At 40.0% G+C, this 125425-nt stretch overlaps 6 protein-coding genes and 1 pseudogene across 10 annotated transcripts; 2 read left to right on the top strand and 5 right to left on the bottom strand.

The window, feature by feature from the left end:
- Positions 1-2247: 2247 nt before the first annotated feature.
- On the bottom strand, positions 2248-4086 carry LOC118563040 (annotated as a pseudogene).
- A 10008-nt stretch (positions 4087-14094) lies between these two features.
- LOC118563039 (perforin-1-like) lies at positions 14095-19756 on the bottom strand. The gene is made up of 2 exons (XM_036136624.1): positions 19221-19756; positions 14095-15421 (listed from the first exon to the last, which is right to left on the bottom strand). Exons 1-2 carry the CDS (start codon positions 19754-19756, stop codon positions 14236-14238), a joined length of 1722 nt encoding a protein of 573 aa, XP_035992517.1. The 3' UTR covers positions 14095-14235.
- Positions 19757-24318: 4562 nt separating this feature from the next.
- On the bottom strand, positions 24319-29893 carry LOC118563038 (perforin-1-like). The gene is made up of 3 exons (XM_036136623.1): positions 29870-29893; positions 29144-29679; positions 24319-25807 (listed from the first exon to the last, which is right to left on the bottom strand). The coding sequence occupies exons 2-3, from the start codon at positions 29677-29679 to the stop codon at positions 24622-24624; spliced, it is 1722 nt and encodes a 573-aa protein (XP_035992516.1). The 5' UTR covers positions 29870-29893; the 3' UTR covers positions 24319-24621.
- A 16679-nt stretch (positions 29894-46572) lies between these two features.
- Positions 46573-49332, bottom strand: LOC105940168 (perforin-1). The gene is made up of 3 exons (XM_012882638.3): positions 49172-49332; positions 48452-48987; positions 46573-47890 (listed from the first exon to the last, which is right to left on the bottom strand). The coding sequence occupies exons 2-3, from the start codon at positions 48985-48987 to the stop codon at positions 46708-46710; spliced, it is 1719 nt and encodes a 572-aa protein (XP_012738092.3). The 5' UTR covers positions 49172-49332; the 3' UTR covers positions 46573-46707.
- A 9328-nt stretch (positions 49333-58660) lies between these two features.
- LOC118563037 (perforin-1-like) lies at positions 58661-64368 on the bottom strand. Of its 2 annotated transcripts, none has more exons than XM_036136620.1 (3): positions 64332-64368; positions 60292-60827; positions 58661-60159 (listed from the first exon to the last, which is right to left on the bottom strand). In XM_036136620.1, the coding sequence occupies exons 2-3, from the start codon at positions 60825-60827 to the stop codon at positions 58974-58976; spliced, it is 1722 nt and encodes a 573-aa protein (XP_035992513.1). In that variant the 5' UTR covers positions 64332-64368; the 3' UTR covers positions 58661-58973. The 2 variants fall into 2 exon arrangements, with proteins under 2 accessions (XP_035992513.1, XP_035992514.1); XM_036136621.1 differs by lacking the exon at positions 64332-64368 and adding an exon at positions 61004-61041.
- An 18408-nt stretch (positions 64369-82776) lies between these two features.
- On the top strand, positions 82777-84405 carry LOC105940153 (myeloid-associated differentiation marker). The gene has a single exon (XM_012882617.3). The coding sequence runs from the start codon at positions 83093-83095 to the stop codon at positions 83975-83977; it is 885 nt and encodes a 294-aa protein (XP_012738071.2). The 5' UTR covers positions 82777-83092; the 3' UTR covers positions 83978-84405.
- Positions 84406-87964: 3559 nt separating this feature from the next.
- On the top strand, positions 87965-124155 carry LOC105940154 (testis-expressed protein 2). 4 transcript variants are annotated; one of them, XM_036137131.1, is made up of 13 exons: positions 87965-88160; positions 89093-89184; positions 107241-108763; positions 110041-110241; positions 110579-110906; positions 111024-111259; positions 111457-111621; positions 111982-112081; positions 117694-117820; positions 119104-119211; positions 119817-120026; positions 120492-120612; positions 122443-124155. In XM_036137131.1, the coding sequence occupies exons 3-13, from the start codon at positions 107264-107266 to the stop codon at positions 122560-122562; spliced, it is 3216 nt and encodes a 1071-aa protein (XP_035993024.1). In that variant the 5' UTR covers positions 87965-88160; positions 89093-89184; positions 107241-107263; the 3' UTR covers positions 122563-124155. The 4 variants fall into 4 exon arrangements, with proteins under 4 accessions (XP_035993024.1, XP_035993022.1, XP_035993021.1 ...); XM_036137129.1 differs by having other exon boundaries at positions 87967-88160; positions 89096-89184; positions 119098-119211; XM_036137128.1 differs by having other exon boundaries at positions 87967-88160; positions 119098-119211.
- The last annotated feature ends 1270 nt before the right edge of the window (positions 124156-125425 follow it).

Here is a 125425-nt window from a genome sequence, read left to right as displayed (position 1 = left end):
TCCTGCATATCCTCGGCCATCCAGCAGATGGCGGAGATATATTTCAAAAGGCTGGCTGAGGTCTGCAAGTTTGAAATCAAACTTTACACAGAAGTTTCCTTGTTTGCATCAAGGGTAGCGTTGTGGTTCCAACTGCAAATTATATTAGGCACTGTAGCTCCATACTTTCTTTGACCCATTTTTCTTCTTCTTAGATATATACATTTTTACTCACAATATGGCCATTATAGCTCTTACTTTTTGATCCCATGAGAGGGATAGGTTTTCATATTCATTCATATTCTTATTATTAGATCTGATAAAGCTAAACAGCTCATATGATTAAAGGTCAAAAGATTGGCTTCAGGACAAGTAATACTGTGAGTTTTTTTTTTTGTTTTGTTTTGTTTTACCTTGGTTGAACTGTGCCCTGAACTGTGTTCTGTCTTCACAAAAGCTTCTCTTTCCTACAGCCTGGATCACAAGTATGAACAAGTAGAAAATATAGCAAATAGGTGATGATGACATCATCTAGCGACTAGCAACCACCCCCATTTACATCCTAGAAGAAACCCTGATATACAGATACATATAGATAGATCTTCTATCAGACACTTCCCTAAAGTTTAACATGAATAACCCTCGAGAAATGTAATACTTTTTTTTATCAAAACCATCATTTTCCATGTCTCTGTGTTGAATTCTGTTATGTAAATAATAACTGTTTTTACTACTCAATCTTGTAAATGTGTTAAATCAGATGCTCGATTATACTTTTAGATGCTTGTTTTCTGAAAAACAACTTACTACTGCTAACATTTCTGCTATTGTTGTATTAATATTTCCATAGGTCATAATTTAATTTGCTTACTGAATAAAAAAAATTCTTCACAATGTCTCCATTTTTCAGGAAAGTCTAATTTTCACACACATTAATTGTCCTTTAACCTGTCAATCAAGATTTAGATAATTCATTTCAATGGGTAGGGATCACTGAGCTATATTATACACTGGAGTGATAATAGCCCGCTGTTAGAACAAGTCGCTTTGAAGCCACAGCCGCCATATTGGTACTCCCTATTTTCCCCTAGTAACTAGGGAATATGTGCGCTACAGCATCAAATGAGAATTTTCTCATGTTCAGGGGGGGCTTAAGACTTTTAAAATGTCAAATGCCATATACTTTTATGTTTAGTTTAGTTCTAAAACTATCAAGTACTGAGAAAGTCATGTGCTGAAATATTTTGCATTTTATTAATTTAAATATATGTATATAATATTTATAAATATATAAATAACAATATACAAAAACATATACTTACATATATGTATACATATATATATATATATATATACATATACACATATGTATATATACATGAATAATGTATATATAAATATAAATATGTGTATTTAATATGAATAACATGTAAAATATTTCAGCACCTAATTTCCTAGTAGTTGATAGTGTTAGTACATCCACTGACTGTAGAATTACCTGTGAAACGTTTTCACTCAGCCAGAAAACTGCTTGTTGTTGCAACCAAATCCTGTGGGATTCTGTGAGAGTAGGGAGTAGCAAGATGGTGGCCAGTGACTTCAGTTTTTCGGCAAAATCAGCACTCTAGTGTATTATATAGCTCAGTGCTGGGGATGCCCCAGGAGCTTTATACACAGCTGCGGTGGACATCTTCTTTGTCTTCAGTCTTGTAAATTCCATAAAAAAGTACCACCCCCCCAAAAAAAATAAAATAAAAAAATAATAAAAAATAAATAAATAAATAAGGCCATCACTGTTATTTTGGCTGAATGATTTGGGAATAGCTCACTGTTCCCCAAAGGGATGGGTTAAATGCAGAGAACAAATTTCATTGGAATGTATGTTGCAATCAAAATAAAGATTATTATTATCATTAAAATTAGTATTTTAATACACTTGTTGTTTTGTAACATTTAAATACAAACCTGAACAAAATCAAAAATATTCTGGCTCAGATAAACATAATTGATATTAACTTTAAAATAACTTTCTGCTGACAGTGTGCAGTGGAGATATTTTAGCTTATTTCTTTATTATACATGAACAACGACATGCAAAAAAACTGTCTTTGTGAATGCTTTATTGCGGATTTTTGCAAGTACAAAGAAAGAAACACATAGGAAGGTTATCAGTAGAGATTCCGAATGTCAAATTTATTTTTAAATTTGCAGCATTTGCAGTTTTTATTAAGATAAAAGTAGAGAAAAATGCTTCAAGCAAAAATTATTAAAATCAAATCCCTTTGTCTTTCTCACAGCTGGACTACATTTTTTCGTTGAGGAACAGATTTAACAACCCCCTTTTTTAAAACTCCACTTAAAATTCCATTTCTGGAGTAGAAAACTTTAGCCAAAGATGAATCCATATGAGAGGGAATGTACTCTTCACACTGGCTTCCACCAAGGCTTGGTGCACACACACTCAACTGAGTAACTAAAGTAGAAGGTACCATCATCAAACATGCAGCTGTCATGCACATTCCCATTCCGGAGATCAAATGAACACTCACCAATCAGATCACTGTTCCAATATGTATCTTCATCATAAACTGTGAACTTCAGTTTGTTATACATGTTGATGACAATGGGTCCAAAATTAAATGTTTCTGGCCAGTTAGGATTGTCATCATCATCATCTATAATTTCAGTGCACATTTCCAGGTTACCATATTTAACAACGACTGAACCATCCGACTGAGTGAACGTATCACTGTCCAGATTTCTTGCATAAAGATTGTACACCCTTAATGTTGCGAGCCCTTTCCCAGCAGGACAGCAGTTGGACTTGACATTCTGGTTGCTGTTACACACACAGGCGCAAGGGTCTCTTTTGCTGGACCTTGCTCCAATTTGACAGGATTCTGAACATTTTTTCAACACTACATTGCTATTGATGTATTGCTTCACCTCATGTTTCAGCCCGGTTTTGGCAGAATGACCATCTGGCAGAATAGTGTGCAGGGGCTTCAGGTTGTAACGGACAATGTCAGGCGTAGTTTTAAGAGAGTTTTTCCACCTGTTATGGACACTAGGATCAAAATTCTCTTGAAAGAAATCAACATCATCTCTGTCCCCACCAATGACATCTGTTATGCATTCACTAAACTCAGCGTTGAAACTTTGAATGTGGGTTAATTTCCGTTTCTCTGATTGACAATGTTGGTACATAGCCCTAATGCTATTAGAGGTATCAAAGTTAGTCGAGGCTTCAACTGACAAACGATGACTAACTTCTGTTGCTGTCAATCCACTCATGGTTGCCTTGCATGTGCTAATTGATGTGGTTGTTTTGATCTCCCCTCCTAGAACCACCTGTGTGATATAATGTGTACCATAAGTATTGATGATATTCCGATATGCTGACCCAGAGGAATGTGGCGGAAGAGACTGCAACGCAGATTTGAACTCATCACTTAAAGGTGGACTTGTTGTCAGTCGGTAGCTATGGAAAACAGAACAGTAAAAATAAATAAATGTCAGTTGCACATCTAATGAAAAACTTTGAATTTTCTTATTCTAAGAAATTTTTTCTTCATACTCACTTATAGTAGTTACAATTAACAGAATGACGGAAAAAGGTGTAGCGGTCTTGTTTTGACTTTGACATGCCAAATTCAGCTTCCTTGGAGTGTGAACCCCCAATTGCAAAACCAACTGAGGCTGCAGGGAGATCAAGACCAAATTTCCAGTCGTTGGACACAGATGATGTGGAATCACTGATGAGAGTTTCAACAGAATGATAAATCATACTGGAGATCTTCCAGCTGCATTTCAGGAGGTTTCTCCAGTCCACCACGGAAACCGGGACCTTCTGCTTCTCTCCATTCATATAGGTGTTTCTGTACATTCTGCAAGTGCCGTTTCCAAGTTCCCATGTTTCAGTGTCGATGACATAGGCACCCTTTCTTTGCATTTTGACAATGTCGAAGCCTTCTCCACCAAGGTTTAACCTGGAACAAATTCAACTGTTTTGCATTCCTGTGGTGAACCAATGAAGCTCACAGTGGTTGAGAGACACAAAGGACTCAATGTCCAGCTCAGGAGCAGGAACTGCAGAAGTCTTTCCATCTGTGAAGAAACCCCAACCCCCCAAAAAAAAAAAAAAATCTTGAATAACATCACACACGGTTCACAAAACTACATATACACAAATAAATAATACTGTGTTGATAAATAAATATTGTATTATATATATATATATATATATATATATATATATATATATATATATATATATATATATATATATATATATATATATATATATGTATGTATGTATGTATATATATATATATATATGTAGATATATATACACACACATGCCGACAATCTTTTAAGGTCTTACTTCGACAGATGACAGCAAGCTCTGCAAGCGTTTTCCAAGGGCGGAGCGACCTTATACGATTGATCTGAAGGTGGAGTTTATCAGTCCGCTTTAACACCCACTTCACCCACATACAACATATGTTAAATTTTGTGCTTCCTTCCCACCTTTAATAAAAACATGAGGAAGCTGTTCTGAAGTATTTATGTCTCACCCTTGCTGTGCTGCTTAATAAAAACAGCAAACAAAAACCATAGACTGCACATTATGATGAATTCAAAATATTATTTCTTTCAATTGATTTAATTGGCAATTTTGCTGATTATGTTGGTAAATATCATATGATCTTCATTGTAAAAGAGTATACAACGGAACACGGTGATAAATGCAATATATGCACAGCTCAAGAGCACGTTGGCACCTTTACAAGGAGTGATCTTCTGATCCCTGAACAACTGACCATTAATATAAAGTTTGTCAACAGCGACCGTAGCTCTGATGCCTTCAGAAATGTATTTTTTCTGATAGGGAATAATACTTGCCTACAATCTAGGATTTCCATTGGAAGCTGGTCATTAACGCTCAAATCCTCTCAGCTCAGCTCTCTGCCCCGACTTCTGACCTGCTCTTTTTGTTTATAGTGCTCAAATTTAGCTACTATCGGTCTGGGACGGGTTTTATCAGGCTTCTTACATCCGTGCCGGTGAACGCGATGGAAGGTGATGTTTTTTACCTGATCCACCAGGATTTTCAGCTTCTGCTGGATGAACTCACGGATTGTCACCTCAGGATCCTCCTCCTGCTGCTTCGGGGTGCCTGCAAAGTAACTCTCATACTTTGCGACTGAATATCCAGAATGGATTCCTTCATCTTCCTATTTTCACCGGACAGCTGGATCATCCCCTCCATGAGCTTTGCGACTTCCCCCCTCAGCGCTTTGTTCTCGGCGGTGATGGAGGCTAGCTAGGCTTGACTGTATTCCAATGACTCTCTTAGGGCTTGAAACTCTTTATGTAGGACTTCTAACAAGACGAGACGGGCATCCAGGCTGGTTAGCTTTTTATCAATGGATTCCAGGACGTTGCTGTAGCTCCTGTCTGGAGACAAAGTGGAAGCAGCACTGATGGTGCTAGATCGGGAGCATTTGGATGAAGGTGTGTTTGTGGCTGCGGGATTTCCAGCTTTCCCCATTACGATGTTGTCAAAACACTTGTTCAGGTAGCTCTCCAGGCTCGTCAAGGTCTCCTCGTCCAGTTTGTTTTCTCGTAGAATACGAGATAATTATTAGCGTTTAAACCTTACTTTGTTTAATTTTCAATTATTGGCTTGTACTTACCTGAGTGGATTGTATTTGAATTCCAAAAAAAGTAAAAACAAAGCAACTGGACTTGTTTTCCGTAGTTGAAGACGTTTCGCTTCCTCTCCCGGAAGCTTTCTCGATTCAAAAAGTCTGGAGTAATGATGAGTAACAAGCTTTATACCATTGCCCAACAAAGGCCTTGTAATGGCTTAGATAACATGCAAATTCAATCGAAACAGGTCCACCCCTTAGTAATGGGCGGTCGTTAAAGCCATTAAGCCAGCAGATTGAAACGAAACTGGTCCACTCCTCTGTAACGAGGAGTCGTTAGGGTTGTTATTGTATTTGAACTACGTGTATGCCACGTGATCTCAGCCACTCATTCCGCCTCCTCCAAACACAAACATTTATAAGAAATGCACATGTTTATCATGTCACCTGCCGATAACGCCACAACCCATATGCACCAGTGTGAAAAATTGCTTTTTAATTTACCTTTACCAAACAATTATAAATAGAACAGTTGCAGACTTTTTTATTCAACTAGATCAACTAGATCTATTCGTTTTTTTAGTTGTAAAAACTTATTTGATTGGATTGATATCTGCAATTCTTTGTTGATTTAATTTCCTGTAAAATAAAGGCCTCTAGTAGCAAAAAACAACAACAAAAAAAACAACAACAAAAAAACTCGGGACTATCATAATGAAATGTAATAAGGTGCATACTTAAATGTATCTCATGATTAAATATTTTAATTTTGAAAAGCTTGTTACAAGTTTGATAGCTTTGGTAAGAAATGTTCCTTAGAGGAAGTGTTTCTTTGAAATGTTGCTAAATACAAGCAAATTGGCTTTAACAAACCACAAACTCACACATCTTGTCTTTGGCCAGCTTTGAGTGTTGCACAATTTTCACAGTTTTACATCGTTTTCGCAATAAGGACAATTCCCATTTCTGATGTATTGAAACTATCTAGTGATTAAAAACATTCCATAAAATCATTATTCTTATATTTCAAACAAAGCAGCACAGGCTCTTTTTCTGCTGCCGCAGAATCCCTGGCGGCTGCAGCAAGCGGAACGATATCCATCTGTCTAGGGTCAGGTTAGCCATGACTGGGATGCTGCTGGACATTATATTTAGTGCAGCCTCCTGAAACTCAGTATTTTTGGAATGGTTTACACTGGGTGCCACAATCTGTCTTGTTTTTATTTAGAGATGAGGGGGGAGCGTGCCTTGTCCACCAGTCTAGCAGAACAGTAACTTTCCACAAAATATTCCTCCAGAAATACCTGGCAAGTCCTCCTGTCATTGTGTGGAGGAACATGGCCGGCTGCATTTTAAGACACATAGACAGGTTGGGGCTGGATGCTATTCTGTGCTTAGCCAATTTAAGCTTTTTTAAGTTAAAAGGGTTGCCTCGGTTTTATCAGAACGTTTTTAAGTCATGTGCTCTTTTTACATTGTACAGAACTGTTTTTTAGAAGAACTTCTGGTGTGTGGAGCGAGAATGGACGTCTGTGACAGTACGTTGCCGTGTCTGTCGGAGGCATTGTGCAGGTCTGGCACCGGGACCATGAAACCTGGTGGTGGTGGCCGGACCGGACTTTTACAACATCCAGACAGTGGGTTTGCTGCTGGGGGTCTGGTCTGCCAGGCTGGTTCCTGGACTGTGGCTGGTTCCTGGACTTTAGCAAGGTGTTTAATGACATCCATATAAATACAGACTGTGGAAGAACCACCTACTGGTACTATTGGATCTCAGTGCAGCATTTGATACTGTCGATCACTCCATCCTGTTAGAACGCCTGGAGAACTGGGTCGGCCTCTCTGGTACAGCTCTCAACTGGTTTAAATCCTACTTAAAGAACAGAGACTTTTTTGTATCAGTAGGTAACTTTACATCAAAGATGACAAAAATCACATGTGGGGTTCCCCAAGGGTCCATCCTGGGTCCCCTCCTCTTCAATATCTACATGCTCCCTCTTGCTCAGATAATAAAAAACAACAACATCAGCTACCATAACTATGCAGATGACACACAGCTCTACATTACCATGTCACTAGGTGACTATGAACCAGTTCAGGCACTGAGTAAATGCCTAGAAGAAATCAATGCCTGGATGTGTCAAAACTTTCTTCAAATGAATAAAAACAAAACTGAAGTAATAATATTTGGACAAATAGAGGAGAGATTAAAAGTTAGCTCACAGCTTCAGTCGCCACTGGTGAGGCCCGAAATCTGGGTGTAGTGATGGACTCAGACCTGAACCTCCAAAAGCATCTAAAGACAAGATTGACTTTCTATCACCTGAGGAACATTTCCAGGATTAAAGAATTAATGTCTCAGAAGGATCTGGAAAAACTAATCCATGCGTTTATTTTTAGTTGAATTGAATGCTACAATGGTGTTTTCACAGGCCTGCCTAAAAAGTGGATTAGACAGCTGCAGTTGATCCAGAACGCTGCTGTCCGTGTCCTCACTAAGACTAAGAAAGTAGAGCACATCCCAGTTCTAAAGTCATTACACTGGCTCCCTGTATCTCACAGAATAGACTTTAAAATACTTCTGTTAGTCTATCCCTAAATGGCTTAGCACCTAAATACATCACAGACTTGTTATCAGTGTATCAACCATCCAGACCACTAAGGTCCTCTGTCTCCAGCCTTCTCTGCATACCTAGAACCAGAACCAAACATGGAGAAGCAGCATTTAGTTCCTATGCTCCACTTATCTGGAACAAACTTCCAGAAAACTGTAAAAGTGTGGAAAGCCTTAGTTTTTTTTAAATCAAGATTAAAAACACATTTGTTTAAAATTGCCTTTGACTGTTCTAGTTAAACTGTTCTACTGTTTTTAATGTTCTTTTTTGTTTCTACATTCTATCCCTACTTGCTTTTATTCTGTTTTATTTTCCTCCATCTAGAGGACTAAATAAATCCCTGCACATTAAGCACCATTTTCAAACATAAGCTGTTCTCTGCAGTAGGAAGGACTGGCAAAAAATATTTAAATAAATATTTATTTTATAGCCAGAAAAATTAAAGTGAAACAGACAGTGATTACCACTTTTTCAGTGTACCAAAAATCAATGTTGGAAGTTCACAACAGAAGCTTTGGATGGTACTCTTGCACACATCTTAGCTACTTTGAAATGTTGCTGAACTATCATGCATATTGCATGTAATCTCATATTTGTCAGGGTTCAGTTTGGCCTGTCTCACCCCGAAAGCTCTGTTCCTGTTCCACCGGCCGCCGAGGACTCAGTTCCTGCTTCACCGGCCTCAAGTTCCGCGAGTCGTGGGTCCAGGAGGACCCGTCCGTCTCCAACGCTCCCGAGCCCAGTGAGGCGGTCCAGGGGGACCCGCTTCCAGCCATCGCTCCTCAGCCCAGTGAGGTGGTCCTGGGGGACCTGATCCAGCAATCGCTCCCCAGTCCAATGAAGTGGTCCAGGGGGACCTGCCTCCAGACTCTAGTCTCGGCTGCTCCGCTGCCGGCAGCCTGATTCTCTGGTGCTTGGTTGCCGGGGTCGCCCTCTGCGACACCCGCCACAGACTCTGCAGCCCCGCCGCTGGGGTCACCCTTGGTGACACACGCCACAGACTCGCCCACTGGATGCTCCTCTTGGTCATCAGTTGCCACCAGTGGTTCCTCCCAGCACACTCAAGCCGTCGGCCGGGCGGCCCCTCAACAAACTCAAGCCGTCGGCCGAGCAGCCTCCCCCCGGTCTCCAGCCACCGCCCAGCGCACCAAAGAAGTCGCTGTCCAGTGTACTCAAGCTTCCAGGTCAGCAGTAGCCTCTCGAGCCGCTTCCTGATCTCCAGTCGTCGGTCAAGCCTCCACCGCGTCTCCAACCGTGGGCCGAGCCTCTACCAGGTCTCCAGCCTCCTAAGTTCCCCAGTGCTCCCCAGTGGGTACCTGAGCTCTTCCCTGGCCATCAACCCCCTGAACTCTCTTTTGTTCTGCTCATGACCTGTCATCCCAAGTCTCCCTTAATTCACCCTATTGGGGTTGTTTTTTGTTGGACTCTAGCCCCCTGTCTTGAACCTCCTTCCGCCCACCCTGGGTGAGTTGTTTTGATTTTTTGGACTAAAATCTCTCTGTCAACATTGTTCTGTAAATAAGCTGATGTTCTTTCTTTCCACTATATATATGGCCAGAGGCGGGGTACACCCTGGAGAGGCCCGCCAGTCTATCACCGGGCATTAAAGCTGTAGAGGACAAACAATCATTCTCACACGCAATTAATCTAACAGTCATGTTTTTGGACTGTGGGAGGAAGCCGGAGTACCCAGAGAGAACCCACGCATGCACAGTAAATTATCAGCCACTATCTGTCTCTCTCCTCTGCAGAGGTGCCAGTACCAAGCAGACCAACAGTCTGCTCATGAGTCATCAAGAACATTAACCAATACACAATCATAACACAAAGTTCCAGGGGGTACATAAAGGACTTTTTATAGGGGCTTTTTAAGGAGATGCTTCTTCTTTCTTGGCCTGTTCAACACCGTGCTGCATGTAAACCAGAGGTTCTGATAAACAAAATATAATGTGCGGCATCAACTGGCAAGTGATTATTTAAGTGGCATAATTTTTAAAGGAATAAAGGTCACCTAATGTGATACATATATAGCTATGGGGTGGCCAAGGATTTTATTTTATATATAATACTATACTGCCCTGAGAAATACACATCAGTCTATTGCTCATGCAGTTCTTGATTGGATCATCCACAACACTTTCCCTGACACAAAGCAGTCTAAAGGTAATTTAAATATAGTGTCTACAAGAAGGGACAGAACAGACTGGACACCTTGAAAAAGCTTTGGTCATTGTCTGTAGCAACATGCTGCTGATCTTTTCTGTTGTGTAGTGTGTTATCTCTTCTGCCATTATGTGCTGGGGCAGCATCAGATGCAATTGACTTGAAGCATCAGAGTAACTGTCTTGAAGAAATCTTGTTGAGCTTCTATAAAAAAAGAAAGCCGGCTCTGCTCTGGGGACTTATCTAGAACCTCTGGAGATGATTTTACATGGAAGTATTTTTCATCATACGGAGAACATTATAGACAACTCTGAGCATCCTCTTCATCAGATTGTCATATACCGAGTGTCTTCAGTGAGACGCTTCTCTGGATCCACTGTAAGACAGACCGCTACAGTAGATCCTTTCTGCATGCAGCCATGCACAGTTCATTGAAGAAACTCCAGTAACATGTTTAAGAATGTGTTTTTTTATTAAATGTAATAAAAAATTACTCCTAGAAGTAAACTGTATTAAATAAGTTACTGTAATGGCTGTAACTGAGTAAATGTAACTAATTACTACTCACATCTGTATTTTTTTCATAGTAGGAAAAAGTTCATTCTCTGCTGCTGTTTCTACAACTCTGCAGTATTTCCGCTCATTAACCTGGCACCTCTGAAAAGTTGCAATTCATACTGTTACCACAGAACAGAATTCAGTTTTGATTTTATCCAGTTTATTTATACAGTGCCAAGTCATTATAGGTTATCTCAAGGGACTTCAGAGTGTCAATTCTATCAATCATACAGAAAGATTGGTTAAAAAATGTAGTATGCAAGGAAACCCAGCAGATTGCAAGTCTTTAACTTATAACATTCACTCCTCCTGAAAGAGCACAGAAGAAAAACTGAATCCTAATATATGTCATATGCAGAGCATACACGGTTCACTTATACAACTGCAATACCACTGCAAGGCGGATATTTATGGCACTGGACCGTATTACGTGGGAATGCAGGACAACATTGGTTTTCCAGCTGTTTATGGTTATATTAACGGCTGATCAATAGAGGATCCTCTAAAAGGGAAACCAGACCCATTCTATGTGCCCGAAGCAAACAGGACAGTTTTAAAGGAGAAGTCCGGTCAAAATCAGAATTCAAACTGCTGAAAGTACTTTAAATATAAAACTACTACATACTGTGCAAAAAATTATAAGTTTTTTTAATTATGAATAATTTTCATTTAATCATGTTTATGTGGAGGAATCCATCTTGTTCAAGAATAGTACTGTCACCTCCCACTTTTTGACGTCACTCGGCGGACCCGCAGTTGAGCAAGTTTCAACGCTCTCTTTATCACGGCGCACTATTTTCCAACATGGTGACGACTGGTGCTCTGTACGAAGCAGAGAGTGATGAAGTACTTAGTGACAGTGATGGGAGCTCCGTGGAACTATCATCATCTGATAGCGATATGGATTTTTTTAGAAGAGTTTCTTGACAGAAACCGGACTTTTGACGGAATCCAGCCTACCTATTTCCAGTGCAAACTCAGTCGGGTCCTACAGTATATATGTATACACGTGTGTGTGTGTGTGTGTGTTTGTGTGTGTGTGTGTGTGTGTGTGTGTGTGTGTGTGTGTGTGTGTGTGTGTGTGCGCGCGCTGCGCCGCAGCATGGCTTTTCCGGCGCTGCAGCGGAGCGCACACACACACACACACACAGCGGAGGAGAGATCGCTGAAGTGACTTAAGTTATATATTTGCCCTCTAGTAAATAGGGCAGGTGGTCATTATTGTATAAATATTAAAATATAAGAGCGTTCCAGCACATGCTGGGGCGGAGGGATACCACATCACATGTGGTATCCTTCCGCCCCTCTGCTCGGTGACCATCCCCGCAAATTCTAAATAAAAAATTCTAAAATAAAAAATAACTTACCAAAAATCCTCGCTCTCATGTCATGTTCAAAACATTCTTCTTCAAAATGGTCACTGCATATGATGTGTTTTCTCTCTGGCCAGAAGTTAGATGGCAAATCCGCTCTGTTCAAGTTGGCAATCCAGCAACGAGCCCGGTGGCTCATGAATCGGGAAGTTGAAATAAGCAATGGTTTTTCCACTTTTACCAGTTGTGTTGGAACATCCGATGGCCATGCACGTGGGCATTGTTGCTGTAACAATAGCTCTTGGGACTGTCAGTGGTGAAGTCCTCTGGAAATCCGAAAAAATTATTGATGATCGCAGCTATGTAGAACGGCTCCTATTGACTTTGCATGGAAAGCGGAGAGAAATGTTGTCGCCGCTTCCGCTTTTCCACGCCCCAGGATGTGATGTCAAACGCCCCTTACTGCCCAAATATGGACAGTAATGTCAGCCCCCATACACAGTGATTCAGACGACAATTTATGGTTTTATTTTCTTATTGATTAAAGATAAGTTCATTAAATAACCACAAACGTATTAGTTTTAGTTATAGCTAATGATACCCTGATTTTTCCTTGTTGACCGGACTTCCCCTTTAAAAGCAAACCTATTCAGTCCTTTAGCCTTTCGACGGAAGATGTAGCAAAGTTTATTCCACTTGCTTGATTCAGAAATTACTCTTTGAAAATAGCATTTGGGAGGTCAGATTTTGCAGAAAGTGACATGCATACTGTTGTTTCATTCAAAAAGACATTTTTACATTAACAATATTTTAGTTTTAGTTTACAAAAATAAAAAAAGAGACACATTGTCTTTGTGGATGCTTTATTGCGGGTATTTGCAGATCGGAAAGAAGCATAAAGGAGGATTCATTAGTTTGTATTTCACAAACTAAGATTAAACCTTAGAAATTATTTAAATGTTTGCACAAACATTACAGGAAAAAGTCCTAAAAATGACAAACAAAGCATTTATTTTTTATTTTTTTGGAAAAAGAATTATCAGTATATTCACAAACATTAAGACTAGTATTCTTCAGAAATATGAAAGTTAAAGAAAAGAACAATGCAAACTACAAGCGATTACAATTACTGCGCTCGTTACATCCTCTCACAGTTGGCCAAAACCTGAAAGAGCGCCTGACTTTGAAAACTTCTTCATCGAATCTCCGAGCAGAACCCCGTTTCCCATATGACTTAGTTGGTGGTCTACTTCCCCTAGTGGTCTGGAGCACTTCCATTATGAAGAGCAAGTTTGCAGCTTTTGTTAACTTGTAGTTGTTTTTTCTACTTGCAGAATTTTGATTGTGCATTGTTTAGTGTTTTTATACACCAGCGTTATTTATGTTTGCTGCATGTTTGCACTTTGTGTGTCTAATTTCTGTCATTGTGCCATTTCTGTTTTGCTGCATTTTTCACTGCATGTGTTCAGTTTGTGTCTGTGTTAGCCTCAGTTTTGAGTTTGGAGTATATTTTGTGTTTACAGCACATGTATGTACTTGCAATGCCTTTGCACCTCTTGGCCACTGAGGAATTTTCTTTTTATTATAAAACAACAGTAAAGTTCCAACTTGAAATTTTTCTACATTTCTCTATTTATTTATTGTTGGGGGGGGGGGGGGGCAGGCTGTCTAAAACAAGTTTAACTATTTATATTTGATCTTGGACTTCTATTATGAAGACGTAAACTGAGCGTGAGCTATCTTCTAAATTATATTTTTGATGATAAAAATATTTAATTTAAACACTTGAAATAAAAGAAAGATTGCATTGTCTTTGTGGATGCTTTATTGCAAGGTTTTACAGATAGGAAAGAAGCATAACAAGGATTATCAGTTAGCATTTTAAAAAAAATAGTTAAAGAAAAGAACAATGCAAACTAAAGCGATTGCAATTACTGTGCTCGTTACATCCTCTCACAGTTGGCCAAAACCTGAAAGAGCGTCTGACTTCGAAAACTTCCTCTTTGAATCTCCGAGCAGAACCCCATTTCTGGTGTAAAACACTTTGGCCAGAGAGGGATTCATTGGGGAGGGAAGGTACTCATCACACCGGCTACCACCCAGACTCGGTGCACACTCCACCAAGTAAGTAAAGAAGAATGTACCATGATTAAACATGCAGGTGTCTTTCACAAGCCCTTTACGGAGTTCGAAGGAGCACACACCAAGGCGATCACTGTTCCAGTGTGTATCCTCGTCATAAACAGAAAATGTAAGCTTATTTTGCATATTAATGACAACGGGTCCAAAATCAAATGTTTCAGGCCACCTAGGATTGTCATTATTACTGATTATTTTGGTGCGCTTTATCTGGTCACCGTACTTAACTTCCACTGAACCATCGGTCTCAGTCCACCTGTCTCCATATAGATTATTTGCATGAAGTTTAGAGACCTTCAATGTTGCGAAGCCTTTCCCTGCAGGACAGCAGTTTGACTTAATATTCTGGTTACTGATACACACACAAGCACAGGGATCTCTCTTGCTGGACCTGTGTCCAATTGGACAGGATTCAGAACATTTTTTCAGCACTGCATTTTTCAAGATGTACTGTTCCACCTCACGTTTCAGACCCTTTTTTGCATGGTGATTATCTGGTAGGATGTTGTGCAGAGGTTTCAAGTTATACTGGACCACATCAGGTGTGATTTTAAGAGAGTTTAACCACCTGTTATACACAGTAGGGTCTGAACCTCCTTCAAGAAGTACAACTTCCATTTCATCCCCACCAATGACCTCTGTGATACGCTCATTGAATTCTGAGCTGAAACTTTGATGTGAGCCCATTTTACTCTTCTTTGCTTCACAGTGTTTAGTCATGGCATTAACGTTGGCAGTGTTAGCAACGTTAACTGAGGCTTCAACCGTCAAACAATCACTAACATCTGTTGCTGTCAGCCCATTCATGGTTGCCTTGCAGGTCTGGAAAGAGGTTGTTGCCTTTATTTCCCCTCCAAGAAAAACATGTGTGATGTAATGAGTACCATAAGTGTCAATCAGGTCGCGATATGGAGATGCCTTTGCAGGAGAATATGGAGGAAGCGTGTTCACAGCTGATAGAAAGTCAGCACTCAAGGGAGGATTTGTTGTCAGTCTGTACCTGTGGAGCACAGAAAGAGTGAAACCAAGTAAGATGTGCTGCTGTCTCAGTTACTATAATACTGGTACCTGTACCATCACTTGGTCAATGCATTGTATAAATCATTTTCTAAATCCTTAAAAAACAATGTGATTTATAACAGAAGAGGGTTGGAGGGGGTCGACTTCTGAACTAATGACGTATAATCTTCTAATATCTATCTTCTAATGTTTAATGTATTGTATTCAGTATAACGGTTTAATAAGGCACTAATCACACATTTTTACATCATTGATAAACAATTCATCTGCAAAAATAACAGAAAATCAGACCCTCAGTATGTAGCAAGAACAGATCTATATACTGTACCATATCAATAAACTCCCATCAATATGAAAATGAGGGAGATGTTATTACCAATCATGTAAAATAGCTCTGTTCCGTGCTGACAAAAAAGACATGGTTCTGTAATTTAAAAAACGTTTACACAATATTAGTTTAAACTTATGCTTGACTAATTGTGGTAAGAAGCTGGTAAAGCCATTCAAAAATATTTTATCAAATAGAATAGTACTAAGTAGATCAGATAGGCCAAATTCTAAACTAATTGGACAGAGCTAATTTGAAGAAATTAAAATATTTAATAAAGAACCTAAAATTTAACAACTTGCGCTGGGTTGCACTGTTGCCTTGCAGCAAGAAAGTCCTGGGTTCGAGTCCACCCTGGGTCTTTCTGCATGCATTTTGCATGTTTTCCCTGTTCATGAGTGGGTTCTCTCCTGATACTCCGGCTTCCTCCCACAGTCCAAAAACATGACTGTTAGGTTAATTGGCCTCTCTAAATTCTCCTTAGGTGTGAGTGTGTGTGTGAATGGTTGTTTATCCTGTCTGTCTCTGTGTTGCCCTGTGTTAGACTGGCGACCTGTCCAGGGTGTACCCTGCCTCTCGCCCATTGACAGCTGGAGATAGGCACCAGCACCCCTCGTGATCCCATTAGGGATAAGCGTGTTGTAAAACGGATGGGTGGATAGTTTGCTGGAGGATTTCAGGGACTTGTTTTAAAATAGGAGTACGTGAGGAAAATAAACATTAGAGCAATAAGCAATTCTCACCACTAGGTGGGGTTTGAGCACTGTCTGTAGATGCCAACATTTTGAAATTGAAAACTACTTCATTGGTGTTGTGTGAAGCTACCAGTTCTGACCTTTGAACCAGAAGAGTCACAGTTCGTCTTAATTTCATGTTAAATAAATAAATTTTTTCATGTTTTGTTATGGATATTGTAATTTTTTAAATCTATATAAATGCAAGTGGGGCGAGTGGGGGCCTAGTGGTAAGAGTAGTGTGCTTGCACTCTAAGAAGGTTGCAAGTACCTGGTTCCATCCCCGTAGACTGCCACTGTGGGTCCTTTAGCCCAAGACTTAGCCCTAGGTTCTGTGATAGCTGCCCACTATTCCCTAAGGGATGGTTAAATGTAGAAGAAAAATGTCATTGGAACGTAGAATTGCAATGACAAATAAAGATTTCTAAAAAATAAAGTGTGAAGAGTAAAAGAATAAAATAAAGAAGAGTAAAATAATAAAATAAAGTTTTGGATGCAGCTCACTGGTGGATTGTGCTTTTGTTTTAGAACAGGCATGTGGGCACCACATGTGGTGCTCTGGGGCTACTTGGGGCCTAAAGGTACCATGTTGGTGACCCTCTGCTGTAGAAACTGGCAGAGAGGGATGTACTCTGATAACAAGAGACTGGAGAGCAACACAGAGAGATGAGTGTGTGACGTCATACCATAGTCCATCTAAAAAAATACCTTTAGCTCCTCACAAAATAAGTTTTTAGTTCTTTCTATCTAAAATAATGAAATTTGGCTTATTGCTCCTTTAAATGTCAGCATAAAGAAGAGACTCACACTTATTCTTTACAAAGTCACATGACTTCATAGTAACAAACAACATAATTTCTTGGCTGGTATGGCACTTCGAGGCCTGAGAATGTAAATAGTTAAAGGTCTAATCCAAAGTCAAAAGATACCAATTGCTACATGAGCCTTTTAATTTATTTCATGTCTGGCAAAAAAAATCAAATAGTGACAATACTGTTCCAAAACAGTAATTTCCAAAACTAGTAATTTCCTTAAAACTTAGTTCACTCTTTCCCACATGGAAAATACAACACTTTAGTTTGCATTTAATTTAATGTTTTTAATTTGGTAGCTCAGGATTTGTAATACAGATGCTGAATCAGAGGCTACAAATCAGATGCAAAGGTCAGCTTCGTAAAGACAACAGTAGCCACTTGCTTACAGTATATGAAGTAAAACTTTTGTCTGGGAAAAAGGTTAGAGATTAGGATTTAGACAGATTAGGCTCCCTACAAACAGCAGAATGTAATCAATATACTCTATATGTAAAACTATAGAGTGCTGAGAGGAGATGAGTCAGTGAGTTAATGCTTCAGCTCAGCAGCAGCACGCTTGCAGTCTCTGAAGGTGGGAGAACCTGCCCATTTCCTGAAAGTCTGATGCCTTGCTCTTAGCAGTCTGCTCCTGTAGTCTGAGTGACACCGTAGAAAGAAACTATTCAGGCAACCATTTTAATGATACATTTTTAGCTTGTTCTGTTGTTTATTGTGGAGTTAAAATTGCACAACTGAATCACTACTGTTTGCGCACTTCAGTGCAAAAAGTAGGTTTTGGCCATATTGGAAACAAAATCTCATATGAAAAAATTCTTATAGCCAATGGATGATATTACATAGTACTGTGCTTGCACTATAGTGGGTTATCGACTCTGACTCAAAAATGCAAATAATTTTGGTGAGTGAAGACTCGAGTCAGTCCGTCCGTCTTCTTCCGCTTATCCGGGGTCGGGTCGCGGGGGTAGCAGCTTCAGTAGGGAGGCCCAGACGTCCCTCTCCCCGGCCACTTGGGCCAGCTCCTCAGGAGGAATCCCAAGGCGTTACCAGGCCAGCTGAGAGACATAGTCCCTCCCTGGGCTGCCACCTTACCGTTGTGGAGGGGTTTGAGTGTCCCAATGATCCTAGGAGCTATGCTGTCAGGGGCTTTAAGCCTCTAGTAGGGTCACCCAAGGCAGACAGGTCCTAGGTGAGGGACCAGACAAAGAGCAGCCCAAAAAGCCCCTTATGATGAGCAAGATTATTGGATTTTGTGTTCCCTTGCCCAGACGCGGGTCACCGGGGCCCCACTCTGGAGCCAGGCCTGGAGGTGGGGCACGTTGGCGAGCGTCTGGTGGCCGGGCTTTTACCCATGGAGCCCGGCCGGGCTCAGCCCGAAGAGACGACATGGGTCCCCCTTCTGATGGGCTCACCACCTGTCGGAGGGGCTAAAGGGGTCAGGTGCACTGTGCAACGGGTAGCAGTAGAGGGCGAGGACTCTACTAATGTACAGTCTACTAATGTACAGTATGTTCTGATATGCACTTTATATATACTCTTATTTGTCACACAATCTTTTTTTACTTCAGTTTCTCTGATTTGGGGTTGAAATGTCACATAGTTGTGTTTGTGCTGTTGTCAATTAAATTCTGTATTTTACTTGATTATTCATTGCATTGATGGTGCTGTTCCTGTTTCTCATACACTTATTATTGTATGTTATTATGTCAAATATTTTTCAGCAATGAGCACATAAATTTACATGCAACTAAATATTTACTATATATTAAATGGAGCTTGACTCCTTGTAAACTGCACTCAGGATGTTTGCTTTCCTGCCATTATTGAGACCATTTAAAACATTCATTAATGAATACAAAAGATAAATGTCTAACTTATTAACCTGTGATCCATCAGCATACTCACCTATAGAAATTACATTTGACGGACTGGCTGACAAAGGTATAGTGATCCTCTTTGGACTTTTTCATGGCAAATTCGGAGGCCCTGGAGTGTGACCCTCCAAGGCCAACACCAACAGTGACTGAAGGGTCCACTGGAATGTCGAGACCAATTTTCCAGTCGTTGGACACAGATGATGTGGAGTCATTGACGAGAGATTCCACAGAATCGTAGAGTGTGCTGGAGACCTTCATGGTGCACTTCGGGAGGTTTCTCCAGTCCACCACAGCAACTGGGACCTTCTGCATCTCTCCAGCCATGTAGCTGTTTCTGCATAGTTTGCAAGTGCCATTTCCAAGGTTCCACGTTTCAGTGTCGATGACATAGGCTCCCTTCCTCTCCATGGTTACAATGTCAAAGCCTTCTCCACCCAGGTTGTAACCAGGAACGAAGTGAGCCTTTTCACATTCCTGTGGTGAACCAATGAAGCTCACAGTGGATGACAGACACAGAGGAATCCACATCCAAAACAGGACCATGTGCTGCCAGAGGTTTGCCATCTATTGGGGTGGGGGGGTTGTGATGCAATGAAAAACAAAACACAAACTTAACAGTGGAAACTTCAAATACACAATTTACTCACCACGCAGAATGACAACAGCAAGGATTTTTTTTATATTACAATTGAAAACAGTTGGTGTAGAGAAGGAGGAAAAACCTTGGTGCCTTACCTTTACCACTGATGGGAAGTTCTGCTCATGGGTTTCAAGTTTCTAACTCATGTTACAGAACTGATACAGAGGGGGAGTTTCAAAATACAGATATGAATCTAACAGATGTTATTAATATCAGTTTGTTTGCAGCTGTTCTAACACCCACAATGTACTGCACAACTGCTTGAGCCTCTGAAGCTGTGGTAACAACATATTTTACTTGATCCTTTTTAATGGGCTTAAAAACTCAAACAGAGGAATGCATTAGGATGTTTGTCTTCAAAATAAATATTCGACCGCCTTGCTGCTGAAATATATCCTGACTCTAGCCATATGGATTTCGCTCCGCCTAGCTCCACTCACATCCATCTGGGACCTCTCCCATAGAGAGTGATTTATCCAACTAATTTTATTGTCTAGCCAATCAGGACGCAGGGCTGGAGTTTCATAGATGTGACATAGTGGAGAAGAGACTGTGACGTGAGACTGTTTTTATTTTGATAGCAATGGCGGCTCGCATCGAGGAAGCAAGCGTTAACATTGATGCTGCTATTTCTTCTGTGTTGTCCAATCTACCTAATATTGTTTCATTAAAAGAACATCAAAGAACGGCTCTGAAGGCTTTTGTTTGTGGAAACGATGTTTTTGCCCTTTTCCCGACCGGATTTGGCAAGTATTGTTTTCCGGGGCACGCCTGCGGCGGAGTGGTTAGCGTAAACCATATTAGTAGGCCTTTAGTCCTCGACGCGGTCGGCCCGAGATCGACTGCGACCCGCGACGCTTTGCCGCCTGTCTTCCCCCTTCTTCCTGTCAGCTCGCTGTCAATAAAACGCGTGCCACTAGAGCCGCAAACACATTAAAAAAAAAAGTTTTGTTTTTCCCTGCGTCGTTCTCATCAGCGTCATGGGTTAGCTTCGGTGTGAGTGGTTAAAATAGCACGTCGATAAAGATGACAGACAAGTGGCTTATCCAATCATATGCAAGGATTTTTGAAAAAGCCCAGCCTTCAAAAAGGCAATTCCTATGGAGAGGTCCCAGATGGATGTGAGTGGAGCTAGGCGGAACAAAATCCATATGGCTAGAGTCAGGTTAGCTGAAATATGCTTTACAAATAAACTTGACCTGACCACGAAAATTTCCATTTAGTAACTGTCAGGGCTCAGTTTTCCCTGCTTCACCCTGGACAGTTATAGATCCTTCCCTTTTCAATAAGGACTATTAAACGTGGCTCTGTGTGTGGCTGAATTCGGGTTCAAATCCACAAACCCTGACAGTACGCTCTGGCTAAATGAACCCGTCGCCCACACAGAGCCCGGAGCCCATGTTTCTCGAGCTGAAAAAACTGCTGGACTCAATCGCCACGCTCAGCCCGCCTTGGAAGCAGATGAATGCCGTTAACCATGCTCAGGACAGCTTAAGAGACCAGGCCGAGCTCCTGACGCATCTGGGGATCTCTGGGCTGTTTGAGGAGCTGGAGTGGAACTATCAAGCAGCGCTTTCTCAGCTCCTCAGGAAACCACCTCCACTCAGACCACAGCTCACCTGCTTGTCCGCCTCCCTAGCTGCTCCCACCACTTCATTGCTGGCAGCTGCCTCCTTATCAGTGCCCGGCTCCTCCCGGCGCAGACGCCAGGCTCATCGGCGCAAGAACATCTCCGCCGCTCCACCTTAGGCTCAGCCGGGCACCAGTGCTGCATCTTCGCCAGCTAGAGCTGACGTCACCTCCTTCTCCCTGGCGAGTCGGCTCGACGTCATTGGCGCTGCTCTGGTGAGCCCAGCTAGATGCACTTCAGTGCCACGTCGACTCAGCCACCACCTCCATGACACCCAGGTGGCCTCCCGAGCACTACCCTACGCCGCTGCGTGAGGGGCATGCCTCCTCCAGCCAGAGCACCACACATAGAAGAGTCCCAGCTACGGGACTTCTTCTATGAGGACAGGGACGATCTGTTCCCCAACTGGTCTATCCCTGCCTGCGGGGCTGCATCGCATGCCACGGTCCTAGCCTGCATCGGTGTGGTGCACGCCAGAGCGCCGGGCACCGAGGACTCTGCTGCCTCGTCACCGCCTCCCACAACAGGGGGTCCTGCCTCGCTGGCCACATCGGAGGGCCCTGCTTGAAGGATTTTTTTCTTTCAGATTAACGTCTTGAAAGAGGAAATAATACTTCAACCACGTCCCCAAATGCCAGAAGAGCTGAAAAGGAGGCACCCAGGATACGTAGCAGGAGCAAGAAAAAGAGAGAGGAGGAGATGTAAGCCATCTCTGCCATCGATTATTATGGGCAATGTGATATTTTGCAGAGGCTTCTCCCAATCTGCTGTATGACAGACCAGTACAGGAAATCCTTCCTGCCTGCAGCTATCACTATCTACAACAACTCTTTGAATATACCCCTTTGAGTTACACCAGCATATCCCTTGGGGATTATTAAAGTATTTTTGAATTAAATTATTCAAAATTTATTTTCATAATCTTTGGTCAGGGTAGGTAGACAATCTTTCATTCATTAGTTTAGCTAAATATTTGAATGCGTTCTGTCTCGGAGAGATGGAAGGAAGGGGCATTTCCTACCTACGTCACCATTACCGAATTACTCCAAGATTCCGGTCCACAACAAACAACTTTTAAGCAAAATATCTGCAGTTAAGTACATTTTGATGATATCTATAGCAAAATGTATGTATGGTATATTTATAATCTTCGTTCATAGAATGGAGACAACCTTTCCAATATTATTTTTGCCGAGGGTTTTTCAGTGCATTCTCAAAAAGACTTGAGACAGATATGTTGCTATGCTCATTGCCATTGCCAACGACACAGCCATATACGTCACCAATGTTCACCGGCATCTAAGTTCATAAAAAACAATATTTAACAAAAATATTGCATTTCTATACATTTTGAAGATATCTCTAGCGAAAAGTATGCGTTGTTATAATATTCGTTTATGGGATGTAGACAACCTTTAATTTATTAGTTTCGCCTAAGGATTCAGTGTCACGTGTTCTACTGCATGTAGACTGCCAAAAGCAGGCCGCATTCCACTTACCTTCAACCCATTCGCCGTATTTATAGAGAGAAAGAAAACATTTAAACAGAGGATCTGCAATTAGATACATTTTGCTGAGATTTCTAGCAAAAGAATGTATAATATTTTCACATTATTCTTTCAGAAAGTGTAGATGATATTTTTTTACTGGTTTTCCTAATCCCAACCTTAACCCATTTGGGGTTTCAATGGAGGCTGCTGCTTTTTTGTCTTCCTAAACTTTTATTGAAAATTATAAGAAATACAGACCAGCAGTCTGCTCATGAGTCATCAAGAACATTAACCAACAAACAATCATAACACAAAGTTCCAGGGCAGTACATAATTCGTTTTTTTTTTCTTGTGCTGTTAAACACCCTGCTGCATGTAAACCAGAGGTTCTCATAATAAAGGTCACATAATTTGATACATTTATAGCCATGGGGTGGCCAAGGATTTTATTTCATATATAATAATATGATGTCCTGTGAACCACACATCAGTCTGTAACTTTTTATATCTTGTGCATTTTTGGTAAATTAAATTGTAAGTTGTATTCAAAAAGTTACTCTAGTAACTGTAATTGAGTAAATGTCACAAATTACTATCCACATCTGTATTTTGTTCATAGTAGGAAAAAGTTCACTCTCTGCTGCTGTTTTTACAGCTCTGCAGTATTTCCGCTCATTTATCTGGCACCTCTGAAAAGTTGCAATTCATACTGATACCACAGAACAGAATTCAGTTTTGACTTTTTTCAGTTTATTTATATAGCGCCGAGTCATTATAGGTTATCTCAAGGGACTTCAGAGTGTCAATTCTATCAAATCATACAGATAGATTGGTTAAAAGTTTAGTATCTAAGGAAACCCAGCAGATTGCAAGTTTTTGACTTGTAACATTCACTCCTCCTGTCCTAATAAATGTCACATGCAGAGCACACACGGTTCCCTTATACAACTGTAATACCACTGTGGCTGAAAGGCAGAGATTTACAGCACTGGACCGTATTGCGTGGGTATGCAGGACAACATTGGTGTTCAAGCTGTTTATGGTTAAATTAACAGCTGATCGATAAAGAATCCTCTTAAAAAGGAAACCAAACCCTCAGTCATTCTATGTGTATCCGAAGCAAACAGGACAGATTAAAAAACAAACCTAATCAGGCCATTGGCCTCTCAAGGGCAGATGTAGCAAAGTTTAATCAGCTTGCTTGGTTCAGAAATTACTTTTTGAATGTAGCATTTGGGAGGTCATAAAAAACAGATTTTGAAGAGACTTGTATACTGTTCATTCAGTCAAAAATACATATTTACTTTTACAATGTTTTAGTTTTAATTTGCTAAAAAAACAAAAGAGACACATTGTCTTTGTGGATGCTTTATTGAGAGGTTTTGCAGATAGGAAAGAAGCATAAAGCATGATTTATTAGTTAGTATTTCACAAACTAACATTAAACCATAGAAATAATTTAACTGTTAATATTTTTTGCACAAACATTACAGGCAAAAGTCCTGAAAATTTCAAACAATGCATTTATTTATAAATTTTTTGAAAAAGGATTATTAGCTAGTATATTCACAAACATACATTAAGACTAGTATTCTTCAAAAATATGAAAGTTAAAGAAAAGAACAATGCAAACTAAAGTGATCGCAATTACTGTGCTCGTTATATCCTCTCACAGTCGGCCAAAATCTGAAAGAGCGCCTGGCTTCGAAAACTTCCTCATTGAATCTCCAAGCAGAACCCCGTTTCTGGTGTAAAACACTTTGGCCAGAGAGGGATTCATGGGAGAGGGAAGGTACTCATCACACCGGCTACCACCCAGACTCGGTGCACACTCCACCAAGTAAGTAAAGAAGAACGTACCATGATTTAACATGCAGGTGTCTTTCACAAGCCCTTTACGGAGATCAAAGGAACACCCACCAAGGCGATCACTGTTCCAGTATGTATCCTCGTCATAAACAGAAAATGTAAGCCTATTTTGCATATTGATGACAACGGGTCCAAAATCAAATTTTTCAGGCCACCTAGGATTGTCATTATTACTGATTATTTTGGTGCGCTTTATCTGGTCACCGTACTTAACTTCCACTGAACCATCGGTCTCAGTCCACATGTCTCCATATAGATTATTTGCATAAAGTTTGGAAACCTTCAATGTTGCAAGTCCTTTCCCTGCGGGACAGCAGTTTGACTTGATATTCTGGTTACTAATACACACACAAGCGCAGGGATCTCTCTTGCTGGACCTGTGTCCAATTGGACAGGATTCAGAACATTTTTTCAACACTGCATTTTTCAAGATGTACTGTTCCACCTCACGTTTCAGACCCTTTTTTGCACTGTGATTATCTGGTAGGATGTTGTGCAGAGGTTTCAAGTTATACTGGACCACATCAGGTGTGATTTTAAGAGAGTTTAACCACCTGTTATACACAGTAGGGTCTGAACCTCCTTCAAGAAGTACAACTTCCATCCCATCCCCACCAATGACCTCTGTGATACGCTCATTGAATTCTGAGCTGAAACTTTGATGTGAGCCCATTTTACTCTTCTTTGCTTCACAGTGTTTAGTCATAGCCTTAACGTTGGCAGTGTTAGCAACGTTAACTGAGGCTTCAACCGTCAAACAATCACTAACATCTGTTGCTGTCAGCCCATTCATGGTTGCCTTGCAGGTCTGGAAAGAGGTTGTTGCCTTTATTTCCCCTCCAAGAAAAACATGTGTGATGTAATGAGTACCATAAGTGTCAATCAGGTCACGATATGGAGATGCCTTTGCAGGAGAATATGGAGGAAGCGTGTTCACAGCTGATAGAAAGTCAGCACTCAAGGGAGGATTTGTTGTCAGTCTGTACCTGTGGAGCACAGAAAGAGTGAAACCAAGTTAGATGTGCTGCTGTCTCAGTTACTATAATATTGGTACCTGTACCATCACTTGGTCAATTCATGGTATAAATCATTTTCTAAATCCTTCAAAAACAATGTGATTTATAACAGAAGAGGGTTGGAGGGGGTCGACTTCTAAACTAATGACGTATAATCTTCTAATATCTATCTTCAAATGTTTAATGTATTGTATTCAGTATAACGGTTTAATAGGGCACTAATCACACATTTTTACATCATTGATAAACAATTCATCTGCAAAAATAACAGAAAATCAGACCCTCAGTATGTAGCAAGAACAGATCTATATACTGTACCATATCAAGAAACTCCCATCGATATGAAAATGAGGGAGATGTTATTACGAATCATGTAAAATTGCTCTGTTCCTTGCTGACAAAAAAGACATGGTTCTGTAATTTAAAAAACATTTACACAATATTAGTTTAAACTTATGCTTAACTAATTGTGGTAAGAAGCTGGTAAAGCCATTCAAAAATATTTGATCAAATAGAATAGTACTAAGTAGATCAGATAACAAATTAGACGGAGCTAATTTGAAGAAATTAAAATATTTAATAAAGAACCTAAAATTTAACAACTTGCGCTGGGTTGCACTGTTGCCTTGCAGCAAGAAAGTCCTGGGTTCAAGTCCACCCTGGGTCTTTCTGCATGCAGTTTGCATGTTCTCCCTGTGCATGAGTGGGTTCTCTCCTGATACTCCGGCTCCCTCCCACAGTCCAAAAACATGACTGTTAAGTTAACTGGCCTCTCTAAATTCTCCTTAGGTGTGAGTGTGTGTGTGAATGGTTGTTTATCCTGTCTGTCTCTGTGTTGCCCTGTGATAGACTGGCGACCTGTCCAGGGTGTACCCTGCCTCTTGCCCATTGACAGCTGGAGATAGGCACCAGCACCCCCCGTGATCCCATTAGGGATAAGCGTGTTGTAAAACGGATGGGTGGATAGTTTGCTGGAGGATTTCAGGGACTTGTTTTAAAATAGGAGTACGTGAGGAAAATAAACATTAGAGCAATAAGCAATTTTTTCACCACTAGGTGGGGTTTGAGCACTGTCTGTAGACACCAACATTTTGAAATTGAAAACTACTTCATTGGTGTTGTGTACCAGTTCTGACCTTTGAACCAGAAGAGTCAGAGTTCATCTTAATTTCATGTTAAATAAATAAATTTTTCATGTTTGTTATGGATATTGAAATTTTTAAATCTATATAAATGCAAGTGGGTTGAGTGGGGTTCTAGTGGTTAGAGCAGTGTGCTTGCACTCTGAGAAGGTTTCAAGTATCTGGTTCAATCCCCACAGACTGCCGCTATGGGTCCCTGAGCAAGACCCTTAGCCCCAGACTGCTCTCTGGGTGCTGTGATAGCTGCCCACTGTTCCCTAAGGGATGGTTAAATGTAGAAGACACATTTTATTGGAATGTACAACTGCAATGACAAATAAAGATTTCTAAAAAAAAGTGTGATTAAACAAGAAGAGTAAAAGAATAAAATAAAGTTTTAGATGCAGCTCACTGGTGGATTTTGCTTTTGTTTTAGAACAGGCATGTGGGCACCACATGTGGTACCATGTTGGTGATCCCTGCAGTAGACCAAAACAAGATGTGCATCAGACCACGCCTCTCTCTACCTCTGCTCCAGCTGCAACCCAGCAGCCATTTCCCCTGGCCCTTCTCACCCGTGTGCATGTTTGCTAAGGATAAATACATAGCAAAACAGCATCCCCTTTGGAGGAACCAGTCAAATGAAGAAGTAAGTAACTCATAACTTTATAATGCTGAGCGTGTTCTCCACCATTTTGTGCCTGGTGGTAGCATTTTATGGGCAGAGAGGGACGTACCCTGATAACAAGAGACTGGAGAGCAACATGGAGAGATGAGTGTGAGACATCATACCATACATAGTCCATCTAAAAAATACCTTTAGTTCCTTCCTTCCTTTTAGTTCTTTCTATTTAAAATAATGAAATTTGGCTGGTATGGCACTTCAAGGCCTGAGAATATATGTAGTTAAAGGGCTAATCCAAAGTCAAAAGTTACCAATTGTTACATGAGCTTTTTAATTTATTTAATTTATTAGCAAAAACAGTCTAATAGTGACAATACTGTTCCAAAACAATCCCCCTAGTAATTTGCTTAAAACTTAGTTCACTCTTTCCCGTGTGGAAAATACAACACTTTAGTTTGCATCTAATTTAATGTTTTTAATTTGGTAGCTCAGGATTTGTAACAACCCTATATACAGATGCTGAATCAGAGGCTACAAATCAGATGCAAAGGTCAGCTTCGTAAAGACAACAGTAGCCACTTGCTTACAGTATATGAAGTAAAACTTTTGTTTGGGAAAAAAGTTAGAGATTAGGGTTTAGACAGATTAGGCTCCCTAAAAACAGCAGAATGTAATCAATATACTCTAAATGTAAAACTCAGAAGTGCTGAGAGGAGATAAGTCAGTGAGTTAATGCTTCAGCTCAGCAGCAGCACGCTTGCAGTCTCTGAAGGTGGGAGAACCTGCTCGTTTCCTAAAAGTCTGATGCCTTGCTCTTAGCAGTCTGCTCCTGTAGTCTGAGTGACACCGTAGAAAGCAACTATTTAGGCAATCATTTTAATGATACATTTTTAGCTTGTTCTGTTGTTTATTGTGGAGTTAAAATTGCACTACTGAATTACTACTGTTTGTGCACTTCAGTGCAAAAAGCAGGTTTTTGCCATATTGGAAACAAAATCTCATATGAAAAAATTCTTATAGCCAATGGATGACATTACATAGTACTGTGCTTGCACTATAGTGGGTAATCGACTCTGACTCAAAAATGCAAATAATTTTGGTGAGTGAAGACTCGAGTCAGTAAAAAAAAAAAAAAAAAAAATTCCCATCACTAATGTACAGTATGTTCTGATATGCACTTTATGTATACTCTAATTTGTCACACAATCTTTTTTTTACATCAGTTTCTCTGATTTGGGGTTGAAATGTCACATAGTTGTGTTTGTGCTGTTGTCAATTAAATTCTGTATTTTACTTGATTATTTATTGCATTGATGGTGCTGTTCCTGTTTCTCCTACACTTAATATTGTATGTTATTATGTCAATTATATTTCAGCAATGAGCACATAAATTTACATGCAACTAAATATTTACTATATATTAAATGGAGCTTGACTCCTTGTGAACTACACTCTGGGTGTTTGCTTTCCTGCCATTATTGGGACAATTTAAAACATTAATTAATGAATACAAAAGATAAATGTCTAACTTATTAACCTGTGATCCATCAGCATACTCACCTATAGAAATTACATTTGACGGATTGGCTGACAAAGGTATAGTGATCTTCTTTGGACTTTTTCATGCCAAATTCGGAGGCCCTGGAGTGTGACCCTCCAAGGCCAACACCAACAGTGACTGAAGGGTCCACTGGAATGTCGAGACCAATTTTCCAGTCGTTGGACACAGATGATGTGGAGTCATTGACGAGAGATTCCACAGAATCGTAGAGTGTGCTGGAGACCTTCATGGTGCACTTTGGGAGGTTTCTCCAGTCCACCACAGCAACTGGGATCTTCTGGTTCTCTCCAGCCATGTAGCTGTTTCTGCATAGTTTGCAAGTGCCATTTCCAAGGTTCCACGTTTCAGTGTTGATGACATAGGCTCCCTTCCTCTCCATGGTTACAATGTCAAAGCCTTCTCCACCCAGGTTGTAACCAGGAACGAAGTGAGCCTTTTCACATTCCTGTGGTGAACCAATGAAGCTCACGGTGGATGACAGACACAGAGGAATCCACATCCAAAACAGGACCATGTGCTGCCAGAGGTTTGCCATCTATTGGGGTGAGGGGTGGGGGTGGGATGGGGGGGTTGTGATGCGATGAAAAACAAAACACAAAATTAACAGTGGAAACTTCAAATACACAATTTACGCACAACTCTGAATGACAACAGCAAGGATTTTTTTAATATTACAATTGAAAACAGTTGGTGTAGAGAAAGGAGGAAAAACCTTGGTGTCTTACCTGTATCACTGATGGGAAGTTCTGTTCAGGGGCTTCTAGTTTCTAAATCATGTTACATAACCGATGCAGAGGGGGAGTTTCAAAATACAGATATGAATCTAACAGATATTATTGATTTTTTTTTTTTTTTTTTTTTTTTTTTTGCAGCTGTTCTAACACCCACAATGTACTGCACAACTGCTTGAGCTTCTGAAGCTGTGGTAACAACATATTTTACTTGATCCTTTTTAAAAACTTAAACAGAGGAATGCATTAGGATGTTTATCTTCAAAATAAATATTCGACCGTCTTGCTGCTGAAATGTGCTTTACAAATAAACTTGATCTGATCACAAACATAGTAAATGTCAGGGCTCAGTTTTGCCTGCATCACCAAGGACAGTTCTAGATCCTTCCACCACCTCATTCAGCCCAGTTCTCCACTTCACCCTTGATCACCGCCACCTGCCACTGCCAATTGAGCCAAACTGATTCCACCTGGGATTCTCCGGGCTGTTTGAGGAGCTGGAGTGTAGCTATCAAGCAGCGCTTTCCTAGCTACTCAGCAAATCACCTCCACTCAGACCACAGCTCACCTGCTTGTCCACCTCGCCAGCTGCTCCTGCCGCTTCATTGCTGGCAGCTGCTTCTCTATCAGTGCCCAGCTCCTCCCAGTGCAGACGCCGGGCTCATCGGCGCAAGAACACCTTCGCCGCTCCAACTGAGGCTCAGCCGGGCACCAGTGCTGTGTCTCTGCCAGCTAGAGCCGACGTCACCTCCTTCTCCCTGGTGAGTCGGCCCGACATCATCGGTGCTGCTCTGGTGAGCCCGGCTAGATGCCCTTGAGAAGGTGGCTTCTCAAGCACGACCTTACACCGCTGCGCTGAGGGCCATGCCTCCTCCAGCCAGAGCGCCTCACATAGAAGAGTCCCAGCTATGGGACTTCTTCTATTGGGACAGGGACTATCTGTTCCCCAACTGGTCCGTCCCTGTCCGCGGAGCTGCATGCCTAGCCTGCGATGCAGGCTAGGCATGCAGGCTAGGCATGCCATGCATACACCAAGGACTGTGCTGCCTCATCGCAGCCGGCCGCATCAGGGGGTCCTGCCTCGCCGACGCCTCCTGCAACTGGGGGTCCTGCCTCGCCGGCCACTTCTGATGTCCCTGCTTTGCCGGCCGTCTCAGAGGTTCCTGCTTCATCGGCCTCCATCGCTCACGAGTTCCGAGAGGCCCGGGTCCAGGGGAACCCGCTGGCCTCCACCACTTCCAAGCTCTATGAGGAGAGGGTCCAGGGGCACCTGCCTCTCACCTACACTCCCCAGTTCCGGGAGTGGGTCCAGGGGGACCCACCTCCGAGGGTCCTCCTCTGTCGCCGGCCTCCGAGGGTCCTCCTCCGTCGCTGGCCGCCCGAGACCCAGGCGATTGGTGACCTTGGTGAGGTCACCAATCATGATGCCCACCTCTGCCGGTGCTCCCTACGTCCGCCTGCCAGCTCCAGTTCCAGCCATCTTCATCATCCCTCCGCTGCTGTCTGGTACAGTTTTCTGGTTCTTCCTTCCACTACTCATGCGTTTTCAATAAAGACTATTAAAACGTGGCTCTGTGTGTGGCTGAATTCGGGTTCAAATCCTAACTTCGTGTCAAATCAATTTTTAGTTCCCTCTAAAAATATTCCACCATACTGAGACCTGATCCCTCATTTGATCACCCCATAACTAGTTTCATTAAAAGGAGTTTTTGCTATTGGCTTATTATATGCTCATGTTTAAATGCGGCCTGAGATCCTCATACCTTGGGAAAACCTGTTTTTTTTAACCCATGTTCTCTTAGCAGGTTTCTCTCTCAATATTTACCTTTTTTTGGCTTTCTACCTTTTTGCAACAAATGTCAGTTTGTGTATAACATTCTGACATTATCGTTGATTTTCAAACAGCCCTGGGCAAAAAGAATGAAATCACTGCTCTAGGATCCTCTTCATAGTTTTTCCAATTTGCAGTAAAAACGATAGTTACATATGTAACTACGTTTCTATGAATCCCGGATGACCGCCAGAGGCTGTGCTTCAAGCACTGAATGATCACTCTTGCACTTGCGCAGGTCGAGAATTAGTATCAACAAAGTCACCTGTGACCTACCGGTGATCAGCTGAAGCCTATATAGGCAGTGACACCGGTAGTTCAGTCCCTCGATCTTCTCGTGAGCCAGCAATGCTCTGGCAGTCATCCGGGATTCATAGAACCGTAGTTACATACATAACTATCGTTCTATTTCATCCCTACTGACCGCCAGAGGCAGTGCTTCAAGCACTGAATGACGTATGACAACAAGGTCCCGAGGGATACAGAAAGAAAGGAACAACCCACCGGAAACCAGCAGCAGGACCTACCTTAGCGGGACGTACCAGGTGGTTGCTGCAGGATTTCCTGGAGAGGATGAGGCGTAGCCATGTTAATCCTATAGAACCTCGTGAAAGTGGTCGGCACAGACCATGAGGCTGCCTCGCAGATGGACTCCAGCGGCACCCCCATCATGGCAGCCCATGAGGTTGACAGGCTCCTTGTGGAGTGGCACAAGTGTGGCACTCCCTGAGGCAGGGGCTGACCCTGCAGAGATTATGCCACAGATATCGCCCCCACAACCCAACGTGCCAACCGTTGCTTGGTCAGTCAGTCGCATGGTCGCTGTGGCGCGGACATAGGTCTCCAGTGCTCTGACTGGGCACAGAGCTTCAGAAGGGGTCCCGGACTCGAAGCGGGATAACCGAAGCGGCAAGACTGTGCCTGCCACTGTGGGGGCCTTCGGGAAGAAAGAAAGAATCGGTCCACAGGGTCACCCCGGAGCCATCCGGGTTCCACCAACAACAAGGCTCGGCTATAGACAGGGCATGCAGTTCCCCCACTCGTCTGCCGGAAGCCATGGCCAGCAGGAAGGCAGTCTTCATTGAGAGCCGTTCCAGATCCACTGCCGCAATCGTCTCAAAAGGTGGGGAATGAAGAGCTTCCAGTACTAAATTAAGATCCCAGGTAGGAGCCACCCGGCGCCTCGGAGGATGTAAACGTCTAGCGCCCCTGAGGAACAGCGCTATGTCCCTACACCTTCCAAAGGAGTAGCCATTGAACCCAGTGTGCCAGTGGGAAATGGCAGCCACATAGACCTTCAGGGTGGAAGGGGACCGCCCCGGTTAAGCAACTCCTGAAGGAAGGCCAGCAAGGATCGAATGGGATAGTGTATGGGGTCCAGCCCCTTATTGACACACCAGGTGGCAAAAGCTGCCCATCTGGCAGTGTAAGCAGCCCGGGTGGATGGCGCCCATGCACAGGCTATTGTGTGGCCCACATCGCCCCCGAATCGGGAGAATGCCGGGTCGGACCCTGCAGAGGCCAAGGCCAAAGGCGCAGGCGGCCCGGGTCGGGGTGTAAAACCTGACCTCCCAGTTGGTATATGAGGTCCCTCCTGGATGGGAGGCGCATCGGCAAGCTGTAACAAAGGTTGCGCAGCAGAGGAAACCAAGTCCTCGCTGGCCAGAATGGGGCTACCAGCAGGAGCCTGTGCCCCTCCTGGAAAACCCGCAGGGGGGTCTGGGGAATCAGACCCAATGGGGGAAAGGCATAAAGGAGAGTTCTGGGCCAATCGTGGGCCAGCGCATCGCACCCTAGAGGACAGGGACTGTCTGACAGGGAGAAACAGAGGGGACAGTGGGCTGTGTCTCTGGAGGCAAAGAGGTCCATGCCTGCTCTGCCGAATGTCCCCCAGATGTGATCCACCACCTCCGGGTGGAGCCGCCACTCCCCCGGAAGAGGCGACGTGCGGGAAAAGGAAGTCCGCGGGCCCTTTGCGCCAGCCTGGAATATAGGCCGCCCTGAGGCTGGTGAGGCAAGACGAAGCCCACACCAGGAGCTGGTGTGTTAGGGACAGCAGTCTCGGGGACCTGGACCCGCCCTGGTGGTTGATGTGGTAGACCACTGTGGTGTTGTCCAACCAGACCAACACATGCTTCACCCGTAGTCCCGGAAGAATAGTCCGGAGTGCGAGGTCCACAGCCCGGAGCTCCAGGGCATTGATGTGTTCCCTCTGCACCCGTGTGGACCACACTCTCTGTGCCATGTGGTCCCGCCAGGTCGCGCCCCAACCCAGAGTGGAAGCATCCGTATATACAGCCTCCCTCCGGCACGGAAGGGGCCCGAGCGGAACTCCTCCCACAACGTAGGATTTGTCCCTCCACAGGGACAGAAACCGCAGACAGTGCGGTGCGACACAAATTCTTCTGTCTGTGTGCCTGATGGGTGGGGTCCAGAGCCAGGCTGTTCAGCCACATCTGCAGAGGGCGCAGGGGGAGAAGCCCCAGTGGAACCACACTGGAAGCAGCGGTAAGCGTGCCCAGGAGGCTCAGATAATCTAAGAAACGTGGTGCCGCACCACGATGGAAGGCAGGCAACATAGTTAAAATACTGGTCACCCGCTGGGGAGAAGGACGGGCGGTCATGGAGACAGAGTTCAGGAGAATGCCCAGGAACACTGTCACCTGGGAGGGGGTGAGGCTGCTCTTCTCCATATTTACCTTTAAACCCAGCCGGTGCACATGGGGGAGCACCAACTGGGTGTCCCTGATCGCCTGACTGCGGGTTGCGGTGCAAATTAGCCAAACGTCCAGATAGGGCAGGATACAAATTCCCTGTGCCTGCAGGGGGGACAGAGCTGCTGCCACCATCCTGGTGAACACTCGGGGAGACAGGGAGAGCCCAAACGGGCACATGGGGAAGCACCAACTGGGTGTCCCTGATCGCCTGACTGCGGGTTGCGGTGCAAATTAGCCAAACATCCAGATAGGGCAGGATACAAATTCCCTGTGCCTGCAGGGGGGGCAGAGCTGCTGCCACCACCCTGGTGAACACTCGGGGAGACAGGGAGAGCCCAAACGGGAGTACCCTGAACTGATAATGGCACCCCTGGAATGCAAAGCGGAGAAACCGCCAGTGAACCTGTGCCACAGGGATAATGGAAGTACGCATCCCTCAGGTTGATTGACGTAAACCAGTCGCCTGGGGAAATTGCCTGCAGAACCCCCTTGGCCGTAAGCATGCGGAAGGGCATGTCCTTCAGGTAGGTGTTTAGCCCCCTGAGGTCCAGCACCGGACGAAGATTCCCATTCTTTTTGGGGACCAGAAAATACACAGAGTAAAAGCCCCCTGGATCCAGCAGGGGGTCCACAGGCACTATCACACCCTTGACCAGCAAGGTACGTAGCTCGCTGGAAAGTGCCTGTGCTTTCAGAGGGTTGCAGATGGTGGTCATCCGAACTCCTCCATGAGACGGGGGCCGGCGGTGGAACTGGAGACGGTATCCCCTGGTCAGAGTGGAGAGTACCCAAGAATCTGGGGTGCTTTTGCCCCAGTACAGAAGCTGACCTGGGGTGAAATATCCAACCGCCGGCCCCAGTGCCTCGGCTATGGGTCCCTCGGCCCCTTGGGGGCCTAGAGGGGGGGTGAGCTGGTTCTGCAGCCCGAAAGGGGTGCGAATCCGGGGCCCCGGCCCGGACTGTCTGGGCTCGAGGCAAAAGCTCCCCTGGAAAAGCTCCCCTGGAACCACCGGCAAGGCGCGCAGTGTCCGCCTGCAGGGTTCGGTGAGTGGCGACTGAGCCAGCCACACCTGGCGTCGAGCATGGACCAGGGTGGACAATGTACGCCCCAGCTCCCTTGACATCAGGGCAAAAGCCTGGAGAGACGCATCCAGCATGCCCTGAGTGGACTGGTCGAGCGACTGTGCCTCCAGGGAAGATGCCAGACCTAGCAACAAATGGGAGAGGGAGTTCCCAATATGCCCCATCCTAGCCCCTAAATCGTAGGCTCGGCAGAGCAGATCGTCTGTGATGCGACACTGTGGCCGTGGACAGCGGAAAGAGCCCGAGTATCAGACCAGCAGGTGTGGAGTTCCCTGATGTACTCCTCTGAAGGCGGTACAGCGAAGGTGGCCATCCCAGTCTCACGGCGCCTGAAAAAGGCGCTAGAGGTGGAGGGCTGAACCTGTGGAGAATCCACCTGCAACTGTAATTTTAATAGCAGTTGCCACTGACTCTCCCGTGTTGGATTCAACATCCGAATCCTGCGGGCTATGTACTTGGGGTTCCCCCCGAAAGAGGGTGTCGGATGCCGCCAGCGAGAGGGCGTCCTCATTGAGGACTGAAGCTTCTTCAGTAGCTGGAGACAAGATCAACCCCTGAACAGGGGGAGGTCGCAAAGATTGGAGTAGAGCCTTCATCTGGGCTAACTCTGAGGATAATTGATCCACCTTAGAGGATAGCCCCTGCCCCGAATGGCGGGACTTCTTCCCAGCTGTTAGCGGAGCGTCTGAGGCAGGGCGTTTAGAGCATAACCCCTGGCCAGGGGGCAACTGTTCCTGTTGATGAGAGCCCATCCAGGGAACAGGCTGTTCGACTGAGGACAGCCGGGCCAGCCACGCCGCATGGGGCAGAACGCTGCAATTGGGGCAGGCAGCCTCGGTAAGCGCCTCCTTGAGGTGGTCAACACCCAGACAAGGGGGGCACAGGTCATGACCATCCTCAGGATGGAAAGAGGCTAAGCAAGTGGAACAACAAAGACGTTCCATCTCTGAGTGACGGAGCCCGTACTCAGGAACTGCGTCACCCACCTGACCGGGCAGAAATCGCCACCAGTGAAATGGATGTTTCAATTATGTTGAGCTAAAAACACCCAAGCACGGGCAGAAAACGCCACTTGCGGGGTAATGAAAAACCGCCACCAGCTGGTTTCAATTTACTTCACCAAAAAGACTCAGCGCGGGCAGAAAACACCACGGGCGAGATGAATAAGAACAGTAGCCGACTTGTTTTAATCAAGTTAAAGCAAAGGGCTCAACACGGGCAGAAGACGTCGCTGATGAGGTAATTGTAAACAGCAACAAATTGTTTCAATCAGATTTAACCAAGAAACTCAGCGCGGGCAGAAAACGCCACCGGCGAGGTAAAAACGAACAGTAACCGACTTGTTTAAATCAGGGTAAACAAAAGGACTCAACGAGGGCAGAGGACGCCACCGGTGAGTAAACAAAATGAGCAGCTATTACCAGCTGCTAACTCAAGCAACACCAGCAGGGCAAGACGCTACCCGCGGGGTTCAGAAAAATGAAAGGAAACAGACTCACCCAACACCAGATGAGATCTGTATGCACAATCGTCGCTCGCGCAGCCCCTGGAGGGCGAACACGCCTGCAGCTCCGACCACACAAACGATCATGGGGTTACTGGCAGCGAGCTGACGGAGAAAGCGGTAATACAGAGAAAACTCACGTGTCTGTAGAAGGAACCGCTCAAAACAAACCTGCGTCCAAGAAGATGAGAAGGGACTGAACTACCAGCGTCACGTGCCTATATAGGCTTCTGCTGATCACCGGTAGGTCACAGGTGACTTTGTTGATACTAATCAAGCGCAACAGTGATCATTCAGTGCTTGAAGCACCGCTTCTGCCGGTCAGTAGGGATGAAATAGAACTATCTAATATGTAGAGCTGATATATATATATATATATATATATATATATATATATATATATATATATATATATATATATATATATATATATATATATATATATATATATGTTACGGCCCAAGGCCTTTCCTCTGAGTCCCTGTGTAGAGCTTCTAATTGGCGCGGAAGTGGAGGCAGCTGGCCAGACTGACATCAGCAAGCTTCCTCACCTGACAGTGCAAGCCCAAGCTCCGCATCAGTCCAAGCACCAGATGATCAACCCCAGCTGGGAGCAGCTCAGATCATTCTGTCTCTCTCTCTGCCACCTACTTCTCTCTTTCCCTCTCCTCTCCAACCAGTTCTGATTTTTGTTAAATAAATCCCATTTTAGGTTTTCCCATGCTGGGCTTCCCTTTCATTTGTTATGGTCCAAGAGCCAGGCCATAACAAAAAAATGTCTCTCTGTCTGTCTGTCTGTCTGTCTGTCAGTCAGATAGATAGATAGATAGATAGATAGATAGATAGATAGATAGATAGATAGATAGATAGATAGATAGATAGATAGATAGATAGATAGATAGATAGATAGATAGATAGATAGATAGATAGATAGATAGATAGATAGATAGATAGATATGTATTGCAGCTGCTCTGTGAAGGCATCAGAGCTTTGTTAGACATTAGCGATTAATATATATATATATATATATATATATATATATATATATATATATATATATATATATTATTCACCAATGTATAAAGCTCTGATGCCCTCACGGAGTAGATGAAATTTTGGAGAGACTAAGTCACAAAAACTTGGACATGTAGACCTGTATCTCTCTATCTAATATTAGAAAAATCACATTTTAATATTAACACTATCTTTTAATCTTGCTTGTGAAAAGTTATCCCTCGAGCCCTGACGTCAATAGTCCGTCGATTTAAACAAAAATACATTGCACAGTGCTGAGGTATCATAAGTGTGTTCAGCTTGAATCAGCAGGTTAGGGTAGCAGGCCGACCGCCCCAAGATGGCGGCCGTAATTCCTGGGCCGCGACTGTCAATGCGGGGTCTACTCTTATATTGTGTCAATGGTACTGAACACCCGCCGCTGTGAATGCGATTGTGAGAAGTGGTTCCTGTCCCAGACGCTGGTGATTCATCCTCGACCTGCAGCAGTATACGTCACAAACCTTTTAAACGTAACTCTGTGTCTGGTTAAATATCGGGTTCACCTGCCGTAAACATTACATTAACCCCTTGATGTTCGCCCGTAAAAAAAAACAGACAGTAAAAACGGCTGTGAAGCACATAATTTAGAATAGATGCAGTTATTAAACCTTTTGGAGCACATGCAGAAGCTTGGTCTCTTTGTAACGATATCACTCAAAATATTTAACCTGAGCAGTAAAACTTCTGAATACTGTAATAATTTTGCAATTGTTGAAGGGAGCAGAAATTTTACTTTTTTTTTCTCCTGTCTGGATTGTTTTTTATGTACATAAGGGCCTAAAGATACAGACTCTTGCGTTGTGTACAGGGAGAAAAACAGGGTACATTTTCATGAACGATAAAGAAAAAATGAGCATCCACTCGAGAGGAAGCAACACAACTGAAAAGGCTGTCATAGGTATGCCAGCCCCATTGGTGGTGCTGTGACACTACCAACGAAACGTGCAAAAACGGGCATGTGCAGACAACCCATGTAAAGAAGAACACAGCACCAAGGAGGGGATCAGACGCAGTGGAGGGCGGAAAACACAAAGGAAGAGTCCGACAATGCTACCAACAGCCATAACAAATGCCCAACACTGGACGGCACCATCTTTGTTGTTAATTGTGAGATCGAGGTGCATGCGGGTTACAGAAAAAGTCAAAGCTATGACGTCATAGTTTAAGAAAAGATGTGGTTTGCATTTATATAGGCAAAAATTAAACTGGTGTCTTGAAATGTATCCACTATGGAATCTGGTAAAAAAAAAAAAAAAAAAAAAAATGTCTCTACCCCTCTTCCACCCCCGTCCTGTCAGCCTACTGTAATAAAATGTGAGCCACTAGAGCCGTGAAAAACCTCCAAAAAAAAAGACTATTCTTGGATAGGTTTTCTGTGGGTCTGTCCATGCATTTTCTATTTGGAGCTGCTTAAATGGCTAATGGTGTTAAGAATCATTATTTTGTTCTTAAATGGTAAAGTTCTGAAAACAAACCCTGGCTGCTCCGAGGGCCACCGGACCCTCAAGGGGTTAATGTTTCTGACTTTTGTTTGTGGCTCAGTCACCGACCTAACAGGGCTTGTAAAGATCTCAATAGGCTTTTAATAAGTGTTGCTATTTTCATGAAGCTGTGGTGGAAACTCACACCCAAGTCTATGTACTGCTGTACTGTGTGATTTTAGACTTCCCCTTTTGCTATAATCATGCCTAATTAAATTTTCTTGGAAGCCATGTGACTTCTTTGAAACAGTTAAGATATAGATCATTTGTTGTTTTTTCTTCGTTTGATAGAAAAACAACCAAAAATCCCTACTCTGAAACAAAACATAATATACAAGTCTATTAAAAAAATCCAAGACTTTTGTTCATTTTCATATTCGGGCTAAATCAGTTTAATTTAAACTAAGTAATGTAAAAGATATTATTGCTGTGTCATGTTTTTTAAGTGTTTGGCCCACATGCAGACACAGACGGCAGCAAGAACAGTTAAGATGTTTATTAAAGGCTCGACAAAGGGGAGAAGCACACGCTAGCTGCGTCTCAATTTGCAGGCTGCGTCCTTCGAAGGACCCAGCCTACACAGCCTTAGGAGGACCCAGCCTTCGGAGGATGCTGCGGAGGATCCTCAGCCGTTGGTAAATGGGACGGTCTAACCTTTGGAGCACTCCCTGGTTGCGACACGACGTCATCACGTCTACCCCAAGCCCGGGAAAAACAGCGCCAGACAAAAACCAACAGGATAAACAACACAAAAAAATGGATATGGAAATTTTTTTATTTACTTGTTATTGGAGGAGGACAGTCGGCTTAGACGGCTTCGGCGGCAGCAAAACCGGCGACAAATTTTTCTCAGGTTGGGAGAGCGCAGTGGAGGGGTAACATTTACCTGCTATTATTTTCACCCACAGGGACCTGCTAATGATCATAACAACCAGTTATTAAACAAACGCTTGTCAGCAGATTGACAAATGTTTAAATATAAAATTTTATATTTATTTAAGACTTGATATAAGCTTATGTTTGTAACTTTAGTAATTTGAATTGAATTGTTAAATGTACAAACCCTGTAAATAACTGAGTTAAATCACTACTTTCACAATCACTAAAAAAGCGCGCAAAGCACCTCGGGAAATCTTATGGCAGGCAAGGCCACTAAGGATGGTAGCGGTGCATCCTCAGAATTCGGGGAAAAGGAAGACTCATTCGAAGGCTGCATTTTAAGCATCCTCAGAATTTTTGCCAAATGGGACAGCCTCCACGCATCGTTGTGACGTAACCGGCCTTAAAATGCGTCCTTCAAAGGACGCAGCCTGCAAATTGAGACGCAGCTGCTGTGTGCAACAGGCGAGGTCTGAACGTCAGAGCTTCAACGACTGTGGGAAGAAAGAGTATATGTTACAGAGGATCGAACCAAGGGGAAACTGTTTGGAAGGGGAGATCTGTCTGGGGGGAATGAGTGACGAAAGAAGAGATCGTAACTCTCTGATGGAAGGTTGTTGCTGAGTGACAGGAGGGCTGGCAGAAGTAATGCAGGCGGGGGGCCCGAACAGCACCAATGTGGACAGCAGGCAGGAGGAGCAGCTGGAAGAACTGGAATGTGACTTTGACGAACCAGGTGAATCCATGGAAGGGGTCTCACGCCCGGCTTGGTACCTCCAAGGGAGTATGAGGGGAAGTGCCAGAGCAAAATCTGAGCGGCCGGGATTCGGATGACTGGTCCTCAGAGCACGGAGCCAACACGGGTGCGTAAATCCAAAACACGACAAAACTGGAGGAGACAGGAGACAGGTTAGTTCAAAAACTGAGTTTCCAAAACTCACGGATACAAGGCACAGGTGACAGGTTAGAGGCTTACCACGACTGGGTAACACTCTGGCGTCTTCCAACTGTCTGAGCACTCCTTTTAAGGCAGAGATGAAGGTTCCATGATGAGCCCCAGGTGCGGGCCACGCCCACCTGATCAACTGCAGCCACCTGTGAAGCAGAGTTAGAGAGCACGAAAAAAGAGAACCCTGACATGCTGTAACTTGATTCTTTCAGTAAGCCATGTAGCTTGTTATAATCTGGACAGGCATAATGTAGCCTCAGTGAACGTGTGATGTTGCTCACAGAGGTCAAGTGAATGCTCAGGGAGTTTGTGTGTCTGCTCAGACACATGAAAAATTAGGGGGAACATTGGTTAGGACACCCACGAACATTTGCAGTGCCGGCCAGGCTAACTGTTGCTGGAAAGCTGAGTCGAGACGGCGTGGAACGGTCTCCTCTCCTGCAGCCAGCCCAAGCTGAGAAGAAAGTTGATCTGAAGTTGCCCGCTGCAACCTGGACAGGCCCTCACAAGAAGCAGCTACACCAGGGAGGCCAAGTGGAGGTCACTGTTTCCGCCGCTCGAAAGTACCTACTCACTAGCATTAGTGCTACCAGTTTCCAGATAACTTACGACTACGGCCCTAGCAAACGCAAATGTTTTGAACATAACGTTTGCTCAAGTTGGAATTTTATTGTTCCAACTTAAAACCAACAGAGAGTTGGCCATTTTGGGTCAAAGGTCATTTTTGGGTGCTTTTTTAACTTTTACTCACCTCAAACTTTAATGAACTCCTCCTAGGGCTTTCGAGCTAATGACTTCAAATTCGGTCTGTTTGTCATTGAGGCATGTGAGAGTAAAAGTTATGGAATTTATGAATTTTTGAAAATGTTTACGGTGCGTGGTCAAGGCACGAACTTGACCTTCATTTAAATAAATTCAAATCCTTATAACCTTCCAACTGAAAGACCAAAAAATCTGAAACCTGTCATGATGGATGCATGTCAGGTCCCCTACGAAATTCTGTGGTCAAACGATGATGTCATCAAATCTACGACCCTGAGGTCAGAAAGTGTTGTTTCTAGCTTGGAAAGGTCCCATGCAGACACCACAGACCTAGTCCACATGAAAGTGGGTCAGAACACAGATAACATGTTGGTCTCACTTGCGTTCAAGCACAAAGACATTTGGATGCAGGGTCTGGCCATGGTGGCGTGGCGAAGTCAGGCATCTCGCCATGACCATACATTTAGCTCCAGATTCCACTTTTTTCATCTGATCTGTATCAAATTCAACAAATTTGATCTTGGTCCAGTCCCAAAATGATTTCCAGTGAAATTTCCTGTTGGCGTGGCCTACTTGCTCTACAGCGCCCTTTAGCATATTTCAAAACATCAGCCCCAAGCCATGCTTTGTCCAAGGTTTATAGATATTGGATTGGAAATTGGATATGAATATGTAACTGATGAGGACCTACAAAAAAGTCTCTTGGACCCATGGTCCAAACCCCACAGGAAGCCCGCCATTTTGTATCAGAACCACCATTTTGTCTGTTCAAACACCTATTATTCGGTAAATGAAAAAAATTCACCAAAAATCAGCAATTTGTTTTTATGAGCTCCGAATCTCAAGATTTATTCCTTGGATAGATTAAAGTGTATGGCACACTCTAATCCAAGCTTTTTATTTTATATCCATCACTCTACATTTTTAAAAGTTTGTCAAATGAACAAATCACTATATCTGCAACATGCATGTCTTAATATTTTTGTAAATGGGCACACATCTTCAGTTTACAGAGCCTAAAATACGTTGTCAGTTTGGTGCAAATCCATACCTGTTTGACTAAATTAGGTCACATTACAGTTTTTGCCTATGTCACTATAAGCTCTAAAAAAACTATCTCTACAATTTCTGCGTCAAACTATATGGAGAAAAAAAATTGCATTTAGAACACGCATTCCAGATTACCTGTAAATATTTTCAGGATGAATTTTTATAAATATTTGAATTTCACAGAAACTGCCCTATTCATTCTCTATGGAAAAATAAATACCACTTTCGGCCACTTTTGGCACTGTTTCACCTTTTTTCATTACAGGACGTTTGAATGGTAGATAAACAAAGAGATTCTGCCTTATTTAAAAACTACATATGTATCACAGTAAATAGAAAATGGAACAATTATATTAGTAAGTTTATTAATAAAATGACATATTAGTATGTAATCTTTAAACAAGACAATTGTTGTTGGTTACACAAGAGTGATCTGGATTTTCTCACAAAGCAAATCATACACAGTCACTGACAAAAGTCTTCTCACTTATCCATTTTCTAGAATCCACAGCTAAATTATATTATTCTGATACTAGGTCATCAAATCCATGTCAGTTGAGTCTGTCAACTAGGTTGCCTATAGGGATTTTTAAGTTCCAGCAGAATCCGTATTCAGTGACACAGTATTGACACAGTATCAATACAGTTTGGCAATGTGTCAAAACACTTCATGATGCCTCATCTACCCATCACTAGTTATGATTATTGCAATGGTGTTGATAGGTGGAATTGAGCGCCAATCCCGCGGTTGGCATGGAGGTCATCAAGCGACGCTTCTGCGGTGCCGACATGGGCCGAGCAACATTGAGCTGCGAGGGCCGCCAATGCTGCTAGCAGCTTTAATTTTATCTTGTTGTTTCTTTTGTGTGTACATAGTTCCTTAGCTTTTTTATATTAATTTTTCTTAGTAGTTCAGTTAAGTTTCACTAGCCTAGTAGAGAGGATTTGTTGACTGAAATATAATGTTAATTCAGAGAAACAGTATTCCATAGTGATGCTCTCTGGATGTTCATTTTATTTCTGTTAATAAATTCTTGAACTTGAAGAGAAGTTGTCACTCATTTATTCCATATGTGTGCAGAGTTTACTGTTAGAAGAATGCCAGTGCTCAAATCATCCCTTTCAACTATTGTCCTAATACCAGCTGTTTTGCCTGATATTCACCAGGCAATACCTAACAGACCAAGAGTTATTTAATAAACATTAAATAGCATAAAACAACAACAAGTTTATGTCTTGTTTTGAATAGTGCTGTAAGGTAGCTCAGTTGTTAACACGGTTTCCTTGGTTGAAGAAGGTTCTAGGTTCAAATCAGAGTGTGTTTGCATTGTCTCCACGTACAATCAAAGGTTCTCTCCGGCTTTGCCAGATTTCTTCCCACAGTCCGAAAACTTATGAGTAGCCATGTTTGGAACTATTGAGGAATATGCACCAGGTGACCGGGTGTCACCAAGTTCAAAGTGTGTTGTAACTCTCTCTATACGGTGCCGTAGAATGCAGTCTGAGGTCTGTAGACCCATATGACTTGGTAGGTGGTCTACTTCCCCTAGTTGTCTGGAGCACTTCCATTATGCCGAGCAAGTTTGCAGCTTTTGTTAACTTGTAGTTGTTTTTTCTACTTGAAGCATTTTGATTGTGCGTTGTTTAATGAGTTTATTCATCAGCATAATTTATGTTTGCAGCATGTTTGCACTTTGTGTGTCTAATTTCTGTGATTGGGCCATTTCTGCATTTTCCACTGCATGTCTTCAGTTTGTTTCTGTGTTAGCCTCAGTTTTGAGTTTGGTGTACGTTTTGTGTTTGCAGCGCAATTATGTAATTGCAGTGCATTTTCAATTCTTGGCCACTGTGGAATTGTATTATAAAGGCAAGGGAAGGCAAATTTATTTGTATAGCACAATTCAGTACAGAGTCAATGCAAAGTGCTTTACATGATGAAATATAGGAAAATAAAACAGAATAAGAGCAAGTAGGAATAAAATGTAGAAACCAAAATAGAACATTAAAAACAGTTGGACTAAAAAAGTTGAACTAGTGATGTTTCAGTAGAACTGTTTAACTAGAACAGTCGAAGACAGTCCTAAACAAATGTGTTTTTAATCTTGATTTGAAGGAACTCAGACTTTCCTCACTTTTACAGTTTTCTGGAAGTTTGTTCCAGATAAGTGGAACATAGGAACTAAATGCTGCTTCTCCGTGTTTGGTTCTGGTTCTAGGTATGCAGAGTAGGCTGGAGCCAGACGACCTCAGTGGTATGGATGGTTGATACACAGATAATAAGTCTGTGATGTATTTAGGTGCTAAGCAATTCAGGGATTTATAGACTAACAGAAGTATTTTAAAGTCTATTCTCTGAGATACAGTGAACCAGTGTAAGGACTTTAGAACTGGGGTGATGTGTTCTACTTTCTTAGTCTTAGTGAGGACCCGGGCAGCAGCGTTCTAGATCAGCTGCAGTTGTCTGATCCACTTTTTAGGTAGACCTGTGAAAACACCGTTGCAGTAATCAGTTCGACTAAAATTAACGGATGGATTAGTTTTTCCAGATCATGCTGAGACATTAGTCCTTTAATCCTGGAAATGTTCTTCGGGTGATAAAAGGCCGACCATGTAATTGTCTTTCGATGCTTTTGGAGGTTCAGGTCTGAGTCCATCACTACACCCAGATTTCGGGCCTGATCAGTGGTTCCTTGCAGAAGCGACTGAAGCTGTGGGCTAACTTTTGATCTCTCCTCTATTGGTCCAAAGATTATTACTTCAGTTTTCTTTTTATTCAATTGAAGAAAATGTTGGCACATTCAGGCATTGATTTCTTCTAAAAATTTCCTCAGTGCTTGAACTGGTTCATAGCCACCTGGTGATATGATGATGTAAACCTGTGTGTCGTCTGCATAGTTATGGTAGCTGATGTTGTTGTTTTTTGTGATCTGAGCTAGGGGGAGCATGTAGATATTGAAGAGGAGGGGACCCAGAATGGGCCCTTGGGAACCCCACATGTGATTTTTGTCATCTCTGATGTAAAGTTACCTACTGATACAAAAAATTCCTTGTCCTTTAAGTAGTATTTAAACCAGTTGAGAACTGTACCAGAGAGGCCGACCCAGTTTTCCAGGAGTTCTAACAGAATGGAGTGATCGACAGTATTGATAAAAATATCGATAAAACAACAATAAAGTTCCAACTTGAAATTTTTCTACATTTATTCTTTTTTTGGGGGGGGGGGCAGGCTGTCTGAAATAAGTTTAACTATTTGTATATGATCTTGGACTTCTATTGTGAAGACGTACACTGAACGAGCGAGCTATCTTTTAAATTCTATTTTTGATGAGAAAAATATTCAGTTTTAAACACTTGAAATAAAAGAAAGATTGCATTGTCTTTGTGGATGCTTTATTGCAAGGCTTTGCAGATATGAAAGAAACATAACAAGGATTATCAGATAGCATTTAAAAAGAATTTTTAAAGAAAACAACAGCACAAACTACAAGCGATTGCATTTGCTGTGCTCCTTACATCCTCTCACAATTGGCCTAAGGCTGAAAGAGTGCCTGGCTTCCAAAACTTCATCAAATCTCCGAGCAGAACCCCATTTCTGGTGTAAAACACTTTGTCCAGAGAGGGATTCATTGGGGAGGGAAGGTACTCATCACACCGGCTACCACCCAGGCTCGGTGCACACTCCACCAAGTAAGTAAAGAAGAATGTACCATGATTAAACATGCAGGTGTCTTTCACAAGCCCTTTACGGAGATCGAAGGAGCACACACCAAGGCGATCACTGTTCCAATATGTATCCTCGTCATAAACAGAAAATGTAAGCTTATTCTGCATATTGATGACAATGGGTCCAAAATCAAATTTTTCAGGCCACCTAGGATTGTCATTATTACTGATTATTTTGGTGCGCTTTATCTGGTCACCGTACTTAACCTCCACTGAACCATCTGTCTCAGTCCACCTGTCTCCATACAGATTATTTGCATAAAGTTTGTAGACCTTCAATGTTGCGAGTCCTTTCCCTGCGGGACAGCAGTTTGACTTGATATTCTGGTTACTGTTACACACACAATCACAGGGATCTCTCTTGCTGGACCTGTGTCCAATTGGACAGGATTCAGAACATTTTTTCAGCACTACATTTTTCAAGATGTACCTTTCCACTTCTCTTTGAAGTCCATTTCTCGCATGATGGTTCTTTGGGAGTATCAGGTGCAGTGGATTTAAGTTATACTGCACTACATCAGGTGTGATCTTAAGAGAGTTTAACCATTTGTCATTGACAGCAGAGTCTGAACCCTTTTGGAAAAGTGCAACTCCAATTTCATTTCCACCAATAACCTCTGTGATACGCTCATTAAATTGTGAGTTGAAACTTTGACTAGAGTTCATTTTCTTTTTCTTTGCTTGGCAGTGTTTCATCATGGCAGTAGAATCAGAAACATTAGCAAAGTTTTGTGAAGCTTCAGTCCACAAACAGTCGCTAACTTCTGTTGCTGTTAATCCACTCATTGTTGCCTTGCAGGTCTGAAAGGCTGTTGTTGCTGTTATTTCCCCTCCTAGATAAACCTGTGTGATGTAATGAGTGCCGAAACTGTTGATCAAGCTGCGATACGGTGACACATTTGCAGAAGAATATGGGGGAAGGGAGTTCACAGCTGATAGAAAGTCAGGACTCAAAGGAGGATCTGTTTTGATTCTGTACCTGTGGAGATTAGAAAACATATAATTAGCTACTGTTAGCTGCAGAATGAGTTTGAACATAATGTGTTTCATGAGTCTTTTAATTTGCTCCATACTCAATAAGTATAACTCTTTAAAATCCTCCAAAAAGTCTGAGTCATCTCCTCGTTGTGAACCATGAATGAGACACTGACCTGAATTCTGTAAAAGCTGTTATTTTTATTGAAAATCATCCTCAAGGTTTTTTAATTCACACAGTCCTTTGCTTACTTCCGCATCATCTTGTGTGCACTTTATGAATATTGCTATTTCTGACAGAATATTTTTTTCTTTTGCACTATATGCTGTGTCTTTTATAAGAGTTTAATTTCCACATAGGTTGCATTGAAATTATATTTATTGAAAAGGGTTATTTTTTTATCAAATTCTGATTGGTGCCTTTTAAACACCCTACTTTTTGATGCTTTAAATAAAACTCCTACCAGTATTGTTTTGCCAGTCTTGTGAACACCTCTGTCATTTCTTCATGAACTGAACAGATAAACGTCCAAGTCATTCACCAGTAATCCAGCTGTACACTCACCTATAGAAGTTACAATTAACAGATTGGCGGGCAAAGTTGTAGCGGTCCTGTTTGGATTTTGTCATGCCGAATTGAGAGACCCTGGAGTGTGATCCTCCAAAGCAGCGACTAACAGCTACTGAATCATCTAAAGAGACATTAAGACCAATTTTCCAATCGTTGGACACAGATGATGTGGAGTCTTTGATGAGAGATTCAACAGAATCGTAGAGTGTGTTGGAGACCTTCATGGTGCACTTTGGGAGGTTTCTCCAGTCCACCACAGCAACTGGGATCTTCTGGTTCTCTCCAGCCATGTAGCTGTTTCTGTATAGCTTGCAAGTGCCATTTCCAAGGTTCCACGTTTCGGTGTCAATGACATAGGCTCCCTTCCTCTCCATGGTTACAATGTCAAAGCCTTCTCCACCCAGGTTGTAACCAGGAACAAAGTGAGCCTTTTCACATTCCTGTGGTGAACCAACAAAGCTCAAAGTGGATAAAATGCCAGGAGGAATCCACATCCAAAACAGGAGCATGAACTGCCAAGGAATTGGCATCTATTGGAATAACAGAAAACAAACAAAACCAAGCTCAACATTTGGAATTTTAAATATTCATTTACTCATACTCTTCAGTTTGGAAGTAGCATGAGCAAAGAAGCAAAAACCTGTTTCAACATTTCTTAAATTAGGTAAAATAGAAAAAAGCTGATGCAGACAAGAGAGAACATTTGGATCTTACCTTCACTGTAGACGTTGGAACGTTCGACACAGTTGTTTCAAATTTCTCCCTTATCTAGTCATGTTGATGCCAAGGCTGAGTGATATCACCAGCAAATTTTACACGTTTATTAAAAGCAGTCTTATTTAGTAGCTATTTTCACACCTACAATAAAAGTTCACTCTTTGTACTTCATTATACGCCAGTGCAGAGCAACTATTGTTGGGCCTCTCAAGCTGTTCACACATTTTAGTTACTGGAGGTTCTCAGCCTTGTATTTGGTGCAGCCCACATATAAATAAAACAGAGTCAATGATTACATTTATGTTATTTACTTATGTTGACAACGTTTGTTCCTTTCCTGTTTCCAAACACCGATCGCTGACTGTAGATCATATGACACTTGACCTCTGGTACAGGTGGATGGCAGACAAACCCGCAAAACTAAAAAACACTATCTAAGAGAAAACAAAAACTGTACAAATGATTACCACTGATCACTGCAAACTATCAGGTTCAACCCAATGCCTTTTGTTGGCTAACAGTATTATTAAGGGAGTGACCAAAGAGACCAAAAAAGACAGATGAAAACAAAAGAAACAGTTAGTCTGGCCTTACCAGTGAGCACTGGGCCAGAGGACACTAAACAGTGACGGACTCACTGAAACAAACTCAGTACACAAAATAAAATAAGGACAGCAGGAGCAACAAAGACCATCACTGTAAACAAACAGAAAATACCAAATTACAAATGACGTAATAAGTATATACTTTTTAACAATAACCAATTTAAAACCTCTTTAATAAAAATACATGTGTCGTGAGTGAGCCCCACACTCAACTCCCCAATGTAACGATTGTAGGTGTGAACCTAAAATTCAGCCAAACACAGAGTCACGTTAAAAAGGAGTTTACTGAAAATGAAGAAACAGACCAGGAGATGAAGGTGGAGCCAGACTTGAGCCGATGCAAGTGGAGCACATACTAACTGAAGAACCTACGGCAGCAGAGCACAAGTGAGAAGATGTAATGTGACGATCTGGCAGTGAGTGTGTACTGGAAGCAGGTATATGAAGGCAGGTGAACAGGTGAGCAGAGGTGGAACTGGTCTGGGCTGATGACTGAGAAGTGGACTGGGCTAATTGGAGGGTTTTCTGTGGCTGAGAGGTGAGAGACTGAAATTCCAGAAGTTCAAAACAAACAAAAAACCCTAAATCATGACACCCAAACACACAGCTTGGTCTAAAACTGCTGCCCCCTAACAAAAAAACAGACAATTAAAATCAGTATCCACGCAAATGAAAAACAGTATAATTCAATTTCAATTAAATGAAAATGTATTTATATAGCGCCAATTCATGAAACATGTAATCTCAAAGCACTTTCTAAAGTCAAATTCAATCAGATTATACAGATTGGGTCAGATTATACAGATTGGTCATTAAAGATTTCCTAGTTGATGCTGTAGCAGTAATCAATTTGACTAAAGATAAATTCATGGATTCGTTTTTTGAGATCATGCTAAGACATTAGTCCTTTAATCCGAAAAATGTTCTGTAGGTGATAGAACGCCAACACTGTAATTGTGTTTAGATACTTTTGGAGGTTCAGGTCCATCACTATACCCAGATTTTGGGCCTGATCGGTGGTTACTAGCTGAAGCAACTGAAATTGTCTTCTAACTTTTAATCGCTCCTCCATTGGTCCAAAAATCCTTACTTCAGTTTTGTTTTTATTTCACATTTGGAAAGTTTTGACACATCCATGCATTGATTTTCTTCTAAGTATTTACCCAAAGGTTGAATGAGATCTGTGTCTTGGTGACATGGTGATGTACAGTTGTGTCGACTGCATAGTTGTGGTAACTGATGTTGTTTTTTATTATCTGAGCTAGAGGGAGCTTGCAGATATTGAATTGGAGGGGACCAAGATGGACCCTATGCGAAACCCACATGTGATGTTTGTGGTCTCGGATGAAAAGTTACCTACTGAGAAAAAAAGACCCTGTATTTTATTCAGGATTTAAACCAGTCAAGTGCTGTACCAGAAAGGCCGACCCAGTTTTCCAGGCATTGTAACAGAATGGAGTGATCAACAGTACTGAATGCTTCACTAAGGTCCAATAATACCAGTACTGTGATTCTTCCACAGTCTGTATTTATATGGATGTCATTAAACAATTTGACAAGGGCAGTCACTGTACTGTGGTGAGCACAGAAACTTGACTGCAAAATATCAAAATGGTTGGTCTTTAATTGTTGAAACATACCCTTTTCAATAATCTTACTGACAAAAGGGATGCTTGAAATGGACCTGTAGTTCTGCAGTAGCAATTTGTCTAAATTATTATTTTTCAGCAGTGATTTGATAGTTGCTATTTATAGGGACTGGGGGAATACACCTGACAAAAGGGACGTGTTTATTATCTTAGTCAAATTAGATGTTATGACAGGTAAAACTTTCTTAAACAAAGCTGTAGGTAGATCATTGAGACTAGAGAAGGAGGAACATAGCTGAGATATGACTTTTAAGCTTTGGTGGTTTATTTGGCTGAATTGAGACATTTTGTCAAGATCAGTTCTAGTTAGAAACAGCTTTGGTACTGAACTTGATAAGGATATTCAGACTACCCCTCAAATCTTTTGGATATTCTCAGTAAAGATGTTGCCATGTCCTCATCTTTACATGGCAGCACCATGCTCAGTGGTATATTCCCTTCGCAATAAGGTGCATTTGTTCCAATCACTTTCTCCACATGAATGGATGGGAAGAGTCAGCCTCATTATAGTTAGGAGGACCGTTTTTAGAGGGAGAAAGTGTTCAACCAATCCATGATAAACAGGAAAGAGGCTGAGACAACACACCCATCACAAAAGCCAAACATGGAAGCCCTGTGTAATACTTGACCATAACATCATCTTTTAAGAATTTCTCGTTCATTTTCTTTTCCATCGACTCTTCCTTCAGAATCCTGTTTTCCTCCAACAGGCAGTTAATTTCAGCATGTCTATGGGCAAAAAAAATCCCTGCACCACAGCTGCTCTTCTTCATGTTCATTAATTGCACTTTGATCCACCTTTGTCCTCAGTGCACCTTCATCCACTTTAACATTCAGAGCAGCTACACTCAGGTGTGATCTGTGTCGCCCGCCGACAGGGGGGGACAAACGGGTCAGTTGTCCCGGGCCCCGGACAGGGGGGGGACCCAAAAGTGACACTCTGACAAATGGTCTCCCAACGTCTCCGCATCTGCTGCAGTCAGCACTCGCGCTGTCTGTGTCACGGCACTCTGCTGCTCCCCCTCCCCTCTGGTACATGGCTCAGCGGCGCCAGCCAATCAGCACGCAGACTCAGCCTGGCCCGCCCACTCAGCTCTCTCTCAAAAACATGAAGAGGGAAAGAAGCACCATTTGGCTTTATTTTAATACCGTCAATGAAATCAAGCTGTATGTTTTGTAAAAAGCTGGTTAAATTCAGTGGAAACACAACAAATTTATCTAAGCACGTGAAAAACCATGAGCAAGAAAACGTCAAGCAGCGAGAGAAACGGAGAGAGGAGACAAAACTTCTCTCATTGCCCCGACAAACCCAGACCCACAGACTGACGCCACTGACTGAGGCGTTTCAGTCCTCCAGAGAACATCCAGGTAGATCAGAGTGGTCATCTTCAGCAGCAGTTCATGTTAACTTTCAAAAACTTTGTTCTCTTATGAAGAAAAGATCAACTAGTGCACTAAATTCAATAGACGGGTTGAAAATATAAAATACAGAGATTTCCAGGGCATGAAGTATATAGTTGATTTTTGTGTGTGTGTGTGTGTGTGTGTGTGTGTGTGTGTGTGTGTGTGTGTGTGTGTGTGTGTGTGTGTGTGTGTGTGCGTGTGTGTGTGTGCGTTTGTGTGTGTGTGTGTGTGTGTGTGTGTGTGGTGGCGGCAAGTGTAGGGGGGGGGGCCCAAAAAGACTGCGTTGTCCCGGGCCCTAGCAAAGCTGTCAGCTGGCCTGGGGTACATCCATGTCTTGCTTAGGAGTTGCTGCTTTGACATCTGTGTGCCCAAGAAGTAAAGAGGGTACCCAGTCAGGATAGCAGTCAAGAAGTTCATTGGAAAGAGAAATGGAAAGAGATGCATGCTTAGATGTGTAGCTGTGCAGCCTGTGCAGAGTTACTGGTAACCTCATTAGAATTAAATATGACTTTATTAAACCTTACTTGCATTGAAATGTGTCGGAAAATATTAGAGAAGGTCATGCTTTTTGTCTTACAGCTGCTACCTATGCTCTCCAAGCCCTCTTTGGTAGGTTGGCTGCCTGTGCTCCATTGCTTTTGTGAGAAAAAAAAAACGTACTCCATTTGCAATACGTTTTCTCCTCTGGTCATGAGAACGATTGTGACTGTTGATAACACAGCAAGTTATTATGATTTTGTTGTGCTTAATTCTGAATTACCAAAAAAAAAACCACTGCACTGCCCTACATCACCTACTAGCCTGTACTGATACTTCCAGGTTCAGAATTCCGACATTACATTGCATGTTTTTCACCAGCAGATGTCACATTCCCAAGCCCTTTTGGGAGAGCAAAGTTCACATTACTCTACCTATTAAAAGCTTTATGCAAAATCAGAGTCTTGTTAACTGATCATAGCTAAGAAAGACTCAACTTGTGCAACAAACCTGCAACACACATATATGCAAAATACATAAAACGCCTCTGAACTAGTTAAAGCATCCAATGTAATTATGAACAAAAACGAAACATTTTCACACAGTTACCTTCGTACAGACGATCATGTGGTAGTTCCACCCGATCACTGTTGCAGTCAACTACTTATGAGGCCAGCACGTGCCTTTATCCATGTTTTAGATTTTTCTAGACTCCTTTTAGGTTTTGGGAAGTGAATAAATTGTATTTCACCCTCTAAACATTTGGAATTATAGATATCTGTATTGAAGTTCCCCTCTAACAACATTTAACAATTTTTATCAATGTTTTTGTAATTAAATCCCTCTAACCATTATATGTTTGTAGTACAAAATTCTGACAATGTTGTCAGAGGTACATGACCTGCAGCTCCTACAGGTAAAGGGTGTTTCACTTTGGGACAAATTGTGCTTGCTGATTGGTCAGTTGGGGACGACTGATTGACAGGTGAGAAACTGAGAAACCTCATACTTTGATTTCTTCAGTGCTTGATTTCTTCAGTGCTTGTAACAACATTCGCCCACTGTTGCTGGGTGAAAAGCTGCGGGTGATGGGTATAAGCGGTTCAGTGATATAGTGATATAGTGAATAACGCTATAGGGTGCCGTTCCCGGGCTTCTCCCGAACTGAGTTTCAGAGAGGCTCATTTCTCACTCAGCTCGTGGCCTCTTCCAGGCCCTATGCATGGCTCCTGCAGGGCGGCCTCTCCTTTAGAGTCCCAGGAAGGAGTAAAATGAGAACTGGATCTCTCGACAGGGGTAGACTGAATGGAGCTGAGATGTGCAGTCTGAAAGGATCCTCTGTGGGGAGGGGTTTGGCTCAACACCAGGGGCACCCCTGCTGTGAGACTCTTTGGAGCAGGGCGGTGAAAATTCCATCTGGTCCCTTCCCCATGGTACATGTTCAAAATTCAAATTTAATTCATTCTCTCATCATGGCTTTAATATTCTGGCACAACACTTCTTAGCCATAAAAAACTCCTCAAGGCTTCTTACAATCAATTTTGCTCTTCGTTTTTTGACATAGGGAGGGGAACACGTTACAATAACTACTGGACTATTGGCAGAACAAAAATAAGAGATAACCAACCAAGTAGGAAGCTGGGCTACTCAACGAAACAGTATTGCTTTGTTTCACCAAACCTCTACTGGGATTCGTTATCCCACCTCGAAATAATGACCTTCTAAAAACATTATGGTAAATTTCAGTCTTAACTCAAGGTTTTGCTATTGACCCTGCTAGGATGGATAGAGTAACCTGACCCTAGCCAGACGTATGTCGCTCCGCCCTGCTCCACTCACATCCACCTGGGACCTCTCCATAGGAATTGCCTTTTTTGAAGGCTGGGCCTTATCAAAACTCCTGGCATATGATTAGATAAGCCACTTGTCTGTCATCTTTATCGACGTGCAATTTCAACCACTCACACCGAAGCTAACCCGTGACGCTGTGAGAGCGACACAGGAAAAAAACAAAACTTTTTTTTTTTTTTATGTGTTTGCAGCTCTAGTGGCACGCGTTTTATTGACAGTGAGCTGACAGGAAGAGGGGGGAAGACAGGCGGCAAAGCGCCGCGGGTCGGAATCGATCCCGGGCCGACTGCGTCGAGGACTAAAGGCCTCCTAATATGGTTCGCGCTAACCGCTAACCACTCCCGCGCAAACAAAACTTGCCAAATCCGGTCGGGAGAAGGGCGAAAACATCGTTTCCACCAACAAAAGCCTTCAGAGCCGTTCTCTGATGTTCTTTTAATGAAACAATATTAGGTAGACTGGACAACACGGAAGAAATAGCAGCATCAATGTTAACTCTTGCTTCCTCCATGCGAGCCGCCATTGTCTGAATCAAAACAGTCTCACGTCATGGTCGCTTCTCCACTACGTCACATCTATGAAACTCCAGCCATGCGTCCTGATTGGCTAGACAATAAAATTGGTTGGAGAAATCACTCTCTATGGTAGATGTCCCAGATGGATGTGAGTGAAGCTAGGCAGAGCGATATCAATCTGGCTAGAGTCAGGTTATGGATAGAGTGGATCCAAATGAATAACCTTCCCAGATTCTCTTTTCTCTTACAGTCCTTGTCCATGCAGGTGCCAGTTAAGTCTTTTAAAACTATAATAAAATTGCTAAGGCAGCATAGCAAAACAAAAGACCCAGAATTAGACTAAGTACACTACCACCCAAATAAAAAGGGGACTTCATTACCAGACGCTACGCAATACTATCAGGTACTCAGGAAAAGTAGTGGAGTCCTAATCTTACTATCAAGAACCATGCTAATTAAAGATAACCCAGATTTTAAGCCTCCTCTGCTGGACAAGTGCTTTAAATGCCAGGGTTTGTTAAGGTTGTTAATTGTTTGACGTGCAGGGTGCCCTCGTAGAATATTATAGCAACACAGCCTACAATAAACATTTAAGCAAAACAACTGCGTTTACATGCATTTAACAACGTTGCTAGCAAGAAGTATGTATATTATTTTCATAATCTTCAGTCAGGGAAGGTAGACAATTTTTCATTCATTTGTTTAGCCGAATATAATAATGGATACTGTCTCAGTAAAATGGGAGAAAGGGGCATTTCCTACCTACATCACTGTTACCGAATTACTCTGAGATTTTAGTCCACAACAAACAATTTTTAAGCAAAATATCTGCAGTTATGTGCATTTCGATGACATCTATAACAAAACATTTGCATAATTTATTTTTATTCTTCGGTCATGGAAGGGAAACAACCCTTCCTATATTAGTTTCGCCGAATATTTTTCAGTACGTTCTCAGAAAGATGTGACACAGCTTTGTCGTTATGCTCACTGCCATTGCCAAAGACACAGCCATATACATTATCAACGTGCACCGGCATCCGGGTTCATAAAAAAACAATAATTAATGAAAACATTGCAGTTCTGTTAGGGCTGGACAATATTTTATAAAAAAGCATATCGATAAAATAGAAATCATATTGATCGCTATCAATAATTATAAAAAAAATTTCAAAACATAAATTTTAAGTGCAGCTCTGACCATTTTATGCTGCTACCTAATGACCTATTTTTAAATACATGGATTCAAACAGAACACTTTATTGAACCAACTTTTTACCAAAACTGTAAGTCATAAAAAAGAAAAAATAACATGTGCTCTCTGAACTCTCTGAAGGCAGATGGAGGGTTCCTGGGTCTGTGTTTATCATTGGTTGGGAGGATGTAATGACTTTAGTACTAGCCTACATGATAGGATAGAATAAACTGTTCTTTTATTGAACCTTTTATTGAGCCCTTTTTTTTCTATCGAACCACTTGTGTATCGACCGATATTTATTGTTACTAAATTATCGTCCAGCCCTAAGTTCTCTGCAATCTGAAGACATCTCTAGCGAAAGGTATGTATAGTTATAATCTTTGTTTATGGAAGGCAGACAACCTTTCATTTATTAGTTTCGCCGAAAGGTTCAGTGTCACGTGTTCTGCTGCATGTAGACTGCCAAAAGCAGGCTGTGTTCCAAATATTCTTAAAGTGATTATCTAAGTGGCATAATTTTTAAAGGAATAAAGGTCACATTATTTGATACATTTATAACCATGGGGTGGCCAAGGATTCTTTTTCATATATAATATTATAATGTCCTGAGAACCACACATCAGGTTCTCATGCAGACTCATGCAGTTCTTGATTGGACAATCCAATACACTTCACATGACACGAAGGGACAGAGCAGACTGGACACCTTGAAAAAGCTTTGATCAGTGTATGTAGCAACATGCTGCTGATCTTTTCTGTTGTGTAGTGTGTTATCTCTTCTGCCATTATGTGCTTGGGCAGCTGTAGCATCTGAGTAACTGACTTGAAGAAAGCTTCGTTGAGCTTCTTCAAAAAAGAAAGCCGGCTCTGTTTTGGGGACTCATCTAGAACCTCTGGAGATGATTTTATGTGGAAGTATTCTTCATCATTATGGACAACCCTGAGAATCCTCTTCATCAGATTGTCATACACAGAGTGTCTTCAGTGAGACGCTTCTCTGGATCCACTGTGAGACAGACCGCTACAGGTGATCCTTCCTGCATGCGGCCATGCACAGTTGATTGAAGGAACTCCAATAACATGAGTTATAACAACATTTAAGAATTTATTTTTATTAAATGTAATAAAAAACTACTCCTAGGAGTAAACTGTATTAAAAAGTTACTCTAATAGTTACTCTAATAGCTGTAATAGCTGAGTGAATGTAACTAATTCCTACCAATATCTGAATTTTGTTCATAATAAGAAAAAGTTCACACTGTGCTCCTGTTTCTACAGCTTTGCAGTATTTCCGCTCATTAATCTGGCACCTCTGAAAAGTTGCAATTCATACTGTTACCACAGAACAGAATTCAGTTTTGATTTTATCCAGTTTATTTATATAGCACCAAGTCATAACAGTTTATCTCAAGTTGCTTCAGAGTGTCAGTTCTACCGAATCATACAGACAGATTGGTTTAAAAATTTACTGGTGTTCCAGCTGTTTATGTTTATATCAAAAGCTGATCAATAAAGGATCCTCTTAAAAAGGAACCCTGAGACATTCTATGTGTCCGAAGCAAACAGGACAGTTTTAAAAGCAAAACTATTCAGGCCCTTGGCCTTTCAAGGGAAGATGTAGCAAAGTTTAATCCGCTTACTTGGTTCAGAAATTAATCTTTGAAAATAGCATTTAGTAGGTCAGATTTTGAAGTAAGGGACGTGTATACTGTTGATTCGGTCAAAAATACATTTTTACATTAGCAATATTTTAGTTTTAATTTGCTAAAATAACAAAAGAGACACACTGTCTTTGTGGATGCTTTATTGCGGGTTTTTGCAGATTGAAAAGAAGCATAAAGTAGGATTCATTAGTTACTGTTTTACAAACTACGATTGAATCTTAGAAATCATTTAAGTGTTAAAAATTTTGCACAAACATTACAGGCAAAAGTTGGGAAAATTACAAACAATGCATTTATTTTTTATTTTTTTGGAAAAAGAATTATCAGTATATTGACAAACATTAGGATTAAGAAGTATTCTTCAGAAATATGAAAGTTAAAGAAAAGAACATTACAAACTACAAGCGATTGCAATTACTGTGCTCGTTACATCCTCTCACAGTTGGCCAAAACCTGAAAGAGCGCCTGGCTTTGAAAACTTCCTCATTGAATCTCCAAGCAGAACCCCATTTCTGGTGTAAAACACTTTGGCCAGAGAGGGATTCATGGGAGAGGGAAGGTACTCATCACACCGATTACCACCCAGGCTCGGTGCACACTCCACCAAGTAAGTAAAGAAGAACGTACCATGATCAAACATGCAGGTGTCTTTCACAAGCCCTTTACGGAGATCAAAGGAACACTCACCAAGCAGATCCCTGTTCCAGTGTGTATCCTCGTCATATACAGAAAATGTAAGCTTATTTTGCATATTGATGACAACGGGTCCAAAATCAAATGTTTCAGGCCACCTAGGATTGTCATTATTACTGATTATTATGGTGCGTTTTATCTGGTCACCGTACTTAACTTCCACTGAACCATCGGTCTCAGTCCACCTGTCTCCATATAGATTATTTGCATGAAGTTTAGAGACCTTCAATGTTGCGAAGCCTTTCCCTGCTGGACAGCAGTTTGACTTGATATTCTGGTTACTGTTACACACACAAGCACAGGGATCTCTCTTGCTGGACCTGTGTCCAATTGGACAGGATTCAGAACATTTTTTCAGCACTGCATTTTTCAAGATGTACTGTTCCACCTCACGTTTCAGACCCTTTTTTGCATGGTGATTATCTGGTAGGATGTTGTGCAGAGGTTTCAAGTTATACTGGACCACATCAGGTGTGGTTCTAAGAGAGTTTAACCACCTGTTATACACAGTAGGGTCTGAACTTCCTTCAAGAAGTACAACTTCCATTTCATCCCCACCAATGACCTCTGTGATACGCTCATTGAATTCTGAGCTGAAACTTTGGTTTAAGCCCATTTTACTCTTCTTTGCTTCACAGTGTTTAGTCATGGCATTAAATTTGGCAGTGTTAGCAATGTTAAGTGAGGCTTCAACCATCAAACAATCACTAACATCTGTTGCTGTCAGCCCATTCATGGTTGCCTTGCAGGTCTGGAAAGAGGTTGTTGCCTTTATTTCCCCTCCAAGAAAAACATGTGTGATGTAATGAGTACCATAAGTGTCAATCAGGTTGCGATATGCAGATGTCTTTGCAGGAGAATATGGAGGAAGCGTGTTCACAGCTGATAGAAAGTCAGCACTCAAGGGAGGATTTGTTGTCAGTCTGTACCTGTGGAGCACAGAAAGAATGAAACCAAGTTAGGTATGTCGCCGTGTCAGTTAATATGATATTCGTACCTGTACCATCACTTGGTCAATGCATGGTATAAATAATTTTCCTCTGATCCATCAGCATACTAACCTATAGAAATTACATTTGACGGATTGGCGGACAAAGGTATAGCGATCTTCTTTGGATTTTTTCATGGCAAATTCAGAGGCCCTGGAGTGTGACCCTCCAAGGCCAACACCAACAGTGACTGAAGGGTCCACTGGAATTTCAAGACCAATTTTCCAATCGTTGGACACAGATGATGTGGATTCATTGACGAGAGATTCCACAGAATCGTAGAGTGTGCTGGAGACCTTCATGGTGCACTTCGGGAGGTTTCTCCAGTCCACCACAGCAACTGGAACCTTCTGCATCTCTCCAGCCATGTAGCTGTTTCTGCATAGTTTGCAAGTGCCATTTCCAAGGTTCCACGTTTCAGTGTCGATGACATAGGCTCCCTTCCTCTCCATGGTTACGATGTCAAAGCCTTCTCCACCCAGGTTGTAACCAGGAACGAAGTGAGTTTTTTCACACTCCTGTGGTGAACCAATGAGGCTCATGGTGGATGACAGACACAGAGGAATCCGCATACAAAACAGGACCATGTGCTGCCAGAGGTTTGCCATCTATTGGGGGGGTGGGATGGGGGGGTTGTGATGCAATGAAAAACAAAACACAAACTCAACAGTGGAAACTTCAAATACACAATTTACTCACCACGCAGAATGACAACAGCAAGGATTTTTTTTATTTCAATTGAAAAAATTGGTATAGACAAGGAGGAAAAACCTTGGTGTCTTACCTTTACCACTGATGGGAAGTTCTGCTCATGGGTTTCTAGTTTCTAACTCATGTTACAGAACTGATGCAGAGGGGGAGTTTCCAATACAGATATGAATCTCACAGATGACACCCACAATGTATTGTATTGTGGGTGAGCAATTGAAGCTGTGGTAACAACATATTTTACTATATCCTTTTTAATGGGCCTATAAACTTAAACAGAGTAGCACATTAGGAAGTTTGTCAAAATAAATATTCAACCGCCTTGCTGCTTAAAATTGCTTTACAAAAAAACTTGACCTGCTCAAAACATTTCCATTTAGTAACTTCGTGTCAATTCAGTTTTTAGTTCCCTCTAGAAATTTTCCACAGGCCTGGACCCTCACTTGATCACCCCATGACTAGTTTTATTAAAAAGAGTTTGCGCTATTGGCTTATTATGCTCATGTCTCAATGCAACCTGAGATCCACATACCTTGGGAGAAGTTTTTTTTTTTTTTAACCCACGTTCTCTTTGAGACACAAACCCACAGGTTTGTGTCTCAATCTTTGCCTTTTTTTTTGGCTTTCTACTTATTTATGACAAATGTCAGTTTTGGTATTACCTTTCTGACGTTCTCATTGATTTTCAAACAACCCTGGGCAAAAAGATTGAAATCACTGCTCTAGGATCCTCTTTACAGAGTTTTTCCAAAAAAACTATTACGTAGAGCTGTTTTATTTAACACTCGGACATTCTGGCTTTGTAAACCAAGTAACAAGTTGGGATATATTTGTAATATAATAAAAGATATAAAATCCTGAATTAGTGACATCACTGTGATATCACTATTATTATCATAATATCTATTATAAAATACAAAATAAATCAGGCTAAGGTTAAAATTCTTCTTTCATCAATATAATTTTTACTAACATATCAAAAACCTTACCAGCTAACCAGTCATCTTTTTTTTTTCAACAAAACCACCTCAAAAGAGATTGTAAATACTTGGAGTGCTGCTAAAATCAACATTAAAATGGCAAATGTAATGAAGTCTTGAGCGTTTCTAAGTAGTTTAATGGTGACTTGGGTCGTGATGTCTAGGTTAAATTATGGTTTGTCTGTTCAGAGCTTCATAACTACTCCTTAGCTTTTCCTTTACCATTTAACTGGAAAATATGAATAGTAAAATTATTATCAGCATTCCGTACAAAAATTAAAAGACAGCCAGGCAATTTCAAGTATTTTGTTAATAATGTGTTCTAATAAAAAGAAACCAGTGATGAGACAAAAAAGAAACTGTTAACCCCTTAATGTTCAGCACAAAAACACCGACAGTAAAAGCGGCTATAAAGCACAATATAGCCGCTTATCACTGCTGCATCTAATAACTGATTAGATGCAGTTCTTCAACCCTTTGGAGCACATTCAGAAGCATGGTCTCTTTGTAATGATTTCACTCAAAATATTTAACCTGACCACTGAAACTTATAATTACTGTAATAATTTTATAGATGTTAAAGTTGGCAGAAATGGTAATTTTTTTTCTCCGGTCCCATCGTGGGACTGGGTGAAAAATTATTGTTTACTATTCTAAAAATGCTGCATCCATGTAGAAGCATAGCCTAAAAAACCTTTGTGGCTACAGCTAACCTCATCTCCGTGTGGACGGGGTCTCAGATAACAAACAAGGCATTAGATATAAGTCCTACTTGATACAAGTTCCAATTTGACAGAAATAGCGCGAAAACTGACTATTCGGCCACGCTGGTGACGCAGCGGGTAGGGCAACCCATGTACGGAGGCCTTAGTCATCGGCGCGGTCGACCCAGGTTTGACTCTGAAACGTGGTCCTTTGCCGCATGTCTCTACCCCTCTTCCACCCCCGTCCTGTCAGCCTACTGTAATAAAATGCGAGCCACTAGAGCCGTGAAAAACCTCCAAAAAAAAAAAAAAGACTATTCTTGGATAGGTTTTCTGTGAGTCTGTCCGTGTGTTTTACATTTGGAGCCCCTGAAATAGCTAATGGTGTTAACAATTGTTATTTTGTTCTTAAATGGTGATTTTCTGAAAACAAACCATGGCTGCTCCGAGGGCCACCGGACACTCAAGGGGTTAATATTTCTGTTGTTTGTGGCTCGGTCGCCAACCTGGTAGATCTTGTAAAGATCTCAAGAAGTGTTGCCATTTAATCTATACTTCCCCTTTCGCTATAATCATGCCTATTTATATTTTCTTGAAAGCCATCTGACTTATTTGAAACATTTAAGATCTAGATCATTTGTTGTTGTTTTTTTTTTTGTTTGTTATTTTTTGACTCTTTCAAAACCTTTATTTGTATTATATTTTTATTAAAGGTATACTATGCAACCGGGGTTGATTTTCCAGCGAGGCTCCTCCCAGAGGGCGAAAGTAAAAGTGCACTGTAGTAAAGATGCTCAGCTGTTCTGGTTTCTCCATCAAGTCAGGCGCGGTTGTTTTGAGTTTAGCAGACAGGCGAACGCAACGAAAAGTGGAAAAAACGGCAGTACAAACAATGACTAACACAGTGAAGGTATGAACATCAAGCTTCCCGCAGCGCTATCTTGGCGAGGCGGCCGGCCGCCGCCACCGCCTCGCCAGTTTTATTATTATTATTATTATTTTTTTTTTTTATGTTGGCGAGACATACCGCCACCGCCTCGCCAAGCCGCGGCCGCCGCCTCGCCAAGCCGCAGCCGCCGCCACCGCCCCGCGGTAGCGTCTCGCCAACATAACAAAAAAAATAAATAAAAATAAATAAATAAATAAATAATAATAATAAAACTCGATATGCTTGCATGTTTATTTGACGTTAACACGCGGTTCTTTGTTGTTGCTTTCGCGCGTGCATATAGTGAATGGCAGGTCAAAAACACATGGAGTTCTCGCCGTAAAGCGAGACTTCTGTGTGTGCGGGCCGTAAGCTCTTGCAATTGCAAGTGCGGTATTTCCCCCACAGACCCCCAGGGCGGCCGAGAAAACCTTTGTTCGACCTGAAATGACTCATTTAATCATCCAAAACGGTATGGAACACATTAATTAACTGAAAATGTTGCATAGTATGCCTTTAACAGATTGGCGGGCAAAGTTGTAGCGGTCCTGTTTGGATTTTGTCATGCCTAATTGAGAGCCCTGGAGTGTGACCCTCCAAAGCTGCAACAATTTTCCGGTCATTGGACTTCGACGAGAGATTCAACAGAATCATAGACTGTGTTGGAGACCTTCATGGTGCACTTTTGGAGGTTTCTCCAGTCCACAACAAAAACTAGGATCTTCTGGTTCTCTCCTGCCAAGCTGTTTCTGTACAGTTTGTGTCATTTCCAAGAAAACATTTGGATCTTACCTTCACTGTAGACGTTGGCACATTTGACACAGTTGTTTCAAATTTCTCCCTCATCTAGTCATGTTGATGCAGAGGCTGAGTGATATCACCAGCAAATTATACACATTTTATTAATAGCAGTCTGACTCAGCAGCTAACTTGACACCTACAATAAAAGTTCCCTCTTTGTACTATACGCCAGTGCAGAGCAACTGTTGTTGGGCCTCTCAAGCTGTTCACACATTTTAGTTACTGGAGGTTCTCAGCCTTATATTTGGTGCAGCCCACATATAAATAAAACAGAGTCAATGATTAAATTTATGTTATTTACTCATATTGACAGCATTTGTTCCTTTCCTCTTTCCAAACACTGATAGCTGACTGTAGATCGTATGACACTTGAACTCTGATACAGGTGGACAGCAGACAAAACTGCAAAACTAAAAACCACTCACTAAGATTGGGCTTCACTGCAATCGGGTAGAAAAAAAAACAGTACAAATGATTACCACTGAACACTGAAAACTATCAGGTTCAATCCAATGTATTTTGTTGGCTAACAATATTATTAAGGTAATGACCAAAGAGACCAAAAAAGACAGATGAAAACAAAAGAAAACAGTTAGCATGCCCTTACCAGTGCGCACTGGGCCAGAGGACACTAAACAGGGACAGAATCACTGAAACAAACTCAGATCACAAAATAAAATAAGGACAGCAGGAGCAACAAAGACCATCACTGTAAACAAACAAAAAATACCAAATTACAAATGATGCAATCAATATATACTTTTTAACAATAACTAATTTAAAACCTCTTAAATAAAAATACATGTGTCGTGAGTGAGCCCCACACTCAACTCCCCAATTTAACGATTGTAGGTGTGTACCTGAAATTTAGCTGAACACAGAGTCACGTTAAAAAGGAGTTTATTGAAAATGCAGAAATAGACCTGGGGTCCGTTTTTCGTACATTGCTTAAAACATCCAAGATCAAATGAGACATCCAAGATGATTTCATCCGGCTTTCATCATCGTTTTTCTTACTTTTTAATTCTTTGTATTTTTTCGAGGTGGGGGTTTCTTTTTGTATATCTTTGTATTTGTGTCAATATTGCATATTCTAAAAATTAAACAACAGAAATACATAAAAAAAACACATGGTTTATTTATTTATTTTTATAGCAAAATGTTTCCCAGTCGTGGTTAGGGAAATAAAAATATATAAACCATTTCTTAAAGTACATAAAAAACCCAACTATAAACATATATAGATGTATAGGCGTATAGAAACGTATTTGATTTAGAATATTCTTCAGGTTTTTTTTATCATTTATTTGATTTGCATATGTATGTATTTTGTGCTTAATAAATATATTTTAATAAGGTATGCCTTGGATTTATGTGTGTTCTTTGTTCTATTCCCTGTTCGGTTTTTGTAAAAAATAAACAATGCGGCTGCTATAATGACGAGGTCTTCTGTAGTTTATGATGTGTACACCAGAGGGTGCTAAAATCTCAATCAATAATTTTACAATCTAATAAAACACATTTTTAGAACAAGATTATATCTATCCATCCATTTTCTGACCCGCTTAATTCTTCATGGGGTGTATAACAAAATTCACCGTATAATTAAGGATAAAAATATTTTTCTCCAGTCTTGTTTGAACAAATAATAAAACTAATAGTATGCATTCATCAGCAAACCTCTGTGCAGGTACTTGTCTTTGTTGTCGTGCACATCTAGCTTATGAAACAAGCTCTGAGAAGGTGGGGGCCGGGGGGAGGGGGGTGGAGAAACGAAAAAGTAACGCAATAGTTACTTTTACTGTTAACTAGTTACTTTTATAGTGGAGTAACTCAGTTAGTAAATCAGTTACTTTTTGGGAGAAGTAACTAGTAACTATAACTTATTACTTTTTTAAAGTAATGTGCCCAACACTGAATATTATACTGTATTTTAAAAAACAACTTCTTCCTCTTTTTTAAAAGCCACTGTTAAATGATGTGTTTGTCTGTTTATAACAGCCACCAAGAAAAAGGCTGAAAAAAACAGGTTCTTTTTACTTTTGTTGCATGAGGCATGTTTCACCCTTTTCCTTTCACAAAATGACACAGGGTGCCATCCGTTTCCTATATAAATGGCTTCTTCAACAAAAAAACGTGTATTTTGACCTGAAAAAAAAAACACAAATTAAGAGGAGAAATTGAACTCCACAACTTGAAAAAGAGAAAAATTGCGCTAGAGATCGAGTTGCTTCAAAAGACCTTCAGAGTAAGTTCTAATACACCATTTGACAGTAGTATTGCTGACTTTACATAACTATCTCTTATTGCAGACAAAAGATGACTTGCTGTCTTTTCTTATTAAAGTATTGTTTAAATAAAACGACAGGAACTAAGCATTATTTGTTTCATCTTTTATTAAACTTTAAAAAATGGTGTTCCACAATTTTGTCCCGTCCTCTGCCACTAGGTGGTCCAAGTGCACTGCCTGGACAGACTTGCCTATCTCCTCCGCTTATAAAGCTGCGATCTAATCCTGTTTACATCAAATAAGCTTGCGAGGAGGCTTAAGTTTGCGCACATGTTGCTTTGACAGCAAGTCCAGGTTGAGTTTCGAAGAACAAAACGATCCAAGATCATGCCAAATCGTCAACAATCAAATCCAGCTAACTGAGTTAGCGACGTACGAAGAACGGGCCCCAGGAGATGCAGGTGGAGCCAGACTTTAGCCGATGCAAGCGGAGCACACACGAACTGAAAAAGAAAAAACGACAGCAGCAGAGCACAAGTGAGAAGATGTAATGTGACGATCTGGCAGTGAGTGTGTAGGTGAAGCAGGTATATGAAGGCAGGGGAACAGGTGAGCAGAGGTGGAACTAATTTGTGGCAACAGGTGGAACTGGTTTGTGCTGATGACTGGTGACTGAGAAATGGACTGGGCTCATTGGAGGGTTTTCTGTGGCTGAGAGGTGACAGACTGAAACTCCAAGTCCAGAAGTTCAAAACAAACAAAAAACCCTGAATCATGACACCCAAACACACAGCTTGGTCTAAAACGGTGTGGCCCCTTAACAAAGAAATCAAAAACAGTATCCTTGCAAAATAAAAACAGTATAGCCCCCATTCTTTAAAAACTCACCCACAATCTTGGCCATCGCTCACACAAGTGGGACCAGCAAGCTTCCTGGCCTCCCACGAAAACTGAAACCTCACGGGAAACACCGCCAGCTTCCGTTTTAACCAGTTTCGACATGGGGCTGCATCGCCACCCGAGGTATCAAACATTTTGTTTTCCACCTAACCAAGATCAGGGGTCCGTTCTTCGTACGTTGCTTAAAACATCCGAGATCAACTGACACATCCAAGATGATTTCATCCGGCTAATCCTGATCCGGCTAATTGGGTTCTTCGAACACACCTGTTGTTTACGATTAGTATGGCTGGATTGAGTTATCTGAGACAACTGCGCGTTCATGCGTTTGTTTAAAAGGGGAAATGTATCGATAGTAGAAACAATGATCAGCAGCGCTGCTATTGGCTGTTCAGCATGGCCAAAGAACGCTTTTTTTCCCAAGCAGAACACGAGCTTTTAATGGAAGGTTATGCCGAATTTGAGTCATTAATTAAAACACCTAAAAATCTGTTAAAGCCAGGAGAGAGGGCTGGCAAAAAGCAGCAGACAAATTAATGCTTAAATACTGTCCATGGTAGATGTTTCTATCACATTCTACAGTATGAATTTTTGCATTTTAATAATTTAATATTTACTTTGTTCTTTGATATCAGAGCCTCCACGGGACCCACTAGAACATGGGAACAAGTAAAAGTGAAATACAAGAATATTCTACAAAATGGTAGCCTTTAATTATTATACTTTATTTTAAAAAGGCACTTGTTATGTCAAGAGATCCACATTTCAGTGTCATTCCTTAGGCACGGGAAGTAAAGGATGCGTGCAAACTGGGAATTTTAATAAAAAAAAAAATCTTTATCCATAAAAAATAAAAAATCTTCCTTTTCCAAATCATCCACAGTTTACACGGTAAAACTGTATTGCTCCGTGGCTAGATAATGCATCCATAGTTTTTTCTAATACAATATACGCTCGACAGGAAGCAAGCCTTTCAAAGTAAACTAAACTTCACAATAAAATGGCCCGAACAAATCTTCTTACTGAATATGATAAAAATAAAAAGCAAACCATCATACAAATAACTTAAATATTTTAGATTTATGGCTCTAACACCACTTTTTCCTCTTTAAAAGCCACTGTTAAATGATGTGTTTGTCTGTTTATAACAGCCACCAAGAAAATCTCTCTACAATTACACTGTCCAGCTGCGCTAAAGGATCCTATCTATTGCGCAATACGCAATTAATTCGAAAAACTGCAACAGGTTGCAGTCGTAAAAATGGACATGGCTATGGCAGACTTCCCTATCTCCTCCGCTTATACAGCCATGATCTAATCTTGTTTACATGAAATAAGCCTGCTCTGGAGCAGGTTTAAGCTGGCGCACATGTTGCTATGACAACAAGTGCAGGAAGTCTTTCGAAGAACCAAACGATCCAAGATCATGCCAAATCGTCAACAATGAAATCCTGCTAACTGAGTTAGCGACGTACGAAGAACGGACCCCAGGTCGCTAGGGTAGTGCTCCAAGAACAAAAGCATAAGTCAGTGCATCAGTGGCTGCACTGGTCTCTCTTCCTAGTGACGATTAGACACCTAGGAGGCATCCTGATCAGATTTTTTAGCCATCCTCAAGTGATTCATTATGCAGAGAAGCAGTGCTCCACCCCAAACTCATTCATACCTTGGACAGATTTTGATATATTTATTTTCATTAAAGTTATTTTTTTGTACATGACAAAGACGTCTCCCAAAATATTGAAAGAAAATTTGTGTCATTGTCGGGAAAGAAAGCCTTCTCAGTTTTTATTTACATTTGAACCAAAGGAGCCACCCCAAATGTTTCATATGTTTTCCAAATATTTAATGTTGTACCCAATAATGATGAAAAAGCCTTTTTCTGGCTATTACAACAACCAAAGAATGCATCTCATGATTGCTGATCAGATTTTATGCACGTCTCTAATATTATCTTTAAAACAACCACTTTTGGTGATAATCTTAGAGCCGTTAGGGTTAAAATGCCACTTCACCATCCATAGCCCTGACCTTCAAACAGAATACAGTTGGGACTCTAGCACGGCCTCTCCAAAGTGTACTCAGTGTAAAAAAGTATTCAATAGTCAAATGTGAGCCCTTCCATGCAACATGTTAAGCTTGCCTGAAATGGGGTTAAAAAAAAACATCTACCATCTACATGAGGTGTACAAAAATAAGGTGTCACAATGCCCCAGTTAAAGGTTAGCAATCAGTTAAAATGAAATACTGTGGCAGGAGCTTATACAAACTGTGCAAAAAAAAGAAAAGAAAATAGAACAAAACAAGTCTATATACCCCTAGGAAATTATGTAACACTATGGAACTAGTCAGCCAATATTTGTATCGAAAGATGTGGGAGATTGATACTACTGTTGTAAGAACAATTATTATTACGATAAAGTTAGGTTAGTTAAATTATGGGTTGTACCACATTTTTACTATGTTTTGGAAATTTGTCTTTGATGTAGCTAACACCATCGCTTAGTTATCTTAAGTAATATCATAATGTGATCATTACATCTTGTGAGGACCACAATTGTTCTTTTAGAAATTTGTATTAGGAGCACCATGTATCTTTGTATTATGCCTCTTTTGTTTACACTGATGAAATGCTGATGTATAATTATTTGATTTTATATTACTTTTTGGGGTATTTTAATTTTCTTCACCTTTTCTACAAATCTTGAAAGCTGAATGTTTTGTATGCTGGATGCTGCCACCATCAGTTCAAATTACATCACTGCACTTTCAGAGCTTCAGTGTACCTTCTCTCAAACCCTGGGCCATCATCTGTTCCTCTGGCCAAGTGGACTGTGCACATTGCACATTTCTGGTTGGCCTTTCAGAGTTATGTAAACTTGTTGAAGCTTTCCTGTTTAAAATTAAAGATTCAGTTTGGATATAGGAGACCAACACAGGGTCTGATGCTCAAGCTTCATTTTATGCCTCAGAGTACTTTGCACAGCGAGGCTGTTGTAGTTGCCTAGACTTGCACACCAGTGGCCTTTCGCATTTTAAGTGTAAGTTAATTACAGTGCCTTTGCTGTGTACCTGTTCAATTTATGACTAAAAGAGTATTTTGTCTGGGGATGCTCTTTTGTTGCTTTTTAAATTCACGAGCCTTTGGCCTTTTGATTTAATATGATTAGAGTGTGTTATAAAAATATTATTCTGAAGTCACTATAGCCTCACACCACTCGGACATAGGAGACTTGTGGACATGATGGCTATATATAAGATCCACTGTTTGCTGATTGCAAGGCCAAATGTTGCGTAAATACTGTGCGGGATGATTATTGTCTAGGATAGACTGTCTCTGTTATGTCTCATGCCAAGGCCACTGGGCAGTATTAGGGGTAGCCGAAAAGCGAGACAGGGCAGAGACAGGGCAGACGCAGACTGCAGCGGGACAGTGGGGTGCGATTACTTTCCATCTATGTGAGCTCTGCTCTGTTTCTCAAAAAAAGTGCTGGAACTTCATCGCCGCCATCTCTTCATTTAGTAAAGATGGGAATTCAGTTATTATTGTTTAGAATTCCCATAACATGTGCCATAAATTTTCACCTGTTCACTTCATGTTTCCAGGTATTTGGCACAGTAATGCCATTGTAGCTGCTTTGAATAATTTTTTTTATTTTTAACAATAAAGTGCCTCTTGTTCACTGTGTGACTGAGTGTGTCGCACAGTGATGCTGTTGTAGCTGCTTGAAGTTGCGATGTTCACGTCTACAGCTCCAGATAACTTGCTCTTATTCCACCACATTGTAACTTTGTAACATTGTAATATCTTTTGGTGGTCTTTAATGCTGCGGTTTTGAACCGCAGCATTAAAGTATTTATTTACATTTGTCATGTTTGCATTTGTCACCACTAACAATCCATGTGTGATGTTAGTTTTGATGTGTAATGCCCGTTACTGATAAATTTCTTTGTCACAATTCTGAAATTACTTCACTAAATAAATATGCACAACAGATATGTTTTCCATAATTTATTCTCAATGATTTTGTGGTTTACAGTTTCAAAACAACGTTGGAGCACGTATTGGTCACAGTACAGCACACAGCCACAATTTTGTCAAAACCATGTCCTTATCTTTACATGGCAGCACCATGCTCAGTGGTATATTCCCCCGCAAAAAGGTGCATTTGTTCCAATCACTTTCTCCACATGAATGGATGGGAAGATTCAGCCTCATTATAGTTAGGAGGACCGTTTGAGAGGGGGAAAGTGTTCAACCAATCCATGATAAACAGGAAAGAGGCTGAGACAACACATCTTTTAAGAATATCTCGTTCATTTTCGTTTCTTCCAGCTCTTCCTTTAGAATCCTGTCTTCCTCCAACAGGCAGTTAATTTCAGCATGTCTATGGGCAAAAAAAAACAACAACCCTGCATCACTGCTGCTCTTCTTAATGTTAATTTATTGCACTTTGATCAACCATCCACTATAACATTCAGAGCAGCTACACTCAGTGGTACATCCAAGTCTTGCTCAGGAGTTGCTGCTTTGACTTCTGTGTGCCCAAGAAGTAAAGAGGGTACCCAGTCAGGATAGCAGTCCAGAAGTTCATTGGCTTGCTTCCCTGAAATGGAAAGAGATGCATGCTTAGATGTGTAGCTGTGCAGCCTGTGTAGAGTTACTAGTAACCACATAAGATTTAAATATGACTTTATTAAACCTTACCTGCATGGAAATGTGTCGGGAAATATTAGAGAAGGTCATGTTTTTTGTCTTACAGCTGCTACCTATGCCATCCAAGCCCTCTTTGGTAGGTTGGCTACCTGTGCTCCATTGCTTTGATGAGAAAAAAAAAACGTACTCCATTTGCAATACGTTTTCTCCTCTGGTCAGGAGAACGATTGTGGCTGTTGATAATGCATCAAGTTCTTATCATTTTGTCGTGTTTTATTCTGAATTACTAAAAAAAAACTTCCAGGTCCGGATTGCACGTCTTTTCACCGGCTGATGTCACATTCCCAAGCCCTTTTGGGAGAGCAAAGTTCACATTACTCTACCTATTAAAAGCTTTATGCAAAATCAGAGTCTTGTTAACTGATCATAGCTAAGAAAGACTCAACTTGTGCAACAAACCTGCAACACACATATATTCAAAATACATAAAACACTTCAGAACTAGTTAAAGCATCCAATGTAATTATGAACAAAAACGAAACATTTTCACGCAGTTACCTTCGTACAGACGATCATGTGGTAGTTCCACCCGATCACTGTTGCAGTCAACTACTTATGAGGCCAGCACGTGCCTTTATCCATGTTTTAGATTTTTCTAGACTCCTTTTAGGTTTTGGCAAATGAATAAATTGTATTTCACCCTCTAAACATTTGGAATTATACATATATGTATTGCAGTTCCCCTCTGACAACATTTAACTATTTTTACCAATGTTTTTGTAATTAAATCCCTCTAAGCATAATGTTTGTAGTACAAAATTCTGACAATGTTGTCAGAGGTACATGACCTGCAGCTCCTGCAGGTAAGGGGTGTTTCACTTTGGGAGAAATTGTGCTTGCTGATTGGTCAGTTGGGGACGATTGATTGACTGGTGGCATCATGTCAGTTTGTTTATCAGCCCCACTTAGGAGTGCATGACGTACCAGCTGTAATAGTTCATTTGATAGTCAAGGAAGTACTGTGAGAAACCTCATACTTTGATTTCTTCAGTGCTTGTAACACCATGCACCCACTTTTGCTGGGTGAAAAGCTGCGGGTGATGGGTGTAAGCGGTTCAGTGATCTCCTGGATGACTACCTGACAGACAGGCCACCGTTCGTCTATCTGGGCAGCGCTCTGTCTTATATTGTGGTTAGAAATACAGGGACTCCACAGGGGATTATGTTTTCTCCTTTTCTCTTTACCTTGTACACCAATGACTTCCAGTACAACACTGAGTCATGCCACCTACAGAAATTCTTGGATAACTCGACTGTTGCAAGGTGTATAGGAGGAGAGGAGTGGGAGTACAGGGCACTGGTAGACAGATTTGCAGATTGGTCCAAACTGAATCACCTGAGGCTGATCTTTGGTATCTTATCTTAACTTATCCTATCTTATGTTATCTTATCTGGACTATAAGCCCCAGGCTGTCCATCTGTTGAGGATTGGAATTAGCACTGTCTGTGGAATTAGCACTCAATAATAAAGCAACAAAAAGTTTTCTTGCTTGTTTGCATGCCGAGTCAATGCCACACACCAGTTTAACAGATAAAACACAAGGGTTACATGCTGGGTTTCTCTGATTAGGGTGCCCCGTTGAATGACAAGGGAACTCAGTCCCTCATGGGTTGCATTGAAAAGTTTCTTCTCAGGAATGTTTGCCGAGAAAACGCCAAGAAAAGTTGCAGACCGACAAACAGGGAATGTTTAAAAAGAGAAAACAAAGGATTGTCTAATAGTTTGGATAGGACTAGACAATCAGGTTGGACCTGTAACCATCTGCTTCCTGCTGTTACTCCGCCTGTCCTTCATGTCTTGTTCACCTTGGTCAAGTCTTTTTCTGTTCTTTTTTATTTTATTTTTTTATAAAAATCTTTAACAGTATTTTTTTAGTTCCTGGCTGGCTTTTGGTACAAGTCTAAACCTACAAAACATGACAGTAATATCAAGACAGGCATAATGTGTTGGCAAAGGATGGGTACCCCTTAACCATTAGCTAGACCTAAGCTGAAGATGGAAAAGGTAAAGATGTTACTCCACAAGGCCACAATCATCAAGATCCTGATCCCATCAAAACTAAATTTTAATACCGTAAACATGAAAACTATCGCTAACAATATCAACATGTTAATATAAAAATTCATAATCATTGCATGAAAAAACATACACATGTAAAATGTGTGACATAATCAGACGCTGTGAGTAAATCAGGTTCCCAGGAATGGTCCAGAGGTTCTTTTATATGTCATCAACAAATCTTCTCACAAGGCTGTTCTAGCTAGACAATAATCACAAATGGAAAAGGGACAGCTGAAACCCCTCCAATAAGTATTGTGCGCAACAACCCCGAACTATGATTTTTGGCTTGCATATGCATATTAGCTCCTCTATGGGGGCGGTAAATTTGACTAACACATGTCTCTCTAGTCCCAAGTTATCTGAAAATATATGTTCTCTAGGGCAACATTTTTATTTCACTCTTTCCCTTCCACATCAAATAGCATATTTTCCTTTTATTAACGGTGTCATGGAAGGTCCAGTTAGAGAGCAGCCATGAATGTGGATGGAGATAAACAGAGGTCAGATGTGGGTAAAAACGCAAAACACAAAAATGATGAACAACAAGAATGCACATTTTGTTGAGATTAGTTCTGTCTAGTTAGTTGTGTCTTGTGATCTTAGTGTTGGCCTTTCTCTAGTTTAGTGTCTGTTCCGGTTATTGGCTAGGATAGACTCATCTTATTCTGTCTGTAGTTCCCCTTTAAATTCAGCTCTCTGTGTCAGACACTTTCACAGGTCATCTGTCTTCCTCCATCATGCCAATCTGTTCTAGGCTCAACCCTACTGCGTTCCTGTTCCCCATGATCCCGTAAGCCTGTATTATTGTGATCAGCTCTTTATTTAATAAATAATTTTCAACTCATCATGCTCCCCCCGGCTGTTGTCTACGCTTCAGCCCGCCTCCTGAAAACATGACACCTCAGCCCTTTGGTGTACAGGCCAGAGAGACATTGTTTGCAAGGTGGCATACCACATCAGTTTGTGGTGGCTTTTGGTAACCTTGTTGCCGTTATTGTGAACTGCTTTGAAATTAGCATTGAGAGAGCATCAAATCTAAGAGCTAGAGCTCAGACATTTTCACATTACAAGCACAAGTTCACTTTAAAGTGTCTAATGCGCATCACACCACAGGGACCAGTGTCATTTATTTTTAAAATTTGGGACTAGTGACAAGCATATGACTGAAAATTGTGGGTCCCTACAGACGTTACTGCCAGGAGATATGGTTTTGGTAGATTGTGGATTTGACATCAGCAACTGTGTGGGACTAATGTGTGTTGAAGGGGAAATTCCCATTTTCACAAGAGCATGCTGCCAACTGGATCCAGAGGATGTTGAGGAGACTTGACAGATAACACATCTTAGGATCCATGTGGAGAGAGTGATTGGAAGTGTGCGCAGTAATTAAACCTTACTGTGGGGGAATATACTACTGAGCATGTTGCTGCCATGTGAAGATGAGGACGTGGTTTTACTGGACAAAATTGTGACACCAAGCTGTGCTCTGACTAATATGTGTCCTAGTATTGTTTTGAAAATGTAAACCCTAATACCTTTGAACCACTCGTTAAACTTGTGCTAAGTAGAAAACAGTGTACATAGGTTGTCTAATGTGTAATGTGTGTCTTTCTTTATTAAACTATATTTATGGACGTTGCAAATTACTATAGTGGCAACAGAACTTGAACATCAAACATAAATGCAAAGAAATAGTTTAACCCAGAGTTTGAAATAAAACAAAAAAATATAAATAGATATATGAAACTTTGACAGTTCCAGTGTGGAATCGTAGCAACTTTAGTGACACAGTAAACTTGAAGTAAATAACAAAAGGCCAGCGGTGTACATAGTAATGTAGCAACAGCAACATTACTATGCTAAAAAGTGAACAAGCAAAAATCTGTAATCTGCTAATGTAAAACTTAAAAATAAATTCAAGCAATAAACAAAAACGTTACTGTGCAAAACATTGGAGATATAAAATGAAGAGGTACAAAAAAGTTGCTCTTGAGCCCAGATTTATTTTGGACACATAAACTCATTCCTGCATGTTTACCATTCCAAGAGCATTTACACAATGCACTTTTTTTTTCTTTGTATTGTTCCATGTCATTTTTGTGTACTTCCTTAAATGTTCAAGGTTTGAAAAATGTTACAAAGCGCAAGGCACTTTTTTTTTTTGTTCTGTAAAGAATTGAAGGCAAATCAATTTATTTATTTTTTTACAGGAAATATATTCATTGGTTGATACATTTAAATTTAAATGGATGAAAGCATTCATGTTGAAGCCAGATTGAGTATGGTTTCACATCACTTAAAATGTCTCCAAAATGTTTCTATTGAAATCTGATTTTGAAATTTCAAAACTGAGTTCCATTAACAAGTTTTGAGTTACCGGAAGATGGTGTTTAAACATAAATATACCACTTGGGGCGCCACCTTGTGGAATAATAGAGCAATTGTAATTGTTACATGCAGTGTAATCAACAAAATGTCTGTTCAACCAGCTTTGGTTTGATCATGGTCTTTTCTTTGTACATGATATTTTACATACGAACGGTGAAGTTTTACAGCTCCACGAATTCAGGAGTAAGTTCAGTATTCAATGCTCTCAAAAGAATTATAAGAAAATATGTAAAGCTGTCCCTCCTTATTTACCATGATTAAAATAAAAAGGTCAAATATAAAATACTAAACAATCCAACAATCTCAAAAATTCACTGGAAATTTTTTAAATGGCCAATTAAACCAAAGGTTAAAGGAATGAAGTTTAAAATGTTAATAGATAGCATCCATCAGGGGAGACATTAAGGGCTAGATTTGGTTTTGGTGTGGATCAATGTGAATTGTGTCACGAACGTCCAGAATAAACAGAACACTCATTCTTTTATTGCTCAATAAGTCTGAATATCTGGCAAGATGTCTACAGCTGGTTAAGCAATAAAGATAGTGGAATCATTTACAAGGGAGGATATCGTTTTTTTATTAATCTAATCTTGCAAAGGAAATTTTTGTTTTGATTAATATGATCATAATTATGGCTAAATACCATATTTATAAAAATAAAGAAAAAAAACATCTATCAAATTTAATCTGTTTTAAGTAAGAGTGTAAAATGTTATTGTCCTCCATGAGATCTTTAAAAAAAACCTAGTCAAACAATTTACATTGTTTGTTATGCTGCAAAAACGTTTTAACCCGTAAATTAGTATTTACATTTATTGTACTCTGAATGTATTCGATCTTTTGTTAATCTTGCATTAAGTGCCTTGCCTTGTTTGTAACTGTCTCTACGAGAAGTTGTAATAAAGTATTAAAAGAATTCTAAAAACCAGATAAGCCAGACAGGAAGTCAGACACAGGAAGTGTAAAGTGATTCCGTGTAAATCAAAATAAAGGCTGTCTAGATGCATGAAGGGTCCTAGACAGATCCAGTTTGGATTACACATTTTGTAATGAAAGAACAGAGTGTACAAGGAACGTAGTCAGTGTAAAGCCAGCCTTAGGGGCTTGGTGGACGATGCAAAACAACTAACAGAAATGGTTTGTGGTTTCACAGAAGTGTATGGTTCACTACTGGTTTTATTGTTCATACTGAGCAATTATTGTATTGTTGAAAAAATAACAATTATTTTATTAGTCAGTAATGAACAATAAAAGCCAAAGAGCTTATAAACAGAGTAAAGTGTCACAGGTGTGACAGGTGAGGTTATTAGGTCAAAGTCCAATTCATTTATATTCCAGAGTCTAGGACCTGCCACGGCAAAGCCTCTGTCTCCTCTGGAAATAAGCTCAGACCTGGGAATAGACAGGATCACTTGTACCAGGCCAAAGTACAGGCAGTTGCAGTAGTCCATTCTGCAGGTACTAAACAGGCGAATGACATGCTTAAACACATCAGCTGGAAGGTATGACTTTAACTTAGCAAGCTGTCGGAAATTAAAAAAGTTAGACCTGCCTCTGCAGTTTGAGGGAACGATCAGGAAAAATGGCAAGGTTTTTGATAATATCCTTAGAATAGGGGGATAGTAGACAACCACTATTTTGTGTCTTCAAGGCAGCGCAATAAAAGCCAAAATTAGTCTTTCCCTGCTATTGATGGCAGATCAATCTGAAGGTCATCAGCAAAACAATGGAAAGAAAGGCTATAGCTTGAAAAAGATGGATCTCAAAGCCAACATGTACAGTGAAAACAAGGCTGGGCTCATCTATGTGAGAAGGATGTCATGATCGACTTGATCAGAAGCTGCTGACAGGTCCAATAATAAAATAGCAGCAGGGCAGCCAGAATCCTAGAGAATACCATTAAAAACTCTTGAGAGAATGCTAAGAAGTGATTTAAAACCAGATTTAAACTTTATGATAATTCAGCATAGAGTGATCTTTTAAGTGTACCAACATGTTTCTTCTAAATGGAAGTCAGCTTAATGCTAACATTCTGGAGGGACCCAGCCAGAATCACTTTCAATAAATCTGATAGAGAATTTGAAGATGGAGCTAAAGGTTATTATGATGACAAGGACCTTCCAACCTTAAATACCTGTACGTCATCATCAAAAATAAATATTCAAAATACCGATATAAAGATGTAAAAAGCTTGTTAGAAATTTTAAGAAGGGTTTCACCGGTGTGGTCCCAATAAATATTCAAGTTGTTTATTGAGGAGGGTATAAATAAACTGCATTTGCATTGTTTTATTGTCTTCAGAGACACCTGTCTAATTTGGTTGAAAATTCTTGGTTGAATGAAAACAACTTTAAACTTGGGCTGACATGCAAGTGTTGCTTATCTGAGTGTGTTTGTATAACATTTGACCATGAAATTATTCAAGAATATAAAAAAACAAAAGTAAATTTTTGCCCTCAATGGTTATTCAAATGAACTGAAATTATTGAATTAATAATCTTTACACCCTAAGAAAATAATAGCTCAAATAATTGACTTTCTCACAAAAGCTGTGTTTTAGTGATCCGTCACCTTCGGTCCTCCTAACACTGAACAAGTAAGAAGCGGGTTACATCCTGCAAGGGCTGTCTTCACCAGCAATAAAAGGCACTCGAGACAAACAACTAGCCAAACAAAATCCCCAACCAACCTAGCATGCAAATTTTGTTTTTTGATTTTTTTTTTTTTGTTTTTTACTGTTGCAGGAAGCCTTGGCACACTGGGGAACCCCTTATTTGTTTGGAGGAACATTTAAACTCTGTATATGAGCCATCTGTGTCTACCACTAGAAAGATATCTGTGTAAACCCAAATGTCCCACAACTATAAAAACAAAATTGTTTCTTAATAATGCCTTTAGAATTTGATCCAGAGTCAGTCGGCTTCATTTAAGGAGAAATTGATAGTGTTAGAAGGTGTAGGGTGAAAAGGTAAAAGTCACAAAAAGCAAAGCGTGTGACATTTCCTGTGTCACATGTGAAACTGTGCTTTGCGTCACTGCTGCAAGTTTGCAAATGCATCCTTCTTGAAAGCAAATTTGACAGCTGTCTCGATGAGAGACACTTGGCAGGATTACACAATTTGATTTAAAAATATTCTCATCTGAGTTGTCATACAGAATTGGTAACATTAGCAAAAAGTATGGAATATAATCAAAAATCAGCTTCAATTTCTAAACCACAGAAACCCTGTCTTCCCTTTTAATAAATCTTTGGGCCGCTGTGTTCCTGTCTCATACACACCTTGTTGTTTGGAATGAGGAAATTGCCAGTATTATTTTTCAACGTCTTGGAAATACACTAGTGAGACAATCCTGAATTTTAGACCTACTGACTATCACAAACGTGATGATTAAAAGACTAGACTACATATTAGATCTTAATCTTCCTTTATCTCTAGACCAATGTGCTTGAATCATTATTTTCTGAAGCATTTTCCAGCAATATTTAATGGTCGAGTTTGTTTAAGAGATCAGATGTTGTTTTGTAAATTACATTACTTTGCTCAAAAAAGTATACCAATAACCAATAAAAGATCAGGGGTTATTATACTGTTCTTGTGTTAGTTCCCCTTTTCAGTTTTATGGCAATAATATGACAGTTTTATTTTATGCTCTTACGATTTAAAATGACAACATAAAGACATCAAATCCCAATGTCTTCCATCATATCGCACTGCTCCAAATGGATTTGTAGTGTTTTAAATATGCTTTAGTAAACATTTTTTGTTGTTTTTATATATATTTTTTAACCTCAATAATACAGATACTTGATTCCTAAGAGGAATTAATGCCCCTTTTATTTTTTTATTTATTTTGGAAAATAATTTCAAATAACTACATATTGATAAAGCCTTTTTCTAGAGTTTAAGGCATGCACATTTTACCTCTAAGCCGACAATGTATAATAATGTAATTTTCCTCAAGTTCATGCGTTCAGTGCCGAAATGTCTACAAATAGCAATATGTTTCCTTTGTAATGTTGCAAATCATGCTGCTGCTGCTGCACAGTACGGCTGAGTCGGTATGATGAATTGTTGACGACAGCTGTGGTACTTTAATACTGGCATTTTATGGCCATTATAACTCAGAAACCCTCTGTGTTCAGAGTTATTCTGGGAAAAACAACATAGTACTTGAATGACAGTTCAGGCCATGAAGAGGAAAAGATTTTAAAGAACAACATGTGAAATCCCTAAAACACAGATAATAGTGATTACTGCCATGGAGAGCAGGGATGATCTTATACATTGATCAGGCATAACATTATAACCAGTGAGAGGGGAAGTCAATACTGAACCTGAGTGTATTGAGCAACAAGTAAACATTTTGTCCTCAAAGTCAATGTGTTGGAAAAAAGGTCAAAATGCACAAGCATAAGAGCAAACCGTGTCAGAGCATTTGTGAAACTGCCACTCCTTTAGTGTGTTCCCATTCTGCAGTGGTCAGGATCCATCAAACGTGATTTGGGGAAGGTACAGTGGTAAACTGACAGGGCCACTGACGGACACGTGGAGCAAAGGCTCGTCCATGTGGTCAGATGAGCTGCGGTCTCTCAGATAGAGGCTTCTGTTGATTCTGACTGAGAGGTGGCAGGAGCCACAGTTTGTGTGAGGCGCTGCATAACCACAGACCCGTCTCTAGTCTTTATGCTCCCATTCACTGTCAAACCTACACCATGGAGCAATGGAATAACAAGACTATCTAATGATACATCACACAAGAAGCTTGCACAACTGTCACAACATTGTATATATATATATATATATATATATATATATATATATATATATATATATATATATATATATATATATATATATATATATTTCACTCTGTCACATTGTTATATATATATATATATAAAACAATGTGACAATTGTGCTAGCTTCTTTTTTTTATTTTGTAGCCAGCAGTGTAACCAACAGAACCACGAACACCCAACAACGAACAACAAATGACAAACAGCTTAAATACAAAGTAACCTAAATTGGGATAAACTATTATTAGGGTTACATTACATGAAAATAGAGATACAATACTATTTACATTAGGACAAAAAAACAATACATTTACAAACTAATACAAACTGAAAATATCTTAAACCTATTCCAATAATTACTTAAAAATCTATAGCAACAGAAAAATCCACTCTGGCCAGTATCACCCCTCTTAATCTGCCTCTTAGTTTGAGCCATACTGCAGACCGCACACCTGAGCGTGACACGCCAGGATGTTTTTGCCACCAGTAAATTCAAAGAGAGAATACTTCAGGAATGATCTAAGGAGCATGACAAGTTTGAAGCATTGAAATATCCTACATGTAAATCTCTCTGTTTGGGCTGGATAAACAAGTCTAATATGTTAAAATGTCTGTGGCTTAAATTGTCCTATGCTAACATCTTGGTGCCAAATACCACAGCACACCTACAGGGATCTAATGGGTTAAAGCGTCAACTGGTCTGGGGTGTTTTGGCAGCAAAAAGTGGGGAAAGCACTAAAGTAAGTCTGCAAAATGTTACGCTTCCTTGCACCTGCTTGGTAAACATGTGTTACGTCATAGCTTACATTCAGAAAATAAAATGCATCCCCATGCCTGCATGAAGTTAAAAAATAAAGCATTTTCAGCTCGCTGATGGAACCCACTCTAGTTTCCATTTAAGTAACTCAAACATTTTTCCACGTCTGAATTTGCAAAGGGAAAGAGGATGTTCTGCACCTAATCAGCTTCATCTCTCAGGGGGGTTAAGCTAGCACACACCCACAAACTGATTCTTATGAACCAACACGTACAGTGAATGATCTACAGCACCCAACAAATCTTGTACTAAAATAAAAATTCCATGTGCAGTGTTGTATATTACCCAACAAATTGGTTGGGTGTTTAATTTATTACTCCTGTTTTAGAACAAAGGCCCAACTTTTCAAGGCAGGACGGAGACATCGATGTTTGCTCTTGCTTTATATTGTGGTTATTTGCACCTACCTCCAGTGAGACTGAAAGTGCACGGCTGCAACCTCAAAAAGGAAGTAAGCAAGTAGGCGAGGTTTATATTTCTCTGCACCGACGCTTCAAAACTATATTCCAAGAGACACTGTTTTGACTCGCTTCAGTCAGAAGATAAAACACGGTGGCGAGACATAAAGAGGAAGAAGTCGATGCTTTAAGGGATTTTCTGGATTTCCAGGCTGGTTTTGATGGCCTATTTTCATGAACTCTGCTGGACAAGCTTGAAACTCATTTTTTGTTGAGTCTATCGGAGATTAAACCACTACGAAATAAAAGGATTAAGCCGTGGACCTGCACGGTTTTTCCACAAAACCCAATCTCCAGGAAGTCAAACTATAAAGGAATTATTTGCAAAATCAGAAACTTCTGCCCTGTGGATACTGGTTTGCACAGATTCAAAGCAGCGACAATGCCTGTGATTGTTCTGGAGGCCCGAGACTTCACCAGTCCGCTATTTTGGGTGCGAACATTGGAAGTTCTCTCAAGCTGCACGGCCTTCAGTCTTGTGGCTTCACTGGAACAGAAGAGCCTGAACATTTCATCGGATTGCGACACATTCAGAATCTTCTGTATGTTTACCTGGTGTTTCTTCTTTGTGGTTACTCTCCTTATACACATCATCAACATCATCCAGTTCCACAGCCTCATCCCGATATCGTGGAAGAACCTGACCATGACGGTGGCTCTATTAGGAATGCTGATGAGCCTCAGCTCCTCCACGGTTTTTCCCTGGATAGTGATGGATCATAACGCTGTGTCTGCACGTGCTTTGGCCGCTGCTGTGGCATCCGGTCTCACCTTCCTGGCCTACGCCTCTGAGTCCTGTGTTCTTCGCACCCAAGCACACGAACAAAGAGGCTACATAAGCAGCTTGCCTGGTTTTCTTAAGATTATCCAACTGTGGGGGGGTCTTCACATGATACCTCTGATGGTATTAATTTCCAAATTAGACGATGGAGGACACTGGCAGCTTTGGGCATCATGCTTCTCTTATGGCATTTGTGTCTTCATATCTCTGGTCACCCTGGCGGTGATATTGGGTGACTTTGCAGGCCGATGCCTACTGCCTTTTGACAGATTTTTGGCTGCCTTCAGTCTGATCGGGGTGCTCCTCTACATGTTGGCCACGGTGATTTGTTTGACCAAGATCCTGCAGCTCAGCGAGGCAGAATCCAAAGTAAAGAATGCAAATCTGGTCATCATCGAAACAGTGGTTTCCAGCATCACACTGTTAGCGTACACGGTGGACCTTGCCTTCTCCATAAAACTGTTATGTGACAGGAGTCACATGTGAGGCGGGCTGTGGAGTTTTTGGCCTATTCTCTACAAAAACTCAAAGCAAATCAAACTGATTCAGGTTTTTGCTCTTAATCATCGCTGTCATGTCAAACTGTCTTTCTAAACTCAGGTCTTGATTTAGGGTCGGCGTGCCGCTGGCAGTGTTTTCTCCTCCTTCGGTGGTACTTGGGAGACTCTTTAGTATTAACTATTTACACGTTGAAAAGTACAGGCTAAACAAATGCTTTCACTCTGGTGAAAACAGTGTTATTTTTGGTTTAGTTTTCTTCAAGGACCTTTTTATCCTTACAAAGACAGGACGTAAACTCGTGAAGAATGACTAACTTGACTGGAAGAAAATGTGTAGATGACAACTTTTATAGTCAACTGACTGCCTTTAAAATCTATCTTCTGACACTGTCAAATCTGGAAGAAAATCCTGAAATAATCATTACTTTTCTTCGTAGTTTAGGCAGAAATATTTTTGTTATACAGATTTACTTGACTGAAGCTAAAATAACTACAGATAATTAGATTGTTACTAAATTATATTGTAGTCAAAAGGCATTAAATAAAATTAAATAAGAATTGAACTGTCAAATTATGGCTGGTTACTCTCAACAAAAACTAAATGTAAATCACAATAAATGTGATTGTAAAGACCAATTTGCCGTAGGTGCATAGTCACTATGAATCCATGAAATGCTCTCTTCTTCAGCTGACTTATTCAAATGACGGACAGAAATGTCTATTTTATGATGAGCAAATTGAGCAAACTGAATCCTGCCAAGTTCTGCATTCAGTGATATGCTGTTGAATCATTCTTTTTAATATATATCAAAGAGTTGTACAATTTTGTAACCTATGACACAACATCCTTATCTGGTGACCCCTCACATAGGAGAGTTTATCAAAAATCAAGATGCTTCAACACGATTTTGCCAACCCTACTTCTGCTCTGTAGACTTCTCCATTTCATTTAGAAATTAGGCCTGATGGTTCTACTGGCTCAGTGTCAGATTCCTGGTTAATTTGAACAAAGGAGCTGATTCTTAACCATTTTCTTCACTTTGAACATTGTGCCTTAACAAATAGTTCTCTTACCACAAATCCACCTTTTCTCCAGAGTCAGTCACGCCGGGGTCATCTTAGCAAGTTGTAATAAGTTGTAAGTTGTTTTATATTATTAGAATTTGAACTGTCAAAGAAATCCCATGTATTTAAACACACATACCGGGTGTGTTTAAATATGTGTTATTGCAGTCATGTTATTTAATTTAAGGAAGGTATTTGCAAATATGGTGCCGCTTAAAATAACTCTATATTTCCATCCAAAGACCAGATTAGTTTGTTTGTCTATGTCAGGTGTAATTAGACTAGTTAGTGTGGGCAAATGCTTTTTATATCATGAAAGAGGCACCCGGCAAAGCTTCAGAACTAGATCACTGACCTAATTTGTAGAGTTTCACTAAGTGTTGTATAGGTGATTGGTTTTATTGCTCTAAAATAAATATGTGTCATTGAGATCACAGTAAGTGCTGATTACTTAACTTCTAAACTACTAAATGTGGGCAATATGCATTTTTGACATATTGAGGTTATCAGATATATATATATATATATATATATATATATATATATATATATATATATATATATATATATATATATATATATATATATATATATACATGTATATATTTTTTTTTTTTTTTTTTCTAAGTTACTTTGTGTTTCTTTGTGTGTGTGTGTGTGTGTGTGTGTGTGTGTGTGTGTGTGTGTGTGTGTGTGTGTGTGTGTTGTGGGTGCTTTAAATACCGGACAAAATTAAAATTGATTGTGGGAAGGGAAGACGGGCTTGTTTTGTTTATAACGTCAAACTTACAAAAGTGTAGTTGTCATCAATTAACACTAGATGGCAGCACAATATTACCATGTTTCCATATATCTGTTGTTGGGCTTGATTTTGAATACCAACTGCTGCATGCCTTTCATTTCGAAATCATGGCCTTGCATATCAGATTTCTTATCAAATAAACTTTACAAACTTTAAAAGGACCTTTGTCTGCAATGTTAATGGTTTACACTCACAGAGGATTTACGCATCTAACAGAATTAAACTCAATTTTATGAATGCAACAGGATTTTTTTTAACTGAGAAACATAAACAATTATTTAGTTTTTTTAGGGGAAAAGGAATGAGCTTAAGGGTTATTTAAACTTTTCTATTTCTCATAATTTAGCAAAATATTCAGAGTGGTGCATATGTGCATCTCAGTAAATTAGTATCACATCAAAAATGGAATTTATTGAAGTAGTTTATCTTAAATACAATAAATAAAAATAGACATTTGCATTTTATGAACAATATTCATAGCCAGAGGGATACATCTCTAGCTATATTTGATAATTATGGCTTACACCTAATGAAAACCTCAACATTAAATTTCTCAGAAATAAGAACATTGGGCAAGACCAATAGGACCTGGTTCTTTAGCATGGAGTTTTGTGCACAAGAATATACATGGTACGTTTAGAGGAAGGGAAATGTTTTAATTGAGCAGAGATTATGGCCTGCTAAATATATAACCATGTATTTCACAATATGTTCACTCAATACTTAGTTGGGGCTCCTTCTACATGAATTATTGCATCAATGCAGCTTTGCAGGGTGGCAATCAGTTTTTGGACTTACAGAGATGCTAAGAAACCCATGTAGTTCTATTAATTAGGCTTGCAAGTATTGCTGGGTCTGCTGTCTCATCTACCTATTTACAAAACCTCATAGATTCTCTATGAGGTTTGGGCAAGGCCAGTTTGCTGTCCAATCAAGCAGAGTGATACCATGATCATTGAGCCAGGCATGGGTACTTTTGGGATTGCAGGCAGGTACTAAGCCCTGCTGGAAAATGAAATCAGCATTGCTGTCATGTTTGTTAGACAAAGAAAGCGTGATGCGGTCCACATTTTTTTAGTAGAGATTAGAGTGACTAGGTTGACAGTCGACCAACACCAACAGTTTACCTTACTCTTCATATTTGACAGTGAAAACTTCACACTGGTACTCAAACAGCTTGTATTTTGGGCCTCTCCATCCATTTTGACTCTGGGAGCTTCATTTTAAAATCAAATGCTCAATTTACTTCTAAAGAGGCTTTGCATCACAAAGTAACAGTCCAGTCCTTTTTCTGCTTAGCCTAAGTAAGACACTTGTGATGTTCCCTCTGGTTCAGTAACTTAACACAAGGAACGTGACAGTCGTATCTCATGCTCTGGCTGTGTCAGTGAGTGGTGTTTCTTGAAGAACTGAGTCTAGCTGCAGTCCTATCGCCCTTGTGAATCTCCCTGAAACTCTTGAATGGACTTTGCTTATCAATCCTCTAAAGGCCATGGTTATCCTTGTTGCTTTTGGTCCTTTTCTCACCAAACTTTTTCCTTTCACTTAACTTTCCATGAATATGCTTGTGTACAGCAATCTGTGAATAGCCAGGTTCTTTTGATGGTTATATATTTTGCCGCATCGTTGTTAATGTGTGTCTGCAGTGGACATGTTTTCATCAGTTTCGCCTTTGGTTGTGCTGGCCATAGTTGGGCCTATTTTGTTGATATGTAATGTTTTAGTATTTGGGGTGTAAGTTTTAGTATTTTGAAAAGGTGTAACATACAATCATCAAAACGGAAATACAGTAAATGCTTGAAATATAGCACTCTAATGCAAGTTTCCCTTTCTGAATTTAATCACTGAAGCTTATTATTAATGTAATTGACTGAGATAAACCTGAAGCGTAAATGTAACAAATTTTCCTTTCACCAGAGTAACTGTATGGTAACTTATTTGCATTTTACTGTTTACAATCTGTCCGCTACGTCATCCGCTGCAGGCCTGGTTAGCCGCCCGATCGAAAAGTCGATCATCAGCGCATGCCCAACCAGCCTTAACAAAAAAGGAACAAATCCAGCTGCGGGTTCGATTGCTCTGGTCTGACGGCAACTCCAACGTCTTTTATTTTTTTTTCCTTTAAGGAACTGACTTTGAGGACAGAGAGGCTTGTCAACAGGCAGAGCCACAAAACGAGGCGTGGAGTCAGCTTGGTACGTGGAGCTGATAAACGTTATTAGACGGTTTAGCATCCGAATCCGTGGGTTCGGCCGTGGCTCTGTTCGGAGGATCCAGACCATAATGGAGAGCCCTGTACACGGTGAGTTTTGCCATGACTTGCCTGTATTTTAAAGCAGCTTGTGAGGTTGGTGAGGCGGTTTCGGTCAGGAGTGCACTTAAAAAAAAAAAAAATCTAACTAAAAAAAAATCAAACCAAGGTGTGAGCAAAGTTGAGACTGGCGCATTTTAATTTGGCATCGGTGTTACTTTAAAGACTGATCTGTGGTCAGGTTGAATCGAGCCAAGGCTAAAAGTGTGACATTACATCTGTTTTCACAGCTGTTTCTCAACACTAGCTAGTTTGGTAAGTAGTTGTTCTGAAAAAAAGTTATTTGACCATGTAATCTTCTCTTGGTCTAACCGCGGCCAGTGAAGCTTTTTTTTTTTAAAAAAAGTATTTCTTTTAGGAAAGAAAAATGGCAGCAACTTATATAGATCTATATCTTTTTTCTTTGTGTTAAGCTACTTGTAGAAAGATTGTGTCCATTGGACACGTTTTTCTCCCCCATTTCCTTTTTTGTGAATGCTGTTCTTAAATTCACTGCCTACAGAACAAATATTCACAAACTATTGTTCTTTCTAACAATTTAAATTCTAGCTTTAGTTGGATTCTAGCTTTAGCTTGGCGCTAAATTAAAGTCTTTACATCTTTGCAGAAGACAAAACACCAGGCTAAATTTCTTTTTCATCTCAATTCGCTTGCAAAGGCGTCTTTTATTTTATTTTTTGTGTGTCAATTTTAACAAACTGCGTTTTGAATTGCAGTGAATGGCCGAAAAGAAAAAAGAACAAGCAAGTACACAATAGGCCAAATTATTTGCCCTTGGCATCAACACCTCCACAGTTTTGCAAATTAAATCAAATAAACACAAACATGTCCATGGATGCAGCAGGGGTAATTTTTTATCTTGCTGTCTTTTTATTTCGACATATTCGCTTCAGTCATTTTTTACTTCAAAATGTGTTTCTCAGAAGCCCCCTGAGCTGTACGGATATGAGAAACCTGACTCTGCTGCAGGCAGATGCAAATCCCAGGCTGGATTGAATGGCCCCGAGTATCCAAGGTAAGCACTTAGCCAGTACATTTGAACTCATTATTGATCTGCTTCCTGTGCTGCAAATGACCTGAGAAGGGGGCAAAGTCTATGTAGAGAGAGAGAGAGAGGAATGGGAAAAGATAAGAGATGATAGGAAGTAGAAACAGAACCCTAAATAATGAAAAGGTTGAGAAATATTGTTGATGCTGTCAAGGATGAAATAAAGTCTTGTCACATTTATTGTTTTTTTTTAAACATCTGTAAAAGTTGCAGAATATTTTCTTCTATTCTGTGAGCCGAAATTCACTCTTTAAGGCCTATAAGATCAGATCCAAACATTTGAAGGGTAAATTTGACGTGCTTTTTTTTTTTTTTTTTTTTTTACATGACTCTGTTGCTTATATTGCTCCTTAATATGTGCTTAACCTGCAACGCATGTGAATTGTCTTGTAAAAGTTTCCATGTGCTTATGATTTATTTTTTTTGCATTTTATATTAGAACCACAAACCTAAGTTGTGTCTTTTGTTTTACATAGTAGACAAGTAGTCTAAAACGGCAACATTCCAGGAACAACGTTTTCAAAAATCTTTACAAGTGGAAAAGTGTAATGTGTATTCACCCCTCTTTGCTCTGATGCCACTAAATAAATGGCATAACTGCAAAGATATGGTCAAAGAGTGCAAGGAGCTATCTATCAGAGAAGCCAACCAGAAGCCCAGGGCAACTCTATGCATCATTCTTCTTCCACTTAAAAAATGATGTGCTCCTTTTTCTTCACATTTCATATTGCACATGAAGTCTCAATTAAAATACATTAAAGTATGTCGTTGTATCGAGACAAAATCTGGAAAACTTCACAGGGAAAAAAATACTTTTGCAAGCCACTGTTCCCTCTTTCTGGCGTTGATAAATTAGCCAGTCAGAATGATAACACTTTAACTGCTGAGAGCATAAGATTAACTTTTAGCTTATTGTTTTAGGTGAATGAAAAAGCTTCATATCAGGGGGACTGATTTGTTCATTAAAATCTTGTTTGTCCCTGAATAGTTGGACTGCAGCTACCAATTATTTTAGCAATAGAGTATTCTATCGATTATCTGAAGATAACGGTTGGACAATACATTCTTCAGATACTTTTAACTGTTTGTTCTTTTATGATTAATAGGAACACACCGAAGGTATAATGCAAGTAAAAAAAATAATTAAATCAGATTTTTCTTTATTCCCTGAAATGCAGTAGCATAGCATGCTTTTACTGTTTAACATTTGTAGCAAAGAATGCATCTGCAGCTGAAAATCTGATCAAAAGCTCCTCCCTTTCTGCTTAACATCAATACAGAGCTGGCTGCCTCTGAAGAGACAATGATCACAAACAAAAAAAAAAAAAATTTCATGAAGTGCATATTGCACATTGTGGATTTAAAAAAAAGACTAACGTCAAAAAGCATAAAATTATCCAACTAAAATAGAAGCCTTGTAGTGTACTTTAGTATACTCTTGTTCAGTGCAAAAACAAACAGGAAATAGAGAATGGTTACATAAGCTTATTACCTGTGAAAAAGGTAAATGGCACATTTAAATTCAGGCATAATAAGCATTTAATTTTACATATCAAACCTCACTATCAGTTTCCTCCTCCTTAATTGTGTATCTTTTGTAGCTAATAGTTTACCTTTACTTTACAAAAGTGAATAGATTGTGTTGAAAATCTATTTGCGGTCAATGTTTTTATGTTGAGCATTATAATTGTTTAATGTTCTGCATCTATTCCATTAGAAAACCAGACTTTTGCTTAATATTTTAAGTCAGTTAAATATTAGTTATTCTCATTTTGCAGTCAAGGCACTCTGCTTTGTTCTTCCCAAAATCTTTAAACTCCAGCCAGATGCTGCTTCGCTGTCAGGTGTCACTCGTAGTGATGCTACATGATGACCCGACACACTTGAACACTTTCATCACCGCTGTCTGCTGTTTCACTCACATTGGAGCGTCTGTCCCTGTTTTTACTCACTGGTATGAGATCCTGTGTATTTGCGTGCGATTGGCCGCATGGCCACAATGCTGTCTAACTAAAACAAAGTTCTGCCGTGAGCAGGGCTGGGGCTGGGCACAGAGACTTAAAGCAACAAAAAGGGGGAAAAAAATTGGCAGCCGGCTCAAGCGGGGCTCTTCTGATTTACTACAAAGCATCAACTCTTAGAGCCGCATCTGTGCATGAAATCACTGTCTGTAGACATCTGTAGCTTACAGTGCTCCATCAGCAAAATGTCTTCTTTGGTGTGCTTTTGAAGAGCGAGTAGATGATAAACATGCAACTTAGTCGCAAATTTACCCCCTCAGGGAGGGGCTTCCGATGCTCCAGCGGATGTTTTTGCTCAGGTGTTATAGCGTCAAGGATGTGCTAATGTGGAAAGCTAGTTCAGCTTTGATGTACGTGTACCTGAGACTGTCTTTCTTTTCTGATAGGTTTAAAGTGATCCCACAGTTTTGACACTTTCTGCGGTTTTGTCGGTTCGTCTTTTTTCCCCATCTCCATCTCACCGCGTAGCTGATAACTGCACATGGCTTCCATGTATCAGCAGCGTACACTATCAGTAGTGGAAGTGAGAAGGTTGTGAAGCACAAATCACCACCTGGCTGGAACACGGTGCACCGAATAGTTAAATATAACTTAATGAAGGCAGATGATTTACCGCTAGAAAATTTAGAAATGAAGATACTCTAATCTCTTGAGAAATCGTTTAAGCCCTAGTGAATAGAAGGTTATACCCCAAGGCTTGTGCAGCAGATGCTTGTTGGTATAGCTGATCTGAAAAAAATATATACACATGGCTTTCATTTTGTATAATTTACAGATTATAATTTTCACTCTCAAAATGTAGAACTAATAGGTATTTTTTATATATAAGCTCCAGGCCTGTTGTAGAAAACCCAAGCTTGAGAAATGGAGAACCACCCACCCTGCTCAGGAGTATGAGAGGTGGGTAAGAGAGCAGGTTTTTTTTATATATATATATATATATATATATATATATATATATATATATATATATATATATATATATATATATATATATATATATATATATATATATATATATATATTTACTCCTCCACCACCATGCTCAACAGTTGCTACAAGGCAGCAATGTCTAACCCCACTGCCTGAGTGCCATTGTACTGTACGTCGTAGAGCAAAACCTTTCAGACTGAGACCCCCAATATAACAGTGCCAGAGACTGGCAAGCACATTTCGGCGAGTGGGATTTTTTTTTCTTTTCTTATTTTTTTGTGTGGAAATTATAGGAATAAAATTGTAAAATTTAAAGAATAAAATCAATTTTTTTGTAAGAACTCTTACAAGAAAGTGCAGCTTGCCCCCTGCATTAAAATGGGAAATGTGAAGCATCTTGTAATGTTACTTTGATACCAGTTTTACAAATGAGAAAAATGCTAAATCTTTTTAGCACATTAGCATCAAATCATCTCACAACCCCCAAGAGGTGTCTCGTGACCCTCATTTTGAGAACCCCTGTTCTAGAGGGTTTCTTTGCTCGACACCCTCAAAAAAAAAAAAAAAAAAAAAAAATGGAATAAAAGTAGAGCCATTGACACTGAGAGCAAGTGGAAGGCCAGAAGCAGCACTTTTACACAGTAAATCCTTATAGTAACTTATTAGTCATAACAGTCACGCAGTATAAGGCAATAATGTCTTTCCTGGAACCAGTCATGAAAGGAACTAAGAAAAAAGGTTATACAAAAAGCCATGTTTCCTTTTTTTTTCCAATATTATTAAATCTTCTGTATTGGACAAATGCATTAATTACTGGCATGCTAGCTGTTTGTTTTACACAGTAATTGATTAAAATAAAGAAGCAGAAAACCCATATCCGTATTTAAGTTATGCAAAACCTTTTAACTACATAGCAAAATGATTAGATGGATAAATCCCTCTTGAAAGGAGTGTGAGAATGAATGTTAAGACCGATAATAGTGCTCAAAGAGAAGCCAAGACAGGATTTTGCACTCTTTGTAACAGACCTGTAGAGCTTAATAGTTGAAGCAATAGGGGCAATGAAGGAAAATATCACACTCTGATGTGCCACTTAAGCTCTGTCGGCAGCATATCAAAACAATTTGGTGGATAATCTATATTTACTGCCTCTAATGGGGTCTCAAAAATAAACCACCTGAACGATGATTGCCAGGAACTGGTTGACTTTCAGTAAAATTTCTAATCCCTAAATATTCACAAAATTTAATGAATATTCATTTTCATATTTATTAATCTTTTTTTTTTTTAAAGCAGTTGAACAAGTATATTCAGTTATTTATACACTACAAAGCCCGCCAATATACATAACGGACTGGTATATCTTGCAAATGTCAAAGGTTCATGTGCAGTTATAGCTGTAAATAATACCTCTTGTTACCAAATGGATTAATGTTAGCAGGAAAGTGTTGTGGTGTAGTTGCTTCATGCTGGTCATCTCTGTGCTCTGCTCAGCTAACGGCTCTGTTCCCCAACCTTGGTCACTTGGCTAGCTGAGTCATACTCCCACCATTCAGCCATTCTTTTCATTATGATTTTCTGTTACTTTCCTGTGTGTAGTTTGTGTTGTTTCTTTTACCACTTATTGTTTTTACCTGTACAGTGTCCAGGAGTGTTTTGAAAGGCGCTTGAAATAAAATGTATTATTATTATTATTATTATTATTATTATTATTATTATTATTATTATTATTATTATTATTATTATTATTATTATTATTATTATCCCTTCCTCCGCACCAGGCCATCTGTCGTCTTTCATAGATATTCTGAGGTCATCCTTATTCCTAATGAAAATCGTCAAGAGAAACGTTCGTCGTCATTCATTATGTCCAAAATTAAAGTTTCACACATGCACATCAGTTATCAGATGGCTTCATGGCCCTCCCGCTTCTTTGTAAGTCTATATTTTCTTTACATCAATAGTGACTGATTATGGGTGAGGTTCTGGTAATTCCTAAGCCAGCCGAAATGCTGACAATGTGAAGTACTGAGTCTAACAACTAACTAATAGTTGCTATGCACACCGAACATGCAAGTGTAGCTTCTTCATTTGGGTGTACCAAACACTCTGAAAAATTGATTTCTCGTTTTTAGTTGAAAACATTTTTTTTTCCACTCTAATTTGTTTTTCACCTCTGATCTACATTTACAAAGTAAAGACATCATCCGCTTGTCATATGCTAACTCTGTTTGGCTTCTGGCCTCTAAGCTTTTCATGGTTTTCAGCCACCTGACTCTTGGTTCATTTGGACTGGAAGTAATAGAAAAACAAATCTCCACTTCTAACAGCATGGGACTTTGTGGATTGGGCTTTTCTTGAGGGTAGTTTTTGTTTTTTAAAAGACCCTCTTCCAATTACTTGACATACTGTCCACATTTTTAGCAAAGCTTGATGAGGCTATTAAGTGTTCCTACATATGAAGAAGTGTTGGAAAGCCTAAATGATGTATATCCACCAAGAATAGCTGAAAATCTTCACGACAATCCAAAGCCATAAGCCCTACCACATGAATGCAGTCAACTTTTTATCACAGTAATGACCAGGGCTTTGCTAGAATTACAGGCTTTGCTGAAATCCACACACGTCTGTATTTCTATAAAAGTCTTCTTTACAAACTTTCTGTGAAATTTGTCTGCAGGGTGCTTTAGCAGCACAGGCTTGTGTACCAACATTAACTTGCAAAGTATTCATATTCCTTTATGGGTTTTCACATTTTGTCACCGTATAAATTTATTATGATTGCACATGATAGACCAACACAAAGTGGTGCATAGTTTTGATATAAAAATGTATTTTCAGATTGTTTTACAAATTGAAACAACTAATGGTTTGGCTTAAATGTTTATTGAACTCTTCTGAATCAATACATTTGGCAGTAATTTAAACTGCAAGCCTTTTAGGGTGTGTCACTGCCAGTTTTCACAGAGCTAGAGACTAGCTCTCTGGGTTGCTCTATATTTAGCTCCATTCATCTTTCCATTCACTCTGACCAGTTTTCCTCTCCCTGTTGAAGAAAAACATGATTCTGCCACTGCTGTATTGTAGGCCAAAAAGATTTATTTTGGTCCTGTCTTGAGCACCTTTTATCACCATGTTTGCTACCATCTTCCCATCAACTTCTAACTAGCTTCCCTGTCCCTGCCGAAGAAAAGTGTTCTTTTTGTGATCTAATGTTGCCACCACTACATTTTTACCATGGGGATGGTAAGGTCTTTAGGCCTTCCTCCTCCTGGTTGCTTTCTCCCTTTTGTGGCTTAAGGCCAGTGGCAGCCACAGTCGCGTTTATACAAAAATAGATAAATTGCGGAGCTAACCTTTTGTTCATCACGTAAGTTCACGCTAAGCGGACCAGTTGGCATCCATTTTATTGGGTATCGATAACTGTAAGTATGATAATGTTCATAGCAAGATTTTCATCCGCCGTTTACGTCACTGTCCTGGCTCTCAGTACACATCCACACAGACTTCTCTAAGCAGTAGCAGCCACGGCTCCGACAAAAAAATCATTGTTAATAGCTGTGTAGTTTTCTTCTTATCTGTCTTCTTGTTATGATGCGATCGGGTCCCATTGCTGAAAAACAGAGATGCCAGTATCCATATTTTTTTTCTGTAAACAGTGCGCTGCTGTGTGACCCTAACCTTTCAATTAGTAGTGTGACCAAACTTTCTAAAAGCTGAGTGACTTAGTGGTTAGAGGCTAGTGTTAGCTTCCTTAAATTTCCTTATTTAGCACAGTTTTAACAGTAGAGAAGCATTTTTTTTTTCAGGGGAGTATGAGTTTAAGGAGTATGAGTTTGCAAAGCTAACTTTTTGGTTTGCTGTGCCCACCACTGCTTAAGGCAAACAGTTAACCGGTCTTCTTATAGTTGCCTTTCAACAATTACTTTCTTCTAGCCAGTCTTCCATAAAGGTCAATTTTGTGTTGTTTAGACTTCCTCACCTGACCTGTGTCTTGTCGCAACACCATATTAACAAGGATTAATATAATAACGCGTAATAATGTAAAACTGTAATAATATTACCCATTCTGACGTATTATTAGGGATTGTTGCACACACTAGTCTGTTTTCTAATCAGGTGACATCTGAAGGCAGCTCGATACACATGATTTTATTTAGGGGTATAAGAATAAAAAGAGCTTATTACAAATGTATGCCAAATGTTTCAGATTTTCATTTGTGAAACATTCATTAAATAAAGTATTATTTTCCTCCCTCTTCATGATTTATGTGCAAACTTGTGTTGTGTTACATAAATCACAATGAAATATGAAGTGATGCCTACGGTTGAAATGCATATGTAAAAGCTTGAAGGGTGCACATATTTTTGCAAGGCACTGTATCACTGTGTCAAGTGCTTGTCCAATCACTGACATGCGGGCTGTTTCTTAGACTGACAGACTGTCAGCTTGCAGCCTGCTTTAGCTGACAGCAGCAGCCCTTGCGTTCCGACCAGCATAATGATCACTGGTTAGTTACCAACAGAAAGAGAGACTGCTGCAAGGTAGGAGGTAAGGACATGTGTAAATATAGGGTTTCTATAAATAAACTTTAGTGGATTCTGGGACCTAAAACTGAAGTGTATACAGTGACAGGGAGAGAGCAGAGATTCAGATAGAAATAAAAAAGATATCTGAGCATCAGTGTATTTATTTGCTGTTTCAATGTGAGCCCTGAGGAATGTTGCATCTGTCTTTCACAAGACTTTTACAATTTCCTGCAATTATTCACAGGCCCCAAATAAGCAGCTCACACACTCAACAACAACAAAAAAGCCTTTTTTGGTTAAACTGCCAAATTTGCTTCTCTGCCAATTCTTTGAACTTCATCCAACACAAATTGTAAATATCCACAATTTTATTTGGTATCCTATATTGTTTTATGTCCAATAGCAAATTCAAAATCAATAGTTGTATCACTTGAAAATGCAGCCACTATGTCAACTTTAAAAAAAATATATATCTGGTATGTTTTTGTACTGGATGAAGTCCCTTGGGGCCCTTACATGCTTGTTGTTGTGGAACTGAACTGAGTGGCACAAATTGTAATTACTTCAGACAGATTATAGCAGCGCTTTGTAGGTGTGTTAAATATAACCAGAAACTGGAAAAATTCAAAGCTCTAAACCAAGAAGATAAACACCTCTGGCTTTATTGTGGCATTGCACAATCTCATAATCTGCTGTAGTTTTATTTAATTGTCTGAATTTAGGGCAACTGATGAATGTAACTGATGCAGTATGTTGACATTAAACATGGCTTGGGAACTATTTAGGGAAACAAAAGAGTCTTTGTGGAAAGGAAAGCAGGAAGTTGGGCCTGTGTTCTCCAGGGTAGGACCAAATGGGAGTTAATGGGTAGATGATTTCCTCAAAGACCACCGTTCCCAATTTGCTTTAACTGATTTATTTAGTTGGATTTTTGCTTAGAGAAAAATATGTCCTAGCGTATTTAAGCTTTCCTCTGTTTTCAAGTTTAGCTAAACTTGAGATATTGACCTCAAGATTTATTATACCTTTTATAAACCATAACTCAATCATGCAATAGGTCAGTCTTATGAAAGAAGTACCGTATTTTCCAGACTATAAGGCAAACTTAATTTTCTCAAAAAAACGCTTTATGAGCCAGAACGGCGTAAATGTGGATTAATTCTGGTTGTGCTTACTGACCTCGAAGCGGTTTTGTGTGGTACACAGCGCATAAATGCTGTGCTTCACCATAATATTAGTTTGTGTGTATGCTGTAGTCGCCCAGCTATTAAACTCTGACACTGAAGATGAAGAATTTGAGGGTGTAATCCAGTGCACTCCATAGTGCAGAAAATATGTTACTGCTATTTTCTTGATTGTTTGTGTGTAAAACAGTACTACACAATGGATGGAACCCTCAAGCAACAGTCACTGAAATACTTTAACCAGTGTCTTGTTTTCATTTGGGGAGGGTGGTTTCAGGTTTTTAGTCAGTTCCCATTGAACATTTCCACATTTTATCACATTACCACCTCAAAATTCAATGTATTTTATTCGGACTCTATGCGATGAATAACAAAAATTAGTACTTTGTTAAATAGTCCAAGCTTTGTCAGCCTAAACTGAGGGTGTCTGTGAACAGAAATTGTTTGTCTTCCTACATATTTTCAGTTGGATTCAGGTTGGGTCATTGAATCATTCCAACAATCGCTCTGGCTGAATGTGTTTGTTGGAAGATGAAGTCCAACCCCATCCCAGGTCTTTTTTTTTTTTTTTTTTTTTTTTTGGCATCTAATGGACTGAGATACACGATGTGTACCCCTGTCCCTGTCGAGGAAATGTTTCCCCACAGGATGTTGCTGCCACTGCCTTTTTTTTGAGAGTGGAGGATGTGGTGTTCAGGGTGAAGTGCCATTTTTAGTTTAATAACACTAGTTTGGTTGAAAGTTTATTTTATATAGTTTTCCATTTGCTGTAACTCGTGGTCTGTCACATGAGAATCCACATAAAATACATTTAGGTTTGTGGTTCTAGTGTGACAAAATGAGAGAAATGCTTCAAGGGGTGTGAATACATTTGCATGACATATCATTTAGATATTTTGATTAAAATGTATTCAAGCCAAAAGTAGCAACTGTAAAAAGGCCTTTTTAAGTGGTTAAGTGTCATTAGGTCAATTTGAGTCATTATGTGTTTTGTTGGCTTCAGACTAATGAAGCATCTGTTGTTGGAATTTGCATTTAAGTTTTTGAAGAGCTATAGCTCCTGAAGAGGTTTGTCTGGACGCTATGTCATTTGTCTCAAACACTCTACAAAGATGAACATTATGTTACAGTTGATTAGTTTAGCTTCCAAACAGATAATTGTTTGGTTTGTGCCCCTTTGTAGATGCCTAACACTTTTCAAATGACATGATGCTATTATGGCTTTGTTTGCCTCTGGGAAGGCTTTCTGAAGTATCTGTGACTGCAGCGGTGAGGCAGATCTTTCACAGACGTCTTTTTCTCTCTCTCTGTAGGCAAAGTCATTCATGCAAAAATAATGAGGGCTTGTTGATGTGTCTAAGCAGTTCAGCAAAGAGTTCATTATTAACAGCAGCAAATCTGGGTTGCTGGTCTGAAATGCTGTCCAACAGGATTGGTCTATTTTTTTTTTCTTGTTTGTTTTTCCTTTTACAAGAGCAGTAATGGTATTTAATCTGGGTGTAGTGTCTTTGTGGGGTTATTGTTTAATGAAAACCGTGGTACCAAGTTCATTCACTCCCCATCAGTCTCTCGTTTTTTAAACAGAAGTGTTTTATACTTCCTACTCTCAGTGCTATGTCACATGCTTCACACAAGCCGTTGTGTTGTAATCCTCAACAGCTGAGGCTTTTCAGGCTATAGTTGAGAAACCTGGTTGTCTTGCCAGACGCTTGCATGCAAATGATAACTGTCCAAAATCTGTCAATACAGAAGGAAAACATTTTTGTTAATTTAATTATGACTAAAATAATTAGGTAAATAGTTTTATTCGTGGCTTGAAAGTGTTGTTAAATGGGGTTTCTGTCAAATATTTAATTGGAATATATGTAGAGATGTAGGCAGGATGTTGTTCCAGGCCAATTTTTTTTTTTTTTTCTTGGGTCACACTGCGTATGATAGCCTTTTCTCGGCTGTACTTATAATTTATGGTAATTATGATTGCTAACTTTATAGTATAAATACAGATTTCCTATACAGTCTTATATTCCAGGAAAAGTTAGATTATGTGTATTGTCTAGGTTTGTATAAGCATGGAAAAAGAAAACAAAGTGTCCCATTTATTAGATTAGAAAAATCTTTATCTTTATAAAATAAAAATGCAACTAGAAGTGATCAGTCTTCTTTCTCTTCGTCCAGGAGTTCATATGTTCATGCATCTGTCTCTGTCTTATTCAGTCCACCTATTAATTTTTCCATCAGACCATCAATCCAACAGCTGTCCATTTGTGTAGCAATCCATCCACATTCATCTGTCTGCCTGTCCATTTACCCATCTTTCTGTCCATCTGTCCATTTCTCCATCAGTCTGCCTCTTCATCCATCTACCCATCCACCTGTCCATTTTTGTGAACACACATCTTTATAGTTTATCATCCATCCATCAGGAATTGTCAACTCCAGGCCGGTGTCCTGCAACTTTTAGATGTGTGCCTGGTCCAACACACCTGAATCAAATGGCTGAATTAGTTATTATAGTCCTGCTAATAACATTATTTGACTCAGGTGTGTTAAAGCAGAGATTCAGCACTTTGATTTGTCTCGTTACTGAAAAGTGCTGTATAAATAAACTTGCCTTGCATATAAAAGTTGCAGGACCTTTGAGGACAGGAGTTGACGATGCCTGGCATAGATCCTTCAGTACCTCAGTTAGTTTTTATGTCCATCCATCTGGAATTCTGTCAATTACTTATGAAATCATCTGTCAATCCATCCAACTGTACATGCAGCATGCAGCATATCTAAACGTTCATCTATTGGTTAAACCATCCACTGATTTGGTTATGGTCAAGCAACATAAAATGCTGGTATTTTGAATAGTTAGATTTCTTAGGGTAAACGGCACAAAATAGTTTAATCTCTGAACGTCACTGCTAATGTTGTTCTAGCAGTTGCTTCAGGCCTTCCAGGCTGTGGATACTTGGGATGATCTCAACACAAAAACATTGATTTTGTCCTTATCTCACTAGTTTGTCAGCATTCTTAAGAACAGGTTCAGTACTGTTTTTTTGTTTCCACAACATGAAGCCAGGAAGGAATTTATCTACTCATTTTACTGGTTGATTAACATGCCTTATGAACAAAGGGAGTATGGTGGCGGGGGAAAACTGCTGCTGATGTCGTTTAGTAACACCTAATGGCCTCTGAATGCAGCTTTTGTCAAACACCTTTTGGAATGGAGATGTTTTGTATTAGGACTCGCCACTCTTTTAAGTTTTGTTGATCTTAACTCTCACTTTAGGGATTCAGATTCAGGTTTTTCCAGAGTTTCAACCTGTTGGACCTCATTTGTTAAAAATAATGAAGGAGTGTTCAACCACATGCAGATGGCATTCTTTGCAAATGTGTGTCATATCTTACCTTTAACGTTTAAATATGAGCTACAATTGGGATATAATTCTGTGGCTACAGTATCTATCTAACACTGGCCTGGCATTAATGGGGATCACTGGATGCGAGGCTGTCATTTGTTGCACTTTTGAGCCAAAACTCAGGATAAACCATTACCAGTCAAAGTAAACGACAGGATTCAAGTAAGGACTTCCTCTAATCTCTCTCTTGGCAACCTCTAAGTGTTTTAATGCTTTCTCTGCTCAGTCTTTTTTTATTTATTTTTTATTATTATTGAGCAGTTTACCTTGGATCTCTCAGTAAGCATCCTCTTAAAGTCAGAGATGGTCTCTGAAACACAGGTGCATGACATTTGAGGTTCTGTAAGGGAGCTGACATGTTATACTCGCAAGTAACAAGCAGAAATATCCACCCAGCAAGAACAGTTTTGTACGGTGAAAACCCCGCGGCCCTGTTCTGCTCCTGCTTGTAGCTCATACGCCTTTACAAAACTGTCAGGATTAGTGGTGTTGTTTGTCACTTTTATTTTTTATTTTATTTTTTGGGATTATATATATTGAAAGATAATGATCTGTCTCAGAGGTAGCACTTTTTTTTCCTTTTCTTTTTTTTGTAACAGTTTGTCAAAAACTGCTACAACAGAATGTTGTGTTGTTATTATTTAACTTTGCAGGCATAATGTTGATGGCTAATAATGCATAATTCTTGAACTACAATTTTTTTTTCTCCAACATGTCACTGCCTACACCTACTTTCCTGAGTTTTGTCACAAAGATTTGTATCAGATGTGGGAATAAAGGGCAATGAAAGTCCATTAAAGTGTCCAGGTGATGAAGCAAGCAAGGATTCAGTGCATGGCACCTAGAATATAATAGTCTACCGAATCTGGTGTTTAAGCAGTCCCTTGCTATTGCAATATTGCACACATTGATATTGCGATGATATTTACTATTAGATATGCTACACTCTGCAGTTTAAAGTGTTTTTTTTGGCAGGTTTCTTACTCTTTTCGTCAGGTTAGCTTTCTGAAAGTTCTGCTGTTTCCAACAGATAACTTTAGTGTATGCTGTAAGGGAGGTTTATTGCTTTACTGTTGCAGATGCAGGGCTTTTATGGACCTTTTTTATATTGCTCTCAACGGTTTTAACGCTATCACAGCTAGCTTTGGGCCTCCTCCTGTTTAGCTGTCAAAATGAAGGACTCCCAAAGGATCCTTCATAGTCAGTGTACCATATTGTTCGGACTATAAGGCGCACTTATAATCCTTAAGTTTTCTCAAAAATTGATGGTGCGCCTTATATATGATTACCGTTATGCTTACTGACCGATTGTATGTGGTACTATGCACTCAAAAATCTGTTTAAAATGTGTAAGTATGACTTTGATTAGCAACAAAGCCGCTCCACTCAATGGATATTCAGAGCATTACGGTACACTGTATCACTAGCTGATCGGACCCCTGAGCCGTCTACAAGACTGCCTGACTGTAATGTCTGAACTAGAAGTGCATTTATGTAAGGCAGCCTGCGCCCGGAGTACATGCTAGCAACAATAAACCTAGTAAGTTAATTCAATCTAGAAGTTATATTTATTTTGGCCTTATGTTAGAAACAGGGCAGTGTAGTCCAACTACTCTGTCCTCTCCTCTTTCAAGAGAGAGCTATGTATGTGGAGGGGCAGAGTGATATTACACACTTGGTAAGAATATGCGCCTTATAATCCGGTGCGGTTTATGATCCGAAAAATACTTTACCCTTTTGGTAGTTATGAAGGAGTATAAAAGCTGAATATAACCAGTTGCCTGAATACTTGTAATAACTGTGTCTCAAGACCGATATAATTATGTTGTAAGAGAGTTTTGAGGGTGGAGTAGTGGCATGACATGACGGCCCATTGCTTAACTTTCATTGTCCCAGATTTAAAAAGTCAGAAAATGTGACTATTAAAGCATCTGCTGAGGTCATGCAGGAAGTGGTCCAAGAGTGGGACAAACAGCCATGTCATTGTCACAAGAGCGCTCTTTAGAAGGTCAACGGCTCTAAACGTCACATCAGCAGAAAAGCAATTTTTTATTTATTTATTTTTTATTTCTGTGTGTGTTTTTTGGGCGGGGGGGTCATGTGCTTACACTTTAACCTGATCATTTATAATGTTTTTCCCGTTGTTCCTCATCTGGCATATTTATTTGTTTTGGTTCACTTATTGACTTCCTAAATTTCAGTTAACTGCTTAGTGAAATGGCTGTGAACTTGCATTGTGAGAAAAGAAGAGGTGCAACAATAGGTCACAGTTAAAGCAAGTGAGAGTTGCGTTCAGAGCCTTTCTTTTGGTATCCCCCCACATAAGCTGGTTATATGATGTCTTGAAGTAACCGGTATTTAGCTGATACATCCCTCTTTCCCCAGCTGGGCCTTTTGATTAATTTTATTAATTTTTTATTTTATTTATTTATTTATTTATTTATATTTTTTTTACCTTTTTTGATGATGATTATTTAGTGCATATTCAACTTTTTTGAAACACCACTGAAAACATTTCATGTCTCTGTGTTTATTACTCTTCTTTTTTTTTTTTACTTGTGCAAATCGTTGCACAAAATATTCTAAGCAGTGTATGGTGACTACGTTTTTATCATCAATGTCATTACTGTGGTCATTACATACTTAATATAAAGATATGTGTGCCTTTTTAAAAGTAATCCTGATTAGCATGGGCTTTATTTCATTACAAGTTGACATCAGGATAGGCTGTTTGGAAGTGATTTTTCTTCGTTCCTGTGAAAACCAAAGATGTTTCATATTACTCCAACATTGTAATATTAGAAGAATTTCCTTCATTTTAGTTTTAACTGTAATAGAAACCTCACTGTAATGCTGGTTGTGGTGATGTTAGGAAAATGGACTCTGCACGATAAATACAGCTTCTATTGGTCTCCAGTTTCAACCTGAATCTAGAACAAATTCACATATACAACAATTTAAAATCTAGTCTAGATAGCTGGCATGTCTAAAGCGGTACAGTATATGGTACAAAAGATGTGATAAATTGTAATTTTAGAGTGTGGAATTGTTTTCTCCTTTTTTTTTTTACTAATGTTATGGCTCCCTGAACAACCACTCTGCTACGTTATCTAAAGAACGCACATGAACAGCATCAGACATGATCTAAAAATTCCCGTATTAATCTCTGTTAAACAGCCCACACCTAAAGTGTGAGATTAGTGTTAGTTGCTCCACGGCACCCAGAAATCCTTTTTGTGGTTGTTGATTATTCTGATAACCGTACCTGGTGATCCAGGTCCAGTAATTAGTAATTGTGTGTCTTTGTGTGCTTTTACACAGTGTGTCCAGTGTCGTAAAGGTACCAATTGACTGCAGTTGTTGAGACAAAATGGTGTGCATTTTGTGAGCTCTGCTTAAGTTTGTGAATTGGCTGTGAAAAAAAAAAAAAAAAAAGTTGTTTGTTTTTAGAATGAACTGATTTGTTCCTAGTTGACTAGTCAGATATCAGGTTCATAGATATAAACAGTCTCCCATTCAGTACGTTTGTTCAGTTGTCATAGTCACTAGAAGTAGGAAATGGTAACTCAAACCAAGCCAACTTTTAGTTTGTATCTGCTGAAATTGTAAATATGTCTTAAAAGTAAAGCACAGGACAAAATATTAAGCAAATTAATTTTTTTGTAACTCTTACAACTTTTTTCTACTTTTGATGCACTGTTAACTTTGGTCAAGTTCTGCCATTCTGAAGACAAGACAAAAAACAAGTCCAACTTTATCCACCATATCTTTTATATCTAATATGCTGTTGAACCTTTTTGTGTCGACATTACATCCATTTCCAAATGCCTACAACAATAGCTCATTGTGTTGCTGTGCACCAGAAGCTGGCTAACCGAGGATAGAGGTGGCTGGCAGATTGCCTGACTGGGTAACGAGCTCACTCATGACCCATGTGACGATGAGTGGCTAAGTGGAGTCTGTAAATGAGTGAGCCAGTGTGACGACCTGCCGCCTCCACTGTCAGAATAAAGCACAAAGACATCATTGCCAGATGTCAACATAGTACAAGAACTTTATTATTTCCACGGGACGTCACAGAGATACAAAAAAAGAAAAGTTTGAAAACACATTTTAATTATTATTCTTTCAGGGTTTTGGCCTAAATGTTGATGGGCAGCTAAGGACATTAAAACCTCACAGCAAATGTGAATCACAACGAAATGGCTCTACTATGCATTGACCTGTTCTGATAAAGCCAGCATTTTTTTTTATCACCGTTTTAACGTATCTTGTTTCAGACTTGTCAGGTGGGTCAAGCATACGACTTTTGAGGGTCAGTTGAAACTGTAGACCAATAAAAGTTGTATTTATGTATAGCGAACTCTTGGTTATTGAGTATTTTTGTTGATGCCAATTTAATATGTTTTTTATCGCTAGAGTTTGTTGGACATTCCATTCAGACACCAGGTTTCCTTAGTTATCTTCTTTATGTCTATTTCAAGCCAACAATTCCTTGTCTTTGTTTATCCTTATTTAGGCAGTTTTTTGCCCCCAATATCTTGTACAAATTTAACCTAAACAGAAACATTGTCATGTTGGTTAGATGAAAGGCTAATTTTGTAAATTCTTTCTTCTCAACAAAAATTTTCTATGGAATATACACAACTGTAAAATTGAGTGATGATCCCCTGGCATTACCATACTGCAATATTAACAGTGTCAAGCTTCTGTAATGACAGCCCCGCCATGGCTTTGAATATGTATGTTGGGGTTTTAGCCTGGCTGGTCTGTCAAAGTCTGTATTTGTCGTCATTCAGTCAAATTTAGGGACGGTATTTATCAAGTATGCATCATCATTATGTGTAGCTGTGTTTGAATAGTGTGTCTTTTCTGACATGTCACTTTACAAAATCCTGACAAACAAAATTAGATGAGATAAAAACACTCCTACTTCCTGTACTTCAGGACTTTCACTTGACATATTTGTCAGGTATCGAATATACATGTACGTTTTTAGACAATGATCTGAGATATAAATATGCTTTTAACAATAGTACTGTATTTTATCAAACCTAGAGAAATACATGGTGTATGAAACATCTTGTGATATTCAGCAGTGAACTACCAAATCCTGAATTTCCCCACAGTTGGACAATAAAGTGTTGTGTGCTCTTACTTACTTTTTTAATAGTGTGCCCACTACAGTAGATAGAAAAAGTTTACATGTCCCTGTTGTTACAAAGTTTATGATAAAAAATAAAATAAAACCAGGCCAGGAACGTTTTTTCCAATCTTAATGTGGCCTAAAAGTTTTATCCCTCAGTTCAAAGACGAACTGAAGTATTTTACAGGGGAAAATAAACCTTCTACCTGACTTTCATTTAAACTCCTGTCTTAAAGTAGTCAGTAATCATTTGAAGTACACCTATTTAACCCCACGTAAAGTTAAGTGATGCTATTCACCTTACATTTACTCATTCAAGTTTCACAGCAAAAGCTATGGTGCGCAGAGAGCTTTTTTGTGTAAAGATAAAAAATGGCTTCAAAGATATTTTAAGATATATGTGGAAAAATTTGCTGAAATTATTTATCCTGGTCTTGTCTCCATCTACTGTAAGTAGGTTCCTGGGTAGAAAACATTAGGCAACACTTTTTCAATATCAAGGACATGGTGGAAAGCTTTTGAACAAAGGTGTTGCAGGAACAAAATATTGTTTAATAGTAAATTATGCAAAATAATTGTATTACCACCGCCTGGCACGTAAAGATCCTGGTTTCACTTCACCAGTATCTGCAACAGTATCTGTTCTTTGTCCTCAATGTTTGATGGTGTTTGCTTTTGTTTCATTGGCAACCAATACCAATTATCAAGACTCATTAAAATGTATTAATGTTTTTGTTAACTTTGATGTTATTGAGGAAATTATTTAATCATTTATTCACTTTAGACTCTTGTTTTGTTGCAGACTGACTCAGTGGGAGTACTGAAATGACCAGCCAGTATCCTAGCCATGGAGAGAGATCCCCGGATAAAAAGCCACCTGCCATGGCCCCTAAACTCAATGTCCAGCGATCACCGTCAAAGGAGGCCATTACCATCCGCTTCTCAGCTCTTGGGAAGGAGGAAGAAGAGGATGAAGAGGGTCTGTTCATCACTGCCTCCTCTACGGCCTCAGCTCCTCTGGACGACTTAAATATTGTGACGGCTGTAGAGGCGAGTGAGGAAATGTTTGAAGAGGCACCCTTGGATCCTCCAGCTGCCGTTGGGGTCATTCCTGAATCCTCCAGGTTTTCTCCCAGCTCAAGTAATCACACTAACCGTTCTCCGACACAAACCCTGTCTTCACATGTTCCTGAGCAAAAGGCATCAACAGCCAACTCTTCTCCCATAAAATCTCTGAGCTTTCCCTCCACCTTAGGCTTTGTAAAGTCACTACCCTCGGACGCCGAGTCCCGTGACGGGGCCTCCTCTGCTCCGACTTCTTCATCATTAAGACACAGGCAACTCATGAAAAATCTCGTCAAATCCTTATCGTCAGATACGTCCCAAGACTCGTCGTCGTCTTCTACATCCTACCGTCTTCCAGAGTCTCGCCTTAACCTTCAACTCATAAAGCAATTTGCACAGTCAAGGATGCCGTCTGCTGCCGTGGCTTCAGTTAGCGATTCGAAGACCGCCCCCTCCACGCCGTTAACGTCGCCAGACAACCGAAGTTTCTTTAAAGTCGCAGACGTCGAAGCGCGATTCGAAGACACCAGGAGGCGTCTCACTGAAGCCATTTCCGAACCACTCCAGCTGCTCAGTAAGATCATGGATGAAAAGAGTAGTGGCAGCATTCTTCGGGCTAAGGGGCTTTCTGCCAGTGCCACAGAGCTCTCCACCCTCACGTCTCTCAGCAGTAACCAGGAAAGCAACAACAACAACTACTGCATCAAAGAGGAAGACGGAGGCGATGTTGAGGGAGAAAGCCCCAACAGCTGGACCCCTGTTGCAGCCGAGTCACCTGGTGACCCATCTGCTGACACTAAAAGCCCCAACAAACTATCTTTACTTTCTATGTCTGCTCTGGCCAAACAGGAGGAGGAGGACTTCTGCATCCTGAGCAATGAGGACTTTGAGTTTTGCACTGACACAGGAGGGGAAGTAATTGAAGGAACCGATAATACTCGAACTCGTAGTCAACTGCCACTAAGTAGTAGTTTGGACCCAAGCTGTGATGATGAATTGGACAGTTGTGAACCAGTACCTGATGTCCCACACTATACACTCGCTGTCCTTACTTTTCTGGTCTATGGGTGCTTTGTATTGCCACTTCCAAACTACGTTGGAGGAATGCTGCTTGGGATTGTACTAGGATTCTTTATAGCCATCGGTGTTGTTTGGCTCACAGGGCCAAAACGATCTGGAGGGGACAGGAGATATTCCAGAAACCACAGTAAGATGTTGAATGCCACTAAATTGGATGTTAAAGAACCAGAAACCTATAAGGTCAGTCATTTCCACTCTTTTTTTATTTCCTTTTAAGAACATAAGTGAAGTGATCAAGTGTTCTATACTCCATTTTTAGATTATATGTGGAATAAATAAACGTTTTTGGCCTTTTTGTGGTTAAAACATGAATTAAAGGGTTACATTTTTATCCGATATTTAATAAGGAATTCGATATTTGTGATGTATTTTGTTTCAATAATAGAAAATAATTGCAGTCATAATTTTCTTTCTTTAAAAACAGAGAAACTATGACAGAATTTAGCACAATGAACTTTAAAAAGCATGCATTTTCATTTTTACAACTTTTTAAAAAAAATATTTTTAGTTATAACTCACAGTGGTTTATATACATTTACTTTAGGGGAACTGCTACATGTGTTAGAAAGCTAACACAAGACCACCAAGAGCACAGTCAAGCATTGTGGAAGACGTTACTAATGGAAGACTAAACATCTCATTAATGCTCAATTTCTTAACCATTCATTAAAAAGATAGTGATGACAAAGTTTCCAGCCTCAATTGGAGTTTATAAGAGATAGAAGTCGGTACAAATACAAATACGGTGGCAGCTGTTTTTGGTAAGTGGGGAGAAATCCATTTAACACGTTTACTTTCACAAAGCTCACCTACATTTCCTGCATACAGGGTCTTTGGGGAAGTGCAAGTATTCGCTCTGTCGTTTTCTGTGTTGCCAATATGGTTTCAGTCTATTTTGTCAAGAAAATGATCCATTTGCACATTACAGCAATAGACCATAATGCTCTCCCTTTCCATTAGACACATCATCATAATGGAAGTGACTTTTTTTTTTCAAGATGGAGTGGTTTTTAAGCCTTTTCATGGCAAAAAATAATTTTTCTTATTTTCCTTAAATAATGAAAGGTCTGATTTTTTTTATATATATATATATATATATATATATATATATATATATATATATATATATATATATATATATATATATATATATATATATATATATATATATATATATATATTTTTTTTTTTTTTTTTTTTTCAGGCTTTCTGAATTCACCATATGATGATATTTGCCTTTAATGCAGAAAGGCAATATATACAGTTAACTTTTTTTTGAAGGGCCAGGTGTTATATCAACATTACGCTCTAGTATAATTTTTTGTTACTGGACAATGTTTAACAAGTACCAAGATTAACAGATTTTAGATAAATGACAAAGGTTAACATTTTTGAATTTTCAGATTTCAGCACCGATGAAACTTAATTTATGTGAAACCAGTATGTTGTTCTTTCAGGGCTGGATGAATGAGATCTCGAACTACGACCCAGAGACGTACCACGCCACACTGACTCACTCTGTGTTCGTCCGCCTCGAAGGTTCCATCATTCGTCTTTCTAAGCCCAACCACAACATTGCCCGCCGTGCCACACACAACGAACCAAAGTCTGACGTGAGCTTTGTCAGTCAGAAGATCTATGACCTCAGCAACAGCAAGGTATGCGATCACACTACTGTTTTACCATGTTTTCAAATGGTAATCTTACACATCCATGTGGCCTGGAAAGTTTTATTTCAGCTTTTTTTTTTTTTTTTTTTTTTTTTATTATTTTATATATATATATATATATATATATATATATATATATATATATATATATATATATATATATATATATATATATATATATATATATAAAGTGTTCTGGTAAATTTGCAAACAATAGCTAATTTTGGATATTTATCGCCATTATAATTATGCAAAAGAATTTGTATTTTTGGAAAAGGAGTAAAATACATGACAAGTATTATTTTCCCCACAAATCTTCCCCCAGGTCTACTTGGTGCCTCCAAATCTAGCCAAGAAGCGAGTATGGAACAAAAAATACCCCATCTGCATTGAACTTGGTAGACAAGATGACTTCATGTCAAAGGCAGAAGAGGACAGGTCAGACGCCAGCGAGACCTCGTGTTCTGGGACTAATGGCGAGGGAACCAGTGGCGCACTGGACCGACCGTCCTCCGTGTCTAGAAGAGACCTGACCGTCTTCCTGTTTGGGCGGACCGGGAGGGAGAAAGAGGAATGGTTCCAGCGGCTTCTGTCAGCCTCCAATGTCAGAGTGGACCTGAAGAAAGTTCCCTGTGTTGGGGCCAGTAAAAAAGGTCAGTCCCAGTTTCTTTTTGGCACTTTTCTGTTTATTGATGTTGTTTTTAATCCAGGCTTAGATCCAAATCCCAGTAAGGATATATATTAAAATAGGAATCTGTCATTTGTTACAGCCTCAGCCTCTCACAGCCGCAGCAGTAGCCGCAGCAGTCTCGACGAAATCCTGGCACCACAGCTAAAGTCAAGAGACTCAATAACCTCTCTGACAATGGCAGGCAGTGCCAAAAGCAAGCCGTCTTTAGACTACAGCGTGTACATGGGCTCCTTACTGCCCAAACAGCAGGCAGCCAGTCTCACATCTGCCAGCTCTGCTCAGAGTCTGCAGAGCACCCCCGGAGCTGATAAAAAGGTAGCACAAGTTTGTTGTCTTTATTTTATTTTATTTTTTTATGATGTTCAAACATTCTGTTCTCTTTCTAAGGTCATAAACCTATCACTTCATTTACAGTATGTGGGCTTATAAAATAAAAGTTGGAGGAGCGGACATAATAAAATGCTGCTGGTTGAATGTACTAGACTCCTATTAATGGGCACTGGTGTGCTTAGTTTCAGAGCAACACTTCAGCTCAGGCGCAGCCCAGGGGAGAAGAGGAGGATTCGGTTGCCTGGGTGAACGCAGCTCTCGGCAGGCTCTTCTGGGACTTCCTGACCGAGCCCTACTGGGGTGAACAAGTCTCCAAGAAGATTCAGATGAAGCTCAGCAAGATACGAGTGAGTGTAACAAGAGCTGTGACAAGCTTTTGTTTCTGGATTACAAAAATCCCCTTTCTTCCCCCTTTGTACTGCTCACTTTCAAAATCTGCAAGCCATCTGTAGAACACGGAGACGTTTGGACACATTAAATTGCTGCCATGTGAAAGGCTGATTCGCTATTTGTGTTTACAGGGATTAAACTGATAAAGTGACTGCTGAGCGTAGTTATGCAGAGAAGTTATTTTGCTGTTCCGTTTGTGGGTTCGGCAGTATCTTTCCAATTATCCACATTTTTCGCAGTGTTGTTCTCTTCACAATGTTAGATGTTAAAACATTTCCACAGTGGTCTCAGACTGGCTGTATTCTTGTCTCTTTCAGCTGCCTTACTTCATGAATGAGCTAACCCTGACTGAACTGGACATGGGCACCAGCACTCCCAGAATCCTCGGAGCATCTGCACCTTCTGTTGACTATCGAGGCAAGAGATGGACCACACAACACCCACAGATATATACGCTCATGGGGGTTTAATCGTGTAATTTGGACTAGCCTTTCCAGCCGTGAAACCATCTGCTCTGAGCAAATGTCAAGATAGGCTACCTTTATTTCCTTTCCGTTTTTACCCTTCTTACAGTTGTTAAAGACTTTAAACACGTAAACCTGTACTAACGTAGCCCCTTAACAAATAATCCCATCAGAGATGTTGATTCTAAGTCGTAGTGATCTGATCATCAGCTTCTGAAGCCCACAGTGTTCCACATATAAAGCTTTCACACGCTTGTGTTTCAATATGCAAATCTTATAGAATGGCTGCTTTGACAGACAGCACAGTTTAGGCAACACACTCACAAGTTAATATAAAAAAATTCTAGGAATAGTCTATTAAATGCCCATCACACCTAAAATCCATTAATTCAAAGCAACAATTCACTTTTAGGCTAGATAAGGAGCTAAATGGAGAAGCCTAATAACAAATGTGTAATGATCAAGCCTCAGTGACATTATTAGTTTCTCAGCACGACTGAAGCACATGTGTTCTGTCTACCCACAAAGGTAGACGAGTATGATGATGGTTTCTGTGGCTCAAAGCAGAGGTTGAGCAATCTGATCTAAAATACTTGCAAGCTGCCAAATTAGAGAGATTGTGAGATCGTCGATGAGACACAATCTATGCAAAGCGGTTCTATTCTCTTGCCCGTGCTCCTAAAAGGAGCATTGTCCAGCAATAAAGTGTTCTGAACTTAAAAATAACGTAAAGGAAATTAAAACCAATTACTCTCTGCTCATAATACAATGCTAATGCTGACAGCATTGTGTGTTCGCGCTGTAGTTTATTTCTGCTAGACATAATTTGATACAGAAGGTATCCTAAGTGTGCTGGTGAGAGTGATGAAATGATGAAAAATGGTAATACTGGCAACATTGCTGCTGAAGTTAAACTGCTGACTGTGCGCAAGTTTTTACGTAATAAACCTCACACTAAACTTTCCTACTGGTACACACATACGAAGTGGCAATAGGGAACCCTCCCTGAGTGTTTTTGTTTTGATTAAAATAGTTTTATCGCAATATTTTTAGAGTAAAATCACAATATTTTATAGTTTAAAGCGCATCGTTCTTCACGTCTTAAGGAATGTTGGTGTTGTTTTTCAGTGCTATGTAGGGAAATTGTGATTAAAATCATGATTGTGATTTTACTCTAAAAATATTGCGATATGTTTTTGTCATACTGCCCAACTCAAACATAAAGTAATTTGCGGGTGCATAACATTATCAACATTCTGGAGAGTCACAATGCTTTGTCTCCAATATCTTTTCTTTTTAGCAGCCTGTTTTCTGCCCTCAAAGTGTGGATTAATGTTTAAAGATCCCATAATTTCCAATAAAGGACTATACATTTCAGTTTAGTAGTGAAGTTGGTAAAACCTGCAAAAAATGTATAATTTTGCAAGATATTTTACACGGTAAACAAGTTATTCATCTTATATTAAGATGTCTATATTGAAATTACACGCATAGTTCAGTCTGACCTCCTTTACCATACTCGGCTAACATTTAAATGGTAAGTTCTACATGAAAGAATCCTATTTAAGAACTTAATAAAAGTCATATGCTCAGCTTTTATACAAAAATGGATAAAGGTAAAAAGATTTAGCATTTTTAGCCAACAGATTTAATGTATTTTGTAAGTCTGTTTGCTGTAAACAATAGAAAGCTGTGAAGCTCTACTTTCCTTTGTTGAACAGGAGCGGTGGGGAAACCCCTCCAGGCTCTACCTCTCTCTCTCCAGAAACAATGAATTTATAAAAATGACCAGCAGCAGAAAATCTGATTAACAAAAACCAAACTGTATTTTGCTGGTTGTAAAATGATTATCCTTCAAAAGAAAAGAAGAAAAGGTATAAACACCCAGATAAGAGTTGCTGGTTTTGGCCTCACGACAGACAATGAGAAAAATGTCTGTCATTCAAAACAGGCAAGATTAGTTTTTACCAGTCAAGCAAAACAAGCTTTGAAACTCTCCCCTCCCTCTCAAGCTTATCAGGTATTCAGGTCAGAGAAACATGCTCCGTGTTTGTGTCTAAAGTACAACCATTTGTCCTATCTAAAGCTGCTGTCACACTGACACGGCCTGACCAACAACAACTCAGGACATTGTTTGATGCCGTCTTTGGCTACAGCATTAGCAGCGTTGCATGGCTGGGGGTGTTGCAGTGAGGATGGTATAAGTGATGTAATGCAGATCCTCAGATATTCGTCCGGTTGACACACTTTTGCTCAGGGTTTTTTGGGTGCTGCACAGGCAGGCCATAAACACACAACCCAGCTGTCTGTCTGCATAAGTTGAAACTTAAGCATGTACAAATAATATATGGCTTGTTTTCTTTATTTGTTATTTTTTTCCTAAATGGCTGCAAGTGTTGATAATTATGAGTTACTAATATATTTATGACCCTTTTTGAAAACCAGTGCAACATATTTAATAGGTTGTATATGTTCTCCGAGCATCCGGACGCGGAGCAGGATTAAGCTTTGCATCCCTTTTGTCATCGTGTCTTCTGTCCTTTCATTGTATGCATTTGCTGCTCTCTTCCCATTTTTCTTCCCTCTGCGTTCCCTTTCCTTTTTATCTTTTTCTTTGCGGGTATACTGTCTCTTTCCATCTCAGTTTTCACTCTTCTTCTCTCTGCCATGAGTCACTGCCTCAATTTATATCACCGCAGTTCACATATAAACCTTTAATGAGAGCAGTAGTGGATTGCATCACTAGCCGAAATAGCAACAGCTTTTGTTTCTCTCTCTTTTCCAACACGGTGCGATCTAAAATATCAGATCACATTCATGACACACAACTCATTTTTGGACTGCTAATTAGAACATAGAGATGGAAGTAAGTACTCAGGAGGTGGTAACAAAAGCTGCATTATACATTTGGATAAAGCTTACTTGAGACTCCCCCCCTCTCCCACTAATCCCTGTGTATGTTTCTGTCTTGAGGTTGAACCCTTGCCGGGAAAAGTAATTTTTTTAATGATCTACCGGATCCTCCAACTGAAACGATCTGTAAAATTTTTGAAAATTCAAAATGGCACAGTGGTTATGTTCTCCAGGCATCTCAAGGCTTCCTTTTGCTTTTCTTGCAACTTCTTTTCTGGAACAAGCTTGCTGATTGCGGTGGATCAATGAACCTTGTCTGTTCTGGGTGCAAGCATGTTGTCATGACTAATTAGGCCTCTTTGTGCATGAAAAATTTTCTTACCTAGAATTTTATTTTTCACAGTCTCCATATGCCGCCCCACCGCTCTGCAAAACATCTCTGTCATTACGCCATACAGCATGTCTTTTCATCTCATATATTTGCGTCTCTTTTCCTATTTTTTTTTTTCATCCTTTGCACAATATTCATATCTGAAAGTATATTTTTACTGAAGTTTCTTTCCAGGCCAGGGTGGAGAACGCCCCCGGTGCTGCAAGTTTCACTCTGTGCCAAGCAACCCTCCCCCACCAGTCTGACAGTCAGAAAAGACCCAGCAGTCTGTGCAGAACCAACTTGTTCACCCTGCCTGACTGCTTTAATCAGTTTCTTTGTCTATTTATACTTGCCGCTTTGCCAAACCTTCACTACTCTTTGGTTTTCTTCAGGTTTTGAGGTTTTTCGTCTCTGCTTTCCGTTTCTGTTTTTCACTGCTCCTCCCTGGCTATTTTTATCTGGCTCACCTTGTTTGACGGCATTGACATTATTCAGTACAAAAACGGTTAATTCTTTGTTATCTGTTGCTGATCAACTCTAAACAGCTTTGAAATGTTTCATTTATTTAGCAGTACAATTATTAATCCTGCATTTTATTTATTAGGATTTTATCAAACCTCTAAAAACTTGTGTACAAGAGAAAATCCCAATTACATGCAGGCCAACCTTATCCAGTTGAGTAGTCCAGTAACGTATAATTAAATGTGCTTTCTTCATGGTAGAGAAATTAGCTTATCAATTATGTGCATGCCTGTTTTTAAATTAGGTTATCTAAATACCTTTTAAATACAAATCTACATTCTCCCTTTTCTTTGGTTAATCATTTGTCAAAGTTTGCTGCCATCCAGTGGTTAAAAACAGAAACTACAAACATGAACAGCCCACTTCATACCTGCCTCCAAAGGAGAGAGGACATGATTCTGCTTTATACAAAGGCAAAAAAAGATGTGGAGGGCAGAAAAAGTTTTATAATTTTAATATTTTTAATGTCTTTCAATGTTTTGTGTCAGAGATAAATAAGGCCCCGTTCAGATCAAGTATGAATATAGGGAGGGATGGATGGATGGATGGATGGAAGTGAAGAAGACCAACAATGAATGTTTACACCTTGCATTTAAATTCATCCTTAGTGATCCGATCACTGTTACCCGCTTTAGATCCAAATGAACATGTAACCATGTCACTGTAGGATAAGTTCCACCTGTCAAACTTTGCTGTCATTCGGACATCATCACAAGGATTCTGAGTTGCATTTTTGTGGAGGTACAGTATTGGGCTACAAACTAGGTAGCCAAAAATTAACCTGAGGGATTTTAAAGCTACATTCATGGTTTTTGGAGATGACCTCTATAAATTGTGAGTGTTTATAGTTCGGTCTCATGTAACATTTTACAGTTTTCATGTTTTTAAAATGGTCTTTATGGATGCTATTTATATAAAAGGTTGTTGTTGTTTTGTAACATTGTTTTATTTTTTATTCTTTGCCATGTCTCCCTTGAAAACGTATATCGTTATACTCAATGGTGACTTTCCTAGTTAAATAAAGATTTAATAATTTTCTTTAAATGTAGTTATATAGCTTCAAAGATGCGACGTAAGAGGTCAAAAGGAAATAAATAACAAGACCTTATAAAGCTCAGTACCAACACACAGATCCACAGTAAACCAGACTTGCTAGTTCACTTTTCTTTGTTTAGTCACATTATGCTGCATAAAAATAAGAGAAGTTGACAACTATAAAGACATTTATTTGTAGAACATTCATTTAACAACAAAAAATAAAGTTAGAATAGTAGTGAGACAAATCAACAACCTATGCAGCATCCTGATATCCACGTATTTTTTTTTTTATTTTTTTTTTGACTGAGGAAAGTTCCAACAAGTGATAGTTCTAAATTAAAAAAAGGCATAGCTGTGTAGCATTTCTGATGAATTGAATAGTTTTAAATTAGTGCACACTGACAGCAGCTTTGATTTTGGCAACATTTCATAAGAGAAATCTCTTGTTTGCCTCCTATTTTTTTCTTCCAAACTGGCAGCTGTTGAGGTAATGCTGCTGCTTGTCGGGTGTCTAGTCGTGTCACTGGGAGTCTTTGAGGGTAACCTAAGTTTGATTGCAGTCTGACTGCCAAACAGGGGCAGCTATAACTGTTCCAGGCACTTTTTAATGTGATCTGAGGAAAGCAGAGTGTTTTGAGCGTGGGGTTAATGTAACACGGTAATACTTGAGAGGAATTGGCAAGTGTCTGTGAACATATGTATTAAAAAGTGTTTAAGCACCAGTGTTAAATATAAAGCAACACCTTCAATATTTCTAACGAACACTTTGTATTTATCAGGTCTGTGGTTTGACTTGGAGCTCTCCTACAATGGCTCCTTCCTGATGACCTTGGAAACCAAGATGATTCTTAATCGACTGGGAAAGGAGGGAGAGAGTCTCCGCCTGGGGGAGTTTGGCAAAGATGGGTAGGATGGACAAGATCTGTTATAACAAATGTCTCTGATGTGTCTCATGTGATGCTATAAACGTCTCAATCTGGGAATACTTTGCTTCTCAACTTTTTTACTAAGTGTTTAATCTTTTGTTGTTTTTCATCCCTCCTTTAACCCTTGTTCTTCTTCCTGCTACTCCTTCTTCTTCTACTTTTTTGCGGCTGTTAACTGGATGTTTGCTCCCTTGGTGAGTTCTGCTTAAATTTTAGCCTAAATGTTGAATTCCGTGATGCTTTCTAATACTTCGTATGTCCATTATTTTATTTATTTATTTAGATTTCCATTGGACATTAAAGTAAATGGGTATTTTAAAATGCATGTTTCTGACACAAAAAGATATTTTAAGTCACAGCACTGAAGCAGGAAGACACTACAATTGGAGAATTATGTTGCAGATATGAGGGCAGTGGCATGAAGCCTGTCGCTTTCTGCGGCTGATGATACCTAATGACGTCTCTTTAACAGTACTATGTCAAATAGACGTGTGTTTATTATTGGCAACACAGGAAATTATATAGTGAGCACTTTTGCTACAAACATCTCTGCAGAACATTTGTGTGAACATGAGGATGTAAACTCACCTGCCCATCTGAGAAGTTTAATGTCCTTAAAATCCAATTCATGACGCTGGAATAACATATTCACAGCGACATTACGACACAGTCACTACATGGCTCCCTAATATAAAGGTTTATGGTAATTTGATTAATATAATTGGATGTTTGAAATATAATAATCATCTGAACTTGAGCTGACATTTCAAATGTCTCTCTGAATGCTGCAAGAATTCGAGTGTTTTGAATTACAGTTTCTGTCAGAAATGGTCCTTCACCCCCTGTAGTGAGGTACAGGCAGACTGGACTCTCCTTTAATCATTTGAAATCCCATCACTGGGTACTAATTTAAGTCTACAACCTACTGCACTCAGACCTTTGGACTCTAATGTAGATCACTTTTCTTGTGCGACCACGGGGTTACACTTTAATGCTTTCAGTTGTCATCCTACATGATAAATACTAATATATTTTAATTAAAAAGCACTTTTCAAAAAAGCCAGACACTTTACAAGAATCAGACAAGAAGTTCCCGCCAAATGTTCTCTCTGGTGCAACTCCTGGCTGCTTTCTGGGTTGTCATGTTCTCCCTCTTTTATTTTTATGTTTTTATTTCTCATGCTTTTTTGTTGTTTACATATTTCTCATATGTATAAATGTGTGTATAGTAACATTTTGTTTGTTGTTTGCTCTCAGATACAGGCCTCGGACATACTGCTTAGCTGCTAGTGATGAAGAGTCATCCAGTGCAGGTTCATCAGATGAAGAAGACACCTCGGACCTTTCAAATGATTCAGCTGGAGCAGAAAGGTATCACTGAGCTTGTTTACATACTCCTTGTTTACTTATTTCATTGTTATAATTACAGTGTCGCTTTAGAATGTAATACCTTGCCCAGTTTCTTTGTAAAAATGCATATACAATACAATAATAATAATACAAATAAAGTCTACTAGGCATTAAAGACATTTAGAAAATAAAAAGGTCAAAAGCCCCCACAATGGAAATATAGGACTATCTGTAAGTTGTTCAGTGACAGTATTAAATAAATGTATTTTGAAAGATAAAACAAGTAAATTATAGCTTAAGGTAGGGCTGTGCGATATGGCCTTAAATCAAAATCATGATTTCTTACCTCAATATATCGAGGTAACGATAAGTGGCTATACAGACTGGACTGGGAGGAGTCACGTGACTACAGGCTGTACACATAGCGCAGCGTCTTAAAGGGACATGAGCATAGCCTGCCTATACAGAGCCAAAAAAGGAAAAAGCAACTTCTCTTTCCATTTATTTTATATATACTGAGAAGGACAAAATTATGTCGGTCATTGTCGTTAATTTTTGTGTCGGTGTATTTTCGGTTTATTACCCAGTCCTAGTTTAAGTGTCTTCTTCCTTCTTGTTGATTGCAGTCTGGTGGGCGGACATAAACCGAGCAAGATAATGCGCTTTGTGGACAAGATCGCCAAGTCCAAATACTTCCAGAAGGCCACGGAGACGGAGTTTATCAAAAAGAAGATGGAGGAGGTGTCCAACACACCCCTCCTGCTCACTGTGGAGGTTCAGCAACTCAGAGGAACGCTGGCTGTCAACATTCCTCCTCCTCCCACTGACAGGATTTGGTATGTAAAGGAAAAATCGTTCTACTGTTATATAATCAGTTGGGTGGTATCCACAGCAAACAGTCATCTTTTGTTCAAGTGGGTAAATTGTTACATGTTCATCATCAGAAGAGTTTCTTTCCTGGAGATAAGCACAATCAAATCTGTTGCAAACAAATGTTTTGAAGATGACTCCTAATTGTGTGATCACTTGGCAACATCTTCTGAGTCCGACGCTGATGAGTCAGAAGTTACAAATCTTTATTAATAGATGATGAGAAATGGACCAGCGGTGTCAGTTGTCAAAGAAAGTAATTTCACTCGACAAAAACACCTGTTTTAGAAAAATTTGCATGTAATAAATGTCATATATAGAGCTTTAGTAATGCATTGCTGACCCCCGATGGTAACTGTATTCATTTGAAAAGTATTATACAACAGAAATCCATTATTTCTGCAAGTAAATTGTGTGTTTTTCTGCTGAAGGTATGGCTTTAGGACTCCACCTCACCTGGAACTGAAGGCTCGACCAAAACTCGGAGAGAGAGAAGTAACTCTGGCTCATGTTACAGACTGGATTGAGAAAAAACTGTACCAGGAATTCCAGGTATAATTGCATACAATGACGTGCAAAAGTACACCTCTTTCTAAAGCTTGCAGGATAGAACGACACAAAGGAGTGAATAATTGTGAAGTTGGAGGAAAAGTTTGCATGGTTTTCAAATGTTACACATAAAACTCCAATTTGTTTTTGCACAATAGTTCTTGCCACTCTTTTCTAAAGAGCACATTTGTGGAGTGAATTAACTGATGGTTGCAACAGTGACACCCTCCTGAGCTGTGGGTGTCTGTAGCTCCTCCAGAGTTGGGTTGGCGCGCCATGTCTAGATTAGTTGACTTTTGAAGGCATGTGGTGGCACCGGACTATATTTTGGGGTATTTGTGAAGAATTTTAAAACAATGTATTCTTTTGAACTCTCCAATTATGCACTACTTTATGTTGGTCTAATATTCATCTTCTGTATTATTTGGCACTCTAAGAGTTATGAAAATGTACAGCTCAAAAATGTAAGGAGCACTTTTTAACCAGAGTATAATATCCAGTTAGTGAAACTTGGAGTATTGATCTGGTCAGGTCAGTGGTAGAGGGGGTTGTTAATTAGTGTTGGCGGTTCTGGTGTTAATGAAATTAACACCAGGTTAACTAAAGGGGTGAATGTTTCTGCAGATGGAGGCTACAAGCATTGTTCCCCCTTTAATTTTTCTTCTTTTAAAATTTGTTTTTCATTAGTTTTGCATTTGACCAGGGTTAGTGTCACTAATGGTATGAGGCGATACCTGGACCCTTTAGAGGCTGCACAGGCAGTCCAACTTCACCAGCATGGCACATCAATACGGCCATTGCCAGAACGTTTACTGTGTCTCACTGCACAGTCTAAGGAGCATGGAGGAGATCCCAGGAGATGGGCAGTTACTCTAGGAGAGCTGGACATGGCTGTTAGAGGTCCTTAACTCATCTGTAGGATGGGTATCTGCTCCTTTATGCAAGGAGGAACAGCAAGAGTACTGCCAGAAAGTCTAGTGGGCCACTAATGTGGGTGTGTCTGACCAAATCATTAGAAACAGACTTCATTAGGGTGACCTTAGGGCCAGACATCCTCTAGTAGGTCCTGTACTCACTGCCCGGCACCATGGAGCTCGACAGGTGTTTGCCAGAGAACACCAGAATTGGCAGGTTTTGACACACTGTTGTTTTTACAGATGAGAGTAGGTTCACTCTGAGCTCATGTGATAGACTGCACTGCAGTGAACGTTATGCAAACATTGTTCAGTATGATCGATTTGGTGGTGGGTCAGTGTTGCTCTGAGGTGGAATGTTAATGGAGGGACGAGCAGATGGGACCCTGACTGTCATTAGGCATCGGGATGAAATCCTTAGACTCATCCTTGGACCCTTTGATGGTGCAGTTGGTCCTGGGTTAGAAACTACTGAGGACCATTTGGAGTCACTGCAGTTACTTTTCAGCAAATTGGACTTGCCTGCAGCATCAGTTTTTCAGTTTAAAATTTCCTGTAACTTTGGCTCGAGCCCTCTGCGGGTTGATTATTTTTAGTTTAATCAAACGTTGTGCCGTCCTTTTGTTCCTTAATTCATTACCCATTCCGTATCAGGGTGGATATCCAGCAGGATGCTTTCCCCAATTCAGACCTGATATGTTTTCAAAGTGTTCCTTTAGCTTTTTGAGCGGTGTACATAGATTTTTCACATTACAGTTGTTGATGACCTGGAAAAAAAAAAAATCCTGTGAGATATAGTACTTTATAAAGTACAACTCATGTGCTTTTGCTACCTTTAATTCTTTCAATATACAACAAACTCAGTAATAGATCTGACAAATGCTAAACATTCATCAAAACATTCTTTGTCCTCTTTTAGAAAATCCTTGTAATGCCAAACATGGATGACGTATGGCTGACTATCATGCACTCTGCCATGGACCCTCGCACGGCTGGCGGACCTTTAGTCAGCCCACCGGAGAACGCAGAGCCGTCCTAGCATGACACGGACGGCAACCATCAGCCCTGGAGATTGTTTACAGTATTGCCTAAAGCATCTGGAGTCTGATAATAAAAACTCAAGCCAAAGTCTTCAGGCACTGTTTTCACAGAAAGACATTCCCCCCCAGTCGGTTACTGTCTCGCCTACCAGAAAAGAATTGCTACAGTTTTCTAGGAACACGGTTATGTAGACCAAGTAGAAACTAATGGCAAAGTGTTGCTTGCTGCTATGTAAACTAGTACTCCTCAATGTAAGGAACTCATTGATGAGGAATGCTTATTTAAAAATGAGCCATGGTTGGCTCTTCGCTAATTCCAGTACTCAAGGTAATAAGAAGGAATATACTCTATGATTATTATAAGTATGTCCTATGAACAGAGAAACGGAGACGCATTCACCAGATACCTTACAGCTAGATGGCTAGTTGACAGAAGAGGAGGGGAAGCACTGCAGTTTCCCTTTTTTAGAAATGCAGCACATTTGAATTTATAGTAAAGCATGGGAAATATCAAACGTTTGTTTTCCAAAAGACCTGAAACCTTACACATTGTGTTTTGGTCGGGTATTAATATACAGTATTTCTTTGTTTGCTGTGACCAGACCTGAGCACCCTGTACAACTGCCAAACCCTTCTTTTTTTATTTTATTTTATTGCCACTGATGCCATTATCAGTGCTTCATGGGCTAACATATGATACTTTATGAAGACTACGTGAAAAAGTGTGCCTGCTAGGGGGTAAAATACTTATAACACTTGATTGAATGTATGTCGGGAAGCTTTCGGGTCCCTTTTTTTTTTTTCGTAGCTGAAGTCAGTTTTTACCCAGTTAAAGTTTGGCTGGGTTATGCAAACAATTGCACAAGTTTTTTTCTGTTCCCCCATAATAAACACAATCTTACTTTGCACATCTTTTTCCAGACGTGTCAGATAATCAGTGAAGCTACTGGAGGTAGCACGTATGTACCTTTTTTCATACATCACATGTTGATGTTGGGAGAGAAATGTTATTGACCAACCTGAAATGTGCTTTTAAAAGACTCTACCTGCCATACTGTACGTAAACAGACGGTACACCCAACATATGAAGGACATTTGCTTGCCAAGTGTGTACCTAACATGTTCCCTTTTCGGAAGAAACGCTTCTAAACCAAAGTCCTTTAGGGTCAGATTCCTGTGTTAAATCGATAAAGCATTATTGGCTCATACTTAAGTGTGCTATAAACGTGAATCAACTTTGTTTACAGGAATTCTTACAGTTTTGTTTTACTTTAGTTCGGTGAAGCACCATAACAATGATTGTCTTGGTAATCCTTTTTTTTTTTTTTTTTTTTTGTGCCTTGATTCCAGTTTACACAGTCATTTGAAGATGCTTAACGTGGGTTATGGCTTCAGTTTTTTGTAATTTTGTCATTTATAAGAATGAAACAAGATTTTTGAGTATATTAATAAAGTAATGTCAATTGATAATTAATTTTGACAATTACTTGTAACGTTAAGGCCACTATTGAAATATTGTGATGGCCAAAAACGATTTCACGTGTATCTGCCTTATTTATATAGCAAAATAAATCTGTTAATGATTGCTCTGATGTTTGTCTTACAATTATTTGTTCTCACAGAGCTTTTAGTTTTAGTTATGTAAATCACAATTCTGTTTCATTTAATCCTAGTCCCCACACTCCCCACCACGAAAACGAGTCGTTTTTATATACTTTAAGTGCAGAGTGTCATTGTTACATATGCCCCACATTTGGTGGTGAAATGTTTCCTTGAATACAACCAGACACATGGAGTATATAGATAATAAAACCTCACTAATGTCATCAATAAGCACTGTATAGATGGTAAACTCTTCATATCAAGACCTGCATGTCCTCAACGGTGTCCAGTACTTTTCCAAAGATTCGAAATCTATTTGTGTAATTAACTGCTTGAATTAGACCTTCAGTTGTTAGATACTACTTTCAATGGGCTTACCTTTTTTCCATAACAAGCAGGGTTAATCATTCATCTAATGTCCTTTTTAAATACGATTTCTAATAGGTTTACTATGACTAGACATTCAGATGTAAATAGATTAACATCTAAAATGGTTTAAAGCTGGGTTTCACATCCACCTTTTAAATTATATCTTTTTGCAAAACCAAATGGCTAATCTAAATGGAATTTTGTTATAACTAAAACTAAGTTTAATTTGGAGGCTTGGACAATTTTTAGAGCTAAATAAAGGTACATTTACAGTGCGGTGGAAAAATATTTGTCCCCTGACAGGTTTAAAGGTTTTAGAGCAACATAGACATTTTGAATATCAGGTAACCGAGTTAAAATCAGTTGATACGGTGAATTGATAGAGAGGAAATCAAGCTATCCAAAGCACGTCTGTTTTCATGACTGTAATAGTGTAGCAAATGGAATGGGGATAATTGTTTCACTAAAGCTTAAACACAGCTCAGGTCCCGTGAGTATGCAATTAAAAACCATAGCCATCTCATTAAATGTACATTTTGACAAAGAAGTCAAGAACCCTTAGTTGTTCTCTTATTCAGTAGAATGAGAGGAATAAATTATGAAAATATATAGAACATTTTATCAGATGAAATGAAATGTTGCATTCTGCTGACTCAGCTTTAGCTATAGCAACACAAACATTGAAGAACATTTAAACTTTACAGAGGTTTTTAGACATTATTTGTATCATCTTGATACTGATTGAATCTGAAAAGCACAAGCTGTGGAGTAAAAGATTATTTAGGTCATGTCACCTGAAGGAATTTTTCAACGGTAATGCAATGATTATAGGTAAGTTTTTGCACATTTCATGTTTGTTTGTTTTTTTGTTTTTTTTGCACAGGACAGGAC

Source organism: Fundulus heteroclitus, chromosome 5 (assembly GCF_011125445.2).
Source record: "Fundulus heteroclitus isolate FHET01 chromosome 5, MU-UCD_Fhet_4.1, whole genome shotgun sequence".
Taxonomy (NCBI): Eukaryota; Metazoa; Chordata; class Actinopteri; order Cyprinodontiformes; family Fundulidae; genus Fundulus; species Fundulus heteroclitus.
This window is presented reverse-complemented; position numbering and strand designations above follow the sequence as displayed.

Coding starts and splice junctions, on each gene's coding strand:
- LOC105940168 (XM_012882638.3), bottom strand. CDS start 48,987: ATGCCAATTCCTTGGCAGTTCATGCTCCTGTTTTGGATGTGGATTCCT. Junction 47,891..48,451: donor GTTAATTGTAACTTCTATAG/GTGAGTGTACAG, acceptor TAATCTCCACAG/GTACAGAATCAAAACAGATC.
- LOC118563037 (XM_036136620.1), bottom strand. CDS start 60,827: ATGGCAAACCTCTGGCAGCACATGGTCCTGTTTTGTATGCGGATTCCT. Junction 60,160..60,291: donor GTCAAATGTAATTTCTATAG/GTTAGTATGCTG, acceptor TGTGCTCCACAG/GTACAGACTGACAACAAATC.
- LOC118563039 (XM_036136624.1), bottom strand. CDS start 19,756: ATGGCAAACCTCTGGCAGCACATGGTCCTGTTTTGGATGTGGATTCCT. Junction 15,422..19,220: donor GTCAAATGTAATTTCTATAG/GTGAGTATGCTG, acceptor TGTGCTCCACAG/GTACAGACTGACAACAAATC.
- LOC105940153 (XM_012882617.3), top strand. CDS start 83,093: ATGCCTGTGATTGTTCTGGAGGCCCGAGACTTCACCAGTCCGCTATTT.
- LOC118563038 (XM_036136623.1), bottom strand. CDS start 29,679: ATGGCAAACCTCTGGCAGCACATGGTCCTGTTTTGGATGTGGATTCCT. Junction 25,808..29,143: donor GTCAAATGTAATTTCTATAG/GTGAGTATGCTG, acceptor TGTGCTCCACAG/GTACAGACTGACAACAAATC.
- LOC105940154 (XM_036137129.1), top strand. CDS start 107,264: ATGACCAGCCAGTATCCTAGCCATGGAGAGAGATCCCCGGATAAAAAG. Junction 110,242..110,578: donor ATGACCTCAGCAACAGCAAG/GTATGCGATCAC, acceptor ATCTTCCCCCAG/GTCTACTTGGTGCCTCCAAA. Junction 117,821..119,097: donor GGGGAGTTTGGCAAAGATGG/GTAGGATGGACA, acceptor GTTTGCTCTCAG/ATACAGGCCTCGGACATACT.